Source organism: Ostrea edulis, chromosome 7 (genome assembly GCF_947568905.1).
Source record: "Ostrea edulis chromosome 7, xbOstEdul1.1, whole genome shotgun sequence".
NCBI lineage: Eukaryota > Metazoa > Mollusca > Bivalvia > Ostreida > Ostreidae > Ostrea > Ostrea edulis.
In genome coordinates this window covers 4,393,570-4,537,748 of record NC_079170.1, presented here as the reverse complement: position 1 = coordinate 4,537,748, position 144,179 = coordinate 4,393,570, and the positions used below count along the sequence as shown (strand labels likewise).

At 35.1% G+C, this 144,179-nt stretch overlaps 10 protein-coding genes and 2 long non-coding RNA genes across 14 annotated transcripts; 4 read left to right on the top strand and 8 right to left on the bottom strand.

Moving 5' to 3' along the window:
- Positions 1-15,777: 15,777 nt before the first annotated feature.
- Positions 15,778-23,637, bottom strand: LOC130047705 (uncharacterized). The gene is made up of 4 exons (XR_008796530.1): positions 23,264-23,637; positions 18,530-18,663; positions 18,245-18,382; positions 15,778-15,868 (listed from the first exon to the last, which is right to left on the bottom strand). It is a non-coding gene; the product is annotated as an uncharacterized LOC130047705 (long non-coding RNA).
- Positions 23,638-27,468: 3,831 nt separating this feature from the next.
- LOC130047686 (E3 ubiquitin-protein ligase TRIM71-like) lies at positions 27,469-29,796 on the top strand. The gene is made up of 2 exons (XM_056143071.1): positions 27,469-27,643; positions 27,768-29,796. Exon 2 carries the CDS (start codon positions 27,798-27,800, stop codon positions 29,466-29,468), a length of 1,671 nt encoding a protein of 556 aa, XP_055999046.1. The 5' UTR covers positions 27,469-27,643; positions 27,768-27,797; the 3' UTR covers positions 29,469-29,796.
- Positions 29,797-46,121: 16,325 nt separating this feature from the next.
- On the bottom strand, positions 46,122-47,319 carry LOC125673398 (uncharacterized). The gene is made up of 5 exons (XM_056143092.1): positions 47,281-47,319; positions 47,019-47,090; positions 46,818-46,889; positions 46,560-46,697; positions 46,122-46,316 (listed from the first exon to the last, which is right to left on the bottom strand). Exons 3-5 carry the CDS (start codon positions 46,858-46,860, stop codon positions 46,162-46,164), a joined length of 336 nt encoding a protein of 111 aa, XP_055999067.1. The 5' UTR covers positions 46,861-46,889; positions 47,019-47,090; positions 47,281-47,319; the 3' UTR covers positions 46,122-46,161.
- On the bottom strand, positions 47,320-48,405 carry LOC130047694 (uncharacterized). The gene is made up of 2 exons (XM_056143081.1): positions 47,731-48,405; positions 47,320-47,644 (listed from the first exon to the last, which is right to left on the bottom strand). The coding sequence occupies exons 1-2, from the start codon at positions 48,236-48,238 to the stop codon at positions 47,376-47,378; spliced, it is 777 nt and encodes a 258-aa protein (XP_055999056.1). The 5' UTR covers positions 48,239-48,405; the 3' UTR covers positions 47,320-47,375.
- A 24,623-nt stretch (positions 48,406-73,028) lies between these two features.
- Positions 73,029-78,468, bottom strand: LOC130047706 (uncharacterized). The gene is made up of 2 exons (XR_008796531.1): positions 77,951-78,468; positions 73,029-73,715 (listed from the first exon to the last, which is right to left on the bottom strand). It is a non-coding gene; the product is annotated as an uncharacterized LOC130047706 (long non-coding RNA).
- A 5,367-nt stretch (positions 78,469-83,835) lies between these two features.
- On the bottom strand, positions 83,836-91,335 carry LOC125667365 (uncharacterized). Its single transcript, XM_056142913.1, has 5 exons — positions 91,278-91,335; positions 85,232-85,301; positions 84,378-84,524; positions 83,887-83,972; positions 83,836-83,845 (listed from the first exon to the last, which is right to left on the bottom strand). Exons 2-5 carry the CDS (start codon positions 85,298-85,300, stop codon positions 83,836-83,838), a joined length of 312 nt encoding a protein of 103 aa, XP_055998888.1. The 5' UTR covers position 85,301; positions 91,278-91,335.
- A 1,452-nt stretch (positions 91,336-92,787) lies between these two features.
- LOC130047684 (uncharacterized) lies at positions 92,788-107,134 on the top strand. 2 transcript variants are annotated; one of them, XM_056143069.1, is made up of 5 exons: positions 92,788-99,631; positions 99,761-99,874; positions 100,515-100,570; positions 101,806-101,943; positions 102,974-107,134. In XM_056143069.1, exon 1 carries the CDS (start codon positions 93,484-93,486, stop codon positions 95,539-95,541), a length of 2,058 nt encoding a protein of 685 aa, XP_055999044.1. In that variant the 5' UTR covers positions 92,788-93,483; the 3' UTR covers positions 95,542-99,631; positions 99,761-99,874; positions 100,515-100,570; positions 101,806-101,943; positions 102,974-107,134. The 2 variants fall into 2 exon arrangements, with proteins under 2 accessions (XP_055999044.1, XP_055999043.1); XM_056143068.1 differs by having other exon boundaries at positions 92,788-100,570.
- LOC130047586 (uncharacterized) lies at positions 96,918-97,781 on the top strand. The gene has a single exon (XM_056142912.1). The coding sequence runs from the start codon at positions 96,918-96,920 to the stop codon at positions 97,779-97,781; it is 864 nt and encodes a 287-aa protein (XP_055998887.1).
- On the top strand, positions 98,061-99,161 carry LOC130047585 (uncharacterized). The gene has a single exon (XM_056142911.1). The coding sequence runs from the start codon at positions 98,061-98,063 to the stop codon at positions 99,159-99,161; it is 1,101 nt and encodes a 366-aa protein (XP_055998886.1).
- A 7,147-nt stretch (positions 107,135-114,281) lies between the features above and the next one.
- Positions 114,282-119,221, bottom strand: LOC130047696 (cerebellin-3-like). Of its 2 annotated transcripts, XR_008796516.1 has the most exons (3): positions 119,126-119,221; positions 114,944-115,139; positions 114,282-114,753 (listed from the first exon to the last, which is right to left on the bottom strand). XR_008796516.1 is itself a non-coding variant. In XM_056143086.1 (2 exons), the coding sequence occupies exons 1-2, from the start codon at positions 115,146-115,148 to the stop codon at positions 114,344-114,346; spliced, it is 615 nt and encodes a 204-aa protein (XP_055999061.1). In that variant the 5' UTR covers positions 115,149-115,257; the 3' UTR covers positions 114,282-114,343. The 2 variants fall into 2 exon arrangements, 1 of the variants encoding a protein (XP_055999061.1); XM_056143086.1 differs by lacking the exon at positions 119,126-119,221 and having other exon boundaries at positions 114,944-115,257.
- Positions 119,222-124,682: 5,461 nt separating this feature from the next.
- On the bottom strand, positions 124,683-126,302 carry LOC130047691 (chondroadherin-like). The gene is made up of 2 exons (XM_056143079.1): positions 126,246-126,302; positions 124,683-126,146 (listed from the first exon to the last, which is right to left on the bottom strand). Exon 2 carries the CDS (start codon positions 125,664-125,666, stop codon positions 124,800-124,802), a length of 867 nt encoding a protein of 288 aa, XP_055999054.1. The 5' UTR covers positions 125,667-126,146; positions 126,246-126,302; the 3' UTR covers positions 124,683-124,799.
- Positions 126,303-136,904: 10,602 nt separating this feature from the next.
- LOC125656789 (uncharacterized) lies at positions 136,905-140,481 on the bottom strand. The gene has a single exon (XM_056142910.1). It carries the CDS (start codon positions 140,479-140,481, stop codon positions 137,380-137,382), a length of 3,102 nt encoding a protein of 1,033 aa, XP_055998885.1. The 3' UTR covers positions 136,905-137,379.
- Between the last annotated feature and the right edge of the window lie 3,698 nt (positions 140,482-144,179).

Genomic DNA, 144,179 nt, shown 5'->3' with positions numbered 1-144,179 from the left:
TGAAACAAGTCAAATATTTAAAACCTACTTCTGAGTGATGTGAAATAAGTCAGGATTTTATATCCTATGTCTCAGACACTGTACATGAACTTATCTACTTCTGAGTGATGTGAAATAAGTCAAATATTTAAAACCTACTTCTGAGTGATGTGAAATAAGTCGAATATTTAAAACATACTTCTGAGTGACGTGAAATAAGTCGAATATTTAAAATCTACTTCTGAGTGATGTGAAATAAGTCAAATATTTAAAACCTACTTCTGAGTGATGTGAAATAAGTCAAATTTTTACAACCTACTTCTGAGTGATGTGAAATAAGTCGAATATTTAAAACCTACTTCTGAGTGACGTGAAATAAGTCGAATATTTAAAACTTACTTCTGAGTGATGTGAAATAAGTCGAATTTCTATATTGTGTGTCTTAGACATCTAACTTTTATCTACCTACTTCTGAATGAGGTAAAATAGTCAAATGTTTAAAACCTACCTCTGAGTGATGTGAAATCAGAAAACTTTTTATAACTACCTCTGAGTGATGTGAAATAAGTCAAATTTTATAATCGATGTCTCAGACACTGTACATGAACTTACCTACCTCCAAGTGATGTGAAATAAGTCAAGATTGTTTATATCCTATGTCTCAGACACTGTACATGAACTTATCTACATCTTAGTGATGTGAAATAAGTCAAATATTTAAAACCTACTTCTGAGTGATGTGAAATAAGTCAAATATTTAAAACCTACTTATGAGTGATGTGAAATAAGTCAAATTTTTAAAACCTACTTCTGATTGATGTGAAATAAGTCGAATATTTATAACCTACTTCTGAGTGACGTGAAATAAGAAAACTTTCTATAACTACCTCTGAGTGATGTGAAATAAGTGAAATATTTCGAACTTACATCAGAGTGATGTGAAATAAGTCAAATATTTAAAACCCACTTCTGAGTGATGTGAAATAAGTCAATTTTTAAAAACCTACTTCTGAGTGATGTGAAATAAGTCAAATATTTAAAACCTACCTCTGAGTGAAGTGAAATAAGTCAGATTTTTATATCCTATGCCTTGGACAAATACATGAAATTTCCTACTTCTGAGTGATACGAAATAAGTCGAATTTCTATATTGTGTATCGTTGACATCGGACTTTAATCTACCTACCTCTGAGTGATGTGAAATAAGTGAAATATTTAAAACCTACTTATGAGTGATGTGAAATAAGTCAAATTTTTAAAACCTACTTCTGAGTGATGTGAAATAAGTCGAATATTTATAACCTACTTCTGAGTGACGTGAAATAAGAAAACTTTCTATAACTACCTCTGAGTGATGTGAAATAAGTGAAATATTTCGAACTTACATCAGAGTGATGTGAAATAAGTCAAATATTTAAAACCTACTTCTGAGTGATGTGAAATAAGTCAATTTTTAAAAACCTACTTCTGAGTGATGTGAAATAAGTCAAATATTTAAAACCTACCTCTGAGTGAAGTGAAATAAGTCAGATTTTTATATCCTATGCCTTGGACAAATACATGAAATTTCCTACTTCTGAGTGATACGAAATAAGTCGAATTTCTATATTGTGTATCGTTGACATCGGACTTTAATCTACCTACCTCTGAGTGATGTGAAATAAGTGAAATATTTCGAACCTACATCAGAGTGATGTGAAATAAGTCAAATTTTTAAAACCTACCTCAGAGTGACGTGAAATAAATCTGATTTCTATATGCTATGTCTTAGACGTCGTACATGAAACTACCTACCGCAGAGTGATATGAAATAAGTCGAATTTCTATATTGTGTGTCTTAGACATCGGACTTTTATCTACCTACCTCTGAGTGATGTGAAATAAGTCACATTTTTATCTCCTACATTTTAAACATCGTACATGAACCTATCTACCTCCGATTGATGTGAAATAAGTCACATATTTAAAACCTACCTCTGAGTGATGCTAAATAAGAAAAGTTTCTATATCTACCTCTGAGTGATGCTAAATAAGAAAAGTTTCTATATCTACCTCTGAGTGATGTGAAATAAGTCAAATTTCTATATCCTTATGTCTTAGACACCGTACATGAATTTACCTACTTCTGAGTGATGTTAAATAATTCCAATTTCTATATTATGTGTCTTTGACATCGGACTTTAACCTATCTACCTCTGAGTGATGTGAAATAAGAAAACATTTCCATACCTACTTCTGAGTGACGTGAAACAAGTTAAATTTTTAATCTCCTATATTGTAAACACCGTACATGAACTTACCAACCTCTGAGTGATGTGAAATAAGTCAAATATTTAAAACATACGTCCAAGTGATTTGAAATAAGAAAACTTTCTATACCTACTGAGTAATGTGAATTAAGTCAAATATTTAAATCCTACCCCTCAGTGATGTAAAATAAGTCAAATTTCTGTACCTACCTCTGAGTGATGTGAAATGAGTAAAATTTCTATATACTATATCTTAGACACCATAAATATTTATACGATTAATTTACTACCATTATTGATTTTAATTATATTTAAATTATTATTAAATTGGTTCATGAGATCTACCCTCGGAAATGAAAATACTGGAATAAGATGGACATTGGAATCATTTCTCGAAGACCTTGATTTTGCCAATGATGTATGTCTTGTCTCTAGCAACAAACAACAAATGCAAAGAAAGACAGCACGACTAGAAACAACTGCACAGTCTATTGGTTTGGACATAAATGCAACGAAGACAAAAGTATTGGCGATAAACAATACCTGTAATACACCCATAAGAATCCAGGATCATGACATTGAAGAAATAGACAACTTTACATACAACAGGGGCTACTTACTCCTCCTAGGCACCTGATCCCACCTCTGGTGTGTCCAGGGGTCCGTGTTTGCCCAACTATCTATTTTGTATTGCTTGTAGGAGTTATGAGATTGATCACTGTTCGTTATCTTCACCTTGCATACTTAGGTGCCATCATAGGGAAAGACAATGGAACATCAAAAGACATAACATCGAGAATTATTAAGGCAAGATCAACTTTTTGTCAGCTAAGACCTTTATGGAGATCTAGAAAAGTTTCCCTTAAAACTAAAGTAAAGATCTATAGCAGCAATGTCAAGTCCATATTACTTTATGGAGCAGAGTACTGGAAACTCGTTCAGAGCGACCTTAAGAAGCTGTCATCCTTCCATAACACCTGCCTTAGGAGAATCTGCAAAATCTACTGGCCGAAAAAGATCTCTAATAAAGACCTATGGAGTAAGACTTCTCAAAAGAGCATCCAATTAGAAATTAAACAATGCAGATGGAGGTGGCTAGGGCACGCCATGAGAATGAACAAAGCATGACCAGCAAATGTCGCTCTCAGATGGACTCCTGAAGGGAAAAGTAAGAGGAGAAGACCAAAAGAAACCTGGCGAAGAATGATAGATGGAGAGTTGAAAGAGATAGGACTAACCTGGAAAGAAGGAGAAAAGAAGACAAGGGACAGACAAGTGTGGCGGGAGCTGATTTCAGCCTTATGTGCAGACATGCACGAAGAGGATTAAGTAAGTAAGTAAATTATTTTCAAAATTCTTATACTATTTATCCACCTTTCTGTTTGAAACAGCTTACACTTTTCGCAACATTAGCAACAAACATTGCTAATACGGTATTGTCTTGAATTTTGATGATGATTATTATATACATCTACTCTTGCTTGTAGTATTTTATTTCTTCCTCTTAATCCTATGCTTTTATCCATCTATATATTCTTGCATGAAATGTTTTGTTTTTATTTTGTATTCTTTTTCATATGGAGAAATTCTTACCATTTGGCTAATTTGCATGCCGCAATCTTGGAATTCGAACTATCAGTCAAATTACGTAAAGCAATTAATAGAGAAAAATTATGTAAAATCACAATTGTAAACTAACCTCTGCATAAACACACGTTTCCAGCATCATACCCCATTCTTCATGTTCGTATCTCTTCAATGAAACAACTTTCAATGTAACTGATACAAAATTCGGAGTTCCATTTATAGTTAAAGTTTTGAATCGAAGAGCCCCATTTAATCCATTATAAGCATTTCAAGAATCTTTGAAAATCACAAAAAGTTCAAAAAGCAACAGATACAAAATAACGATCACTAATTCCAGCATCGGAAACGACAAATTGACATGTGTTTTTCCGGAATCTGTTCACAGATTTATTGAATTATTTCTCAAAAAAGTTCGTTTTTGAATCAAAACCACCGTTTTCGGCATTTTTAGCATTTCGGCAAAGAGACATCTACGGGGAAAATCAAGTTTAGAAAATGCAGTCATTCCCATGTATTCGTTTGATGAATAGAAATGTCATGATTTTTTCTGTCCTTGACACTTGTACTGACGTCATGAAGCCCTCTAATGGATACCTACAAAATGTTTAAATGATTTCGGAAACCAACATTTATGTAAATATGATGCTTTACTAAACTTCATCCATTTTCAAAATAAAGGAAACATTTATTAGTGAATATGTATTCGTAACTGCAGTTAAAATGAATATTAATACTTGAGATAGAATATTGCTTGGTAAAGGTGGGATCGCCCGATGATCTGTATGTTGTTGACTAGGGGGGGGGGGGGGCTATGTTATATACATTGACTTACCGAACAGGATCCTCTTTGTGTAATATTATGTGGACATATATGTACGTGCCGGGGAGTATATTTTGTTTTTAAATTCAGCTCGTGTTTCAAATATTGTGTTGTTATAACTTTTCAATTTTTAAAAATTAATTTTTACACCATGATTGCAATTAAATGTACGCGGTAAAATAACTTCTGATAAAGTTACGCGCTTAATGAATATTCATAACCTTAAGATCACCTGATATCAAGCTCATGAATAAAGTGGTTAGAATTTCTCCATATGGTTAATATGTGTATATGTGTACATGCATGCTATGTGTCTTTGACCTTGACATGAATGTTTGTGATAGTCGGTAAAAAAGCTCTACAGAGCTTGTGATTGATTTGTTGAATGTATATAGTGCCGACTTTAAATAAAATTCAATTTACTTTTACATTATACCTACCTACCTCTGAGTAATGTCAAATAAGACAAAATTCTATATTTGAGACACCCTATATAAACTTAAGTTTTTATATTTTGGACACGGTATATAAACTTAAGTTTCTATTTTTAGACACTAGACCAATCTCCCTCTGTGTGATGTGAAATAAGTCGAATTCGTATCTATGTATTATACTCCTCAGGACAAGACGTGAATAAATGTATTTTAATGAGAAAAACAAAATGAGAAAAATAAAGCATTATCTATTAACCATTATTTTCTATAGTTATTTGGCGATTTAATTTCGGTGAATTAAAAAACACACAAATTTGGTCTTCCTCATATTCCTGTATGAAATAGAAATAAAATATATATACAGATGTATTGTATGTATCATGACAACGACTCAATGCACCACGAGCCCGAACGAAAATGAAAAACAGAGGGCATTCCGAACGACAACCTACTTCTGAGTGATCTGAACTAGCATTTATGAAGGTGATCGGTGGGGAAATAACATATTCTGGTGATGTTACTGGTTCTACAGGTATATGTTTTGTAGACAGTAGAGGGGTGGTGATGTGTACACAACATCTGTACACTACCCACACTTCACGTGTCTGTGCATTATGCAAGCACTAGTGTTTGCACAGCTTAAATTATAAGACACATGAAAGACTGCATGGAAGATAATGACAGGGATGTCACTAAGGATCAACAAGCTCCACTTTTAATTTGGTGTCTTTTTGCATCGAATAAAGTATTTCTCATCTACCACAAACTCTTTAAAGAAGAACACTTTAACAAGAGATGGGAGATGTCTCTCATTATTCATGGAAATAATTGTCATTAACACTATTCTTTTAGCCCCTTAACTGGCCCTAAGAAATGCAGAACCACACGACCTCTATCCCTGCCCTTGGTGACTAGGTACACAGACTCTTGAATAGCAGTTGACCTTTGCTGTTCACTACAACATCCTTTTTCAAGACCACCAATCCTTTTAACACAACTTTCAAAAAATGCAATAAAATGGGAAAGTCTAACAGATTGAAACACACAAGAGTCAATGTACTATAATCATGATTTTATGCGTGTTTATAAGGAACACCTTGTGTGAAATTAAAAATATTTTTGATATTTATGATCAAGATTCCTTATAGCCAATATTCTTTCAAGCTAAACAAAGTCATTATGATGTGCATTGAAGATAGTTATTCTTAAAGAGGCATTAGCTGTCATTTTGATACCAACAATTTGATTAAATGAAAATTGCTCCATATCATACATGTATATTTCAGTAATAACACCAGTATTTAATTATTTCAAACACCTTTTAACCTCAAAACAGGCACATGTATGTTATAAATATCACATGAATTTTGGTAATTAAATAATTATTGTCTTGCAAGACAATAATTCTTCCTGATGTATTTCTGTACACTAAAAGTGGCAATCTATCGTTGTTTTATTAGCTTTCTCTTGTTTTTGTACAAAATAAATGTTTTATTAGGCATTCATATATATTTCTATACCATTGAGAAATTTTTAATAAAAAGGATGTCATCACTTTCACAGCTAATGCCCTTTGACAAACTACATAGCATATCATAATTAACTTGCTATTAATGACTATGTAACTCTTAAATTAGGTTAAGGGAATTTGATACCACAGTGAAGAATATTATATTGTAAAATGTACAAATGTGCAGCCTTGTAATTTATTAAACATAACAATAATATGATTTGACAAAGTGGATTAATCAGTAATTTACAGTATCACTTATACCATTCATAAATGTATTTTAACATAATGTATTTAGTACTATTGTGTGCTGGATTAGTTTTCAACCCCATGTAAATAATGAATTACATTCAAGGGCAACAACTCCTCTAGACACATATTCTGTTTTCAACACATTTTCTTCCATAGTCATAAGACATACATTATCATTTAAACTAATGTGTTAACGTGCATACCATAGGAAAAGATTCCACACATATATCATTACCTATTATCTATTGTGTAAATGTACATGGACTCCGTAGTTTAGATATCATATATCTAAAAATATGTTCATTTGAGATATTAATAAGTACAATGTCAGCTACAGTATGAGTTGAGGATTTTTTTCAAGTTTTGCATAGCAAAATCAGGATGGTATGTAAATCTATCCAAATACATCAGGGTCTTAGTACAGTTTCCTGCACATCCATTCATATTCCTGGTCATCCTATCTCCAACAATCTAGACATTACTTAGTTCTCTCCATGCCAGAACACATGGGGCTGAGACTCTTTCCAATCCACTCTGTTCTATTGCTTCCATCTGGATCTCATTCCAGTTTCTTCATTCTGCAATCTTTCTTTCTGCTTCTACTGTTCCTCTCCAGGTTGTTTTCGGTCTCTTAAATGCCCTCTTCCCTTCTGGTGTCCAACCTAACGCCATCTCACTGTCATTGTCACCTCCCCTTCATAGCACGTGTCCTATATGTGCAAGATAAATGATGTGGTGAAAAGAACTGATGTGCTGAAAGAGAGTCTGATATTTAAAAAAAGATCCTGATGTGTGAAAACTTCTGCTGTGAATGATAACTGATATACACTGTAATTATAGTGATGTGAAACAAGTCAAATTTCTATACTTCTGAGTGATGTGAAAGAAGTCAAATTTCTACATGTATATCCTATATTTTAACACTGTACATGAACCTACCTATCTACCTCTGTATGATGTGAAATAAGTCAAATATTTAAAACCTACCTCTGGGTGATGTGAAATTAGTCCAATCTTTAAAATCTACCTCTGAGTGATGTGAAATAAGTCAAATTTTTAATCTCCTATATTGTAAACACCGTATATGAACTTACCTACATCTGAGTGATGTGAAATAAGTATATTTAAAACCTCCTTCTGAGTGATGTGAAATAAGTCAAATATTTAAAACTTACCTCTGAGTGATGTGAAATAAGTCAAATATTTAAAACCTACCTCTGAGTGATGTGAAATAAGTCAGATTTTTATATCCTATGCCTTGGACAAATACATGAACTTTCATACTTCTGAGTGATACGAAATAAGTCGAATTTCTATATTGTGTATCGTTGACATCGAACTGTAATCTACCTACCTCTGAGTGATGTGAAATAAGTGAAATATTTCGAACCTACATCAGAGTGATGTGAAATAAGTCAAATTTATACATCCTATGTCTGAGACATCGTATATGAAACTACCTACTTCTGAGTGATGTGAAATAAGTCGAATTTCTATATTGTGTCTTAGACATCGGACTTTTTTCTACTTACCTCTGAGTGATGTGAAATTTTTATCTCCGATATTTTAAACATCGTACATGAACCTACCTACCTCCGAGTGATATGAAATAAATCAGAATTTTATAATTTATGTGTCAGACACTGTACATGAACTTGCCTACTTCTGAGGGATGTAAAATAAATCAAATTTTTAAAACCTACCTCTGAGTGATGTGAAATAAGTCGAACTTTTAAAACCTACCTCTGAGTGATGTAAAATAAGTCAGGATCTTATATCCTATGTCTTACACAGATACATGAACTTTCCTACTTCTAAGTGATACGAAATAAGTCGAATTTGTATATTGTGTATCGTTGACATCGGATTTTAATCTACCTACCTCTGAGTGATGTGAAATAAGTCAAATATTTAAAATCTACCTCTGAGTGATGTGAAATAAGTCAAATTTATATATCCTATGTCTTAGACATCGTACATGAAACTACCTACTTCTGAGTGATGTGAAATAAGTCGAATTTCTTTATTGTGTGTCTTAGACATCTAACTTTTATCTACCTACTTCTGAATGATGTGAAATAGTCAAATTTTTAAAACTTACCTCAGAGTGATGTGAAATAAGTCAAATTTTATAATCGATGTCTCAGACACTGTACATGAACTTATCTACTTCTGAGTGATGTGAAATAAGTAAAATATTTAAAACCTACTTCTGAGTGATGTGAAATAAGTCAAATTTTTAAAACCTACTTCTGAGTGATGTGAAATAAGTCGAATATTTAAAACCTACTTCTGAGTGACGTGAAATAAGAAAACTTTCTATAACTACCTCTGAGTGATGTGAAATCAGTCCAATTTTTAAAACCTACCTCTGAGTGAAGTGAAATAAGTCAGATTTTTATATCCTATGCCTTGGACAAATACATGAACTTTCATACTTCTGAGTGATACGAAATAAGTCGAATTTCTATATTGTGTATCGTTGACATCGGACTGTAATCTACCTAGCTCTGAGTGATGTGAAATAAGTGAAATATTTCGAACCTACATCAGAGTGATGTGAAATAAGTCAACTATTTAAAACCTACCTATGAGTGATGTGAAATAAGTCGAATATTTAAAACCTACCTCAGAGTGACGTGAAATAAGTCGAATATTTAAAACCTACCTCTGAGTGATGTGAAATAAGTCGAATATTTAAAACCTACTTCTGAGTGACGTGAAATAAGACGAATATTTAAAGCCTACTTCTGAGTGAGTGAAATGAGTCAACTTATCAAAACCTACCTCTGAGTGATGTGAAATAAGAAAACTTTTTATAACTACCTCTGAGTGATGTGAAATCAGTCCAATTTTTAAAACCTCTCTCTGAGTGATGTGGAATAAGTTAAATTTTTAATACCTCTTCTGATTGATGTGAAATAAGTGAAATATTTAAAACTTACTTCTGAGTGATGTGAAATAAGTCAAATATTTAAAACCTACCTCTGAGTGATGTGAAATAAGTCAGATTTTTATATCCTATGCCTTGGACAAATACATGAACTTTCATACTTCTGAGTGATACGAAATAAGTCGAATTTCTATATTGTGTATCGTTGACATCGGACTGTAATCTACCTAGCTCTGAGTGATGTGAAATAAGTGAAATATTTCGAACCTACATCAAAGTGATGTGAAATAAGTCAACTATTTAAAACCTACCTCAGAGTGACGTGAAATAAGTCGAATATTTAAAACCTACCTCTGAGTGATGTGAAATAAGTCGAATTTCTATATTGTGTGTCTTAGACATGGGACTTTTATCTACCTACCTCTGAGTGATGTGAAATAAGTCACATTTTTATCTCCTATATTTTAAACATCGTACATGAACCCACCTACCTCCGATTGATGTGAAATAAGTCAAATATTTAAAACCTACCTCTGAGTGATGCTAAATAAGAAAATTTTCTATATCTACCTCTGAGTGATGTGAAATAAGTCAAATTTTTAAAACCTACCTCTGAGTGATGTGAAATAAGTCGAATTTCTATATCTTTATGTCTTAGACACCGTACATGAATTTACCTACTTCTGAGTGGTGCGAAATAATTCCAATTTCTATATTCTGTGTCTTTGACATCGGACTTTAACCAATCTACCTCTGAGTGATGTGAAATAAGAAAAAAATCCCATACCTACTTCTGATTGTTAAGCCGTTCTTGGCACACTGATTTTGACTGCGGATAACTCCGTTTACCTGATCAGGATATGGGGCTCACGGCGGGTGTGACCGGTCAACAGGGGATGCTTACTCCTCCTAGGCACCTGATCCCACCTCTGGTGTGTCCAGGGGTCCGTGTTTGCCCAACTATCTAATTTGTATTGCTTGTAGGAGTTATGAGATTGATCACTGTTCGTTATCTTCACCTTCCATACCTACTTCTGAGTGACGTGAAATAAGTTAATTTTTTAATCTCCTATATTGTAAACACCGTACATGAACTTACCAACCTCTAAGTGATGTGAAATAAGTCAAATATTTAAAACCTACGTCCAAGTGATTTGAAATAAGAAAACGTTCTATATCTACTGAGTAGTGTGAATTAAGTCAAATATTTAAATCCTACCCCTCAGTTATGTAAAATAAGTCAAATTTCTGTACCTACCTCTGAGTGATGTGAAATGAGTAAAATTTCTATATACTATATCTTAGACACCGTAAATATTTATACGATTAATTTACTACCATTATTGATTTTAATTATATTCAAATTATTTTCAAAATTCTTATACTATTTATCCACCTTTCTATTTGAAACAGCTTACACTTTTCGCAACATTAGCAAAAACATTGCTAATACGGTATTGGCTTGAATTTTGATGATGATTATTATATACATCTACTCTTGCTTGTAGTATTTTATTTCTTCCTCTGAATCCTATGCTTTCTTCCATCTATATATTCTTGAATGAAATGTTTTGTTTTTATTTTGTATTCTTTTGCATTGTTGCGCCCGTGAGATATACTTTTATGCTGTCTGACGAGTTTCATACCGATTGTTAAGCCGTTCTTGGCACACTGATTTTGACTGCGGATAACTCCGTTTACCTGATCAGGATATGGGGCTCACGGCGGGTGTGACCGGTCAACAGGGGATGCTTACTCCTCCTAGGCACCTGATCCCACCTCTGGTGTGTCCAGGGGTCCGTGTTTGCCCAACTATCTATTTTGTATTGCTTGTAGGAATTATAAGATTGATCACTGTTCGTTATCTTCACCTTGCATTAGGATGATTCCGATAGAGTTTAAGACTGATATCACTTAAAAGGATTTAGGAAGGACACGTCGACACTTCAAGTTTTAGAAACGAAACTTATAGATAAAATGCTTAGATTACATTAAAAATCATAGATAAATTACCAAGTTATATACGAATTATATTAGTAAGTCAGAAAATCTCACTTTATTGAGAAAAGCATGTTTTAGGAGTGTTAGGTACATTACATGACGTAATCAGCTGCACCATTGCGTCAAGATATAAAAGCCGCGAATCATAGTCCGCGGCGACAGAATTCCGCAAAAATATATTACATTACGAAGTTTGGCACCGACTGCTGCACCGAAGTTGAGGTATTTCCTTTATTTTAGCAAATACTTTAAGTATTAAAATACGTAGCTTATTTAGATTATCTAGATAGTACAAGAAAGGGAATTTTAAAGAATTAAAGTATAGTAAATTTATTGAGTACTTAGAAATTCATATTAATTCTTGTCGTGAAACTTGATAGTCGGTGCACTCGGGGTTCTGTCCCTGGGAGACACGCAAGGTCTCTCCCAGTTAGTTACTAGTTATATTTTATAGTTTATAGTTATTAAAGTTATTGTTATTTCAACGGATCTAGTTGGATCTAATATAAATTAGAAAACTTAGATAAGTTTATAGTTCGGTGCAAAGTTGCACCGTCACCGCACATTTCAGGTGCGTTGAATTTAGAATTGATTAATTATATCTTCTGTATGAATGTATACTTGGTAGCGGTAAATTTGCATGGCATGCATATGATATATCCCTGTTCATCGAATATATAGTCTATGACGGTGTTATAGATTTAGGGTGGTGGACTTTAGTATATTACGCACGGAGTAGTTTTAGAGTCGGTGCAGAAGCACCTTGCACCGAGTTACTTAGATTTCGTACTTAGTTTAACAATGTTCTATATGCATGATATGCTATAGATGTTGGGGGTTGGATTTTACGTATAATTAAATTAGTTCAGGTTGTAATTCTGATGCCATTGTAATCTAGTAGAATATTAGACTAGTCGTAGTGTTCGAGAACGACTACACCTGTAGCACCCAACACCGGACAATTAATTACACCGGACACCTAGTAGCACCGGGCACCGATCAACACCGGATTTCCATCAGTGTTTTATTACTAAGACATTTTAGCCGAGCAATTGAACTGTGACTATACTTGTGGTTTTGATACTATCAATAAATTATTGTATTAACTATTATACATTTTCTTCATTGATATAGATAGGTACCTTCGAACCCTATTATTGTAACGAGCCTCATAGGTACCGGGTAGATACCTTCTTGGTGTCTTATCATAGATTTTATAATATACATCCAACAGTCGTTACAGCATATGGAGAAATTCTTACCATTTGGCTAATTTGCATGCCGCCATCTTGGAATTCGAACTATCTGTCAAATTACGTAAAGCAATTAATAGAGAAAAATATGTAAAATCACAATTGTAAACTAACCTCTGCATAAACACACGTTTCCAGCACCATACCCCATTCTTCATGTTCGTATCTCTTCAATGAAACAACTTTCAACACCTGATCCCACCTCTGGTGTGTCCAGGGGTCCGTGTTTGCCCAACTATCTAATTTGTATTGCTTGTAGGAGTTATGAGATTGATCACTGTTCGTTATCTTCACCTTGCATGTAACTGATACAAAATTCGGAGTTCCATTTATAGTTAAAGTTTTGAATCGAAGAGCCCCATTTAATCCATTATAAGCATTTCAAGAATCTTTGAAAATCACAAAAAGTTCAAAAAGCAACGGATACAAAATAACGATCACTAATTCCAGCATCGGAAACGACAAATTGACATATGTTTTTCCGGAATCTGTTCACAGATTTATTGAATTATTTTTGAAAAAAAGTTCGTTTTTGAATCAAAACCACCGTTTTCGGCATTTTTAGCATTTCGGCAAAGAGACATCTATGGGGAAAATCAAGTTTAGAAAATGCAGTCATTCCCATGTATTCGTTTGATGAATAGAAATATCATGATTTTTTCTGTCCTTGACACTTGTACTGACGTCACGAAGCCCTCTAAGGGATACCTACAAAATGTTTAAATGATTTCGGAAACCAACATTTATGTAAATATGATGCTTCACTGAACTTGATCCATTTTCAAAATAAAGGAAACATTTATTAGTGAATATGTATTCGTAACTGCAGTTAAAATGAATATTAATACTTGAGATAGAATATTGCTTGGTAAAGGTGGGATCGCCCGATGATCTGTATGTTGTTGTCTAGGGGGAGGGGGGCTATGTTATATACATTGACTTACCGAACAGGATCCTATTTGTGTAATATTATGTGGACAAATATGTACGTGCCGGGGAGTATATTTTGTTTTTAAATTCAGCTCGTGTTTCAAATATTGTGTTGTCAAAACTTTTCAATTTTTAAAAATTAATTTTTACACCATGATTACAATTAAATGTACGCGGTAAAATAATTTCTGATAAAGTTACGCACTTAATGAATATTCATAACCTTAAGATCACCTGATATCAAGCTCATGAATAAAGTGGTTAGAATTTCTCCATATGGTTAATCTGTGTATATGTGTACATGCATGCTATGTGTCTTTGACCTTGACATGAATGTTTGTGATAGTCGGTTAAAAAGCTCTACAGAGCTTGTGATTGATTTGACAAATCAATGTATATAGTGCCGACTTTAAATAAAACTCACTTTACTTTACTTTTACATTATACCTACCTACCTCTGAGTGATGTCAAATAAGACAAAATTCTATATTTGAGACACCCTGTATAAACTTAAGTTTTTATATTTTGGACACGGTATATAAACTTAAGTTTCTATTTTTAGACACTAGACCAATCTGTGTGATGTGAAATAAGTCGATACTCCTCAGGACAAGACGTGAATAAATGTACTTTAATGAGAAAAACAAAATGAGAAAAATAAAACATTATCTATTAACCATTATTTTCTATAGTTATTTGGCGATTTAATTTCGGTGAATTAAAAAATACACAAATTTGGTCTTCCTCATATTCCTGTATGAAATAGAAATAAAATATATATACAGAGGTGTTGTATCTATTATGACAACGACTCAATGCACCACGATTGAGAAATTTTTAATAAAAAGGATGTCATCACTTTCACAGCTAATGCCCTTTGACAAACTACATAGCATATCATAATTAACTTGCTGTTAATGACTATGTAACTCTTAAATTAGGTTAAGGGAATTTGATACCACAGTGAAGAATATTATATTGTAAAATGTACAAATGTGCAGCCTTGTAATTTATTAAACATAACAATAATATGATTTCACAAAGTGTATTAATCTGTAATTTACAGTATCACTTATACCATTCATAAATGTATTTTAACATAATGCATTTAGTACTATTGTGTGCTGGATTATTTTTCAACCCCATGTAAATAATGAATTACATTCAAGGGCAACAACTCCTCTAGACACATATTCTGTTTTCAACACATTTTCTTCCATAGTCATAAGATATACATTATCATTTAAACTAATGTGCTAACATGTGCATACCATAGGAAAAGATTCCACACATATATCATAACCTATTATCCATTGTGTAAATGTACATGGACTCCGTAGTATAGATATCGTATGTCTAAAAATATGTTCATTTGAGATATTAATAAGTACAATGTCAGCTACAGTATGAGTTGAGGATTTTTTTTCAAGTTTTGCATAGCAAAATCAGGATGGTATGTAAATCTATCCAAATACATCAGGGTCTTAGTACAGTTTCCAGCACATCCATTCATATTCCTGGTCATCCTATCTCCAACAATCTAGACATTACTTAGTTCTCTCCATGCCAAAACACATGGGGCTGAGACTCTTTCCAATCCACTCTGTTCTATTGCTACCATCTTGATCTCATTCCAGTTTCTTCATTCTGCAATCTTTCTTTCTGCTTCTACTGTTCCTCTCCAGGTTGTTTTCGGTCTCTTAAATGCCCTCTTCCCTTCTGGTGTCCAACCTAACGCCATCTCACTGTCATTGTCACCTCCCCTCCATAGCACGTGTCCTATATAGTTCCATCACCGTCTCCTCAGCTCATTGTTTATTGCATTCATGTCCGCCCTGTCTGCCACTTTTTTTCATCATTTTCTGCCTTTATCCCCAGTATCCTCTGCAAGCATCTGATCTGGTAAGCATCTATTGACTTCCCACCTTGTCACCTTCCAAGACATGGACATGCAAAATTTCTGAAAAAATAAATGCAAATATACCCCATGATAAATTTTAAATACATGCATCGTAAACAGTACAAAAGAGCATTATCGCTCACCGGGGTAACCTCGGCCCTGCCATTGTAAAGTTGTTGTGATTTTAAAAAGATTTCAATCTTTATTCCCATGAAAAATGTTGATCCCATATTGTGGCCCCAGCCTATATGAGCCCAAAAGGATCACAACATTACTGAAAATGAATTCACATAACACAGAAATGCCTCAATACCAATATGATTGACATGATCTTGCTGTTCTGGATAAGACCAAGGTCACAAGGTAATTGATCATGGTATGATACAAGGGTAATTCTTAACATCAGAAATTTTGAAACACCATCTAATGTCATGTTTACAGAACTTAACTGGTTGCCTCTATCAGATTACTTTGTCTATAGAAAAGTCATTTTAGTGTATAAAGTTTTACATGGTTTAATGCCAGATTATTTAAATGTTTTTAAATATGTATCAGAAGTCAGTCAGAGGCAAACTAGAAATTCTTATTCAAATATTTTGTATATACCCAGGGCAAAAACAGAATATTATAGAAGATCTTTCAGCATTTCAGGGAGCACAGTGTGGAATGCCTTGAGTCAAAACATAAGAAACTCAACGAGTGTTGCGTGTTTTAAGAGAAATTATCTTAGAGATTATCACCATACTTTTTAAGCTTCATTTTGTATTCTATTTATCTTACATTCATAATTATTTCTTAAGTTTATATGTATTCTACTTCTTTTAATCTGTGTTTATTTTACTAATATATGTCTGTATGTATGTTATATGCAGGACCATATTGAAAACTAGCGTTATCGCTAAATATGTAATCCTGGTTAAATAAAGGTCTTATTATTATTATTATTATTATACAAAAGATCTTGCCATAAGAAATCTTTATACAAAATATGAAAGCTCTATCTTAAGGTAGTGATTGCATGGGTCATTGAAAATTAATGAATCTATGAATTTTTTTTTATTTTTACATATTTTGTAGTTGACAATAACTGTAACTCATTGTGAAATTATAATATAATATATGGTTTTCACGAATTGTGACGCTACGGTTGCCATGGTATCCCCTCTTGTCGACTTTCCATAATAAATGGTACATGTATTTCAGATGGTTTTTAAGATTGAAACAAAAAGAGTAAGTGATATAAATTGAGAAAAAGATAACAGCCAGTGCTGCTTTTTAGAATACACACTTTTTGATTTCTCTTAACATCCACGTTACATATTAGTATTCCAGATTTATGTGTACTAACACCATACACATGTTATGAAATTCATAGCATATCATTATTTTAATATAGGCCTAGTGGTTTGTGAATTAAATTTACATGCTGTAAGACTGAAAATTAACGGGGGGGGGGGGGTATATGCATTTTGGAGACTTAGGGCCTAAAGACTATTATTTAAAAGATAATTAGTTACATAAAGAATTTTTCATTTGTATTGTATTTCATTCCTATAGTTCTAAACATATTTTCACTTTACCCTGTGCTTGGTTTTAGCTGCAAGTTTTTGTGTCCATCGTCTGTCATTATTACTGATGTTTAAGCGCTTGCCGTATTCCGGGATCGCAAGCGAAAATAGCCTCTTTTTAGATACTACATGAATAAACCACGTGATGCCTTGCAATCACTACCTTAAATAGTTGAGATATTTTGAGGTCCGTGTTTGCCCAACTATTTATTTTGTATTGCTTTTAGGAGTTATGAGATTGATCACTGTTCGTTATCTTCACCTTGCATTGAATAGGTCAGATTTTTATCAAAAGTAGGTCAAACTTCCAGGTCAAAGTCTCAAGACTGAACACCGTTACATCACATGAAAGAACTTTTCTTAAAGAATGTATATATACAAAATATAAAAGCCTTAGCTTAAATAGTTCAAGAAATATTTTTTAAAATGATTTTTTCTATATACTTGTATGTAAAACCTTTATCCCCTATTGAGGCCCACCCTACCCTCGGATCCATGATTTAAAAAAATTGAATCTGCACTATGTCAGAGAGCTGTCATGTAAATTTGAAATTTCCTGGCCCAGTGGTTCTTGTGGAGATTTTTAAATGACTCCCCTCCTATTTTTACATTTTTGTGATTACCTCCCCTTTGAAGGGGACATGGCCTTTCATTTCAACAAACTTAACCCATGGATGATGTACGCCAAGTTTGGTTGAATTTGGCCCAGTGGTTCTGGAGAAGATGAAAATGTGTAACGTTTACAGACATACGGCAGATAAAAGGTGATTAAAATAGCTTACTTGAGCTTTCAGCTCAGGTGAGCTAACAATATATCTTTTAAGATGTTTCAGCATATATTTATCTTTCATTAATAAAAACTTCTTACTCTGCCCCTTTTCTTTTCAGTGGAATGAAATCTGGGTTGTAAGGTGTTAGTTACAATACTAGCCATTTTTTGTTGATTTTTAGCTTTCTGGAAACGTCATTTTGAAGTTTCAGGTAGGCTTTGTTTCCTGAAATTAAACTTTAAAAGAAAAAAAATGTTAGAATTTCTGATTTTATTTTAAACTATGTACATGTATTTGGAATAAGTAAATACTTGTAATGTTCAAGGGACATTATATGGAACGAGTGTGGGATTTTAATATCAATTTATATACTTAGCTGTTACCTTCCCATTGCATGTGTCATGGAAGGATGGTTGTATAGGACATCAGCTGCTGATTCACAATGGCCTTTCTTGTTTTTCCTTGGTATTTTGAGTTGCATTCCCTTTTCGTCTGAATTACATTGGTTTCCATCTGTCTGAATATTGAAAATGTTGTCAGATTTCACATATGAGTTAAATGTAGATATTGTTGGAGACTATCATTTTCATAATTTTTTTCCATTTAACAAGCCTCGAACATCTTGTATTTAGTGGCTTTGTGTTACCACCATGATTTTGACCTTCAATTCTTATTGAATCTATTAAATCTGGGTAGATCTACAGTTCACAGACAATACCCATAGTCTAGTCAATCTAGCTCAAAAATGAGCAAAACCTCAAACTAACTGCAACAGAAATGAAATTTTGATTATTCATGCAAGAAAACACATGCAAACAACATATTAAAAATCGGCTTTTGTATTTCCATGGGAAAATTGGAATTTTGGGGTAAAAGGATGTGTTTTTTCATGAAAATCGCTAAAAACTGGAAATTGAAGAAAATGTCCATTTTATGTAACATACAGTAAAAATAAGTTTCATATCTCAAATTTCAACCTGGAAATGTTCGATTATTTTTTTTTACAGCAGAATATATTCTTTCCTTGATTGTAATTTTTGGGTAAAATCTTGCTTTTTTTAATATAATTGTTAAAGATTGAAATTTTAAGAAGAAAACCCACATTTTGTCATACATTTGAGTCTACCAATAAAAAAAATGAAGTTAGGATTTATTTTAAAAACTGCTCAACAAGTAAGATATATAGATTATTGGCAATATATATGAAAAATACCATTTCAGGTAGGAAAACCTACCTTTTTCTGAAACAAAAATAGTGAAAAACTGGAAATGATAGGAAATGACTGTTTTATAGAAGAGATGACATTGATCTTATAAATTTAAGAATAAAACTTCCAAATGCACAACTAAACTTTTCTGCACCAATATTTATTTTCCCTTGCCGAATTTTGGGCTGAAATCTTCATTTTCCAACAAAAATCGTTAAAAACTGGATTTTGGAAGAAAATACTTTTTCCTGTCCATTAGGCATATATGAGTTACCACATGAAGATTTATACATTAAAACAAACTGTTAACACAAAACAAGTGCCCCTTCAAAAATGGTCTGTAAAAGATGACCGACATTTTTGCAGTTACTCCCCTTACATCGGAAGTTGGAGGCGCGCTTACCATTCCGGTCCTATGTTTCACATAAATACATGTAGTATTTTAAAACAAACAGTGTATAGTAAAGCTTACGTTACCAAATTCTTTATTAAGCTGAGTTTTAACAGTTTGTACTACATCTATGACGAAACAAGGTTCAGTTTCTTCGATTTTATAAAGAAATCTTTAATACGTGCACTTCGTCAAGTTCTAGTGTTTGGGAAAGAGGGGGGAGGGGGGGTTATAGCCGTATTTGATGTTTAGTTCTATCCAAATTATTGTGCAATTAATACCGAGAATCTGTTTTAAAAAACAATGGACACATAGAATTAAAAGCAAATGAATCAGGCACGCAGCATCGTACAAAAAAGGGGTGTGTGAAGATAATTTCACAATATTGCCTGAAAATTGACAAGTAAATTTTAATCCAAAGTTATAAAAATCCTTGATGGTGTGTGTGGTGGTGGTGGGGGGGGGGGGGGTAAGTTTGTTCTCTCAGTTCAATTTTACACGTCCACTGTGTACAGTTCACGACAATGCTATTTTTTTTTAAAAAAGAAAAAGAGGAGGGAGGGCAACCAATCTGTCTAAAAATCGACCTCTGTACGTAAAAATTTATCAACTTTGCAAGTAATGATAAAAGGTGTAGAGCCATTATTGCTACGTGCCTGATAATTATATAAGTGATCATTTGAGTAATTGCAGTACAGTTCAGTCCATGTTTTTACAAGTACAACAGCTAGTGTCACAATTTGCCTTGCATTTACAAAAAACTAAGTTCACACAGTTTTCACCAAGAACCCCCCCCCCCCCCCCCCCCGCTTTAAAACTTAATATGACAAATGTTGAAACTAATCGAATAAATAGAAAAGAAACGTACGATTATAAATAACACTCTGTATACCTCTGTATACCTTTTCTACTGTTTATTCACAAATGAAAGTGTACATTAAATCTATTAAATGTTCATTAATATGTTTTAAATATTATGTGGTATTCAACAGTCGCTTGTCTTTTCCTTTTTCCGCTAAAGTGTAATCGATGTCGGATGACAGAAACTTGCGGGAGTTTTCATCCCCCCCCCCCTAACTAATTGAATTTAAATTTTCATCCGACATTGATTTCGTCCCTTAGGGCAGTTATGTTTATTTCAGTGTTCGTTGCTATTTCTGTGCTTTATATATAGACATTTCAAACACAATGTGCATTAATGTTGTATGATCCTCTTGAATTTACGATAAATAATCCCATTTCCATTCTCAATGATCGTGTGCCAGCGTGGCGAAAATTCCATCGTCATCGAAAACAAGTTTTGTCTTGAATAGATGGTCGGGCGGTCTAGCGCGCTGTTCGCATGCTGCTAGGATATATGGTTCCGCAGGTCGTGAGCCCAAGACTAATTAGAAAGAGTAACTACTCGATTTTACATCAAATCATGATACTATGCGCAAGTGTTTACTTACATTGATTTTTATTATTTATATTATCAATGTTTTATTATCATTATTATTACCCATGAATGACTCCCCAAACCTGAATTTGAAAAAGAAAAGCAAAAATACTTTACTTACTTAGTTTTATAAAAGTTTTTAATACAAAACGCTTGCTCAAATGATGAAGATACAAAATAACTGAAACTTTTAATCCGAATGGCTTTCCATACTTTCTTTTTTAACAACTGTAATTCCCCCTTGTAAATTGACACTAATTCTTTAAGATTTCATTTATAATTGATTATTCATAACTTCTAAAGTAAATATTGTGTTTTATAATTAAAATTAATTCAGTAGAGGGTCAAACAAAATATTTTGAAGCTTTATTCGCGAAAGTTCCCCGGGAATGGAAGTCGGCAAAGAATATAAGATGCTGAGCAATATTGTATGTATATAGAAGGTTTTAAAATCACCTTTTTAATACAACTGTTAAGCTGTTTAATCGCGTTTTTTATTACATGCACTTTAGATTGTCGTGTATAACTTTATTCCGATGACTGTCACAGTTAAGTTACTCCCCTTTACGTGTACGGCGTGCCGTAAACACCACAAAATATCGATGGTTTACTAAAACATTTAAGGTAGCTCCATCCTCGTGTGACTTATCAATATTAATGGTTAAAAGTGGAAAAACTTTATTAATTTCTACTCAATATAGTTTAATTCAATTAATAACCAAAGAAAATGTATATGTCATCACCTTTTTAAAGATGTCAGACATACAAAAACAGAAGTATACATCAACATCAGAAAATCACACATTTTCGTTAAACAGAATAATAAAAATAGATAAAAACTTGTTGAAATGACAAAATTTAAATATCAACAGTTTTAAAATAACTGCTAATTCATAAATATGTATAGATTAATTGTGGATATTAGGGAAACCAATGTATAATAGACATCCTGTATAGGAAATCCCAGCACAGGAGTTATTGCCCTTAACAACATTTTTAAAATCATAAATAATTGATTATCTATGGAAAATATAAACTTTTTCAGTATTATTAGTTTACCAGATATTTTACTATATCCATTGAATAGCATTCCTTAAAAAGATATATTTCTATCATGTGCAAAGTTAAATTTATTAAGATTTTTGCAAAAACCTATGACATCATATGAGGATCGATCAATCTTAAGTCTAAATTTTAAATATTTCCCATTGTCCGATTTTTTGTATGTTGTTAATCACGCTTTTGTTTAACAAATTCCGTCGAGTTTGTTTCTGTTGCAATTACTTTGAGGTGATTTGCTAGATTGACTAGACTAAAGTGAAGAGTAATTCTTGGAGTAATACACTCATTAGTATATTTCAATTTTTATATGTAAGCATTAGTACCCAGTTGATACATGTGTGTTATCCCTAATGCAATATATAAGATGCTTGATACATCAACAAGAGGCAGCAAGAGTTGGTGCTAAAAATATATCCACTTCAGCCTCATGTAGAATGAACATATACATCATGTATAGAGAATAAATATAAAGTTTATATGTTGAACTGTATCTGTAAATTACACTAAACTGCAATGTCAGAACAGCAAGAGACAGTGCTAACGGATAGTATATTATTAGTATTATATGTTAGTTAATCCACTAAGAGTGAGTAACAACATTCTCAGTCCAACAACATAGGTGTGATCGGTCGACAGAGAATGTTTACTCCTCCTAGGCACCCGATCCCACCTCTGGTGTGCCCAGGGGTCTGTGTTTGCCCAACTGAGATTAATCACTGTTTGTTATCTTCACCTCTCACTGTGTTTACTAGTTCTGGTATACATGCTATATCTGATAAATTTGATAACATCCCTTGAGCCTCCCATTTTCATCTTAACACTTTAGCCTACACCCATCCCCCCCGATGTCCACTCCCCCAAATCAATGTCTTATATCTAAAGCATTTATGTCAATATTGAAACGGGATTGTACGAAAATACAATGATCATTTCGATGTAATGGTATTGTGAAACCAGTAGGCTGGGTTAAGTCTTGCATTTCATTCATAACATCAGCTTAGATTAGCCCTATACTTACCTTATCTCACCTCAGCTCTGGTATGTCCAGAGATCTGTTTGCCCTACTTTCAGTTTTGTATTCTTCATGGGATTTATGCGATTGATCGTTGTCCATCATTTTCACTGATCTATTATAACGGTAAGAAATAAATAAAGAAAGAAGTTTTTCCTTCAACGTCTTCGCTTAGCTTCGTTTGTTTATTGCCGCCATTGCGCACTAGCATTCCGGATAAATGATATTTACCGGATACGTCTCTTTCATTCCGCTCACTTCGCGCGAGACCATAGGTTGTTTTCATCTGCCCGTGTAGCACATTCCTCAATCGGAACTCCTCGAATGTCTCGCGCACTCAACATAGGATCTCGGATGTAATACGATGGCATCCATGAGTGAATTTGATGCATTGTCAAATTATTATTATTCCGAACAAATATAAAGTTTATATCTGAAATTAAAGTATTTTATTTTATTTTTTTTTTTTTATTTACTCTGCCGATGTAACATTCTCAATAGATGTTTTATGAAGTTACATGTAGGTTGTGTAACTATTATATACCAATATTCGTTTTATGCTTTTTTTAAAAAAGCAGAAAATACCTGGTTGATTATTTCATACATATGTGTATATTGTTTTATTGTATCAAAAGGTACTGAATTTACTAATTTAAGAGGACAATACAAATTTTTATAGTTTTCACCACTTTTTTGTGCGACGCGCGTCGATCGCTTTTAGCGACGACGTTTTGTCGCTAATTTTAAAGAAAACCGCGCAGCATGTCACAATTTCATTTTATCGTAATATAAAAACTACCGAGAATTATAACACGAATAAGGGCCCATCAAAAAGGAAATTCCCTCTACTTTTACAGGTTGTATTTACTTTCCCTATTTCCATATATAAATATAGGTAAAACGCCTATATATTTAAACATTGAGAAATAAAATCGTAAGAAAACGTACATTTGCAAAAAATTGCTATTTTCTTATAACTTTGCCAGGCATTAAAAATAATTTTTATATCTTCTGAAAGCTGGGAATATATGCTTTTCAAAAATATAAAAAATATTGAATTCATAAGGAAAATAAAAAAAATCATATCGAGGGGGGAAATGACCTTGCGAAAAAGCGTTGCGTCATATTTAGACGAAGCCATCCTTCACTTTAAATGCTTTTTTTTTTTTATTTAATGGCATTACTTACTTTATTGATTTTTACATAGTCAAAAATAGAGTAAATTTCCAAAAATATGATATATGGATCATATATCTTATGATCGTAGTTTCAAAGATTTAGAGGCACTCCTTTTGCGTTGCCCTGTTTTTACGCGCCACCGGTCAAATTGACCGGTACGGTAGAGAAGTTGATGGTGACGTCGTCAGTTTAATATAGAGTTTTCCGTTGAATATATTACAGCTGATATGGTAGATAAAGCATAACAGTGGTCATTTTCATAAATGGCACATTCTCAAATACCAGATTTAGTATTTTGGTGAATTTTCTTCTCAGGGCAGATTTTGGCTAAAACCGTACCTTGTCCTTTATAAAGGAAACTAATTTCTTGATGAACAGTGCATACAATCAGCAACAATATAATTAAATTAACGATTTCTAACAAATTTGATCGGGATCGGTACTTTTTTCCCCAGTTTGAATATAGTGATTATATCTAACATTTAATATATTCGTTTCAATTATTTTTTACAATATATTTCTTGGATATATATCTTTTCTGACATGTTTCTTGAAGATTTTTTATTCGTAGATTAAATTTTATTTTAGCAAATAGCGTTTTAAATTTTCATAGATATTTTTCTAAAAAAAATAGAATGTTTATATCTGAATCTTTTAGGCATGTTTTATCAGATATTCATATCAAACACCAAATCACAGCGAAATGTGGACTCAAGAATCTCTTATTTGCAAACAAAACACCTTTATTACCATTCCGGGGAAAATTACAGAAAAATCATATAAAATAATTGAAAGCTTGTTTCATTCTTTCAATGGTGAAACCATACTTCATAAGTGTATTAACGAGCCATTAAATAAAATTTTAGTGTAGTGAGCTACCTTAAATGATAAACTGTTGTCGATAAATTTGAATGATGCAAGTATCCACCTTTCATATCATTTAGACTCAAAGTTCGTTAAAATTGAATACCTTAAATTTTTGTTCCGCGGCAAAAAAAAAAAAAAAAAAAAAAAGGTGGAGGTCCGGACCCCCTCTGGATCCGCCATATAACGGCAAACAGATCATTATGAAACAAGATGTACTGTGAGCAATGCTCACTAAGAATACCCCCCCCCCCCCGCTTACCCCAATCTCCCAAAGGGTGTTGTGAATAGGTATAAATTACCTCTTTCCTGAGTGTAAAAATATGGTATGCCTTTGTAGAAGAAAATGGAAGATATAGTCCGAACACAAATCCATGGCATAAACCTATAATTATGACCTTGAGATCAAAGGTCAAGGTCATAAAGAGGTCATGAATGTACATGACATAGTCTCATGGTTTTACACCCATGTCTTATGGTATGACTATGTTAAAACCCTATAAACAATTTTGCCCTTCAGATCAAAGTTCAAGGTCATATAGAGGTCATAAAATACTCGACACATCGTCTCATGGTGAAACACTCATGTGTCAAATATGATATGCCTATGTCAAAGAACAAAGAAGTCATGGCCCTGACACGTATCCATTGTAAAAACCTTTAATTTTTACCTTGTGGTCAAGGTTATATGGAGGTCATGAAGGTACATGACACATCGTCCCATGGTGATCTACCCGTGTGCCAAATATGGTATGCCTAAGTCAAAGAACAAAGAAGTTATGGCCCGGACACGAATCTGCACAGACAGACAGACGGACGAACAGAGTGATTCCTATATACCCCAGAACGTATAATAAATCACTGGAAGGAAGTTCTTTTTCATAATCCCTGTTGTAATTCACTATAGTGCCGGTGTTGTAACATAGAATTTCCCACCGCATAGACTTTCCCTCCGTAAAAACGGGCCCGGGATAGATGATGGGCCTGGTATAGAATTTCCCTCGAGGAAGAATTAAACCGGGCCCAATTTTCCCCCTAGGAAAAACCGTCCCAGTATAGAATTTCCTCTTAAATGACAGTACGCCTCCCCCCCCCCCCTCTTCTTACATTTTAGCTATGTATCCGTTTCCAGTTCTATTACTAGAATTCTCTTGCTTATCTAAACCCAGGAATTCTTCTTATCTTTTTTTAAAAAATTTTGAGCAGGATCTTGTGTATTTAAAAAAAAAGGAAATTATTCAAAACGTGTAATGGTATATCAAAATGTATTCAGACATCTCAAGCTTTTGTCGTTATTTTCTAGTATCTAACATTTGAAATAGTGAAGTTGGGGAGAAGCATGCCAAGAAATCCTCCCCGGTCTTGAATTCCTTGGTTTCAATAGGACCATATTACATGCTGATTAATAATAGCCGTCGTTTATCTCTTAATTGTGGTCACTGATTTATAACGGTTTTTCTATACAGGAGATTTTGCTAAGAATTTCTTGGCATGTTAATGCTTTTTAAATTTTAAATTTAAATAAACGAGAACAAATTACTTTTATTTGTGCAGTTCATATATTTTACTTTTCAGATATTTTAATTGTATATCTATTAGTCGACCTTTTAAGAAAAATCCTAATGATATTGACCTAGACCTTGTATTTACAATGTGCATTTCAAAGTTTTCAGCGAGTAAACCCAAATTCAACATCTCAAAAAATATTCCTTTGTTTTATGAATGTCGTAATATTGATGAGCGCATATCTATTTCATTAAACTATAACAAACGAAATCCGGAGGGGGGAAATTCTATACCAGGGCGGTTTTCCCGACCAGGGGGAAACTCTACCGGTATACTGACTTTGTACATAGGGGGAAATTATATGCTGGGGCGCCTTGACCCCACACTTTCAAAACTTTCTGGATCCGCCCCTGCACTAATTCAACAAATCCTAAAACATTAAGGAAATAAAACTCGAACACATAATATAGGATAAGCTCGCATGCGCGAGTACAACAGTTTATTCATACATGTGTACATAGACATCTGGAGGTTCATTATTCCACTCAACTCATTCTACAACAGAAAAAAGTATATCAAAACACAAATATGTATTTAGTACCAAAACGGAGGTCTACTGCATGAACCAACCCCCCCCCCCCCCCAATGGATATTGCTAATCGTAAATGTTAGCAAAACTACCCAACATAAACTAGGTCAAAGCAAACTTTAAAACTATATATTTACTCAAGCGATAACACGTAGATAGTGTATACAGGCTGACACGCCGCACAGGTATTTAATTCTCAGGACTAGACGGAAGGTCGAAAGAACAGGGAGGCCATGTTGGATTTTAAGGTGAGACTAAATTATTATTATAGTAATGACTGCTGTGTTTTATATCATACTATAATTATATTTCGTTAATTGTTTTAATCTGTCAACATCTTGAAATGAAATTCCGGTTTTATTTAATCAACAGTAAAGTTCTCGTGTGATCCCGCCATCAGAAATGCATCCCCGGCGCAGTGCTCAGGAAGTCCTACTGTGTGACCTCTGTGAAACTGTCCCCCTACAGAGTCACTGTGAACTTTGTAATATAAATCTCTGTGTTAACTGTGCAGTAAAGCATCTCTCAGACTCGTCTAAAAGACACAATGTCGTGCCGTTTTTACACAGAAAGTCTACTCCTAACTACCCAAAATGTCCAGACCACGCCGATAAACACTGTGAAATTTACTGTGAAAAATGTGGCGTTCCTGTCTGTTCTACCTGCGCCTTATTTGGAAAACATAAAGGTCACGATGTATCAGATATTCTGGAAAAGTTCAGCGCTAAAACAGAAAGTTTACAAAAAGATCTAGAAGAACTCGAGACAAGAATTTACCCGCGATATAAAGAAATGGCGTCTAATGTCGAAACCGAGAAAGCCAAGTTAGAAACAAAATACGGGAAACTGACGACAGATGCCGATGAACAAGGAGAAATCCTACACCGGGAGATTACCGCCATTGTCAACCGACAGAAATCCGCCATTGCGGAGATGAAAACTAAACATCTGGACGAGCTAAATAAAAATACAGAAGAAATCACACAGAAAATGGCGGAACTCAAACAGATCATGTCCGACTTGAAATCAATCCTAAAATCCAATGACGTCTCCTTAACCTCTACTTACAAATCTAGGAATTCCCAATTTAGAACATTACCGCCTAAAGTCCGAGTTACATTACCGAGTTTCTCTCCTCAGAAAATAAACAAAGATCAGCTGAATGAAATGTTTGGTTCTCTGTCGCCATTATCCATTAACACAGAACATGGCGACACAATGAAGTCAGCAGAAGCTGTATCGTCTCCTCCAGTCAAACCACTGCTTGATGAGCCGCGCCTCACCGCCACCATAGACACTGGGTATACAGACGGACTATACAGTGTTAGCTGTCTGAGTGAAGATCAAGTCTGGACATGCGGGAATAACGACACCATGAAGCTGCTCAACCTCCAGAGTAAATTACTGACATCAATACAAAACAAGTCAGGGAGAATACCAACAGACATAGCAGTGACACGGGACGGAGATCTTGTTTATACTGACTATAAAACTAAAACTATAAACTTAATTAAGAATAAACAGATACAGACCGTGATCACACTACAGGGGTGGAGACCTCGCAATGTCTGCTGTACCGCGGGTAACGACCTCCTGGTTACCATGGACAGTGATGATGAAACACAATCCAAAGTCGTGCGTTACTCCGGCTCCACAGAGAAACAAAGCATTCAGTTTGATGATCAGGGTCGTCCTCTCTACTCATCTGGTGGTTTATATAACTATAAATACCTCAGTGAGAACAAGAACCTGGATATCTGTGTGGCTGACTGTGTAGCTAGTGCAGTAGTGGTGGTCAATCAGTCAGGAAAACTCCGATTTAGATACACTGGTCATCCCTCTAATACCGAGCAATCATTTACTCCAGTCGGCATCACTACAGACAGCCAGAGTCACATCCTGACAGCAGACCCTGACAATCACCGTATCCACATCCTAGATCAGGACGGACAGTTCCTCCGTTACATTCACTGTGATTTAAAGCTTCCATTAGGTTTATGTGTGGACATCAGAGACAACCTCTTTGTGGCTGAGCATGGCACTGCTAAAGTGAAGAAAATCCAATATCTATAAACACAGTGTTAATTACACAGCTCTACAGTGTTAATTACATCTACCAACACAGTGTTAATTACATGTCTAATCAGAGAGTAAATTACAGCACTGTGTTAATTCCTTCTACTTGTTAATTACATCAGCTTGTTAATTAGAGCCCTGTGTACATTACAGCCCTGTGTACATTACAGCCCTGTGTTAATTACAGCCCTGTGTACATTACAGTCCTCTGTTTGTGATGTGTAACATGTACTTGTGTTTGTGAGTTTAACATTATTTTGTTTGTGAATTAATTCAATATGTGTTTGATTTTACAATGTATATATTAGATAAACATGATACAGAGTTCAGTCTTACATTATTACTGAGTACTTACTTAGATTTGTAGTACTGTAACAGAGAGTGACCCCAAATGTCCGGTCTTCATCACAGGTCTTCAGATTCAAGGTCGCAGTCTTCTGTTTACCATCAGTAACATCACACCACTTATCTAAATCTCCACCGTCCTACAAAATAAACAAAGTGTAATCATATCAAACTGAATTGTCAAGGATAGTTTGTGATATATTTACATGTTTATATACATGTCAATGTAATGGGAAGGAAAAGAAGATATGGCTGAACCGGTGTCACAATGGGGATCGAATCCAAGGCCCTTCGTTCCCACGATATGATAGGACCAGGGATTGGACCTCAGACCCCTGTATTAGTCAGGTGCTCTAACCACTGAGCTATCCAGATTGATATCAGTGGTTTTTACTCGACTAGGAATCGAACCCTAGACCCCTGTATTACATATGTAATAGTCAGGTGCTCTGAACACTGAACTATCCAGACTGATATCAATGGTTTGACTGGACCGGGAATCAAACCCGAGACCCCTGTATTACTAGTCAGTTGCTCTAACCACTGAACTATCCAGACTGATATCAATGGTTTGACTGGACCGGGAATCAAACCCGAGACCCCTGTATTACTAGTCAGTTGCTCTAACCACTGAACTATCCAGACTGATATCAATGGTTTGACTGGACCGGGAATCAAACCCGAGACCCCTGTATTACATATGTAATAGGCAGGTGCTCTGAACACTGAACTATCCAGGCCAATATACACAATACAAAGTGAACTTTTCCAATTGAAATTTATCTGTTATTGACTTTTTACATTATCATCTTCTTCTCCACAACCACTTGGCCAATTCCAATCAAAACTGCTACCATTCATCCTTAGGTAAAGGGAATTCATGTTTGTTCAAATGATTGATAGAATCTTGTTTAAAATTTAAATTTAGACCTATATTCGGCACTTAAAGGGACTGGTTCACGATTTGATGTTAAACATTAGAAATATAGCTCATTTAATGTTGACAGCCAAAATTTTGACCTTCTGAATGCAAGAATAAAAGTAATATTTTAGCCTTAAATATGTGTTATGTAAACAAAGACTCGAGTCTTTTTATGTAAACAAACAAACAAGTGAAATATTGATTTTGTAATATAATGCATCTTAATTCTGCATAGTCACACATTTTAACTTTTAGATGACACATTTCACCCCAAAAATGCTTGAAATGTGAAAGATATAATAATACTTAGATAGATATCCATTTCTTTTGAAAATTTCGTAAACAATAGCATACCGCAAATCTTTGTTTACAAAACAAATAATAAACTCTCTAAAATGAGCTTCTGTGATGATGTATCACCTTAATTTTCATGTGAAATCTTTCAACCACATTAGACAGTAGATTTTGATCATTAAAAGTGAAAAACAAAATTTTGGGTAAAATCGTGAATCAGTCCCTTTAAGGCCATTGAGCAGTGAGCGTTCTTTAGCATGCCACACCTACAATGTACTGTGACATGGTACATCCATTTTTAAGGTCATCTCCGAGGACCCGTGACATTCACACCTGATGTCGAGCGTTTGACGATGGAACTGTCACTACCTGTTCTAACGACTTAGATCTGTTGTGGCCAGGATTCGAACACCGGCCTTCAGCATGCGGGGCGTGCGATTTAATCTCTAGACCACAGTGGCAGTACCGTTTGTTCAAATGAAGAGTCAAAGGGAAAATAATCAAGAAAAGGCAAAAATTGGTGGGTCATTTAACAAGAGGCCCATGAGCCACATCGCTCACCTGGTCACCTTGGCCCATATCTGAAGACTTTCCATATATATTTGCATGTAAAACCTTAGTCCCTATTATGGCCCAAACTAGCCTTTGCAAACTTGAATCTACACTATGTCAGAAAGCTTTCATGTAAATGTCAACTTCTTTGGCTCAATGGTTCTTGAGAAGAAGATTTTAAAAGCTTTTTCCTATATTTGTATGTAAAACTTTGACCCCCCTCCCCCACTTGTGGCCCCATCCTACCCCCTGGGGGCCATGATTTGAACAAACTTGAATCTGCACTATGTCAGAAAGTTTTCATGTAAAAATCAGCTTTTCTGGCTCAGTGGTTCTTGAGAAGAATATTTTTCCTATATATTTGTATGTAAAACTTTGATCCCTTATTGTGGCCCCATCCAACCCCCCCCCCCCCCCCCCCGGAGCCCATGATTTGAACAAACTTGAATCTGCATTATGTCAGGAAGCTTTCATGTAAACCTCAGCTTTTCTGGCTTAGTGGTTCTTGAGAAGTACATTTTTAAAGTTTTTCCCTATATATTTGTGTGTAAAACTTTGATCCCCCCTTGGGGCCCCATCTTATCCCTAGGGGCCATGATTTGAACAAACTTGAATCTGCACTATGTCAGTAAGTTTTCATGTAAAAATCAGCTTTTCTGGCTCAGTGGTTCTTGAGAAGAAGATTTTTCCTATATATTTGTATGTAAAACTTTGTTCCCTTATTGTGGCCCCATCCAACCCCCCGGAGCCCATGATTTGAACAAACTTGAATCTGCATTATGTCAGGAAGCTTTCATGTAAACCTCAGCTTTTCTGGCTTAGTGGTTCTTGAGAAGAAGATTTTTAAAGTTTTTCCCTATATATTTGTGCATAAAACTTTGATCCCCCCTTGGGGCCCCATCTTATCCCTAGGGGCCATGATTTGAACAAACTTGAATCTGCACTATGTCAGTAAGTTTTCATGTAAAAATCAGCTTTTCTGGCTCAGTGGTTCTTGAGAAGAAGATTTTTAAAGATTTTTCCTATATATTTGTATGTAAAACTTTGATCCCCCTTGTGGCCCCATCCTACCACCGGGGGCCATGATTTGAACAAACTTGAATCTGCAATATGTCAGGAAGCTTTCAGGTAAATTTCAGCTCTTCTGGCCCAGTGGTTCTTGAGAAGAAGATTTTTAAATGACCCCACCCTATTTTTGCGATTTTGTGATTATCTCCCCTTTGAAAGGGATATGGCCCTTCATTTGAACAAACTTGAAAGCCCTTCACCCAAGAATGCTTTTGGCCATGTTTGGTTGAAATTGGCCCAGTGGTTTTGGAGAAGAAGTTGAAAATGTAAATGTTTAACAGACAGATGGACAGACAGACGGACAGACTAAAGACAAAAAGCGATCAGAAAAGCTCACTTAAGCTTTCAGCTCAGGTGAGCTAAATATCTCTCAAAAACCACTGGGCAAGAAAAAATGAGATTGAGGTAAAAGTTTTCTGATATAGTATAGATACAAGTTTGTTAAAACCATGGCCTCCTTGGGTTTGTGTAGGGCCTTATCAGGGGTCAAAGTTTTACATGGAGATATAAAGGAAATTTCTTCTTCAAAAGAACGAGAAGGTCATAATTAATCATATCACAAATGTGGTCCTCGGGGAGGGGGGGGGGGGGGGGTGAACCACAATAATGGACACAAGTTTTTAAGGAAATGTTTTTGAAATTCTTTTTAATCTCAAAAACAGCAGGGTCATCATTAATCATGTTAATATGCAAACACGTTTAGATAGTGCAGGTAATTCACTTCAACAAATCATTTTCAAGTGTAGCAAGTGTGTGGATTCAAGTGTTTTATACCCCTGCGACTATAGCTGGGGAGGGGGGGGGGGGCATATTGTCCTGTCCTGTATATCTGCCCCCTACTTTAACATTGCTACTAACTTTTGAATTGTGAGTCATATGGCTCTCATATTTCATATATCGACTTTCTATGTAAAAAGACCTTCCTGATATTACCAGAGATTTCAACCTTGTGACCTAAACCTTACCGTCTGATTTGTTTTAAAGAAACCCAACCTTAGACAGTATCTCCTGAACTAAATAAAGTACGGCCTTTAGATTCCTTCTGACACAGAACCTTTCATTTTACACTATTGTCTTTGAAATCTTGACCTTGAAGTTTGACTTATATTTCAAAACTTATGGGGAAACTTGAACCTTGCTGCTCATCACTATTGAATTGTAAGAGATAGGTCAAATTTGCGAAATATTCTCCAATACAGGTCGTAGAAGTTTGGCATCCATTACGGATTTTTACCGTGACCAACATTCTCAGTGAAACTACCAACGATAGGTTAAACATAAACTACTAGCTTCCAAGAACCAATGAAATTGCGTGTTACGTCCAATGATGAAAGATAGTATGAAAGGATCTAAAATAGATTCACCGGATAAAAATAGTCATGTATATCTATTTTTAAAAAGTGGAATACAAATTTATTAACCGATCGCACAAATGTAAAGAGCGGAATTTCGCTAAAAAGCGGAAGAAAATCAGGTGAGTGATATTAGCTGTGTGGTGCTTGAGAAGAAGTCAAAAATGTTAAAAGTTATGAAGAGACTAAAAGACTGATGCTGGACAAAATATGATCAGAATAGCTCACTTTAGCTTTCAGCTCATATGAGCTAAAAAGGGTTAACACTATTTGTCCCAGCCATTGTCTGAATGAGTTATAAAACAATTTACATAATTTCATTAACAAACCTGACAATTTTTACAGCAATAGAGCTATCCAAGTCCTACAAAATGTTAGAGTCTCAGGGAAATTATCCTCATCAATCAGCCGGACATCTCAAGTAACTGCTACCCTGTAAAATTGATTTCAACATTAAGCATTAGGTAACCAAAATTATTTCTTCCCACCATTATATTATACTATTAGAACAAGAACGTCTACAAAAAAACCATGTAACCCTGTCATCCCCTCTTGTCTCAACGTAAAGTTCATAAAATAGTTATCATCCCTGTCAACTCACTACATAAAGTTCTGAAAACAGTTCTCCAACCCATCACGTCTCGACGTCAAGTTCAGAAAATAGTTCTCCATCCCTCACCTCCCAATATGAATTTCAGAAAATAGTTTTCCACCCCCTCACCTCCCAACGTAAAGTTCAAAAAATAGTTCTCCACCCCCTCATCCCCCCGACGTAAAGTTCAGGAAATAGTTCTCCACCCCACCCCCTCACCTCCCAACGTAAATTTCAGAAATCAGTTCTCACCCCCTCACCACCCAACGTAAATTTCAGAAATCAGTTCTCACCCCCTCACCACCCAACGTAAATTTCAGAAATCAGTTCTCACCCCCTCACCATCCAAGTAAAGTTCAGAAATCAGTTCTCACCCCCTCACCACCCAACGTAAAGTTCAGAAAATAGTTCTCCAACCTATCATGTCTCAACGTAAAGTTCAGAAAATAGTTCTCCTATCCTAAGGATATAAGGATTTCCCCACATGTTCACATGTAAAACTTTGATCCCTATTGTGGTCCCATCCTACCTCCAGGGTCCATGAATCTTATAAACTTGAATCACTATGTCAGGAAGCTTTCGGGTAAATGTAAATTTCTTTGGCCCAATGGTTATTGAGAAGAAGATTTTTAAAGATGTTCCCTTTATATTTGTATACAAAACTTTGATCCCTTATTGTGACTCCACCTTTCTCCAGTCGTTTCCATATGAACTCGTGAAATATCCTCGAGAGGGACGTTAAACAATATACAATCAATCAATCCACCCTTCTCCTGGGGGCATGATTTTAAAAAAAATTGAATTTGCACTATGTCAGGAAGCTTTCTGGTAAATTCAAACTTTTTTGGCTCAGTGATTTTTCAAATGATTTTTAAAAGATTTTTCCTATACATGTATATATTTATCTATAAAACTGTGATCCCCTAATATGGCCCTATCCTACACTTGGACGCCATAATTTTAACAAACTTGAATCTGTACTATGTCAGGAGGCTTTCATGTAAATTAGTATTTTTTTCTGGCATAGTGGTTCTTGAGAAGATTTTCAAAGATTTTACCTGTACATTTGAATGTAAAAGTTTGATCTCCTATTGTGGCCCTAATGAATCCCCGGGGATCCTGGTTTTAACAAACTTAAATTTGTTCTATGTCAAGAAACTTTAATGTAAATCTAAGTTCTTCTGGTCCAGTGGTTCCTGCCAAGAGCATTTTTAAACAACACCACCCTATTTCTGCATTTTTGTGATTATCTTTCATTTGAACAATCTTGAATCCCCTTTACCCCTGCAAGGATGTTTTGTGCCATAATTGGATGAAATTGGCCAATTGTTTCTGGAGAAGAAGATTTTCAAAAGTCGTCAATGTATTTTCACTATTTCACTATTAAACCCCACTTGGAAAGGGGCACGGCCCTTCATTTGAACAAACATGAATCCCCTTGTGTCAGGTTTGGTTGAAATTGGCCCAGTGGTTCTGGAGAAGAAGATTCTTTAAAGATGTTAATGTAGTTTCACTATTTTGCTATTATCTCCCCTTGGAGAAGAATGTGGTCCTTCATTTGAACAAACTTGAATTCCATTTACCCAAGGATGCTTCGTGTCAAGCTTGGTTGAAATTGTCCCACTGGTTCTGGAGAAGAAGATGAACATGTGAAAAGTTTATGATGACCCCTACAACAAAGATGACGGACAATGGACAAATTTCTGTAAGAAAAAAAATGGCCTCAATTTACATTATTTCAGCCCAATAAATTTCAGAATGTCCCCTCCGATTTACCATAAATGGGGTCATTGGCCTGTTGTGTTTGTCTTTCCTAAGCACCGGTGACCCTAATCCTATCCCCTGGAACAAGACTTCAAACAATTTACAATATGTCCGTAAGGCTCAGTGATTGGGATAAGGATGCACCCTGCACCATAGTCGCATTAAATTTAAAAAAATGGCACATAGAATATTGAAACACTGCGCCAGTCTTTGAAATTAAGCGGTAGCCCCGATGACCGTGGTAAGTAAAATCGGGATTGGGCTACCAAAAATTATATACGCGCATGCCCGGCGGGCCAGTACATATTTCCGGCGGCGATTAAGATCGTGATTTCTGGTTGAAAATCGGTGAAACAACCAGTTCTTACAGAAGAGAAAGTTGGCGCTAAGAAGTATGATGAATCAAAGGCTTGAATACAATGATGGTCTCATATTTTGCATCTGGTGCAGAAAGGAAACCATTGGAAATTGTGAGTTCGTGTTCGTCACAGATAAAGTTACCTATGGCATTACAGTCTGTCAGTAGTGTTTAGATTATAATTTACTGGACTCTCAGACTTGTCATTTTAAAATGTCTCATAAAAATTTCAATATGGCGCATTCATTTTAGAAATGTCACATTGACACTAGCTGGTAACGCGCCATTGTCACATTAAGGACATGCGGGACGATGTGGCGAAAAATAACTTGTCAATGAATATTTTATCTTTTTTTCATGAAGCCAGGATGTCCTGTACAATGTGTATAAATTTCATGGCCACTTTCTAGGTATACAAGGGAGATAATAAGCTTTGAATTACCCCCCTTTTCGAAAATTGTGAATTTTACAAGATTATTCCCATTTTCAATTCAAAAAAATAATTTGATGGAATTTTTATCTATATCTTTTACAATAATTTTTAGAATATATGTAAAATATAAAATATATAATAATAAAATGCTTAAACATAACCATATAATAAGAAATTGAGAAAATTTAAGGATTTGGGGTGGAAATTGGTACCCCAAAACAGGGTAGTCCAGATACTAAATGAAGAACTGTTCAAAAACTTGTCAATGAATTTTTTTGCAAACACTGCAATTAAAAGCTATTCATATACCTAACTTCCTGTAGAAATATGAAGGGGTGAAGCTAATCTTGATTTTGAGGTAGGCGTCCTTGAAGTTATACATTGATATGTTCACTTGGAGTTAGGCTTGACGAAATATTTGTTATTAATAACTTTCAAGCTTATATTCTTTTCATGTACAACTACTGTTAAAAGTAATGGGGGATGGTACAGTCTCAATTTATTTGCACTTCAAAATTAAAAGGGGGGGGGGGGGCATCCTAATTCTTCGTGCCTGTTTTGAAATACATTGTTAGAAACTATATTTGTTTGGAACCTATTGAAATATTTAGAATTTTTATAATTATGGAACAAAAATTGAGTTAATTAATGAAAACAAATTAAAAATTATTTTTTTTAAACATACATGTATATATTAAACATCGCTTCGAACAAAACGTCTTGTCTAGCTCTAAACAAGACGTCTTCTTTCAAACCACGGGTTAGGTCTAGTTAACGTCAATATGAGCTACTACTTCCTTTACTAGATCAACAGCATTTCCGCGGCCATGGTAGGTAGTGTCGCTTGACTCGATCATCTCCATGCTATTTTTCAAGGTATTTATATATCGCACATGTTGTGACTTTGCACTTTTTTTCTTTTTCACATGTCTGCTTCTCGCATAAATTCCGACGTGTGCCATATTTTTTAAATTAGTTACCATTTTAGCAGCAGTGTTTCGTAAGGTTAGTAAAAATAATTTGGAATATGAAATAGTTTCAGAGATAAAGCATACTTATATTTACATGAAATTGGGCTCTGTGATTGCAGAGAATTTAAAAATAAGTTTACAGACAGACAGACAAACAGATGTACGACAAACAATGGGTGATCAGAAAAGCCCGCTTGAGCTTATAGCTCAAACAAGCTTAAAAAAAGATAGAAATTTTACCAGCTCCATACAAAAGTTTGTCCCCAGCAATGGATCAGATGCTATGAGAACCTCTGTCTGCTTTTAAGAGATACCGGTAGGAACTGCTCCTACTGTAGGGTGTCACCATCTCAAGAGGCCCAGGGAGTTGAAAAACCAAAGTGACAATGAGAGCTGGAATGACCAGAAATCAGACAGGTACTAGTAAAAAAAAATTTGAGCAAATCAAAATCCTCATGAATTTGTCAAAAGAAGGCAGCTTGATATCCTCACGGTTGCTGAGAGGTTGGACGTTCACCCCGCATGCGGGAGGCTGGGGTTCAAATCCCGGCTGTCATTAAAATACAGGGTTTGACATTAAGGCACGTCCGACCGACCGAGTCTACTAAATGATAGGTCCGGTCGGGAAAATGTCGATTTACTAGTCCGACTGGTCGTGTTTAAAAATAAACAAATTTAAAAAACTTAACTTTAAATCATAAGATATTTTATTCTTTAAAAAAAAACTATAAAGAGTTTACAAGCAATTTTGATCCACATGACATAATCTATATTTTAGTTCTAATAAGTCGCAGTCGCAAGTGATGTTCTACGACATCTACACAATGTTAAAGTGTGTAAAGTTATGTTTTGGTTAGATAGAATTATTGAATTCATTTTCATTAAAAAAAACCAGTTCATTTGATTTGAATATAAAAAAGTGTTTATCAAATTAATGAATTACGTCGTAAACAGCAATTTTTCGGTGTTTACATATGTGCGGAAATGTCTATATTCAAATACAATTCCTCGTCCTCAAGGAAAGCAAACAATGTCCCAAGAAAAGAAAAAAAGAAAACATTGAGAAGAAACAAAGCAGCGCTTATGAAATAGAAATTTAAAAAAAAAATATTGAGGTCATTTTATTCTAAATGGATTAAAAAATGTCCGTGCCGGTAAGAATTTAAAGAAACTGAAAATATGATTGAAAGTATATAAAAGCATCAAATTGAATGGCGAGACTTAATAATTTTTTGAGACAATTAAATGCATTTTAGTGCAAACGTGACATTTGTAATTTAAATTAACTATTTAGATATGGAGAATCATCATATTTTTTTCTGGAGAGTTGGTCAGGGCTAGTGGATGTAAGGTCAGGTCTAGCAAAAATCATTTGAAGTAGCCCGATTGGTCTAGTGCTCAAAAAAGTTAACGTCAAATCCTGAAATAGGTAGTGACAGTTCCATCATCAAATGCTCGGCATCAAGTGCGAATGTCATAGGTCCTCGGAGATGACCTTAAAACAGATGTCCCGAGTCACAGTAGGTGTGACACGCTAAAGAACCCTCACTGCTCAATGGCTGTAAGCGCTGAGCATAGGCCTAAATTTGAAGCCCTTCACCGGTCTTGGTGACGTCTCCATACGAGTGAAAAATTCTCGTGCGAGACGTTAAGCAAGATACAATCAATAAATCTAAACAGGTTACTCACTGGCCATATCGGTCATCCGAGTATTAGAGGGCACTTCATACATCATAACAAAGCATTCAGATGGAGGACAATGCATCCCATCTTAAAATAGACACATACATTGCTGTACCATAATACGTCCCATCTACAGACAGACACACAGACATTGCTGTACCATAATACATCCCATCTACAGACAGACACACAGACATTGCTGTACCATAATACGTCCCATCTACAGACAGACATACAGACATTGCTGTACCATAATACATCCCATCTACAGACAGACACACAGACATTGCTGTACCATAATACGTCCCATCTACAGACAGACACACAGATATTGCTGTGTCACAATACGTCCCATCTACAGACAGACACACAGACATTGCTGTACCATAATATGTCCCATCTACAGAAAGACACACAGACATTGCTGTACCATAATATGTCCCATCTACAGACAGACACACGGACATTGCTGTACCATAATACGTCCCATCTAAAGACAGACATACAGACATTGCTGTACCATAATACGTCCCATCTACAGACAGACATACAGACATTGCTGTATCATAATACGTCCCATCTACAGACAGACACACAGACATTGCTGTACCATAATACGTCCCATCTACAGACAGACATACAGACATTGCTGTACCATAATATGTCCCATCTAAAGACAGACATACAGACATTGCTGTACCATAATATGTCCCATCTACAGACAGACACACGGACATTGCTGTACCATAATATGTCCCATCTACAGACAGACATACAGACATTGTTGTACCATAATACGTCCCGTCTACAGACAGACATACATACATTGCTGTACCATAATACGTCCCATCTACAGACATACACACAGACATTGCTGTACCATAATACGTCCCATCTAAAGACAGGTATACAACATGTTCAATTGGTAATGCACGACAGACGAAACACAATGATGTATGCAGACCAACAGCAATAATCACTCAGGCAAAAATGCATCCCTAGAGAGTCAGGTACATGTAATCTACTGTTAATTCTGTAGGTAACTGTATGTGAACTGGTACAATACCGGCAGCTATAACTCATGTCTTTGACTACAAACCAAATTGACAACATTCAAACAACATGTAATAGGTGAAATAACATCATTAGCAAGAGCTGTATTATAATTTACATAGTCTAAGGGAGATAACTGTAAAATCTGCCTTCATGCTCTTTACATGAACTAAACTTTTTCCAATAAAAATGAATACTTCTCTGACTCTTCTCAGGGCGATGACACCCACTGATTGCTACACCCCAGCAATTTTCAATAAAGTGTTCAGTGTCCAACAGCAGGCAATGAAGGGATAGTCAGTTAAGAAAATTTCTTCTGCCCATTCATACAAGTCCCTAAAAAAATAAATGATAATTTATAACCCAAATTGAGAATGTAAATCAGTCTTCGAAATTAGCCGGTAGTCCGATGCCCGAGGCGTGTAAAATAACAGTTGGGCGTGTAAAACGTTGAACTTCAAGCGCCCGTCGGGCCTGTGGAAAATAAATACCCCTCTTTTCAAAATCATATTATTTTATTCGAAATCGTTATTGTAAAAATACGTGTCTCACTCTGTGAAATCAAGTCATTATGTTACGTAATAAAAACATGAACTGATCCCGAAGAAACAGTCCCGACCTAAATTACGCACTTCCGATTACAGGGAACCAGATATAATGTCAAAGTCGTTTACGCGTTTGTTCCTATGCCGTTTCCAAACGGAAAAACAAGATGAAAATATTAACAGATTGTCAATGACAAACCGATAGTATGAAAACTTCCCTGTAACATGAACTTCTTGAAATATGTCGAGGGTGCCAAACCGGGGAAAAGACAAAAAACGACCCCAACGTCAGAAGAGAAGAAAAACTCTAAACAGAACTATGAACTGAAAAGGGAAAGAAAATTTCAAAAGCAATGGTTGATAAATCGTTCCTGGTTGAGGTTTGACGATTCGCAAAACCAAATGTTTTGCACCTCATGCGAAACAAACAACGTCGATTCAGCTTTTACTAAGGGAACCTCAAATTTCAAGTTGGAAGCCATAAGGCAGCATGAAAGCAGCAAGACCCATGTAATGTATCTTCACAAGTTTGATAAAAGAAAGGAACCCGAAACATCCAAAGCATCTAGGTGTCTCTTTCAGCTCAAGAAGCAAGAGTTTGACAACTTAAGGGTGAAATTTAGAAATGCACATGCTATTGCAAAGCATCATAAATCTTTTAAAGACTATGAACTGTTATGTCGGCTAGATAAGGTTAAAGGGATAGATACTGGTAACAGTTACACCAATGATAAAGCATGCTCCATGTTTGTTCAGTCCATAGCAAGTGTTTCCAAGCAAAACATTGTTGAAAAACTTCAAAACGCTGAATTCATTAGCCTGACAATGGACGGAAGCACAGATTTCACCGGCGATGACCTAGAATCTATTTATGCTAGAACCTGTACTAATGGAATTATAGAAGATAATTTTTTATACATTGGTGAAGCTGAATCTGCAGGGTCAGCTGATTTATACAGCTTTCTATTTAAAGTATTTGCTGAGCTCGACTTGACAGACTGCATGAACACTAAATTGATTGGTTTCTGTGCTGATGGCGCTTCAAATATGCAAGGTTTGTTTGTCATTATTAGTTTTTGTGAAAGAGATTATCAGATAAATGTGAATAAAATGATTGATCAAACGTTTTGTATACCATAAACCTTAGAATAACTACTGCTTGTAATAAGTATTGAATTTGAATGTCAGTTCTACGTCTTGTCAGTCTGATTTCATGTGTTATTTTATAAATATGTTACAGTCCTTCAAACTTCTATGGTAAACAAAACATTCATAATTCATCTTTGTAACTAACATAGATTAAATAATTTGTTTGACAGCAAAATAGAAACAGGTATAAAGTGCCAGTCCTTAAATTTAATTCAAATTGATGACAAAAAATAAAAAATTCAGGCTCACCTTATGTGACCTATTTCTTACCAGAAATCTTATTTTTACTGTCTAATTGAATATTTTGTCACAAGTTCATGGACTATTCAATATAAAAGATTAACACTCTTTAAAGATTAATCAGGAGGATGAAGATGATGATGATGATGGTGTCGAACTTTATCCAGAGGATGACATATATAAAATGATTATAGAATTTTCTAGAGAATAATAAAATTGATCAAAAAATGTCTTTTTTTCCCTTGCACTAGTATGATTGACATGATAACAAACATTTAGTACAGCATGAAGTTTTTAATGTGGTTTTCAAATCAAGATAAGTTTTTTAATATGGCTTCCAAATATATACTATGTGTTAGTAAGTTTAATAATGAATGTTTGAAATCTAAGAACTTGTTTTAAATAAAAAAGTTTTCAAATGATTATTTAAAAGAAAAACAATTTGATAGCTGGCCAAGTGACCAGGAAGTAAAACTAATTTAAGATAATTGTGGTAGTGTGGGTGATATGGCATTCCTACTAACTCTTTAGCTCGATTGATAGAGTGCTGAACTTGAGTGCCAGAGACCCGGGCTCAATCCCATCAGTGGCATAAAAATGTCTCTGTTACATAATGTAGCTCTGTACCTTGTCATGCTTCTCGAGAAACTTCTCTCATGGGACAAACGGTCCCGGTCACTCTTCTGATAATGAACTAGGCAGATCCATTCCATGTCTGTGTGCAGGGTAGTGCTACGATCCCCACCATTAGCTTAGTGGACAATATGCTAGATAAAATAGACAATATGAATTAAATAAAAACAAAACAAGCGATACACAAAGTAGACAGGATTACGAGCCCGAGACAAAAAGTGGACATCCTGAGCAGCATTCAGATCCAAATCATTTCTCATTTAATCTTTGATATTGATATTCATTTAATTATTACACTAAATGATGCATTTTTGATGCTGTGCCCCACAACGAAACCCCACAGGTGGATATAGTGCATCTTCCCCTACCTGGATTCAGGGGTCGCAATGTTAACTATAAATCTACAAGACATGGAGATGCTAGTACACATAATTTTAAATAAAATATAATTCATCATGATTTGGCCCTTTAAAAGATTTTCATTAAAAATGTCTACTTTATTCATACGTAATCATTACAACTCTTTTGTGACTCCATTCTAATCCCGCAGGGGTCATCTAACATGAAATAACTGTAATCTACAGTGAATGAGGATGCCCATCGGAGTTGTCGCATTATCTCTTTTAAAACAAAAATCTCAGTTCTGTGTATTCCTCCTTAGTGACCTAATCTTGAACACAAGAGTCGTGTTGTGTACAAATTTTAAAAAGTACAAGATGATGCTTGCATATAGATTTATTTGTAAAATGAATTTAAATTTGTGGTTCCTAAAAAGAAAGTTTATCTTGGAAGAAAACACTTTTTCCTCTTGTGACCTCACCCTGACCTCAGTAGTCATTGTGTGAACAAACTTGAATGTACACTTCATGAGGATGCATGCATATTAATTTAATTTAAATAATATCTATATATTCCAATAACCCTTATGGTTCTTGAGATATGCGACAGAGACTTGATGGGCCTTACTGCTCACACGAGTTTTTGTATGTCTGTATTTCTGTAACCGCTGTCTGAGATCATTGTGTCTACAAACTGGAATCTACACTACATGAGGGTGCGGGCATTACGAATACACTTCTATACAAAACTTTAGACTCCTATGCTGTCCCATACCAATGGCCATTGGGTGGGTGATAGTCACATTGGTGTGCATATAAATTAAAATTTTCTAAAGTCCCAAGTAGTCCTTACTCCTAACACAGAGGCCACACTATTAAACAACTTGAACATTTATATCAAATGTCATATTGTACCCTGTGGTTCTTTGAACCTCTTTTAATACCCCATCCTTGTCCCCAGAGAGAGCTGTGACCCAAACCAGTGACGGATCTACAAGGAGTTAACACCCCCCCCCCCACCACCACCACCACCACATTTGGTTGAATAATGTTTTTAAAAAGAAAGAATTTTTTTTTCATTTCATGGCCTTGTGTAGAAAAAGTACACATTTAGGTCGCACCCCTTTCAAAATTGCCTAGATCCGCCACTGGTGTAAACAAACTCAATGTTACATGTACGTTAGGGTTAGGTTGACAATTCGACATTTCTTTTATGCAACTCAACTCATATAATATATAGATAAATAACCACACAATATATTCAGTGTATTACCTAATAGCACTGTACCCGACAGTCATTTTTGCTAAGTACCTGTAAAGATCCCTAAAACGGCATTATCCTGTTATTCGCTCCGCGGAGCGAATAATATTTGACGTTGTTGACGTTATTTATTAATTTCTTTTCGTACTAAATTGGTGCATTTTTATAATTTTAACATAATAAAAGATCTTCAATATTGTTTTTTTTTCCCTTTCTAAATCCCAATAACTCTTAAATAATAAAAACAGTAATGAACGTATTAAAGTATTTTTTCTTACCTTATTGGGTTTTTATGTCAGTCTTTATAAAAATATACAAATACGCAATATATAAATATATATATATATTGATTGGACAATGTTAAGTGCGTTGACCAATGAAAATTCCTTTACCATTGCATCATGGGAAGAACATTCCTAACGGTTCTTTCCGGTCAGGCGCCATATTGTCCAAGATGAATGGATTAAATATGTGGAATGAAATTGGCAGTCATCGGGAATATATGCAAGGTGAGAATATAATTAAATTGCGTTCAATAGGTTTAATATAAAATCATTTTATATATTTAGGAAATTTAGATATGTATTACTCAGTAATGTGGGATATTTTTACGAATCAAAATGTTTGTTGCGAGATACCGCCATATTGATTTATAACGGACCTGAAGCGTCACAAAAAATACCATTATCTGAATTTTGTTCGTTTTACAAAAGAATTCATGATAAAAGCAAGACGTTCATCGTTTTCGCTTAAAATGTATTGTATTACACCTTAACTTAGGAAAGACCAGGAAATGCGAAAATGTATTTTGATGTTATTCATGTTCTTTCGTAAAACATAGCTGTTCTCTGAAGTTTTAAAATGTTGGAAAGTAGTAATAGGCCAGTAGCATGCTTTTTCGGGGGGGGGGGGACAAACATCACATTTGGGTCACTACTAGCAAGACAATTGCGAATTTTATGTCATGACTATATATTATTGAGAGGGCACAATCATACATTAACCATGTTTTCAACAGTATACTGTTTTCTCTAGATATTTTGTATCCCTGGTTGTCATGGTGATGAATAAAGAAGTCAACAATTTCGTTAGGAACAGTAAAGTTAGGCAATATTTATTGCATTATAAGCATTTCATCTACTGGAAGTCATCATCATCTGATGTCCACACAAAAGCTGATTTGGCATATGGGTTGCTCAGAGGTGCCTTTCCTTTCCCCCGTCTGCCAGATGTTTCTCTCTCTTTGAAGTGGACTGGGTGACAGACCTTGTCTGTACGCATCTTCTTGGTAACTATAAGACGTTGTAATAAAATACTTTGGAATTTTATTTCTGTAACGCATTAATCACAATAATTGCTTAAAAGTTAGTTTAAAGATATTGAAAATTTTTGAGAGAACTTTAAACAAAGAGAAGCAAGTGTATATATATTTAATTTAAACTATATTTTATTAACAAATTGAATGGGATTGGGTAGCAGACATAGCCTATTTAAGCCCTCTCCCTAAGGCTTTATATATATATATAAAGTAGTACCTGTTTTTGTATTTTTACTTTGAACAGCAGACTTTGCTGATGGTGGTAATGTGCAGGGCTTGGGTTCTGTCGAGGGCCCTGGAGTATCCTCCGACGAAGATATTACGATAGAGTTTCTGCTCCCAACAGTCAACGATTCTGATAAATGGTAAAAAAAAAATCATACAATAGTAGTTGCAAATAAATTATGTTCTATATTTACATGTTGGATTTATTTTACGTAAATGTTATTTATAATATTAAACAGATATTGCATACTTTTCCTCCTTGTACTCTTCCTTGTTGGGAGGGTGTTTATCATTTCCTCTTTGTCTGCGGTTTTCGTTTTAGCTTTCATAAGAAACATGGCTATGCTTAGTTTTATTGCAGTGTATAAAGTATTAAGAAAAAGTGTTATTCACAATTTTAACTTGGAATGTATAGTATATCCATAGAAGTATATGTACTTATATTTAATACCTTTATCAGAAGATGCACCTTGTGTCCTTGTGTTTGAAGTTATAGGCCCCTTGGACTGGATTATAACTCGAGCTATGAAAACAGAAAAGGTAAGGTTGACATGTTTTACTTTTATGTTAATACTATTACTGACACATTGCATTATATTATATAGGAAAAATATTTAAACATGAGTGATGTGGCTCATGGGCCTATTGTGTTTGTTAATGGTATTGCAAACACATTGCAAATTCAAGTGACATTGTATATAAAGTAGTAATACCTTCCACATGTGTAGGTCTTTCTTGAGGACAGCCTGTTGATACTGTGAAATGAAAATTAATATTAATACTAATATATGTAAACTTCATTTAACATTTAAATATTTTTTTTCTGATAGACCAGGTTACCTGCTGGAGCTGTTGATTCTGTGAGGGTACAATCTCCTTCGTCCTCACTTGCGGACCCTTCGAACATGACATCAAATAATCTATCCAGAGATGATTGTTCACGCATCTGTCGCTCCTGTAACTCAGCCGATGATAGCACCCTGTTAGGCAAAATGGTGCCGCTGTCTTCCTGTAGTGTTGATAATTCCGAAGAGGTCTCATTCTGCGATTCTGCCTCGCTTTCTGCATCAGTGTTTTCTACAGTAAAGGATAAAAAAGTGAATGCACAATGATAAAAACTACATGCTCAGCATGAAATTTAAGATGAATCGGCACATAATTACCTGGTCTTATTTCCCAATCATCAATTTTGGACTGACTTTCTGGTACTCCCTCCCACGTGTTGAACAGCGGAGAAGGGTATGTGTACCGTGCTGGTCCATCCAATGCATAAACACTTCTCAACAAATTGAAAAATGCCTCGTACACATTGCCCCTCTCTGCTGACCGCCACATTATTTCTGCTAGATGTCCTTCAAATTGAGATAGTTTGGTGCCCACCAGTCTCCTGAAGTGATCTTTTCCATGTTTCCATGCACCTTCAATTCTGTTTGTGTGGACTTCAACTACCTCCTTTGTGTTGGTGTTTACATAGGTTTTCTTGAAAGAATACTTATGAAGTACAGTAAAGTGGTTGTATCCATGGTCATTAAGTTTACAGTAAGCGGACCACCCATCACTGTAAATAGTTGACCCTTTTTCCACGTGGCGTTCTATGACAGGAATGAGGGTGTCTTCTGTACGATCTGATACAGGGTACATGATCAGTGCATTTGTTTCTCTTTCAACCATGCCAAAAATCCAAATCTAAATGCAAAGCAAAAAACAAATTGTTTCAAAAGCTTATATATTTTTTTGAAATATTTGCTAAATTAATATTGTATAAAGAGGCATCCTTGGCAGTGTAAAGCATGCATTTCCCTAGATTCACGCATAACCTCTTAAAGGAAAGTTATTAATTACTGAGGCATACTTGTCTTTTGAATTTTATTACTTGCCGATTATGTAGTGAAATACACTCTGTAAATTCATAACTGTTATTTTTTTATTTTGTGAAGTACACTTTTAACTGTTATTTTTTTATTTTTTGAAGTACACTCTTTTAATATGTATTTATTAACTTGTAATTACGTTGAATTTTAATACCTTCAATCCACGGTTAGGGTTTCCTCTATGGAATTTCACCCTCCGGCCAAAAAGAGACTCGTCTATCTCTATAACACCTTGCAGCTTCCTTAATCGCAAATTCGTATAAAAATACTCTTTGAATAGCTCTCGAGTAAAGCTCGCCCAGTTGACTGCAGTGGATCCATATGCCATTCCAGAGAATTTAGCGCATTGTGCCAGACTGCATTTTTCCAAGTAGGATTTCAAAAATACCATTATATCCTGCATCATGAGGTTGCTTCTGTCAAAAAACGAATAGGTGCGTGATGCTCTTGTGTGGTCTCTATTCCGATTGCATCTAAAAATGGCGCCTCCAGGTGCTCTAGCAAGTACCTTAAGGAACATCTGGCCGTCGCAATTGTACGGACATTTGAACGTAGTTGACAGCAATCCGTTTTGTCTACACCATGTTTGAACATCATCTTCCGTACTTGAAAAAAGTGAAAAAAAATTCCACGGATTTCCAAAATCTCGTGGCTGTAACTCTAATATGTTTTCTACGCGTCGTTCCCGGTAACTCCCGCCTGCTCTCCTTCCTGACATGACTTCAGTGGATGACTACTCACGGACAAAATCGCGCGTATATATAGGGAAAGGGGGTGGGGCTTCTTTGATAATTTTAAATAACAATAACCCAAAAAACTGGATCTAACCAAATACCAAACCTCTTCATGAATACTACTCATATTTACAGGGGAAAAAGAACAACGAATGTAAATAGAATCTGTTAAATTTATTATTTGTTATATTTAGCTTTTTCTTTGGTCACGCGGAAGATACCGCCTCCTTCTGCCATCTAAGTACTGGAATTGTCTCTGGCTCACATTCCAAGAGTATAGCATGTAATTTCTGCCGGCATTGAACAATCTGAAATAGGGATTTTATTGTATCCATTGAATTTAGAATAACCAACTTCAAAAGGGAAAAATAAAATACCTGAAAATGGCACGAAAGTGATTTTGCGCTGCTCTGTCCCTGGCGAGACCCAGCAATGTTGCCCATTCAATGAACATCACTGGGTTTAACCCGTTAACGTACACAAATGTACATATCAACAACCTCTCCCAATGACTTAAACAGGGGGTCCAAAATAATCGCCTCACCAGTATTGGCCATTGTGCAGCTGGTCCTACAACATCTTGAATGGCCATCCAAGATTCGTGAATGTGTCTGTTGCGTGATGACATTCTGCTGTCGTGGTATTGATTAATAAATTCCCGCCGCACGAAATTTTTAAATATAGCGTTGATGCAGCCTTCAACCAAAATGCATTTTTCATGCAGCCCCCCTCCCCCCCTCCCTTAAATGTAATATTTATTATACTGGGGAAAATTTGAGTACAGCATTTATTCCGTGATTTAAAAATACAAAAAATTATTAGCTGCCCAATTTAATCTCTAAATAATGTGACGGAATAAACCGTATAGCGTTTATTCCTTGATCCACCCCCCCCCCCCAAAGGAAATAAAATTAATGCTAACTGGCCAACTAAATCTCTAAATATAATATTACGGGGTAAACCTTTTCATAGTGTGTTTCAATTTATATAATATTAGGAAAGTTTTAGTATAGCGTTTATTCCGTTAAATACAAATAAAAAATAATAAACTGCACAATTTCAATATCGAAATATTATCACGGAATAAAATGTATAGCGTCTATTCCGTGGTTCTCTCTCTCTCCACCCCCCCCCCCCCCCCCCCCACATGAGATAAAATTAATGCTAACTGGTCAACTAAATTTCATTCAAATGCTTATGTATTTGTCTCTTGCATTAAATTTTTGTTTTGTTAATACGGGTTAAAGTAAACTTTCTAATTTTAATTATATAATTTTTTTTTGTATCCTGTATTGAAATGCACGTTTATTCCGTTTCTAAGTTTTGACTAACAATGGCATTCCTTTACTAACAATTGCATGAGTAGCGTTCAATTTTTTTTTATTGTTCGCATTCAATCAAGTGAGGTACACTAGGTTTAAGATATCATTTCTGTTTTGTTCCCTAGAGGGGTCGTTTTCAGATTGCGTGAGAAAGGGAAAAACCATGCAAAGTTAGTCCGGTATATTGGAAATCTTGCTTGAACGGTGGATCAACATTTTAAGAAATGGTCTTTTTCAAAAATTATTATTTAATTAAAAACCTTTTCAAAATGAGTAGAGATGGAAAAATACAGGTTTAAATTATTTTAAGACGCCCCGATTCCTTTCATAGAATGTACACATGATGGTATGTTAATTGCAAGGGAAAAACTTGGATTTGATGTAAATGTTATTTTTTTCCTGTTCAATTTGTGTATAAATTTCTGGGAAGGAATTCCATTGTACTGTATAGTAATTGTAAAATGAGACGCACATTTTCAAATGTATATATTTGTTGTACGTTTAACCCGTAAAAATTATTACATATTGTATGCTACTGTTTCCTTTTCACAATAAAGAGGTATGTTTTAAGTAAATGTGTAATTATTTTAGGCATTATCATGTTATTTGATTCACGATAAAGTGTAAGAGTTATTTGCTCTTTAAATTTGGTTTATTCCGTTCAATTACTATAGGAACATGCAAATTTTCGAACATTTGCATATGGCACAGGTGAAAGAAGTATAAATTAAAACAACCTTGTAGGTTGGAGGTGGGGGAGGGTGGGGGATCACATGATTATGCCTTATTTTACTTGGAAAATGTAAACCTTGTCTATATATATATATATATACTTCTATGATTCGCACCGGTGCTAAAAATTTTTAGCACTATATTCACCTGAAATTCTTCCCTTTTTAGAGCGTTATAGCTTGAAATTGGAAACTTCGTCTGTATATACTCCTGTTATTCGCACCGGTGCGAATAATTTTAGCACTATATTCATTCATTAAATGTCATATTCATTGAAATTCACCCCCAAAAATTCCAAGCCCCATTTTTTATATACTCTCCCCCAAAGAAACCCTTTTCCTGGGAATTCTTCCCTTTTTAGAGCGTTTTAGCTTGAAATGGAAACTTCGTCTGTATATATATACTCCTGTTATTCGCACCGGTGCGAATAATTATGGCACTATATTCATTCATTAAATGTCATATTCATTGAAATTCACCTGAAATTTTTACATTTTTAGAGCGTTATAGCTTGAAATTGGAAACTTCGTCTGTATATACTCCTGTTATTCGCACCGGTGCGAATAATTTTAGCACTATAATCATTCATTAAATGTCGTATTCTTTGAAATTCGCCCCCAAAAATTCCAAGCCCCATTTTTTATATACTCTCTCCCAAAGAAACCCTTTTCCCGGGAATTCTTCCCTTTTTAGAGCGTTTTAGCTTGAAATGGAAACTTCGTCTGTATATATATACTCCTGTTATTCGCACCGGTGCGAATAATTATGGCACTATATTCATTCATTAAATGTCATATTCATTGAAATTCACCTGAAATTTTTACATTTTTAGAGCGTTATAGCTTGAAATTGGAAACTTCGTCTGTATATACTCCTGTTATTCGCACCGGTACGAATAATTTTAGCACTATAATCATTCATTAAATGTCGTATTCATTGAAATTCACCCCCAAAAATTCCAAGCCCCATTTTTTATATACTCTCCCCCAAAGAAACCCTTTTCCCGGGAATTCTTCCCTTTTTAGAGCGTTTTAGCTTGAAATGGAAACTTCGTCTGTATATATATACTCCTGTTATTCGCACCGGTGCGAATAATTATGGCACTATATTCATTCATTAAATGTCATATTCATTGAAATTCACCTGAAATTTTTACATTTTTAGAGCGTTATAGCTTGAAATTGGAAACTTCGTCTGTATATACTCCTGTTATTCGCACCGGTGCGAATAATTTTAGCACTATAATCATTCATTAAATGTCGTATTCATTGAAATTCACCCCCAAAAATTCCAAGCCCCATTTTTTATATACTCTCCCCCAAAGAAACCCTTTTCCCGGGAATTCTTCCCTTTTTAGAGCGTTTTAGCTTGAAATGGAAACTTCGTCTGTATATATATACTCCTGTTATTCGCACCGGTGCGAATAATTATGGCACTATATTCATTCATTAAATGTCATATTCATTGAAATTCACCTGAAATTTTTACATTTTTAGAGCGTTATAGCTTGAAATTGGAAACTTCGTCTGTATATACTCCTGTTATTCGCACCGGTGCGAATAATTTTAGCACTATAATCATTCATTAAATGTCGTATTCTTTGAAATTCACCCCCAAAAATTCCAAGCCCCATTTTTTATATACTCTCCCCCAAAGAAACCCTTTTCCTGGGAATTCTTCCCTTTTTAGAGCGTTTTAGCTTGAAATGGAAACTTCGTCTGTATATATATACTCCTGTTATTCGCACCGGTGCGAATAATTATGGCACTATATTCATTCATTAAATGTCATATTCATTGAAATTCACCTGAAATTTTTACATTTTTAGAGCGTTATAGCTTGAAATTGGAAACTTCGTCTGTATATACTCCTGTTATTCGCACCGGTGCGAATAATTTTAGCACTATAATTATTCATTAAATGTCGTATTCATTGAAATTCACCCCCAAAAATTCCAAGCCCCATTTTTTATATACTCTCCCCCAAAGAAACCCTTTTCCCGGGAATTCTTCCCTTTTTAGAGCGTTTTAGCTTGAAATGGAAACTTCGTCTGTATATATATACTCCTGTTATTCGCACCGGTGCGAATAATTATGGCACTATATTCATTCATTAAATGTCATATTCATTGAAATTCACCTGAAATTTTTACATTTTTAGAGCGTTATAGCTTGAAATTGGAAACTTCGTCTGTATATACTCCTGTTATTCGCACCGGTGTGAATAACAGGAGTATATATATAAGGACGATCTTTCAAAATATCATTCATATATTTCTGAATAAATCTTATATTTAAAATACAATACGAATACAAACGCTACAAATAAAATAACACTTCAGATTTTCATGTTTATTACGAAGGTATATTCTCTCTATTTAGTTGCACCTTCACCTATTTTTAACACTTGACCTTCTTCTCAAAATGGATGCCAGATGGTACTCAAGGTTTGCTTTTTGTTTCAGTTGCTAGTTTTCCTCCATTGACGGTTTTGGCGTAACGTCAACAACGTCAAATATTATTCGCTCCGCGGAGCGAATAACAGGATAATGCCCCTAAAACAAGCGTTTAACCGCGTTTCTTCAGAATTCGGCATGCATTTCCGTTTTCACAGCAAGTGTCTTCTGCTTCTTAAAGAAAGACAACTCTTGTAGATTTTAAGTGAACATGGACTGAGCTGTATTTCTTGATAACAAATCTGTGGCGGATCCAGAAAATTCCTTCAAAAAGGGAGGTGAATCGAAGACCGTAAAAGAGCAAATGCTGATAATTTTTGGTTGATAACGTTCAAATAAAACCCACCCACTAGATCCGCTACTGTAAATTATGTAGTGCTCAGCTAAAATTATCATTTCAAAATAGCAGCACATAATCTTCCCACTCCACATACTTATAATATTGAATTGTTAAAATATTGTAGATCCCGCCACATTTTTACGCTTTGGCTGTAAGGTTGATTTGAACAAACTTTTCTCGCTATATTCAGATACGAAATAAGCCACAGGATGACAAGCTGTCATTTCACCTCCCCGCCCCCCCACCCTTAATTGATTTTTAAATGACAAAGGATATATCATATGATATATATATATATATATAAATACACACTCATATTAGGTCCACCCCAATGTTCGAGCTGTGATTTTGCAGTTTAAATTTTAAATTTGCAATTTAAATAGCTACTTATAGATCGATAACTGTGTTATTTCTGCATCGATTTTGATGCGTTTTTGTACGCTCGACTCGGTAAAGAAAATTCTTTTTAAACACAATTAAATACGATTTCATTCATAGGCCCTTTTTTTCAAAAAGTGAAAAATATATATCAAAACTGATAAACAAAAGTTTTTGCAATAAATCAGTTAAAATATGTCTTGTGTGTTAAATGTTTTGTAGTATTATAGACTACCTATTCAAATACATTGATTTCAATCAGCGCCGGGTCGCTTTAGAGATTGGCGTTCTACCGGTATGATAAAATAACGGTAGAAACTTGCAAAAAGTGTGAAAAGATTACAAATGGGATAGACAGGGAGCCCACATATTTTGAAAATATTATCGCTGCAAAGAAAAATCAGAAGTGGGGAGGGGGGGGGGTAGGTGAGTAGTAGTGTCCATACTTCAGGTGCCTGTGACTGAACCCGTGCCAATAAGGATGTCTCCAGTTAAACTGGGAAATATCAAAGTCGAATATTTTCCCCGGCCTTATTCAATGCTTGACCGCTCAAGGCTTTTTGCAGTTTCTGACCATGTATGCGCATGTACACAGTACATCTATTTGGATAAATTGCATTCACAATTCAATATTTATAGATAATTACATACAAACAAGATTAATAATCGATAACATACATTTTGGGGGTGACACGGGTATGACATGCACAATCCAAAATAGACATTTGATTACACAAAAAATATATACATGTATATAAGAGGGAATATAGTGCAGCTTTCAAACTTTGTTGTCTCTTCGGGATTGACAATTATTTACCGTCACGTGGAGTTATGATTTATTTGTCAAATATGCTTAAGGCGAATCGTCGCTATGATTTTGAGCCCCCTAATACTGAATGCATTTGGATTGAAATTGATAATCTTACTTGTAATTACTTTTTATGCTGCATATATCGTCCTCCTAATTCAGATGGTGGATTCTGGAACAATCTGTCGTGGTCCATTGAGAAAGTCCAAGAAATTAGCGAAAATATAATAATTGTAGGTGATCTCAACGTAGACTTTTTAAATATCCCACGTTATCATCCACTCCGAGATGTATTATCCAACAATAGCCTTGTTAACAAAATATGCGAGCCCACGAGAGTCTCGAACACCACGCAAACACTCATTGACCCTATTTTAGTTACAAACACTTTAAATGTCGTCGAGTCTGGTACTCTCGAAGTAGAACCTTCAATTAGTGATCACAAAGCCACATATATTTCAGTCTCGTTAAAATATAACTTAAAGCGTGCTTACAAACGCAAAGTTTGGGTATACAAAAATGCTAATATTGATAAATTAAATACATTGATACAAGAATATGATTGGAAAATAATTATCAATGACGCGCATACAATAGAACTAGCAACAAAAAAATTTTCGGAATTTTTTTTTATCTTTTGTGAAGGAATGTATTCCTGAAAAGACAGTTACAATTCGACCGAATGATAAACCGTGGTTCGATTCTTTATTAAGAAAAACAATACGGACTAGAGACCGATTACGTAACAAAGCTTTAAAGTCAAAAAAGGAAGAACATTGGGAAGATTACAGGAAAGTTCGAAATAAAGTTAATAACATGAAAAAGCACGCTATTTTGAATTACTATGATAACATTGAAACACATTTGAATGACTACTCAAAAAATAACAACAAATTATACTGGAAACTTATTAAAAGCGTGTTCCAGGTTAAAGCCAGCAACGAAATTCCGCCCATCCAATATATTTCCGATGACGGTATCAATATGGTAGCTTTTTCAGATAGAGAAAAGGCAGAAGTATTAAATAAATATTTTTCCTCAATATCAAATATTGACGACACAAACCACATTTTGCCCAATTCAAATAACTTAGGCAATGGCAGCCTTACTGATATTTTTATTGAAGAACAAGAGGTCATAGATATTCCAATCTTCCTGTCAACAAGGCTATTGGGCCCGATTGTATAAGTCATAGGATGCTAAAGTCTAAACCACTATGTATGCTTTTCAATAAATCTCTGCGCGAAAAATCTTTTCCTACCTTCTGGAAAGAGTCACATGTTCTACCTCTTTTCAAAAAAGATGATCCCTCTTTGCCTAGTAATTATAGACCCGTGTCCCTTTTAAGCTGTGTTAGCAAAGTTATGGAAAGAATAATTTTTAAACATGTATATAATTTTTTTCAAAAAAACAACTTATTCTACAAATACCAGCTGGTTTTTTTACCAGGTCATTCTACAGTTTTTCAACTATTAGAAACTTATCACAGCATTGCAAAAAGCATAGACGATAGTAAATCTTGTTGCATGGTTTTCTGTGATCTATCTAAAGCTTTTGATAGAGTTTGGCACAAAGGTCTTCTTTTTAAATTACAAACCTATGGGATCAAAGGTAATATTCTTGAATGGTTTTCTGATTATCTTTCTTGTCGCAGCCAAAAAATTATGTATAAAGACCATTTGTCTTCAAGTGCAAGTGTAAATGCAGGGGTACCCCAAGGCTCTGTTCTTGGACCACTATTGTTTTTAATTTATGTTAATGATGTTGCTGAAAATATGCTGTCTTTTTGTAGATTATTTGCTGATGATAACTCCATTCAATATGCATCTAAGAACGTACATGAAATTGAATTCACGTTGAATCATGATCTTCGTGTTCTAGATGAATCAGGTCTAAACAATGGTTGTTAAAATTCAACCCCTCTAAAACAAAAGCTGTATTTTTTACATTGAATAAGAATATTGATCCTCCTAAATTATTTTTTCAAAATTGTCAGTTGGAATATGTGCCAGTGCACAATAATTTAGGGTTGTTCATTTCACGTGATTTGGGTTGGTCATATTATATAAATACAATAACAAGTAAGGCTTACAAAAATTTAGGACTTCTTAAAAAGCTAAAATTTACTTTAGGAAGAAACACTCTATTAAAAATGTACACTACTTTTATTAGACCAGCTTTAGAATATTCCTCAGTGGTTTGGGATGGTTGTAATGCATACGATAGTGATTTGTTAGAAAAAGTCCAACTGTGTGCAGCGCGAATAATTACTGGCCTTCCTATATTAGCATCTAGAGATTCTTTGTATTTAAAAACTGGCTTAGAGCCTCTGTCTTTTAGACGAACGACCGCTAAATTAGTTACCATGTTCAGAGTTCATAATAATGATGTTCCTGAGTATCTACAAGAAACGATCCCAAGAAAAATAAATAATACATCCAAGTACAATCTCCGTTATGGAGACAATTATAAAATGCCAAAATGCCGACTTGAACTTTATAAGAAATCATTTGTACCTGATGCTTTATCAAAATGGAATTCACTTGATATAGAATCAAGACAAGCTACTTCAGTTAAGCAATTTCGTAAGAGTGTTAGCTCCAAAAATATCAACAATCCCAAACCATCGGCATATTTTTCCTATGGTACTCGTTTTCTGAATATAATTAATGCCAAACTTAGACACACATGTATTTTGAATTACGATCTATATAGACGCAATATTGTTGATTCTCCGTTATGTTCTTGTGGTATGAAAGAAGACGCTTATCATTTCTTCTTTATTTGCAGTAAATATTCAAATGCTAGATATAAATTAATGGATAGCTTGCTGAGGTTAAATGATCTAGTTATTATCGATGTCCACCTTCTACTTTGGGGTAATAATACTTTATCTTCTGAATTAAACAAGTGTATTTTTTCTTATGTTCAGTCGTTTATTCATGAAACCAAAAGATTCAATTGATGTTCAATTTAAATGTTTTGTACATTAATTTTCTACAATAATATATTGTTATATTTTTAAGGAGAAGAACTCGTAAGTTATTTGAACTTGTTTCTGATCCTTTTGTATATTATGTATGTACAATAAAATATGTTCAAAACAATACCGTCACTTTGCATGTACATACATGAGAGAGAGAGAGAGAGAGAGAGAGAGAGAGAGAGAGAGAGAGAGAGAGAGAGAGAGAGAGAGAGAGAGAGATGTATAATGTCATTCAACAGGAGGAAAGAACATTGATCACTAAGTGTTAGCTTACAAGCATTCATGAATTTCAACTATTTAAAACTAGTTCTAATTGTAACGGGGACCGTTACATATGTTCCCCAACCTCCCTCAAATAAAATGTGATGTCCTTGTGAATCTATAGCAAAAAATCATTTTATTTTAGCCTTTAATTACATGTAGTACGTTTAATATGGTCATTTCAGTACCAAGAAATGAAAGAAAGCGTTGCACGTGCATACACGCGCACGCGTGTAGGATTCCGAATTTTTGTTGATGTCGTTCAACAGGCATTTGTATCATATACCCACAGTATGAATTTCATAACGTTTCCACCATATATAAGGAAGTTATAGCGATTTTAAAATCGTCCAATCAGAATTCAGCACACGTGCATGCACGTGCTGAGCAGTAATTCTAACCACAGCAATTTGTAAGGAGTACCAAGACACATCTAAAACCCTAATATCAATAGAATTTGATGAAAAACTAAAACGTTATCGTCATTTAAAAATCGAACATTTGAAAAACGTCCCACGCGCATGTGCATGGGCATTTTTTGTTATACCAATATATAGATACACATATTGTCTACGTATGCTGTGAATATCAGCTCATTCGCTTCATAAATAAGATAGTTACAAACGTTTTAGTACTATCCAATCAAAATGAAGCGCACGTGCATGCGCGTGCAAATTGGTAATTTTGACCATGCAAATCAGTTAAGGGTCTCAATATCTACCTATGATATGAATATCAAGCTATTTCAATGAACAACAAAAAAGTTAGACTGATTCCAAAGTTAGTGTACAAATTTTGTAATGCATGTGCACGCGCATGCGTGCGCGTGCAGAGAAAATTACTATCATTTTTCATATCTACAAATGATATACTACCATCCTAGTTAGGTTTCATATCGATCCCCTTAATATTCTGATTTTCCAATTTTTGTACCAAAATTGCAGTGCACGTGCGCGTGCGTGCATGCATGTGCAGACAAAATGACTATCACCATGCACATCTACAAACGCTATACTATCATCCTGGAAAGTTTCATATCAATCCCTTTTGTAGTTTCTGAGAACACTACCGGACAAAAAAGTACCGGAGAAAAAGAATAATAACGAGCTATAACTGTGTTGGGATGCCAACACAAATGTCTCCGAACACCTCCCATGTCAGAAATACTTTTTGATGCCAGATATGCACTCAGGATCCTCAAAAAACCCTAGAAAATAAATTTGGTTGAAATCCGACGGACTTGATTTTTGGCCGCCATTTTCTTCAATGGCGGCCATTTTGAAACATTTGAAAATTGATTGGAAGGAAATACTGATGCTAGAAATGAATTGTGGACCCTCAATTGACTCCAGAAGCCAAATGTTGTAGAGATTTTAACACTTTCAAATTTTTCGGTATATGGCGGCCATTTTGAAAATGGCGGCTCAAAAAAAAATTTTGATGGTGGAAATGGACTTGGGGTCACTGAATTACCCTAGAAATAGAATTTGGATGAAATCCGACAACCTTGAGTCTTTGACGTTTTTTGGCCGCCATCTTGAAACGGCGGCCATTTTGAAAATTTGAAAAGTTGAATGCACCCCTCCTAGTGACCCTTTATCAGCTCACAAAGTTTGAAGTGGATCTGTCGAAGCACTTTCACAAAATCGGTCGGACAAATTTCTCACTAAAGAAGAGGAATAATAAGAACTAGACACGATCTCGTTGCGAGCAACGAGTAGGTCTTCCGTCCGATTTGTTGATGCACTCGGAGTTAAAAAAAAAAAAAGAAGACAAATGAGTCCCAATTTAGTTTCCGACTTTAAGACACTTTAGATATAATCAATTTTTCATATCATAAGCTTCTGAAGCAAAGTTGCGGTGAAATTCGTTTGAAATTCGACTCTCCAGGCAAGCCATAAGGCCCGCGGGCCTATTTCTTGATGTCATTAGTTAGCCCTCTATAGACTCAACAACTTTAGTTCTATATGTCTTTACAAAATATTTACCTGTAAAAAGTTATTGAGATCGACCGATATCGACAAAAAATCGACTCTACAGGCGAGCCATTAGGACCATAGGCCTATTTCTTGATATCAATCGATAGATCTCGATAAACTGAACAACCTTTGTTCAATATGTCCTTACAAAATATTTACCAGTTACAAGTTTTTGAAATCGACTGATATCGACAAAAATCGACTCTACAGGCGAGCCATGAGGCCCACAGACCCATTTTTTGATATTGATCGATAGGTTATGACACATTGAACAACTTTTGTTCTACATGTCTTAACAAAATATTTACCAATAAAGAGTTATACCTTTCGAAAGATATCGAAAAAAAATCGACTCTACAGGTAAGCCATCAGACCCGCAGTCCTATTTTCGGATATCAGTCGATAGGCCTTGATAAAGTGAACAACTTTTGTTCTATATGTCTTTACAAAATATTTACCAGTCAAAAGTTATTGATATCGACTGATATCGACTCTCCAGGCAAGCCATTAGGCCCGCGGGCCTATTTCTTGATATGAAGGGATTAGTCTTGATAAACTTAACAACTTTTGTTCAATATGTCTTAACAAAATATTTACCAGTAAAAAGTGACGGAGATTGACTAATATCGACAGAAATTCGACTCTACAGGTGAGCTAAAATGTCCGCGGGCCTATTTCTTGATATCGATCGATAGGTCTTGACAAGTTAAACAACTTTTGTTCTACATGTCTTAACAAAATATTTACCAATAAAGAGTTATTGCTATCGAAAGATATCGACAAAACATCGACTCTACTGGTGAGCCATGAGGCACGCAGGCGAAAGGGCCAGCCCGTTTTGCTTGATATCGTAAGAAAGGCCTTGTCATTTTAAACATTTTTTGCTCAACAAGTATTTAGAAATTCTTTACCGTTCTCGAGTTATCTCTACAAGAAATATTTAGGGGCCAAACTGTAGCTCCCTAACGGGGCCACATAGGGAAAAAACGAAATGTACATATTATTTAGATTATCATTCTGAACAACTTTTGTTCAATAATGCTTTTCAAAATATTTGTCGTTTTCAAGATATGAGGCGTCAATTATTTATGATTTTGGCCCTTAAAATCCCTTATTACGTAACATATGACCTACTTTTTGATTTGATAAGAACAAGCTCGTTTAGATGAACATTTCCGCTTCAATGACTTATTACAAATTATTAATAGTTTCTGAGATATTCTCATAAACCTTTGGACCCTTCTGGGCCCCTAATTTAAAGGGTCAGCCCCTTTTGCTTGATATCGTAAGAAAGGTCATGACATTTCAAACATTTTTTGTTCAACAAGTATTTAGAAATTCTTTACCGTTCTCGAGTTATTTCTAGAAGTAATTTTTAGGGGCCAAACTGTAGATCCCTAACGGGGCCACATAGGGTAAAAACGAAATATGCATATTGTTCAGATCATCATTCTGAACAACTTTTGTTCTTTATTGCTTTTCAAAATATTTGTCGTTTTCGAGATACAAGGGGTAAAAAATTTATGGTTTTGGCCCTTAAAATCCCTTATTACGTAACATATGACCTAAATTTTTATATGAATAGATTTGGATTGTTGAGATGAACATTTTTTGTTCTTTGACTTATACCAAAATATTAACGATTTTTGAGATATTTGATCTAGACTTTGAGCCCTTCTAGATCCCTAATTTAAGGGGCTAGCCCCTAAATCTTGATATTTTCGAAAAGATCTTGTAAATGTGCACAACTTTTGTTCTACATGTCTTAACAAAATATTTGCAAGAAAAAAGATATTGGAGATCAAAGGTCAAAAATCGCCGAAATCGGCGAAAAATTTTGGCATCCATTTTTTCAGGTCCAGGCGAGCTTTTAGGCAAATCGCCTCCGGTAAAATCGAATCCCCCACAAATCTTCTAAAATGTTTACTCTATCTTGTGTAGAAATTTCAAGACTCTAGCTTCAAAACTAACGGAGGAGATATGTGGACATCAAGGCCCTTCAAAAAGTCACTAAAAGAGAGATAACTCCTGACCGGAAGTGACGTCAAGCACGAAATTTTGCAAGCACAGTCTCGTCACCAAAAGACATCTTTCCTGAAAATTTCGTGAAAATCGATCGAGAAATGGCTGAGAAAAACGCGTGTACTACCAAGGAAAATAATAATAATAATGAAGAAGAACGCGAACAATAATAGTAAGGTCTTCCGCAGGAGACGGAAGACCTTAATAAGAAGAAAATAATAATAATAAGAAACGGAGCAAAAACAATATGTCTCCGACACTTTGTGTTCGGAGACATAATAATAACTAGAGCAAAGCTCGTTGCAAAGCAACGAGTGGGTCTTCCTTCATAGCTGTGTGATTGATTTTATGTTGTTTTTGTCTCCTTTGAGCATTTTTTAATCATGTGGAGACATCACCATATACTGGTGATTGGCTTCAAATTTAGACCTTTACTTGGTAATTAGGGGCATTTAACTGTGAATGATGGCCAACATCGGCCACAACAGTGGGCCTTGGATTTTCAGGCTTTATCTGAATGGTTGATTCACTTCAAAGTATCGAGCTCTTGGCGATGGAACGGTTTCTATAATTTTTTGCTATTGACCTAATCAATTTTCAAATATATATAGATTCACAAGTTCTCCTCTTGAAAAAGAGCATTTCCCTGCAGATGAAATGAAAAATAAGAATGTCCTTCTATTAAGGATGTTTTAAGAAAAGTGTAATAAAACTTGTTCATGTGCTCCTGGAGAGAAAGTTGAAAATAACAACGTCTGTAAAACGTGATATACATTAACTGAACAGACTTTGATCACAAACCCATTTGAGCTTCTGGCTCAGATGAGCTAAACATCACTTGGTTTTTCTTATTAAAGTCACAAATTAAAATAATACAAAATAAAGTGCACCGCCACGGCACACGATACGCCCATCACATATTGTTAACAGTATAGATTGTACCCATTAAAACATTTTTTTTTATATCAACTTAATTAAATGTCGCAGTGACCTTAAAGTAGGATGCGACACACCTTCTACCTAAGATGCATTAGTTGACCAATTTTGGTGATTCTAGGTCCAATAGTTTTCAAGTTATGAGCTGGACAAGTTTTTGCCATATATGGCCATATCTTCTTAATGAATAGTCACAGTGACCTGGTTTTAATGTGCGACACACCTTCTACCCAAGATGTATCTACAGACAAAGTTTGATGATTTTAGGCCTTGTAGTATTTAAGTTACGGGTCGGACACGAAAAAGCTAACAGACGGACGGACAGGCGGATATCTTCTTAATGAAAAGTCACAGTGACCTGGTTTTAATGTGCGACACACCTTCTACCCAAGATGTATCTACAGACAAAGTTTGATGATTCTAGGCCTTGTAGTATTTAAGTTACGGGTCGGACACGAAAAAGCTAACAGACGGACGGACAGACGGATATCTTCTTAATGAAAAGTCACAGTGACCTGGTTTTAATGTGCGACACACCTTCTACCCAAGATGTATCTACAGACAAAGTTTGATGATTCTAGGCCTTGTAGTATTTAAGTTACGGGTCGGACACGAAAAAGCTAACAGACGGACGGACATCTTCTTAATGAAAAGCCACAGTGACCTGGTTTTAATGTGCGACACACCTTCTACCCAAGATGTATCTACAGACAAAGTTTGATGATTCTAGGCCTTGTAGTATTTAAGTTACGGGTCGGACACGAAAAAGCTAACAGACGGACGGACAGACAGACGGACGGACATGAACGCCATACCATAATACGTCCCGTCTTAAGACGGGCGTATAAAAATCACAATGTAATAATCTTTCTGTGAGCTTTAAAAATTTCAGATAAATATAACAGGAAATGAAGAATTCTCTATGTTTATTTTTTGATCTGTTGGGAATCAAAACTGTACATAATTAAAAAAAAACAACAGGATTCAGCTGTAAAAGCTTTGCTGTATTTTAAATGTGATTCAACATCACATTGAAATAACACATGAAAGATGTACATTATAGTAGTACATGTTCTATACACTGAGTCAACAAACAAGCAACCATGTATACACAATTGTATACATTAAAATAGCTCTAATACTGTAAACGTATTACATTTGGTTGTGTATTCTTTTTAGCGCCTTTGGCGGAAAGCAACTTCCCGCTCATTCAAATACAACGCTAAATGTCTTACACTCTACACATAAATAAAAAAACAAAAAGGAATTCGCTAAATCAAATTCACGCTAACTTGTTAAAAAATCAATTTCCGCCAAATATCGTACACGCTGAATATAATACATTTACAGTAAATATATGCATACATTTAAATTTCACTTGTTACATGTTCTAGTTGTATAGGCCTAATATGTAAATTATATTAGATAGAGGGTTTTTGTCCATCGGTGTCTCTTAATTTCTGTATTCTGCTGATATTTTTAAGCATCACCAATTTTCTATTCATATGCTCTTTTGGCAAATCATCGTTATGCTGGGAATCAATCTACACAATCACTTAACCTGGAGACATACTGTCGCACCTAAAACAAATATGAAAATTCTTGATTTTAATAGATAAATAAATTATAAACCATGTGTTCAGAGCCATTCACTATTTTTTTTTATGTAAAAGTACATGTATTTCACTTAGATATTTAGTACAAGCTGTTAAAAACAGTAATGAAATTCAAGTAATGCTTTGTGGTATCTGTAGAATTTTTTCATCATTTCAAAAAATGAATGCACATAACTAGCACAGTATAATATTTACTTTTAACATGTTTAAAGAACTGACTAATTATGAATCCTGACAACAATTTTGTTAAACTAATCAAAATGGATTTTGCTTTCCGACAGGACTGTCAAGGGAAAGTTTGTTTAACATGTTTAAGGAAATAATTTCACTATATGTTACTATATAGCTTTAATTAAATTAATTAAGTAACTAGACTCTCAGTAGATAATTAATGAAAGAGAAAATAAAAATTAATGCTTGGGCAAAAATTTGAGATCAGAAAAAAGACGCCTTATGCGGCATTTAAGAGAGAAAATTGACAGTAAACACACCTACCTCAAAATACATGTGGGTTTCACATGTTGACAAACATCCAGAAAGTTGCATCATGCGCACCTGAAAAAAGAATTCCCTTTAATTCAGTGGGACAATTCCAATAAAGTTATAGTATTCCTAGTAAATGAGCCCAAAATTAATACAGTAGGCCTAAAATAGGATGCCGAAAAAAGAAAAAAAGAACAGAAATTCTCTCTATATATAGAACTACAATTGACTAAGTTCATTTTGATTGGCTATTTCCTTGCGTAAGACCTTTAAGATGACTAAAAGTTAATGAAATTAAATGAAATTTGCAGAAAAATGTCTATTAGTTATTTATCTCTCATATACTAGTGCATCAAAATCTATTTTTGACCCTAAGGGATGAAAAATAGGAGATAACTCTTCCAAACAGATTGCAGAATTTTAGGCTAAAATTTCTGGTCAAATTGATCTCCAGTATATCATTTTCAAAACAGAAAAAAATCTTATGAGTGAATTATTTAGGAAAAAAGGACAAGGTACGGTTTTAGCCAAAATCTGCCCTGTCAAGGAAATTCACCAAAATACTAAATCTGGTATTTGAGAGTGTGCCATTTATGAAAATGACCATTGTTATTCTTTATCTACCATAGTAGCTGTAATATATTCAACGGAAAACTTTATATTAACCTGACGACGTCACTAAATTTGACGTTAATTTTGACGTAATATACGAGAGTTATCCCCAAGCGATGTTTTGAGTAGGAAAACACACATAGAAGTATTAATTCTTAATAAATGCGAAATTATTGGTTTTTGTACTGATTTGAATGGGTATTAAATGGAAATTGAAACCACATCAGATATGCCGCACAGGGGCAAAAACTGCAGGTATTCGCGGAAAGCTTTTCTGGTGCAGAAATATAATGGTTTGAACAACAAATTAATTAAAGAAACATTTATATACTGGTAACAGTGATTTCTTATTTCTGTCTCCAACTTCGCGAATTTTAAGATTTTTTTTATATTTGTTAGAGTCTCGCCTGCATTCGGGAAAAAAATTTATGACATCAAAGGCAGCTCAAATTCAAATCACTGAATTTTATGCGAAGTTTGGGTTATCACCAATGTAATTCTTCACGAATCGGAACACAATAGAATTCATCGGTATTTGTTTTTAATTGACATACGCAATATTCCATATATGTATATTCTCAATATTATATGCGTGGTATTAAGTTGGAGCAAAATGTCATTTCATGGGTATACTCAGGAAAAAACGCAGTGTTTCTGAGAAACTAGAAACACAACTTCAAAGGGAAGATAATTATGAAACGGTTACGGTTATCAGTGGTAGGGCATTCGCTTCGTAACCGGGAGGTATAGTGTGTTCGAACCCTGCTCATGACATGCCACGTCGAACCTGAGACGTTGACATACATGTGCTCTTCGACAAACGCTCAACAAAAGTGAGAATCACGGGTCTTTCAGATAGGCACCTGATGCCACCTCGACTGTGTCCAGGGTCCGTGTTTGCCCTACTCTTTATTTTGTATTCTTTATAGAAATTACGCAAATTCGAATTCATCACTATTCGATATCTTCAACTTTTCGTGACCTTAAAAAAGGAGGCCCTGTGTCACAACAGGTATTGGCACGTTAAAAAAAATCAATGCTATAGCCTTAAATGCTAATCATAGGTTTTATATGTGGTACGTCACATACAGCTGATGATTTCTCAATTTGAGAGAAAAGTTCTCGAAAGGACGTAAAATAAACAAACAAAACATGAAAAACTTTTTAAGTCAAACTCTCTCTCTCTCTCTTCTCTCTCTCTCTCTCTCTCTCTCTCTCTCTCTCTCTCTCTCTCTCTCTCTCTCTCTCTCTCTCTCTCTCTCTCTCTCAAATATACCATGCCTCAAACAGACGGTCTCTTATGCACATATTCACACACACTCTCACTCACCACTATCAGGCTTCTCCACAAAAAATCGTCAATGTGTTCGGTACTGTACAACTGAGCGATACAAAGCTGGTACACCCCAACACTTGGTTTGCGCAATTTAGTGTCATTGTATCCACTTTTGCTCAAAGAAACCCTCTTAAAAGTTGTAAAATACAAAAATCATTCGATAGTTTATACAAGAGAAATAAAACTTAAGACTTGCTAACCAACCCCTGCCCCATGATAAAAGAAAACCATTCAAATCTAAACTGCATTTTCTCATTATGCAAGTATATACATACATCGTATATTTATCTCGAATGGAGAAAAACAAAATTTTGACGGAATGCTCAATACTGCAAGTCTCAATATTATATTTATATATAGATCTACCCATATGTTGTGTATTCGCTTTGTGTAACCCCCCTCCCCCGGACTGCATTTTATAGTAGTAGAGAACGATAGATGAAATGTAATTGTAAGTGCTACATTGGATACATGTAATCAACCCACTCCAATGCTACCAAAATCCCTATTTTTGTGTTTGTCAATGTTTTCGAGAAGTCACCCCCCCCCTTTAAAAAAAAAAAGAAGATATATGCGCCTATAATCTATTTCAATCATTGTAAATTAAAATACATATAGTAATACGAGTAACACATATGGAGCAAATTATCTTTCAGGCACCTCAATTTAAAAATAATTTTAATGAGTAACATATATTCCTTAGTAAAAAGTGCCTTGCAAGAAATGTATATTAATCCCTATCTTAGCTATACAAACTTTTTTGGTTTTGTATTGTGTTTTCAAAAATGAAAGTGAATTAGTGTTCCCCAAACAACGAAATAGTTTTGTAACTATTGCAGATATACTAGAACACTAAAGACCCCCAGTGCCATATTGTGACACCGATCATCCGGTGTTAAGGTCATCTCCAAGGACCCGTGACATTGACACTTGATGCCGAGCAATGTCACTACCTGATTTAACGACTTCGGTCGTTCGTGGGCGGGATTCGAACCCCGGGCCTTCCGCATGCGGGGCGAACGCTCTAACCGCTCGGCCACCGCGGTGGTGTATATTTATAGATAGTGTGCTTAAAATTTTATATTTGTGAATAACCATCGTAAACTTTCTGACAAGTAAATTGTTGTCTTTGAAAAATATAAAATGTTACACTCGCGCTAAATACGTCACTGATGTACGTACGTACCTAGGTGGATATTGTCGTCTGCTGTTACATGCCGTTTCCCATTTAATCAAATGAATGGTAAAAAATAATGCTTGAATCTTCAAGGAATATATTATTTATTAAAAGAATCGTCCATCGTTATATAAACTATTTAAATGTAGCTTGCCTGGTATGTAACATGAATTCTCACGAATCGTCGGTTGGTGCTATTTATATACCGTTCTGTTTACACTATAGTCATAACAACAAAAATGGCATCCGGTCTGTAAGATAGGCTTAAATTTATCCGGATTTTCTATTATTATTATGATGATTTTATTAAATGTCAATGTGTTTAAATAAATAACTATATGAGCATATCTTATTTGAAAATATATTTACTACTCAAATGATTCTCGTTTCCTCTTCAACCGCCACGATCAACGCAAATTGCGTCACGATGGCGAATTTGTTAGCATCTTTCAACTGATATTTTAACCCCTCTTCCATCGTCGCCCGGGATGAAACTAAGAGGAATTGTAAGTTATTTAGTAAATTTTTAATCCATATAAAAATTATTCCGGGCGACGAGGGAAGAGGTGTTCAATTTCACAAGTTTATCAATACAAAAACCATGAAAACACCACAAATAGCCTGAAAGCCCTTACTTTATTTGATTATGTACTACGCATGCGCGTAGATGAGTTGATTTCCATATGCTTTTGAGAGTTACTATAAGTTACTCTTTTAGGAATTTGACAGGAAAATATCTGCAACGCAAAATAATTTTCCTCCATAAACGCCGGGCAGAATTTGGCTAAAACCGTACCTTGTCCTTTGGAATGATATGCAAGCTGAGATGTTGGAGTTTGTGTCCATCTGCATAAAAGTTTTTTCAACTCTAATTAACAAGCCCTAATTAACTAAGAAACAGGAAGTTTACTGACTTATAAGGAAGTAATTAGCAAAAAATTGTCAATCTTAATTCTAAACAAAGTCAGGGACTGGAAAAAATGGTGCTAAGAAAGACTTCAATGACGTACCATGGAGCTTTGATAACAGTGATCACTGATAAATGGCTGGTGATTAAGATAAGTGGTTCTTTAGCAGTAGGGAGTGATGAGGCTTTTCCATCAGTCATCAAAGAATGGAGTTTCTCTTAGAAGACCAGGCAGCTCTAAAATAAATAAACAAGATAAAAATTTACAATACATAAACATGCACACCACAACACAATAGCATATTCTTAGAAAAGGTTTGCAAGTGTACAGTTAAATAATAATCATGCCAAAGAAGGGACCAAAGTGGTTGCATCAACATCAATTCAAAAAAGGAAGTATTCCTCACAACAAGGGTCAGCATAGTACAGGGACCACCAGCCCAGTCCAATCTCTAGTACCCATAAGAAGGCTAAGTAAAGAAGAGTTTCAGGATGTTGTATGGCCACAGAAGAATGGAATGTTTGCAGTTACCGATGCTGAGAGCCGAAGCAGTGAAATGAAGATTTTGCGACCCGGACCAAGTGAAGTCCAGCCTGTAGACTCCAACATGGACGCTGTGTCAGATGACCCAAACTCAAAACCATACAAAATACTTCACCAAGAGAAGACTGCTAAATTGTGGAATAATGCATTTAAAGAACACTCACAGAAGTTTCCAGACTGTAATGGTTCACTGGACTGGAACCAGCATGGGGAGGAAAAACGAGGCCTGGCATGGATCCTTTCCATCCGATGTAAGAAGTGCCACTATACAAGTCGCCGTGAAAAGCTGTATGAAGAGGTGGGGAGATCCAGAAGGGGACGCAGAGCTGCACAGCTAAATGTGGCTATGGCTGTCGGTCACATGGGTACCAGCCTTACTACAGAGGGTATGCGTGGTATGCTTCTTGGCGCAAATATTGAACCAGCATCAGCTACCAACATGCAGCAGACCTGCAACAAAGTGGGAAAAATTATCACAGATGTGAATAAAACCAGCATGAAGAAAATAAGGCAGGCAGGGTGATGACCGTCCACTAGACATTTCCCATTATACCAGTGATGGGGATAGTGCCACTGCATCCGGGGCATCTGAAAAACAAGAACATGTCATCGAAAACCTTAAAGACTTGCGTCATTTCTTTGACTCTCAAAGAAAACAGACAGCTAAGGCACTGTTCAGCAGTCACATGTTTCCCGGAAGATCCAAAGCCATGAAAGAATACATGCAGAGATTTGCCTTAGATCTGAAGCTTCGAAGTAGGACAGAGTACGAGAATTGCTACAAACACTACTCCGGAGACTTACCTTTGATGAAGCGGGCTATGTCTACTGCTGTCCGTTCTATCATAAGCTGCTACCAAGGACAGTGCGGGAAATCCTGTCAACTTCATTCCTTTTCCTGTCGCGGACTGAAAAGCAAGAAGTGAAAATCTTCAGTGTTGCCTAGTGACTTTGAATTAAACATGACAGAAGAAGACAAATGTTTATTAAAAGACTGTATAAATTTGACTTTAGGACCAAATAATCTTGTTAAAATTAAATATCATACTTCTTCAAAAAAATCTGAATCTGTGATTAGGGCATATTAAAAATCAAATCCAAAATGTATTACAAGTAGTAGAAATTTTGAAAGTAGAATACATAAAGTTGTGCACTCACTGAATGGGGGTCATGGAAAATCAACATTGGAACTTTGTGAATCTGTAGGGGCACCTGTTGTAAAAGGAAGTAGAGTGGTCCATCATCTAAAACAACAACAAAATAGGCAAAATTACTTTAAAATGAAACAAAAACTTTTAAAATATAAATATCAACGAAAATACTACAGATTTAAGAGATATCACTCTAAGATAAAAAAATCAAAAGACACTTACAATAAATCACTAACAGATCCAAAATTAAAAAGGAAGTTGTAAGTGTGAAAAAAAAGGGCGGGGGCATTGATGATGTGTATCATTTGTGTATGTAATTTAAATGTATGAAATTTGTATTTAATACATATTCTGTAAATTGTGTTGCATGTAATAAATGTTATGTTTTATCATGCACTGTTTCTATTCAACTGCGTCTATGAGGATATGTATAAATGATGTATAATCGTATTGTAAAATGTGACATTTTCTAACACGAGGAAGTTTGTACAAGTTAATTTGTTCTATCTTTTATTATTCATTTTAATAAAGTTATTTAAAATAATTATCATGTATTTCTTACCTGTCTGATGAACACAACAAAGGTTACAGAGGTGATTGGTAGAAATACGAGTATACGGGTGTCAAAACTCTCTGTTGATGACATGACAGCATCCTGCATTGTTTATCCACCATTATTGATCTTTAACAGGGGAGGCTACTCCTGAAATCAGAGAAATTGCAGTCAAAATGAACGTTACCTGTTACTCTTAAGGTCTCACACAAGGAAATAATTTCACTATATGTTACTATATAGCTTTAATTAAATTAAGATAATTAATGAAAGAGAAAATAAAGATTAATTCTTGGGCAAAAATTTGAGATCAGAAAAAAGACGCCTTATGCGGCATTTAAGAGAGAAAATTGACAGTAAACACACCTACCTCAAAATACACGTGGGTTTCACATGTTGACAAACAGACTACACACCATCCAGAAGTTGCATCATGCGCACCTGAAAAAAGAGTTCCCTTTAATTCAGTGGGACAATTCCAATAAAGTTATAACATTCCTAGTAAATGAGCCCAAAATTAATACTGTAGGCCTAAAATAGGATGCCAAAAAAGAAAAAAAGGAAAAGAAATTGTCTCTATATATATATGTAACAGGAAAGGAGAAAATGTATGGCTGGACCGGGAATTGAACCCGGGACCCCTGCATCACTAGTCAGGTGCTCTACCGACTGAGCTACCCAGGCCGATATCCACGGCCAGAACCATTACATTCCTCCCTCCTTAAATTGTCTTCGCCCTCGAAGATGCAACCCAAGTTCTTATTTGTCCCTGGGAGGACTTTCACCTCCAAGTCCAGGGGTGGTCAACGGCACCAAATCTGTAACAGGAAATGAGAAAATGTATGGCAGGACCGGAAATCGAACCCGGGACCCCTGCATCACTAGTCAGGTGCTCTACTGACTGAGCTATCCAGGCCGATATCCACGGCCCAAACCATTACATATAGAACTACAATTGACTAAATCATTTTGATTGGCTATTTCCTTGTGTAAGACCTTTAAGTGTATATTAATTGTAAACTTTGGCAGCATGAAGTGTGCATTTATGACTGAGAGAATAATTTAACTCTAGAGGCTAGCTTATAAATCATCAAAGATAAAATATTTCAATATTTATGACATTTGAGAAAGGTAATAATGGCTTAGAAAACTTTTTTTTTTGGCAATTATGGTCACCTTTTTTTAAACATTAAACTTTATGTGTAATGAAGTTCTTTTGGATTTTGTGTAGGCAATAGAGAAAATGATAAATCGTAGAATAAATAAAAAGAAAATTTATTTTGCAATAAGATAAGAAATATAGAGATGTTTGAAAAACAAAGAAATCACACTTTCACATTCACACACCCATACTCTCTCACCGAGAAAGAAAATATAAATTGGTATAATAAACCTGGCAATATTGACAATCAATATAACGTATAACTGTCAAGACAATCCAATAGTTAATACAACAAATATGTCATTCCAGGCTGAAAATATAACTGGTAATAAATGTATTACATAATGGTTCAAATAGTAGCTAATTCCGCTAACTACAGAAAAGGTTAAACAGTAGTAAATTACGTTTTGTACAAATTTCTCAAATTCCTTTTTGATAAAATGTTTAATTTACTGAAACTCAATATGAAAGTTTGGCTACTCAGCACAATTCAATTTAACGCCACGTCACACTTGGCACAACCAGGCCTCCATACAGCGCGAATAGCCCCTCCGCTTCCAGTCCCGGACTCACAGGTCTCTCACTGAACAACGATACTGGGTATAACGCCAACTACACTAATGACAACACTAGGCCCACAAAATAATTGCCAAGTCCACCACGTGGAACACCCATGTACGTACAGCGCGGTCTCACGTGTTCTGATTCCCACGCCGAACACCTACTGAAACGCTTAGAGTACTGCCTGATATGGCCCAGATAGCTTCTTAAATCCCCTCTGCACTGAAATAGCAATAACTTAACCTAAAACCTATACACAAAGTGACTTGGGTAACAACAAATTTGAAAACACAATACACGAGAAAATTAACCCGAAACCTCGCAAATATTTTCACACAAAAATAGCTTACCGGCTGGAGAAAACCTATGCCCACACAGTAAAATGTTTATCTCTCTGGCTACCCATTACCCAGACTAACTTCTGGAATTCGCCAAGAAAAGACCCCTGCTGGACAGCATGAAAACGTGGCCGCACGCTTGACAAACAGCCGCTACTCTGACTGACCAAACCGGTATGCTAAAAATAGCCTTATCAACCAACACTCACACTACGGAAACACCTTACAAGCATAAACAACTATTTACAGACAACACCACAAAAACTAACTAAAATGAAAATTAACTTCATCATATTATGACTCAACACTATACCAAGGTTAAAAATTTTTCTCTTGACAAACATATTTATCCATATGATATAATTTTGTAAACAAATGTTTGCAACTCATGTATTCATTCCAGAATATGCTTGTTTAAGTTTTGGGGTGCTCTAATCCAACATACAGGGTTCGAAATTAACTCATGTCTGTAAGTCCGAGACTAGTAGAAAACATGTCGGACTAGTGAACTCTCTATAGCACTAGTCCGTACGGACTAGTGAAAATCCGGAAATCAATTTTGAATTGGTAAAGATTTTAGCAAGATTTGTCTGAGTCTCTTAGATGTTTGAACTTATGGTTGATTACCTGCATGGTCAGGTGTTTGCCTGACTATGACAGTCTGATCTTCCAAACACATGGAGTGCGTTTGAGACCGCCGTTCTTCGAACGTGCACACATTGTCAAATTCCTGCCGATTCCGAACGCCGAGTACACATCAAGAGAACATGTTCTAGGTGCAAGAATTGCAAGTAGTGTGGTCTGAGAACATGTACGTTTGTGCGCACTTGTTCTCGTCATTCGCGACTCTAACACAGTAGTTCATAACACTATAGCTCATGACTTGGTCAATCGAGTGAATTTTATTGACTTTCTTGATAAAATTTCGAACTCCTGTGACTCTAAGGTCTGAACACCAAAACAACAGGAACGTCGATCTCGAACGCACTTATGGACGTTTATCAAAGGATTAACTCGGAGGTTAATATTGTATGCTTTTGAAGATCTTGAATACGAAATAAAATATGGTGGTCTCTTTTTCTTCTGTAGGTGTCAGAAATCGAATTGTTTGCAACTGTGATGTGTTTAGTTTGATTAAAATGAAGATCATTTTTTGATATACTGGACGGACTAGTGAAATGTTTTGCGGACTAGTGAACATCAATAGTGACTAGTCCGTACGGACTAGTGCTTGAAAAAGTTAATTTCGAACCCTGAACATACCTCTAACTCTAACCCCTGCTTTTATATTGTGACATGTGCGGGGTTAGAGTCAGAGGTATCACAGATTTGGAGTGCTCAGAATATGTATTATGGGCACTTATGAATAAAATTGGGGGAGGGGGGGGGGGGGTAAATACTACATGAACTTGGTTGCCCCTGAAAATTTTTTTGGAAAGTTTGTGCATGGGGCATTTCCGTTTTGGGACAAAGCGACTTAGTAACCATTCAACATAAACAATATTTATAGTATTCTAGCCTGTGTATTGTTGAACTTTTGCATATTTTGTTTAAAGAATGACAGACAAAAGACTAATAAGGATTTGTAACAAATTCTTTTATCTTCATTCAAAAGTGGTAAAGTGGTTAGACAGTATCTTTCAAGAGTCATGAAATAAGGGACTCCTTACATAGTCCGAGATAACATACATACATACATGATGTTTAACATTTCATCGTGTTGTGGTAGTTTGGGTTTTACTTTTACTTCTGGATTTCGATCACGATGTAAATTATTCACCCGTTGTATTTGACCACGCCCACTTTATCTTTTAGCCAATCACTTTAATGACAGTTTCTACTTTCTATTGTCTAATTTGCTATATAAAGCCATGCAGCTTATTATTCGTCGAAGCAAGACAGCTGGCCTTGCTAGCTACTCTTCTCCTTCCATTATTCCTGTTTTGGAATTACGTTTTGTACGTCTACTTTGCCCCTTTTTACTTACTAAATTATTATATTACCTTTGGGTTGGGAGATTTCTTGATAGTTTCTAGGCTAAGTTCTAGGCTTTAGGAGTGTGTATTTGTCACATTCATACTGGTAATAAATTCGTAAAGTGTTATTTATCTTATTTTCATTTCTATTTGAATCTATTTCAAGTTTAAAATCATAGTGTAGTTGGGTCGTTTCGGAGTCGCTACTATCAAAATAAATTAAAAACAAACACAACGCGAAGTACAGACTATACGAACGCCAGACCTGCTACAGTGTAAAAACATTGCATTTTGTTAATTATCTACAGCCACCTGCCAAAAGTTTATAGACAAAATGGCGGATCTAAATTCCAACTTCACGGAAGTGGCTTGTTTTTTCTTTTGTAAATTCTATATATAGATAACGGGGATTCCGTATGCATACCACATATAAGTACAGGGTCTTGAGACGTCATATGTGACATCATGTGTTGGTATTTATTTGATGATCGTCTGATACAAGCTTCTGAATGTAGCTATGGGAAAGTCTAAGAATTTATCGCCAGCTGTGAAACAAATTGTCGTAGACAGTTACAGACAAATGGGAAATTATTCTGAAACTGCTAGGGTATTGAAAATGGACCGGAAAACTGTGTATGCTGTTGTAAAACGGTGTGAAATTCAAGGAAGTGCGGGAAATGCTAAAAAATCGGGACGCCCCAGAAAAATGGACGTTAGAGGCGAGCGTCAACTATTGCGGCTTGTAAAATTTAACCGTACCACTCCATTAAAAGACATAACAGGACAATTTAATCAAGGTAGGCAAGTTCCCGTGTCTGAAAGATCAATTCATCGTTATTTGTCAAAAACTAAGTACCATCGACGTGTATGCAGGAAGAAAATTCGGATTCGCGAACAAAATAGGAAAAACCGTGTGGCATGGGCAAGAGGTAAACGACGGTGGACTGTTGACTATAACTGGTCAAAAGTGATCTTCTCTGATGAATGTAAAGTTGTTTTGGGACAAAACAATCGAGTTTATATTTGGAGAAAGGCAGGAGAAGAATGGTTACCAGCGTGCATCAGCCCCGGCGCACCACCGAAACCTGCTATGAGTTTAATGTTGTGGGGATGCATTACCTGGAATGGAGTTGGCACACTAACGGTGGTTAATGGCAACATTAATGCAAATAAATATATTGATATCCTTGAAGAACAATTGTGGCCAGTTGTAATGAAAAATTTTCCTACTAACGATTACATATTTCAAGATGACAATGCCCCGGTTCACCGTGCCCGAATTGTACAAGAATATAAACAAATAAACATAATTCCAGGTATGTTTTGGCCAGCACAGTCACCTGATGCAAATATAATTGAAAACATTTATTTTCTGTTGAAAAATAAACTTAAACGCAGACTTTCTAATATAAACAATGTCACTGACTTGGAGAGAAATATAAATGACATCTGGATTAACATACCCGTTACTTACATACGAAACCTCTATCGATCCCTACCTATCAGAATGTTGAAAATGATCAGATCAAAGGGATATATAACAAAATACTGAGGTAAGATTTATTCTCTTTGTAATTTCATAGCCACTGAAAATCTGTATTACGTTGACGTTTAGACATTGACGTCCGCCATTTGTCTATAAACTTTTGGCAGTTGGCTGTAAATAAATTGCACATTAAATATCAAAATCGGGAAAAAGCCTGGAAAACGTCAGATATTTCGGACTACTCCTTATAATGCGAATGAATTTTGTCATTGAGTGAATGAAGACCGAGCATATAAACAAGGTCTCATGTCACGCAAAAAAGATCTCCCCTTTCAGTGAACCTAGGACAGCAGAGAATAAATCTAAATTTGCACTCTCCTAATAGCATTGGTGGAGTCCATGAATGAAAATTTCACGAGGGAATTTTAATAAACAAATACAACTCTCCCACTAAAAACAAACTTTTAAAAAAATAGTAAAATTACAAGTATTTATAATGTAAAAGCTAAATCATGGGGAATTTGAGAATGTCATTAGAAAGCTTATGAACACAGTATCGACATTAAATAAAAATCAGTGTGTGTGTACGCAAAATACTGACATTTTAATACCACCCTCTCTGTCTGTGTGGATTTTAGATAAGTAAAACGTTCTAACCTTTTTAGCAACGTCCAATTCCATCACACATTAAAGTGTCACCATTAACTTTTCCTTACTAGTTACAATATCACTGGGGACAGTTTATAAATATATCTGCACTGTATCTTTATGTGTTTATCAATCCATTGCAAATATGACCGTCAGAATTTTCTCGTAGTCGAAACATGGTAAACGATTCAGACAACAATATATCCTTCGTTAGTATTGACTAATGCTCCAAATGCGTAATCGAGGGCAGTTCATGTGCTCGTAGCTGTACAATGAATATACATGTCTACATACGGTGATAAAATGTACACATCACAATTTGATTTCGCCATTCTCTGGCCTTCCCACAATGCCTCTCGTGAATGTTTACATCCAGGAGGCCCCGTAAAGATTTGCTCTGCACTGATAACATACATACATACATGATGTTTAACAGTTCATCGTGTAAAAACATTGCAGTTTGTTAATTATTTAAATAAATTAAAAAAGAGAAGTCGAATCAAAACAATGTATCTAAATCAACTAGATCTAAGCACTACACAAGCATGAGGCCCCGAAACAGCTTGGCGGGCTTGTACAGACAACTTGTTCCTGTACGATTCTCACACATTTCTTTTATGAAATAGAAATAAATATAGCACAAAGCTTGTTTCTTATCATACCAAATGACAAGATTTAATATCCTAAAGATTATTTCATTCAAACTTTTTCAATATATGTCAACATTTTTAAGTACTAAAAAAACACGTTTATGAGCTGCTGACCCCTAAATATAGGGGCCAGCCCCTTTTTCTTGATTTCATTCGAAAGCTCTTGTAATTACACACAACTTTTGTTCTATATGTCTTACCAAATTAATACCAGCTTAAAAGATATTACACAAAAAGCAACAAAATTCTATGGGAAAAAAATTCTCAAAATTTGCCATCACATAGCTTCTGAAGTTAAAAAGTTTAGCCAATAATTTTAACTTCCTGCACAACTACAATACCTTACCTACATTTTCTCCAATTTTCTTGCTGATATCATTTGTAGTTCCTGAGATTTCTGCTGGACAAAAGACCCCCCCGAAATTCAATTAAAGGGCAATAACTCGTAAACGGAGGTACATATCAAAAATTTGAAAAAAAAAAAAACAAACTTTTTTAGGTCTTAATGCAATGTATCTACACTGAAAGTTTCATAATAATCAGATAAAGGGTTTCCGAGAAATCGCCTGAACAAAAAAAGCGGGGGAAAAATAATAATAATAAGAAACAGAGTAAAAACAATATGTTCCCAAACTTTGTTTGGGGAACATAATAATAATAATAAGAAACAGAGTAAAAACAATATGTTCCCAAACTTTGTTTGGGGAACATAATAATAATAATAATAAGAAACAGAGTAAAAACAATATGTTCCCAAACTTTGTTTGGGGAACATAAAAATGTATTTACAATGTAGTGGAAACTTACAAGAGTGACATCGGTGTTCATATTTGAATTCAATTAGAATTTTTTTTTAAATTAAATGTTTGGGTTTGGACATAAAAAATTCAATTGTAAAGTACTAAAAGTTTCTCAATTAGTTGCATGAAACTCCAAGTTTAATAATTCCTTCTTGATATTGTGATATACCGGCACGTAGCATTGTTTTTTAAAGTAGGGGAAGGGTCAGCCGGGGTTCACTTCGCACTTACATTAAACATTTTGAGAAGCAATAAAGTACTTCTGTCCAAATCTCATTATCTTACAAATCGTAGGGGGGGGGGGGGGGGGGGGGGGGGGGCAAAGATTAGTTCACTACACGTATTCTTCAATTCAGCACTTCTCGTGGGGATCCGGGTTGGAATAGGTGCTCAGTAGCCCTTGCTTGTCATAATGGGGCAGTCCTTCGGATGACACCGCAAAATCCGAGGTCTCGTGTCACTGCAGGTGTGGCAAGCGCCGAACATAGGCCTAAATTTTGCAGCCCTTCACCAACAATGGTGACGCCTCCATATTCAGTGACATATTCTCGAGAGGGACGTTAAACAATATGATTGCGCCCATGGCAAAAGGGCCCTTATGACAATTTTACCCATTTTCACATTTTAACAGATTCTGATAGATAATAGGTAGATGATTCAAAATATGTAATTGTATAGCCCTCCTTCACTTCTAAGACGTATTTTTCTGCGTTTGAAGCACTTAATAATAAATTTCACCACTTTCATATGATACTCACGACTTTAAGGAAAATTAGCACTGCATGAAAATTTGCATTTAATTCAAAATTATATTCCAGTTATTACCCAATTAAATGTCAAATTTAAACGTATAATACAGATTTAATACAACATTATACTTGATATTTAATTGGAATTTCCTTAGGGATAACATTTTTTGTAAACTCCGAAATTTAATGAAAATTATACTTCAATTTTATGTCAATTATATATCACATAAACAATCGTTTTATACTTCGTTTACGATTTTATGTGAAATTTCACGTATAATCCACTCATTTTATTTAAGTTTTTCATGACGATTAATCTGGTTATACTCCAAGTTTACGATTTTATGTGGAATTTCACGTATAATCCACTCATTTTATTTCAGTTTTTCATGACGATTAATCTGGTTATACTCCAAGTTTACGATTTTATGTGAAATTTCACGTATAATCCACTCATTTTATTTCAGTTTTTCATGACAATTAATCTGGTTATACTCCAAGTTTACGATTTTATGTGAAATTTCACGTATAATCCACTCATTTTATTTCAGTTTTTCATGACAATTAATCTGGTTATACTCCAAGTTTACGATTTTATGTGAAATTTCACGTATAATCCACTCATTTTATTTCAGTTTTTCATGACAATTAATCTGGTTATACTCCAAGTTTACGATTTTATGTGAAATTTCACGTATAATCCACTCATTTTATTTCAGTTTTCCATGACGATTAATCTGGTTATACTCCAAGTTTACGATTTTATGTGAAATTTCACGTATAATCCACTCATTTTATTTCAGTTTTTCATGACAATTAATCTGGTTATACTCCCAAGTTTACAATTTTATGTGGAATTTCACGTATAATCCACTCATTTTATTTCATTTATACGAGGTGCTAAGGTAGCATTACATGTAATTTTACGTGAAGATCCAAATCTAGTCCATAGCATGCAATAGCAATACATCTCAACCGAAATACACGGGGTTTCACATTCATTTGTATATAAACCTAAAAATTGCTTTACAATTCAATGTACCTTCAGTTGGAAAACAACACAACAAATCTTAAAACACAATTGATATTTATGGTAGCCATATGACATGTAGCATTTTTATTTACAAAGTAACACATCCACACATATAAACAGTCATACACACACACACATATATAAACATGTATATCCAAATTGTTTTTTTTTTTTTTAAATCAGTGTCCGGTATAAAATATTAAAAGAAATAAAATAAACAGTACACAAAGTTAAAATTTTAACGCAAGCGCTTTCATTTCATAATCTTCAGGCGTTATATTTTAAAATAGTTTTGAAAAATTTCAAATTTTCAATGAAGAAATAAAAAGTTTTACAAAACCTTTTGACACTAAAATGGCAGCTATTATTGCTTCAATGAGCAAACACCCATTCATGCCCCGGTTCAATCTGGGCCGGTTTCTGCCTTGCTGAGGGAATGTCACCTTTAATTCGCTTCATCATTTGTCTGCGCGAACGCTTAGACATAGACCTGTCATATTTGCAATCAAGATCATCCAATATTTTCACATATTCCTCTTATCTCCAACGAAGAGGTTTGGTTTTTAAAAAACTTCCATCGTTGGTGTTGTGCTCATCCTCTGATGACATATATGACAGCACCAGAGCATCACCGACACGTCTCTTCTTTGCCTCATCCCACCCAGTTTTTTTTTCCACCATGGACTTTCTCCACTGCAATTTCTGCAAACATAATTAGGAATATCTAAACAACATAATCAGGAATATCTGAACAACATAATCAGGATTATATATAAACAACATTGCCTTTTCATTTCTTAAGGTAGCTCACTACACTAAAGCTTATACTCTTTATGACACTACGTTGAAATAATTGTTTTGAAAATCATATTTTTATCCAAATTTGCATATTTTCTGCCTTTTTGGTATATATACTTATTATATATCATCATATCTTTTATGATTAAATCAATTCGTACTGATTTAAGAAAACATTTATGGGTGTAATGAGCCACCTTAAACATGCATATCATTAAAGATTCTTGAAAATTCACAAGACTACTACTATGTAAATTCGTACCCTCTTCCTCCTGCTGTAGTGGAGCATTTTGGTTTTGTGCTGCTCCACTTTGCCTGTTTTTTCTTTATGTTCTCTCTGTGCCATTGATTCGAAATATCTGGCAATTGCAGCTACAAGAATAGAACATATACATTTATGTGTCTATATATCTATCTTAAAGGATTTATATACCAAAAACATTCTTGCTCCAATGGTGTCAGATCTATCAAGAGAATGTGAGGTCAATATAAAGCACAAGAAGGATCAATGACACAATATTGATTGAGTTTTGGTCATTCTTGTACTTTATATTGCACACACATTACTCAACATATTGCTCATTCAGAGTTTTAAATTTCTTTTTTCTTTCTTTTAAAGTTGCAGTTGTTCTTGTTTACTTTTTAACAATCATCCTTCAGACTGAAAAAGTGAAGATAACAAATGGTGATCCATCTCATAATAAGTCATTAAATTGTTTTAATTAAAAACAGGTCATGTACGTACAGAGCATCCCAGTTGATTTAAGTTAGGAAGGCAGTATGCTAATGCATTCAGTAAATTAAATATAACTTACTTTGTAATAATCCTTCCTGGACTTCAGGATAGAGCCCTTTTACAAACTGCTTTATAGACTGTGTGGTGGCCTTGTTCACTTCAGAAGATGCTCTAAAATTGGAAAAACTAGATGAATCTTGCAATGTCTCAAAGGTATAATTTCAAGCTTATTAAACAAAGTTTTTGAAATAAAAAAAATTCACTGGTCAAGTGGACCGCTGAGTTGATGGAATTTTCAGGTCTTAACAAACATTTACCAGTCAGTATGTGTTTGTTACTTGAATGAAAAACAACAAACAAACGAAATGAAACTTCAAAACACATTAATGTGTAAAGAGAATTCCGAACGCAAAATGTGAAATTCAGATTCCTCCCGCGCACCCCCCACCCCCCACCCCCCCCCACTAAGATACGTAAGCGCATTTCCAATTTTTTATTTTATTGAAAAATCGATAACATTGGCAACCTCTGAATGGATGCGCGCTGGCCTGAGAACCATAAATACAATTTTATTTGGTCTTACATGTAAAATAGTACAAGTTTTCTCAATAATCTTATATTTAAAGTCCTTCCTCGTGTGACGTCATAGACTTTTCCAACATCTACATCAAATTGAACTCTGTGCATGATAGAAATATATTGTTTATAGAAATTTTATATTTTCCATAAAATCAATTATCTACAATAGAAAATGTTATAAAGGGCAATAACTCCTATGCTGATATTTTGCCTACTGCATATCTATATTTATATGACCCCCCCCCCCCCCCCCCCCGATATCCACAATCAATTGATACATATTTATAAAGGCTAAGCAGCAGTGTTTTGAAATGGTTAACATTAAAAAATTGTCATTTTATCAAGTTTTATTTTCATTATTCTGTTTAAAGAAAATGTGCCATTTTCCGATGTTGACATGTACCTCCATTTCTGTCTGACATCTTTAAAAGATGACAACAAACGCATTTTCTTTTGGTTATTTATCAAACTAAACTATATCTTAGTGGAATTTAATAGCTTTTTCATTTCAAACCATTATATGCTTATAAGTCACAAGAGGGTGGAGCTCTACAAGTACCTGAATTGGAAAATTAATCAAATTGAATTAAAATTACATACTTTAGTTTATTGTCTTCAAGCTTAGTTTGCCATCTGACAGCACCATCCTCGTCCACAAGCTGTTTGTATGCATCATGAACAGCTGTCTACATAATAAAGAATATTATATTATACAGTGAGGAATAGTTTGGTGTTTCTGAATCATGAGACAAAACAACAAATTGTTTAGCATATTGAAGATGCTGATAAATCAGTCAATAATGAGGATATAAATTGCTTCCTGGTAGATTACTAGCACAGTAATCTGAGGATTTTGAGTTGAATTTCCAAGTTGAGATTTCACCTTTCTGCACCATTTGACCTAATTCTGTGATATCATTCAAGTCCTACCAAAACTCAGTTTTCAAGGGGGTAATAAGGAAATAATGCATGGAAAAAGAACAACTTTGAAGTAGCTGATAATGAATTTACCCTTTTCTGATGGCTAAATTATCATGGAATTACAAAAATTCATAATTAACACAGTTATTGTATGAATTCATAATACATACTCTAATTTTTGCAGGAACATAAAGTTTCTGTTGTTCATCTCTCCTAGTTCCTGTTTTATTGACTGCAAGTTCTTCCCTCATCGATTTTAAGTCATCTTGAAGTTTGTCCATTTTCTTATCCAGTTTGATTAAATACTGCATAATAGCCTATAATAATAATAAAAAAGAATTCAAAGAATATGCACATTATTGTACGGATAGAATTTCCTCATTCACTATATAAAACCTTTCTATGGACTTTGTCCTTGAAATATTTGTAAACAAACAAGGTTCAGTCTCATTTTGTACTAGGCATTGCAATTGGTGTACTTTTATTCTGAAAACAAAGTCTGTTAAGTCATCCTGAACAACAAGTCTAAAGGACAGTTCATTTACCAGATGAAGGTAATTACAGTTCACTATTAATATGCAACAGAATGGGAGAAATGCAACAGACCAGGCCGGTATTTAAACCTAGACCCTCTGTATCTCTAGTCAGGTGCTCTACCAATTGGGGTATCTAGCCATCAGCAATCGAATCCCGGTCTGACCACCTCACATAATAACATATATTGTTATGATTTCAGTTAAATAAAATGTTGGTTCCCCTTGTATTACATGCATGTTATTATTTATCAAAATCTTGTTCAAAAGGATGTTTGTAATTAAGAAGTGACAGAGGGAGCAAATCAACCTTCTGATTTAATTTACCTAGAGTATCACTTACTCTCATTGACTGAGAGTTCTGCGCTAATCAAATGTTTCCTAAAATTCCTAACAATTAAATGAATTGAATAATATTAACAGAATATTTAGTTTTTCACAATCTGGATGGGGAAAAAGTGGATTATTTTCTAATTCATATTTCAACATACCTCTTCACCTGGGGAGAGTTTTGATTTTTGTCCAGTCTGGTATGATGTATCCATCTCAAAGGACGACATTCTTGGAAGCTGGAGGATATAATTAAATATGAATCACTTAGTATGCAATGCATATTAAAAATCCTGAATTTTGCAAATCCAGGCTAAGGAGGGGGGATACATCTCCCTCCAATAGAAACCTAGCAACATAAAGGCAAAAGTATTTAAGGTAGCTCCAAAAAGTTAATATTTTCTATAATTTATCAATAAATTATCTATTTCTAAAAAAAAGTGTTGTCAGGGCCAATAACTCCTGTGTTAATATCTATTGACTTCCCTGATCCACAATGTATTTATATCAATTTAATGAAGATTATTTGAATTCAATGTCAAATAATCCAGCTTAATTGACCGAAGTTCTTTTGCTTATATTACTTTTGTGTTATCACCTTGGTGGCTTTACCGTGGTACGACGTATTCGTATAACGCACACCAAGTACGACTTAACCAAACGGACCAATACTTGCCTCTTCCGTTTCCGTTTACAAGCAGACAAGTCACGAATTTTCGCTAGACGAAGTGTAATCTATATTATCGACTACTTCTTCATCCTTATTTGCCATCATCATGCCACCCGTGCGAACCAGGGTGACAAGACTTTCAGAAGCGGAAAGAAACCGTCAATTCGTGTCCCCAGCCCGGGGACGTGGGAGAAGACGTAGGCCAAACAGCGTGGCCACCGACTCCTCGAGGCCCATACCTACGGCATCCGCTGTTGTAAATGCAGCGGGGGGAACCACACAATCAGAGACTGACGACACTCATGCCATTCAGGACTTGCAGGCTAATCCGTCAGGTGAGTTTGACGTAAACCATCAATGTCTTATTCCCCCCATTGACATTTTCCCGCCGGCTGTCGACTTGGCGGGACCCAATTTCTCAGTCGCGGAGTATCAACCCTCGGTAATCAATAGCTATTTCGATCCTGTCAGCTTTCATGTCCCGGAAAAACTCAAAAATCAAATTTGGGAGGGAAAATTTATCGACATTTCCTTACTGCTTAGGTCAGCGCGGGAACTGGACGGCCATCTTGAAACTCAGGGACAAATCGAAATCCGAAATGGTGTCATGTGCCTCGTCAAGCCTAAACATAATTCCTTTCTGTCAATTGAAAAATGGTCATCGGCTTTCATTATTTTCACCAGTATCATGCTAGAAAAATACAGAACCAGAGCCCAAGAGTTACTTAAATATATGTGAGATATCAGACTGGCCGCGTCCAGGTCATCGGGGTGGTTCCGCTATGAAGAGCAGTTTCGCTTGAGAAAACAAGCTGACCCACAGTCTTCGTGGGGAATCATTAACTCCGAGCTATGGCTCTTGTATATCACAAACGGTACTCATCCTTCACAACCCTCGGGAAAAAACTCCGCGGCCCCGAACATGCATCGCGAGTCTCCCGGCAATTATCCCCAATATAAAACACAGGTCAACACCTTATTTTGCAAGTTGTTTAACGCTGGTATAAATTGTAAGTTTGCACCAAATTGTAGGTTCAGCCACAGATGCAAAGGGTGTGGTGGAGATCATCCAGCATCAAAGTGCCGGGCAACAAAATAATTACCAATCGTTGTATACACTTGGGAAAACCCCCATCAATGTCGACCAACTTGCCCATTACCTACACAATTATCGTGATCAACCTTTTCTCATTAGAGGCTTTCAATCTGGTTTTAGTTTACATTATCAAGGGCCAAGGCGCCCAAGGGATTCCAATAATCTAAAAAGCATAGTACTAAATCCTCAACTAGCTCAACAAAAAATTCAGAAAGAAGTACTGCTCCAGCGAGTCGGGGGGCCTTTCGATTCACCCCCCTTCCACTCGCTACAAGTTTCACCTTTAGGCTTAGTACCTAAAAAGGATGGGGATTTTCGGTTAATACACCACCTATCCTTCCCCGAGTATGACTCTATTAATGATTTCATTGACCCAGCAGTTTGTTCTGTTCATTATGCATCCATTGACGATGCTGCTGCCATCATATCCTTCTTGGGCCCTGGAACCTACTTGGCCAAATCCGACATTAAATCGGCATTTCGTCTAATACCTGTTGCTCCCTCAGATTTCGAACTTTTAGGTTTCAAGTTTCAGAACAAATACTATTACGATAAAATGCTACCATTTGGGGCATCAGTCAGCTGTGCAACCTGGGAAAGATTTGCTTCGGCATTACATTGGATAGTCCAAAATAGGACACGCAATCCATCCATTTTACACTATCTTGATGACTTCCTGTTCATGGGCTCCGCAAATTCAAACAAGTGTCAGGCTACTCTCTCAGAATTCAAACACATTTGCCAAGATATAGGTGTACCCATTGCTCTCGAAAAAACTACAAACCCAACTACAATCCTTATTTTCTTAGGTATAGAGCTAGACACAGTGAATATGATCATGCGACTCCCACAGGACAAGCTACTTTTGCTCAAACAGCGCATTCATGTCTTCCTTCACAGTAAAAAAGCTACTCTTAAATCTTTTCAGTCACTCATTGGGCTGCTAAATTTTGCATGTAAAACGGTAGCACCAGGGAGAGCCTTCTGCAGACGTTTAATTGATGCTACTATGGGCACTACCAAAACACACCATAAGATCAGAATCAATTCTTCCATCAAGGAAGACCTTAGAGTATGGGAACAATTCCTAGCAAACTTCAACGGCATTTCGGTCATTTCCTCTCCGACATTGACATCGGATTCGTACTTGCAATTATACACAGATAGCGCTGGGGGAACAAAAGGGGGGTTTGGCATTTACTTTGCAGGTAGCTGGGCTCATGCAAGCTGGCCGCACAGCTGGAGTCTTTCGGACATAGTTAGGGACATGACATTCCTTGAGCTTTTCCCGGTATATGTAGCAATCGTGCTATGGTCGCCACAATTGGCTAACAAACGTATTCTTTTCCACATAGATAATTCTGCTGTAGTCCAGGTTATCAATTCCGCTACTTCAAAATCTCACAGGGTCATGAAAATTGTTCGAAAATTGGTTCTCATCACACTACAACACAATATTACAATCCAGGCGCAATACATACCCTCCAAACGCAACGTTATAGCAGATAGTATTTCTCGTTCGCAGTGGAGAAGATTTCGACATCTCGCCCCCCACGCCGACCAGTGGCCAACCCAGCTACCCAACCAAATATGGGATATCTAAAGGTAGAATCACAACGCCTCATCAACAACGCCCTGTCTGATAACTCCAACAAAGCTTACAATTCGGCACTGAAGAAATTCCATGCATTTGCCCAGATTTTTGGCATTGCCATTTCCTGGCCGTTACCCTTAGATATAATTTTAAACTTTATCGCATATTTGTCGTTACAACATATGTCCCCAAATACAGTTCAGTTATACATACGCGCATTGGCATATTTTCATAAAGTAAGGCAGGTATCAGATCCAACTGCCTCCTTCTTAGTCGCAAAAGCTCTACAAGGGTTGGCACGTGGCAACACAGCCCCAGATACTCGGTACCCGATTACCCTACCCATTCTAGAAAAATTGCTAGCGTATCTACCTTTTGTGTGCACATCCTCTTTCGAATCTACACTCTTTGCTAGCGCCTTCTCACTGGCCTATTTTGGTTTACTCCGAGTAGGCGAATTCACTCTGGCAAACTCCTGCAATAGCCGATATTCTCATTGCATTCAATTTCAACATGTTACTCTGGGGGAGGAAAGCAAACATGTCACATTCACTATACCTCATTCCAAAACCGACCAAACGGGCAAAAAAACCCACTATATTCATTCGGAGTCAGCCCCACTCGATCGCATGCCCAGTCCACAGTATGCGCAATTTCCTAGCAATAAGGCCACACACCTCAGACACTCACTGTCTGTTCATCCACAGTAATGCTATGCCTTTGACTAGATTCCAATTTAATGCAGTACTGCAGAAAGCAATTCAGGCTATCAGTACACCAGGTCATTTTGGTACCCATATTTTCGAATCGGTCGGGCCACTGATTTGGCTCTACAGGGTTTTTCCGACCAGCAAATACAATCATTTGGGAGATGGAAGTCTTTAGCCTTTCAGAAATACATCCGCATGTAATGCGACTTCGCAGCCCTCGGACCACTACAGGACACACAATTTAAGTAATGACACCCCTACCATCAATACATAACAAATAAGTAACCAAACCAAAGATATTTCAGATTGTTCAATATGGATCCTCGGGTCTTCAATCCCATTTTGGGCAGGTCAGTCGACATCAAACCGCACAGGCGGAAAAAACCTTGACTTACCAGCCCACATTCATTGGCATGGAAGACGGGGGATGCAGTGGCAACAATTGGACCCCTTGGTGATGGACCTCCTGAGGAAGTATCCTGCACCTAGATTCATGGTGATACATCTAGGTTCAAACGACTTGGTCACCCCAGGCCTAACTGGCAAAAAGTTGGTAGAGGAAATAAAGTGTTCATTTCTCAGATATAATGCCCTAATCCCACAAACTACATTAGTATGGTCCTCCATCTTGCCCCGCCTATACTGGCATGGGGTTCCTGGCAAACTAGGTGGTAAGATTAACAAAAAACGTGTAAAGGTTAACAAAAGAATTCTTAAGTTCGTGTTAGATTTGGGGGGTTGGTCATTAACCATCACAACATCTCAGCAAGAAACGTGTGCTTATTTAGATTTGATGGAACACACCTTTCGGATATGGGCAACGACATTTTCCTAAACAACATCAGGGCAGCTTTTCACATATTCATCAATCAACTAGGCAATTGTTACCCTCAACCTGTTTAACTGGGTCTGGCATTTTAGGGGGGGGGGTAGTGGTTTTTCATGGTTATTGGAGGTACATCATATCGATGTCTGTGGCAGGTCTGGGGGATATAATACAAGAATGTGTCCGTCCGATCTGGCCTGTTGTTCCCTGCCCATCTGTCATACAAAGACAGAGGGACTAATGTGGCTCATATGAGCAAGTACTGGCTCATATGAAGTAGAAAGCTGTGTATAGTGGCTCACGTGAAAAAGTTTTGATTCAAGTTAATTGGGGCACCCAGGACTGCAGTCTTGGTGTCCTCTCCACCTCCTTAACTGGGAGGGGAGACCCCAGTTCCGGAATACCAGGGGGAGGTACTGGTATGACTCACCGGGGGCTATTTGGTGGAACAGGGTAAAGCAGATCGGGCGGGCCCGTTTTCGGTCCCTTGATATCGCAGTCTGGGACGTCGGCTCTCGTGCTCACACGAGGCCACCGGTTTGCCCTAATACCTATGGTCGGTACTCCGGATATCCCTTTAGACCTGCAATTTTTTACTTTGTACATGTACATGTAACATGCGGCCGTAGCTGCCAATTCACCCTGTGTGCACTATGTCCATTTTAGTTCAATCGTTTCATGTTATGAAATATGTCTGGTTATTCTAATAAATATAGAAAAGCTCAGTATGTGTTCTCTATCAGCTAAAAGGCCAAAGGGGCCAAGAGAGTGGGCACCCAATATGGTTAGTTAGGGACTACCACCGGAGTGTTCAATTAAGTATATTTATAAAGAAGGTTTTTCTAAACTATTGACAGTATAATTTTGTCATTTATACAGTTTTCATGTATTTTTATGATGCTGTTTAATAAAAATGTAATATTTTCTGGTTTTGATATGTATACATGTACATGTAATTAAACAGTTAACTGAATGCACCATATATTAGTGGAAATTAATACAATTTTTCCAGAGAAGGGTGGAGCTACCTTAAACAGTTAAAGGTAATATTGATGCCAAATTATAAAATTGTGTAGGTACATTGTATGTACAATAACGTTGAATATTTTCATTCTAATTCTTTAAAAACTTAGGAGGATTATTACCCGTTACTGGACCACTCTTCCCACTATACTATTTTTAGGGGCCGACTTTAACATTATGTAAGATTATTGGTCTGGCGCTTCTCTTCATGCCCCCCCCTCCCCTCCCCCCCATTGAGCGGGAGGAAATATGGATAAACATTACATAGATCTAAGTACATGTATTTACCGAACTGCTAGGTCTGTGTCTGGTGGAGGTTTTTGGTGTTGAGGTGAAAACACAAGATGAGGATTTCTTCTTGGAGTGTTTGTTCTTTATATTGGATGTCTGGAGCTCTTCGAGGTACTTGGTACGTCTGAATCATTCAGGGAAGAGTCGTCACTGTACTCTTCATCTGGATGGTAACTTTCCTCCGAGTCAACTAGGGAGGCATTTTCATAATCGGAAAACATCGTGGTAATACTTTGAGATTCTGAGAGCTCTGGCAGCGCGGGATGAAAAGAATCGTATAGTCCGCCAATTTTATAATGTGATGATATTTTCGCATCTGTACTTGGCTTATATCAAGTCATTAAAAATGTAATTTTAAATACAAAGATGCCGAAATATTAAACTGTATATATATATTAATATATATCTATTTATTTCCCTTTTGATTATTTTGTTTTAAATGATTTACGAAAATGTTTAGCATCACATTTCATTCAATCAGCAGCAGCAATTTTGGCGGCTGTAACATTACACCTCTCGCCACACTGAATGGTAGACCTACACACGTGTGAATAAAGAAGTTAGAAGATAGTTTGATTATTAGAATAACAGGTAAGCCTATCGAACATTGTTTTAAAATTTACATGATGTCATTTTTACTATATCTTTAGTTAATATACTAGGCCTAAACACTAGATGCATGTGCAATCGTCTGACTATGCGCACAGCAGGGGTGGATCTATTTAGAGGAGTTGCTACCTTCAAACATTGTGAACAAAAGATCCTAATTTTGATTGTTGTCGTTTTGGGGGTCTTCAACCCCAACCCCCGCCGATGGGGACGCGAAAAGATAAACATTTTGTTGACCCCCCCCCCTTCGAAAATTTCTGGATCCGCCGTTGCGCAAGTTATGTACTGCAAGGAGCACAGGAATTCGAAATCTTATCGATAAAGTCAATATAAAACATAACGCATAGCCCATGGCTTGGTCAATCGAGTGAATCTTATTTAATTTATTGATAAAATTTCGAATTTCTATGGTAGGAGATACATTATCTATCAAGACTACCATATTTGAAGAAATGTATGAAACAAACGCACATGTGTTTAGTTTAAGTTACCTGTAGTTTTTTGCATAATTCAAATTACTGATAAAAAAACACACCGGGTTACATATGTCTAATTAGAGTCTCTTTATAAATAATAATAATGAAAATCATAGATTTCCATCCATGCCCAAGTATGGCAAATTTTTACCAAAAGCTAGTAGATAAATTCATTAAATTTTTAATCATTTTTTTGTTTACCTTATTTCAATTTAATTTGCAAATATTAAGGCTTTGAAATAGCTTAAATACACAACTTGTAAGTTGTCTTATAAGAACCTTTCATAAGTAATGGCATAAAGGTTGTTTTTGATGGCAGTGGGAACAAAATTAATCTAAGCCAGTACTCGTTCGAGATCGCACAACACATGCAACATGTTCGATTGGGTTCGGCATTCCTAATATTACTAAGATGACAAACAGTAAACATGAAGGCTGGAAGTTTTACGTGAATGTTGTTGTGACGCCACCGGAATTTGTTGGGTCGTCCGGAAAACGTTTATTTAGTTAATAGTGATTACATCCGGTTTGAACATTAAGACATTTTTTCTCGTGCACCGAGGACAGACTCGGGGAGTCATTTTCCCAACACAGCGTCTGGGACGCTTTCCATCGATCTTGCGGTGTAAAGGGGCAGCGATATATGTTCATTCTATTTATTTTTATGCTATTTGAATTATATATTTTCTAAAGTAAATGTGAAATTCTGAATTTATTAAGTCAACTATTCTGATATATGTGTGAGCAGAATTTGTTTATATGTATTTCAGTTTGTTACCGTAATTACTGCTACATGAATAAAGAGGTAAAACTGCTGGGCGTTTTTTATTGACAAAACAGAGAGCTGTGGCAGAACGGTAACAAAATCGTGAGTATTCTACCTCAACCACCCATCGAGGATCGACAACGGACCTATCCTGGGGATAATACGTTCTTCCGCGGATGTCGGATACCTGTGAAGCTGGGCTTACCACCTAATCCTCTCCTTACCTGTACCATCACCTTGTATTCCGTGATACTTCCTGTGTTCCTTGGACAGTGACATGTTTGTTTATATATGGTATGTGCAAATCTACCGTGAGCTAGTTGTGACATATTGCTGACATCGGTGATTAAATATGACAACTGGAGGAAAACCGGCGGATGTCAACGCTGAGGAAAGTGAGGATGTACACAAACAGACAGAGGAATCTGAGGATAAACGTCGACTGAAGACCATGACAGAAAAAGGCTTGATTCAATTTTCTACCTTTTTGAAAAATTATAAATCTCAGGAAGAAAATGCTTGGATAAAGATTGAAGAAATCATAGTTGACATAGATGAAATTATTACACAAAATAACTATAAAGAATTGTGTAAGATAAAAGCAGAGCTTCGACATCTTAAGCTTACTTATTGTGATTGTGCAAATGACTTCCTCTCATTTCTCAAAAGAACAAATACAGCAGAGAGTAACGAAGAATACTCGATCCAAGAACCAAGGTACCGTAAAAGAGAAGACATCATAGATCAACTGATGAACCGCATTGAGGACGCTCTACTGGATGCAGCAGACACTATTTCACGTGCAAGTGGTTCCAATAGACCTCGATCCAGAAGCTCTCTCAGCGATGCATCTAAGTCTCAACGAATTCAACTAAAACATAAAGCTGAAACAGAAAAAACTAAACTAGCATTCATCAGAAAACAAGTCAACCTTCAAACCGAAAAATCTAAAATCGAAGGACAAATCCAAATCCTTGAACAGACACAGTCGGCCGCCATTGCAGATGCAGAAGCTAGAGTATTTGAGGAAGCTGAGAGTGAAAACAATAGTGTCCGAAATTCTTTCTTGGATGAGTTACCTAGTGACCGACATAAGCGTGTCACAGATTATGTGGACAGTGTTTCTCAAGACCGTGGATTAAGTTTAGACACTCATGTGAATCCTAGAATTGCGCAAACTATTCCTAAAGACTACTACTACAATGATGTTTCTTCAGTTCCTCATAGAAATGAACATTTCAGAAGTGAACTACAGCCACAAGAGAACTCTATGGAATCAGTGTCAAGATTCCTACTCAGGAAAAAAGTTTTATTATCCAGATTTAAAAAATTTAACGATGAGCCAGAAGCTTACAATGCATGGAAACTGAACTTTACATCTATTGTGAGTGACTTACAAATTTCTGCATTTGAGGAGCTACAACTACTTGTAAGATGGCTGGGACCAGAATCCTCCAGACATGCAGCAGATATTCAACAAGCCAACGCGGAGAATCCTTATGAAGGACTGCGTCAAATATGGACCAGATTAGACAAGCGATACGGAGCAATCGAACTCATTGATAACTCGCTGAAATTGAAGATAGCTGTTTTCCCATCACTTTCTGTGAAAGATCCCAAAGAACTTTATAGACTATCGGACCTCTTGACTCAAGTTGACGGTGTGAAAAAGAATCCTAGATACTCAGCAGCCTTATCTTACTATGATACCTCTCTCGGAATAGTACCAATCGTAAACAAACTACCCTATCAGTGGAGAGAGAAATGGATAAACAAAGCTTCAGAATACAAGAATCGGTATAATGTTCCTTACCCACCATTCACTTTCTTTGTGAAATTCATGCAAGACTTATGTCGTGTGAGAAATGACCCTGGATTTCAGTTTAGTGAACCAATGAAGAAGGAGATTAAACCGAAACCTTCAAGTCAAGTTCGTTCAAGAAAAACCGAAATCAAACCTAGCAAATTAACAGGACAAAAGAAAGTATGTTTTCTGGAACACAGAGATGAATCAAATCACACTATCAAAGACTGTCGTAAATTCCGTGCACTTCCTATCAACAATAGAAAAAAGCTCCTCAAAGAAAACGGAATATGTTTCAGATGTTGTGACTCTAAGGACCACTTAGCAAGAGACTGTACTGTGGCTTTGAAGTGTGACTCGTGTCAGAGTGATAGTCATTGTGGGGCATTACACGTGAATAATTCTCAAGGCGGGGAGGATAAGGAGAATTCATACAATATTGAAAGTACAAGATCTAAGGAGTACTATTCATCAGGATCTCTCACAACTAGATGCACTCAAGTCTGTTCAGTGCCATTCAGTGGAAAATCCTGTGCGAAAATCATTCTGGTGGATGTTTTTCCATTTGGACGTGAGGATCTCAAGAAAAGAACATGTGATTCTTGATGACCAGAGCAGTAGAACTATTGCAAGGTCATCCTTTTTCGACAAGTTTGGAATTCAGGGAAAAGACATTTCCTATATCTTGTCATCATGCAATGGATCAAGCATGGTCTCCGGGAGACAAGCCTTCAACTTCATAGTATCATCAGTTAATGGTGATGAGCAGATACACTTACCATCCATTATAGAGTGTGATGGTATCCCAATCTCCTATGAGGAGATCCCAACGGCAGCTGTAGTGAAATCATACAAACACTTGTCAGACTTGGAATCTGAAATCCCACCAATAGATAGCAACGCTGAAGTTCTTCTGATTGGACGGGATGTTCCTTATGCTCATCATGTACTGGAACAAAGGATTGATAAACCAAACCTTCCATTTGCGCAAAAACTTCCCTTGGGCTGAGCCGTGATAGGGGAATGTTGCTTAGGCAAAGTACATAGACCTCAACAAGTGATAGTGAACAAGACTCGGATCTTACCCTCTGGACGAGGAACTCACTTCATACCATGTTCATCTCATTTGAACATTTCTACACCTCAAAAACTTTCTGATTCTCACCTGTCATGTGAAACTGGAATACAATTTTCTCCGATCTTTGAACGAACTAAAGATGACGATATTCCGGGATTGTCCATCGAAGACCGAGAATTTTTAGAAATTATGGAGAAAATGTGTCACAAGGACAGCACTGGACATTGGTCAGCTCCACTCCCACTGAAGTCAAATAGAACTAAGCTTCCCAACAACAGAGCACAAGTACTAAAGAGAACCTTTTCACTGCTTGCGTCGTTTAAACGTGATCCTGTGAAGAAGGACTTGGCCATAAAATTTATGGAAAACCTGTTTAATCATGGATTTGCTGAGGAAGCCCCCGAAGTTCCAGAGGGAGAAGAGTGTTGGTACCTTCCTATCTTTCCGGTATTCAATCCAAAGAAACCAAACAAAATCCGTATGGTTTTCGACTCGTCCATTACTTACCAATGACAATCACTGAATTCCTCATTACTTCAGGGACCTGATCTTACCAACAATCTACTAGGTGTCCTTTTACGTTTCCGCAAGGAACGTGTAGCAATCACAGGGGATATAGAACAGATGTTCCATATGTTTCGCTTAGACGAAGAACATCGAAACTTTGTCCGCTTTATTTGGTTTGGAAATAACGACCCAACAAAGCCTTTAAGAAACTACAGAATGTGTGTGCACCTCTTTGGAAATTCCCCTTCACCATCAGTCGCAGCATATTGTCTTCATAGATGTGTAGAAGAACCATCTGACAGTGAAGTGAAATATTATGTGACTAGAAACTTTTATGTCGATGATGGACTGTCATCCTATAGCCCTAGACGTCTTGCTGCAAACACAAAAAATACTCATGGAGAGAGGTAAAATCAGATTCCATAAGTTTGCCTCCAATAGTCAGATCGTCGTGGATGCTTTGTCACCTGGGGACAGGGCTGGAGATCTTAGTGACGTACAATTAGATATAAATACTATACCATCACAGAGTAGTCTGGGCTTGAAGTGGAACATATCGTCAGATACTTTTACCTTCTCTACGGATCTCAAAGATGTACCAGAAACAAAACGAGGCGTTTTATCTTATTTGCATAGTCTGTATGATCCAATAGGTTTTCTATCACCAGTCATTCTATCAGGAAGATTCATTTTCCGTGACATAACACAGTTGGAACTCGGATGGGACGAGCTGCTACCCAAGGACATCATCTTGCGCTGGCGGTCATGGCAAAGTTCTCTCCATCACTTGTCTGAAGTAGAAATACCTCGACGTTATGTTCCAACATCCATTAAAAATGCAGAAAGGATTGAGCTCCATACCTTTGCAGATGCTTCTGAAAAGGCCATATCAGCTGTCACATACATCAAAATTACAAGAAATGGAAAAAATCATGTAGGATTCATTACAGGGAAATCGAAATTAGCATCTCACCATGGACATACAATTCCAAGGCTAGAACTTTGTGCAGCACTTCTTGCTACAGAAATTACTACCTTTGTTGAACGTCAGTTTGATACACAGATTGATGATATTCGATTCTATACTGACAGCCGAGTTGTTTTAGGGTACCTACATAACAAGACTAGGCGATTTCACACATACGTCTCTAACAGGGTTCATCGCATACTCAACAATTCATCTCCTGAACAGTGGACTTTTGTCGCATCAGACCAGAATCCAACTGATATTGGAACGCGCTCTATGCCAGTGAACGAATGAGTAAAATCTTCATGGTTATCTGGACCAATTATTTTGAATGACGACTCGTGTGACCATTCATCAGAATTCCCATTACTGGATCCAAAAAATGACTCTAAAATCAAAAACACTGTGATTGTTGTTAAAACAAATGTGTCTTGTGGTTTGAACACAAATTTTTTCCTAAGATTTTCATCCTGGGAGTCTTTGATTCGTGGACTGTCATTCATTCGCAGATCAATTCACAGGAAACTCAACCTTGAAGATATAAGTCCTACAAAACTGCACAAAGATATGGAAATGATAGTTATCAAAAGTGCGCAGTATGAAGTTTATAGACAAGACATTGAGAGACTTCAAGATCACAAATCAGTTGTCAAAGGTAGTCCCCTACGAAACCTAGACCCGTATCTGGACGATGGGGGATTACTTCGTGTAGGAGGCAGAATCCTTACGGGAGATCTAATGGCCGGATCAAATGGACCGATTATCATTCCCAAAAAGTCACATGTGGCGAGTCTACTTGTAAAGTATTACCACCAAAAATGTCGACATCAGGGACGTCACATTACAGAGGGCGGAGTGAGGTCAGCAGGTTATTGGATCATGGGCGCCAAGAGACTTGTATCATCAGTACTAAACTCTTGTATTACCTGTAGAAAACTACGCCGGAAGCCGGAAATACAAAAAATGGGAAACTTACCCGATTTTCGATGTAAACCATCACCACCTTTCACCTACGTAGGAGTTGATACCTTTGGACCCTGGGAAGTATCAGCTAGGAAAACAAGAGGAGGAGTAGCAAATTCCAAGAGATGGGCAATCTTATTTACTTGTTTGGCTAGTAGAGCAGTGCATATAGAACTGGTGGACGAGATGACTTCTAGTGCCTTCATTAACTCCCTTAGACGTTTTGTAGCGATTCGTGGCAAAGTTACCGAATTTCATTCAGACCGAGGAACTAACTTTGTGGGGAGTACAGATGCACTTAACATCAATACTATCAACGTAGAATCTCAACCAGTAAGGAAATTCATGGTGGAAAATGGATCTACTTGGATATTTAACCCACCTTACGCATCTCATGTGGGAGGGATATGGGAGAGAATCATTGGAACAGCTCGCAGAATTCTTAATGCCATCATCATGGAGTCTAAGAAGCTTCTTACACATGATGTTCTCAACACTTTTATGTATGAGACATGTGCTATTATCAACAGTCGTCCATTGGCTAATGTATCCATTGATCCAACAGAACCTTCAGTTCTATCTCCTTCAGTGCTACTTACACAAAAGACAGAAGTCGATTATGGACCTTTTGAAGCAGTTGATCTGAAAGACATGTATAGAACATCATGGAAACACACTCAAGTCCTTGCCAACCAGTTTTGGAAACGATGACAACTGGAATACTTGTTCAGTCTGCAATCAAGGCGAAAGTGGACTATTTCAAGGGAGGACATCAAGGTCAACGACGTAGTGTTACTGAAGGATACTAACACTGTCAGATACGAATGGCCAATGGCAATTGTTCTTCGAACCTTCCCTAGCAACGATGGACATGTACGTAAAGTAGAACTCCGACTTGTTAGGAACGGTAACTGTGTTACGTGTGTTAGACCCATTACAGAGGTTGTTCACCTGTTTACACCTTCATCATAGTGACATCATAAGATGTCAGGCGGGGAGTGTGACGCCACCGGAATTCGTTGGGTCGTCCGGAAAACGTTTATTTAGTTAATAGTGATTACATCCGGTTTGAACATTAAGACATTTTTTCTCGTGCACCGAGGACAGACTCGGGGAGTCATTTTCCCAACACAGCGTCTGGGACGCTTTCCATCGATCTTGCGGTGTAAAGGGGCAGCAATGTATGTTCATTCTATTTATTTTTATGCTATTTGAATTAAAAATTTTCTAAAGTAAATGTGAAATTCTGAATTTATTAAGTCAACTATTCTGATATATGTGTGAGCAGAATTTGTTTATATGTATTTCAGTTTGTTACTGTAATTACTGCTACATGAATAAAGAGGTAAAACTACTGGGCGTTTTTTACTGACAAAACAGAGAGCTGTGGCAGAACAGTTGTACATTCATTATGTACAACATTTGTAAGTGTTGATAATTCCTAATATTATGTGTTGATATTATATCATAGATACATCAGGGAAATTGACATCACATGTTTGTGTGTGTAAATAGTCATCCAAAATGATATGTTTTCCGATTGCCTTTTCTTATGATATTTTTAACCCTGATTGTGATTTTGTGTACTTTGTACAAATAAACCAAAGGAATTATGTGATGTTGGTAGCAGAGACCATTTGTTAGGGTGTACTTTGGCTGTTTATATGCATACATGTATGAGAAACATGTGGATTAGAGCATAGACGGATCCAGGAATTTGTAAGGGGGGGGGGGTCTACAAGGGTTGGAATTTGTAGTAGACAAGATTGAGATTTGTCCTGGGCCCTGTAAATCTATAGTGAGGTGCTCTATATACTTAGCCATGTACTACTTGCTTCCACGGTTCTTGTCGATCTAATTGCCATACTCGTAACTGACTGCAATTAATAAGCGTCCACCTTAGACTTTCCATTCAGTGATATCTTATGTGAATATCTTCTTGTTCTACAAAGGGGGTCTTCTTGCTCTGGAAAGGGGGGGGGGGGGGGGGGGTCCTAGACCCCCTGAATCCCTTGTTGAGGATATTATTAATGGCTGAAAACAATTAATTGTTCCATATTTCAGGTTAAAAAATTTGCTGTACAGAAGTTGGTCATTTAACATCAAAAGAATATCTGGTGGTAAGAAATTCATCTAATTACTATACAATCAATTTTTACTAGATTGCTGTAGATTATATTTAATAAGAAGAATTAGCTCACCTGAGCCAAACTTGCAAGGTTTAATAAAGCATTTCTAGTCTTCACGAAAAACTTTGTGAAGCACAGGCCCTTCGGGCTTCCCAGTATAATAATTTTGCAAGCCCGAACAATATTTTAAAGGCCCAAATGTTTTTTTCTAATTTGACCACTTGTCATTTGCCAGGTGCTGCATGCTGATTCTACACTATAGATACATGCATGTTCAACTGTAGGAAAATACATATCAAGATGATCATAGTTAGAGAACAACTGACACTAAAAGGATTATCTTATTTTATTTTTCAACATATTAATCTCGCAGACACATCAGCAGCTCATGTTCTACTTTGTTTTGTATATACCACGTACAAAACATTTTGTTTTCTCCAGAATCAAATCCTAGCCAAGGCCTACCCTTGGTCCGATGCAGTATGGTTGATCGTTTTACGATGCAAAATGTGACTGCTAGTCGTGACCAAGTTGGAGTCGATCTCGCGCTTTATTTATCATATATACAGAACATATATAAGAAAACATTTACAGGCCCGCTGGACTCCTGGGTTATATATTTTTAGAATCCCGATTTTACGGGCATCGGGCCCAGTCTATGCGAAAGTTTTTTGGACCACATAGGACATTCGGTCCTGTGTAATCAATGAACACACCGGACCAAACCAAATTTTGTCAGACCGAAAAACCTAATGTAAAAAAGTGAAACACGTGAAAATGTAAAACCAAGTAAATCTTAATTTATTATACTAGTAATACTATACCAGGGATCCCTCCCGCATAATACTTTAGACGGTCCATGGGGTTTAATCACATTCATTTACGTATTTGGATTTGTGTGATATTTTTTACTCATAACAAACATTTAAATGACTCCGCTTCAAAATAATAAAGCTCAAAACCGGACACTGAGACATCGGACATTCTGGTCCGGTGTAAAAAATGATGCATCGGACCTTAGGCACTGCACATCGGTCAGGTCTGACTGCGGGCCACTGGTTAACGTCGAAGACTGAATTTTCTATTAGTTGAGAATTTGTCGGCAGTCGCTGTTGTAAACTTTTCATTTATAAGATGGCATGCATAAACATTGCTTCCTTGATTTCAAGTTGAAGGAAAAAATTATGAGGGAATATGAGTACTCTAGTTTTATTTCATTATTGTAGATAAAATGGGAAGACATTCTTTAATAAGTAAGAGAAAGAAGAGGCAAGAAAACAGAAGAAGAAACAGAATGCAAAAGGCAAGGCTCCGGCAGTTAAATGAGAGTTCAGAGGCATTTAAAGATTTCAATCAAGAAAACAGTAAATATTTTACATGAATTTGCAATAAAGGATGCTAGACTTAGTACAGTGTACATGAACATATAATCACAGTATGTGGACAAGTAATACCATGTATGATTGCTTGTTCCTGATCAATTAATGTTGACCTTATTTGTCATGTACAATGTATATTAAACTACTGGGTTTTTTATGATTTGAAATTAATTTCAATATTTTACCAAAATTAAGCTTACATTTATATTTACAGGCAGGCTATGGAAGTAAATTGAATATTTTTATAGCTTCATGATAGAGAAATTAATGCAAATTTTGTATTAGCTGAAATGAGTTGAAGGCGAAATTTGGCTTTTCTGATCTGTGCATCTCATCTGTCTGTTCTCATGGATTATTTTTTAGGTTTTATACATTTTTCCTAAAACTTAACAGTTTGGCTAGTTATAATCCAAATTGTTTTAAAAAGGATTCTGATGCCCTGTCAGAGGGAGATAATTTAAAAAAAAATAAGATATTATTTGATATTTTTTTTAATTTAAACAATATTTTGTTCACTAATAGGGCCTCAGTGGCTGAGTGGTTAGAGCATTACGCTCTCACCTCTGGTCATCGCGGGTTCGAATCCTGCTCACATCGGTTAGTGAGAAAGTTTACCTAAGTTTAAAGATAGGGTGAAACAACCTATTTTTTTTTCAAAACTACAGCACCACTGCACCAGACATTCCCCCAAAAGAGAAAAAAAAGATCTTTATACAAAATGTCTGTACAGGCCTAGGAATGGGGCAACAGGAGGGGTTTAAAATTTTGTATAAAAGTATATATAATGGGGTGGGGGGGGGTACTGGACAATTTTTATATCTTCTTGTGAAGTGCTGATAATATTGATGTCAGCATATCAGAAGAGTTGCATATGTGAGCCAAACATATTGGCTCATGGGTCTTTCATTTATTCTAAATAGAGGTATTTTGATCATATAAGATCTAATCTGTCAATTGTTATGATTGTTAGATTTTAATTGTATATTAATTTATTAAACATCATTTAATTTTTCAGTAGAGAAAGTTGAACAAGAGGAGGAAACTTTATTAGGGAAAGTGGAGGAGGCAGAAAGGGAAGTAAATGTGCAGTGTAGGGAGGATGGCATATTTATAGATGACACCTGTGTAGAGAAAAGAAACACCTACAAGACAGCAAAGGAGTTATTTGGGAATGGAGACAGGGAAACAGTTAAATTGTGCAAGATGTTGGATGATGAAAGAGACAAAAGGGAGAAGCTCTTAAAATTTACCAACTATTGAATTCATTTAGTTAAGAGTAGAAAAAAAAATGCAAATTTTGTTTAAAATTTTGACTATATTATTTTCAATGTTTTTACATTAGGTACATGTATGAGTGAACATATCAAAATTCTTGAGTTCTTAGCACTATCCTTTCACTTTGCTTTTCGTAATTTATTTTTAGTTTTTTGTTAAGAGAAACAAAACAAAAACAAAAATTGGCTGTGTTGATACATGTACTCCAGTTATTAGTATTGTTTTGGGTTGGGTTTTTTTATTAATTTTTTTTTCCTATTGAAATCATATTTTATTTTTTTGGAAAAGTTTATTTTGATAAGCAATTAAACATGTTGGGGAAACAAAAACTCTCATTTTCCCATCAAGCTCAGCGGAAAAAAATGTCGAGAAAAGAATCTCCAGGATGTAAACAATCATTTACTTCTAGATATTTCCAATAGCACAGAGAAAGAAACTTCTGTAATAATCAATGGATTTGTTCCAAATCTAGATCTGTCTTTGAAAATATTGAATTTTCATCTCATGAGGTCATTGAGGAATTATCTGATAGTTCATCAGATGAAAATGTATCTTCTCATAGATTACATGATGTTTTTCAATCCTATTTACGAAAAAAAAATTATGAAAAAAATTGTGACACAGACTCTGAAAGTGAAGATGAGGTTTGGAATAGCACAAGTTTAGAGGATATAGATTTAGACCTTCAGATGGAGGAGCTTTGTGGAGAAAATGGAATTAATGATGGAACTGTTCCAAACCCAAACATGAATCTTGGGACACTTTTGATGTGGTTATGTATATTTATATGTACTTGGCAATCCATTTTCATGCTGCCAGACTCTGTTATAAACAGCCTTCTCTCATTTTTGCATACATTTTTTTGTCAAATAGGAAGAGAATCTATAGCATTTTCAAGTTTAGCCGCCATCTTTCCAGGTTCAGTTTATTTGTTGTGGAAAAAAGTAGGCTTGAAAAGAGACAATTTCACAAAGTATGTTGTGTGCAGAAAATGCTTTTCGATTTACAAGTATAGTGAATGTTTATTGACTTTAGAGGGTCAAATTGTTTCAACAAAATGTCCTTTTGTGGAATATCCTAACCATTCACAACCAGCAAGGCGAAAACCATGTGGGGAGCTATTGTTGAAATCTGTAACACTTTTAGATGGTACAAGAAAACTTTATCCTTTTAAATCATATTGTTATAAACCTATTCGTGAATCTTTGCAAGATTTGATTAAGAGGCCAAGGTTTGAAGACCTCTGTGACCATTGGCGATCAAGGAAAAAGTCACCCGGGTTTCTAACAGATATTTATGATGGGAATGTCTGGAAAGAGTTTCAAAGTACAGAAAAAAATAATTTTTTATGCCATCGAAATAATTATGGTTTAATGTTGAATTTAGATTGGTTTCAGCCGTTTAAGCACGTTAAATATTCTGTTGGTGTATTGTATGCAGTTATTTTGAATTTGCCTAGAAGTGAACGGTTTAGATTGAAGAATGTATTGCTAATAGGTGTGTAAATAGTTTCATAACACCTCTTGTTAATGAACTTAAAGTAGCATGGTCGCAGGGATTTCAGTTGGCTTCATATAAGAGTCCTTATGTAAAAAAGAATTTTAAAGTTGCGCTTATGTGTGTTGGATGTGACATTCCAGCAACACGTACATTGTGTGGGTTTTTGGGTCATTCTGCAACATTAGGTTGCTCAAAATGTTTCAAAAAATTTCCAGGTGGTGTAGGCAAAAAAGACTATTCAGGTTTTGATGTTGATAATTGGCCAGCAAGAACATTGAATGATTATAATTTATCTATGAAAGTTGTAAGAAAAGCCAAAACTCAAACAGAGAAAGAAAAACTTGAAGCTTCTCATGGAGTTAAATATTCAGTATTGAGTGAAATTGATTATTTTGACCCAATAAGAATGTCCATTGTTGATCCAATGCATAATTTATTTCAAGGGACTGCTAAAAAGATGATGAAATTATGGCTTCATTTAAAGGTTTTGCATTTAGATCAATTAAGTTTAATTCAGCAAAAAGTTGATTCAGTTGATACAGCAAGCAACATAGGGACTATTCCTAGAAAAATTGCATCCTCGTTTGGAGGATTTACCGCTGAGCAATGGAAAAATTGGACAATTTTTTTCTCAATTTTTGCACTAGTAGATATTTTACCTAAAACAGATTTGGAGGTATGGCGAAATTTTGTTTTAGCTTGCAGAACTCTAACCTCTAAATTTATTTCAAATGTAGAAATAGCTAGATTTGATAGATATGTTATTGAGTTTTGTAAAGGTGTAGAAAGAGTTTATGGTGTTTCAAGTATAACACCAAATATGCATATGCATTGTCATTTATCACAGTGTGTGCTTGATTATGGTCCCATTTACTCATTTTGGCTTTTTAGTTTTGAAAGATATAATGGTCATTTGGGAAGTATGCCAAACAATAGCAGATCTATAGAAATGCAGCTTATGAGAGGTTTTTTAAGAGATTCTTTTGTACATTCTTTGCAATTCCCTGGTTTATATTTTGATGAATTTAAGAAACATTTTCCAAATGTGACAGAATTATGTTCTGACAGAATTCGTTCTGATTCAGATATTTTGAAAATTTTGTATATGTCGAAAAGAAGTGCCCATATTGTTGGACAGGATTGGCAAATTTGTTCTGCTTTTTCATGTCAGAAGACATCATGTCATGTAATGTGTTCAGCAGACTTTGATATGTTACAGAAAACATACAGACATATTTATCCAGATCTTCATGAACATATTGAATGCATTCCAAAGTCCTTCAGAAAATGTTCCTTCATATCTCTTGGTGGAGAAGTTTATGGTTCTGTTCAATCTCGTCACAAGCGTTCCTCATTTGTCATGGCTTACTGGCATTCCAACGATGGAAATATCATTGAAGAAGTTGGAACAGGAGACCTTCATCCTGGAGTGATTCAATATTTTCTTCAACACAACCTTATCGTTGGAAATTAAAGCCGTGTTCACTTATTTGCAAAAGTGTTTTGGCTTGTGCCACTCCCGAATGTGCATAAATATCACTGTGGGAAGCCTGTTGAGTTGTGGAGACAGAATGTTTATGAAACTTTTGGGCCTTCTGCTTTCATTCCAGTTCAGAGAATCAGTTGTAAATACATATGTGCTGATGGTATGCTTTTTAACAAGAATGTATCTTACATCTGTCCTGTTATTAAAGGGGTAAATGTATGAACAAAATGCAAGGTTGATGTATTTTACTGTATCGATAGATTGGGGTATTTCAAAACAATGTTTTATGTGATATATTGCGTAAGCAAAATTGGAATATTTTTGTCTTTAGCCAGTTGGTATGAGCCATCTTGGAAGGATGCACGTCCTGTGCCAGTTGGCATCAGCCATCTTGGAAGGATGCACGTTCTTTGCCAGTTGGCATCAGCCATCTTGGAAGGATGCACGTCCTGTGCCAGTTGGCATCAGCCATATTGGAAGGATGCACGTCCTGTGCCAGTTGGCATCAGCCATCTTGGAAGGATGCACGTCCTGTGCCAGTTGGCATCAGTCATCTTGGAAGGATGCACGTCCTGTGCCAGTTGGCATCAGCCATCTTGGAAGGATGCATGTTCTGTGCCAGTTGGCATCAGCCATCTTGGAAGGATGCACGTCCTGTGCCAGTTGGCATCAGCCATCTTGGAACAGGATATGTGGCTAATTTCATGTATTCATGTAATGTTTGTGAAAACCTTTAATGTACTTTAATACCTGTGTTTCCTAACATTTGAATTGTTGGACATACATGTACCATGGCTATTTCGGTGATATGAAGACGTATATAGAAATGTTTTCCCAAAATGTTGAAGGGGAGGTCATATTTTTGATTATTTATGCTTAAAAGATACGTATGCAATAAACGAAAATAAAACCTGTTTTTCTTTTGTTTGAATGAAAAAAACAATTGGTTGAAGAAATATATTCCTTTCTTGGATTATAGGTCCTCAGTACCCCTTGACTGTAAGAGGCGACTAAATGGGGCAGTCTTTCAGATAAGACAGCCATAACAGGGGGGCGTGTCACAGCAGGGGTGGCACGTTAAAAGATCCCCTCCCTGTTCAAAACTAAACTGAGAGCATCTACCTAAATTTTGCACCGTTTCATCGGCAATGGTGGTCTCCATATGAGTAAAAAGTTCTCGAGAGGGACGTAAAAAAAAAGAAGACAACCATGCAGGACTGGTTTCACACTGAAGCGGATGTGAACATTTAGTATAAAAGGTCAAACTTGTATCATTTGCTGAATAGTGGCAGATTTAAAAGGAGCATGGTAATACGGAAGTTCCGAGTTCCCCAAGAGTTATTTCCCTTTGTCGAACTCTTCCGTAAATTATGACGTAAAATATGATGACAGTGGGTACATTTGGTAATTACTATCGTTGTATTATTTCTTAAAAGATGATATCCAGAGTTTCTGAGACCATCCTATCTCAGGGAAAAGGCAACTTTAGTGAGTTTATGAGTATTGGATAAGAAAATGGCTCTAACAAATATTGTTAATTGCCATCTTTCTTTGATAAAAGCGTCACTCATGTAGAAGAGGAAACGAATAATGATTCAATAGCCAATTTGATGATCTTATTCAAACAAATTATGCTTGATATGGCCAGAATATGTATACCAGTGATTGATATAAACAAAAGTTACTCTTCTATTACATTAATCGTACGTAATCGTTATGTACAATGCCAGTCTACGATATAATGTATACATTGTGTACCCACCATACGTCATAAAATGCGAAAGAGTTCGACAAAGGGAAATAACTTTTGGGTAACCCGGAACTTGCGTATTGCACCCCCTCTCTCTTTGGTGTATCATTTTAATATTAAAGTCATTTTGGGCTCTTCACCCATACCTTTCTGAATGGTCAACAACTCGACATTCAAACCTGGGTTGCACCCCCTTTTGAAAATCTACGAAATAATATCAGCTGTCGAACTTTTATGAGGTGATAAAAAGTTTGTGCTCTAATATTTTTCTATGCTTTGGTTTGGTTTGGTTCATAGCATGGACATCTCAACGTTGCATTGTCTGTGTACAAGCAATTTGTCGTATGACGTTCGTTTTACCGGAAACTTAATTATATTTGCAGTTTAATGGCGTTTATTTTTTTTTTTATATCTGAAGTAAAGTTGAGATTTAATTTCTGTGATACTTCCAAGTATAATTCAACATTAAATCTGAATTAAAGTGAAAGTTGATGTAAAGTGTAGATTTAATGAAATTTAATTTTATTAAACGCCGCTTTTCATGCAGTGTAGCTTTTTACTGTTTTAGTTAAAAAAACACACTATGAAATATACCGTGTTTTGTCGAATAAAATACGCATTGCTATTTGATACGCACCCCCTTTTTGAGTCTGAGAATTGAGGAAGAATAATAGCTCGTGTGTATAATACGCGGCAAAAATTCTTACCAATCTTGATTTTATTATTTGCGATTAATTTCACTAGAATTCTATGTGGAAATAATGTAAGGCCTCAATACAGCGGAGCAACATTTTAAGAAATGGCATTCATGCCTTATAGCGGTAATCTTCACCGAGTATCTTCTGGGAGAAATGTAGATTTCAGTAAAGCACGAGATTTTGTAGCATTTCTATTAAACATTTAACAGACTATATATTTTTTTCGTTTAAACTTCAAATCATATAGCCGACGTTATATACATCAATTCAAAATATTGAATGGGCATTCAATGTGTTGTAATTGACAAACTACCGAAGCTGCGAAAAATGATGTACAAAGGTGCAGTATACATGTATCAACCCCACTCGATAATTATCAAAATTATAATAATCAAAGCCAAAAGTTTAATTGGTGCCGTAAACAATTGATGCTCCGTCTGTAAAGAAAAAATTAAATGGTAGTGAAACGGGGAATTCAAACATAACTGCATTTAAGATGGGTAAATTACATCACTCGTTTACTGCGAAAGTAAAGTTAAAAGTAATCGCATTTGCCCAAACCCACGGAAATCGTGCAGCATGCAGAAAGCCATGCTACAGAGAGAAAACTTACGACATCTACCCTTAGGGGTCAAGTGAAAAAAAAACATGCACATCTCTCTCTCTCTCTCTCTCTCTCTCTCTCTCTCTCTCTCTCTCTCTCTCTCACACACACACACACACACACACACACACACACACACACACACACACACACACATATATATATATGTATATATATATATATATATATATATATATATATATTCTATTTCTTTTAATATTTTATACCGGACACTGTGATTTTTTAAAAACACAATTTGGATATATATATATATATATATATATATATATATATATATATATATATATATATATATATACATATATCGGTAAAATATTAAATGAAATATGACAACACATTGTGAAACGTAAGCGCTTTCATTTTTAAAAAATCTTCAGACGTTTTACATTATGAAAACAAATTTCGTTGTTATAACTTTAACAATATAATGACGTCACAATACAGAGGGAGTAATTTGGAGCGTATTATTGTGACGTAATACAAAGACTTTACATTAACCTATTTGTCTACGAGAAAATCATGCAAAATGTGATGGAAGCAAGGTTGTCGGATCAACAACATATTTTGAGTGTAATAAAGTACATCAAAATCAAATACTTTGGCATATTTTTTTCGGGAATGTAGTCATTGGACAGGCATTTGCAGCCATGTTACTATAAATAGCACTTTTGTTCTGACAAAAGGGTAAAATTATGTATATTTTACCCTTTCTATTTAAAAATTCTGACTGGTTAATGATTTTTAAAAAAATTACACAGTTTGTAAAACAACTGGATATACACATTCATATTGTTTAGTGAGACTCTAATATTTTACTTCCGTTTAAGTGCACAAAGGTCACAAATTTGGTACGATTCCAGATTTTGGTAAATTGCATTTTTGTCAGTTTTTAGATTTTAATTGCAAATGAACGGCCAAGAGTCCAAAATAGGATTTTTTAATATTTTACAGACAAGGATTTGATATTCAAGTATTATACACTTTTAAAGTAATTTAAGGGTTACTTTTGCAGCAACATCTATTTCAAAATTGACAATATAACACGATATGAAAAAGTTTGGCACAATGCCAAATTACAGGCTCCATGAAATCTCTATATGGACACTTATGATGTCAAACATGTTTTCTACATAAATGGTTTACATGGAAATATCTTTAAAATTCAATTCTTTTCATAAGTCTTCAGAATTGATTTGCATTTTTGAAAAGATAAAACCCTAATATTTAAGGATTTTTCTTATGTTCAAAGACTGCGCTGTTACTAAAAATAGAAACGACCTATCGATAAATTGACCTCAAATTATAATTATGCCAACCATATGCTCAAATGATATAGGTGATTAGAAATAATATTGATGATCACCATTTCCTTCATCTTTATATATTTGCATGCATTGTTTTCTCGTAGACAAGCTCTTAAGCATAGGTCTAAATGAGCGAATGAAATATTTTTATTTTTCTCTCCTCTCCACTAAATTGTCCGTGAAAAGTTTGTAAAAAGGAAAAACGTTAAAATGTCTATTTCCACACACGACTAAATGTTCACTCAGTTTTATTTTACGGTATTCAGGTACTTGAATGTGTTGCTTATGTACACGAATTCTGTACACGCTCTAAGAGTTGTTCCTGTCTCTCCGATATAGATTTGTCTACACCCATTCGTTACCTTCACCTTGCATATAATAACATATATCAAATTCTTAGAGCCATAAGACATATCCGCATTTATGGTGAATTCCTTTCCGTTTAAATTGAAAGTTTGTCCCTCCTTTATATATGGATAAGTTCCACACCGGGGATCTTTGCATCTGTTGACTCGGAAATCGGATTTTCTATGAAATTTAGATGAACATAGTATTCTACGGAGATGTTTTTTTTTTACTGTTAATGAATTTGTCATTTCGGAGGACATATGTCATCTTTTCATCTGATTTCAGAATATTATTAAGTTGATGAACCACAGGAGTCGTATTAAGGTTTTTTGGGTTATGGGTGGTTACAAATGGTAATATTTTGGAATCTACATGGTTTCGTGGAGGCAGGTTGATAACTTCTCTGTTAGGCGCCTTGGATTTCTTTATTTCATCTTTATTTATGTTTTTAGGGTAATATTGTTTTGTCAAGTAAATTTCAAGTTGATGTAAACATTCTTCTCTTGTGTGTTCATCACTGACTATGGTGCAAATCCTCCTAGCTAGGTTGCACGGAATAGAACGCTTTGTGTGTCTGGGATGAGATGATCCAAAGTGACGATATCGATGCGTATCCATACTCTTGTACAGTTGTAGTATATGTCTGTTGTTAATCTATCATATTGTTTAGTAACCAGTACTTCAAGGAATGGAATACTCGTGGAACTCTGGTCGACCGTGAATTTTATATCTGGATCTATATTATTTAGAATGGTACGAAACTTTGTCAGATATTCATCACTCTAATTCCAAATAATGAAACAGTCATCTAAATATCTTTTCCAGTGACGTTTGGTATTTTCACAAAGTTCTTCGCCGAATGTTTCGTGAATTTGCTCGTACATAAGTACCTCTAAAACCCTGAGCGTTAAGGTAGCGTATGTAGGGGCCATTGTGGTGTCCATGGCGGTACCTTTGATTTGTTGAAAGTGTTTGTCATCAAAATTGAAAGTGTCATTTTTAAAAATTAATTTTGTTGCCTCTATTAAAAATTCTTTAGCAAAACGGCTATCAATTTTTTTCTCTCTGTTTGTCGATCCAGAAACTTGATGCCTGGAGTCCAAGTGTGCTGGTTATGTTCGAATATAAATTTACGACACCCAGAGTAACTAATTTATCATTGATCCCCACATTGTTAGGTAGATGCCGTAAAAAGTCCAGATCATCATGAACCTAGCTTTTGACTTCGCAGCACAAAGGTTTGAGAACAATATCTAAAAGGTTGCTAAGACGTTGAGTCGGCGCTAAAGGTCCTCCTACAATTGGACGGAATGTGAGATCCTCTGGATTTTTTACAGGTGATGTACTCGGAATTTTGAGTTTTTATTGCCTGTTTGATCATTTCCGATTTATGGACTTTCGGTAACCCATAAAAACAAATCTCTGTAAATTCAAAGTTTGTTACCAAATCCTGTTCATTTTCGGTAAGTGACGACGGATATTTGTTTAACAGTTTTTTTTAATGTTTTGTAAGACCTTTATATCTTGGGTTTTGTTAATTGCTGCATAGAATTCCGTATTAGTAAGTGTCTGCTTGATTTGTGTTCTGTAGTAATTTGAATCCATTACGACTACAGCACCACCCTTATCAGCTTCTTTTATAACGATTGTTTATCATTTGAGAAATGTTTTAAAGCATCATCCTCTTCTTTTGTTGAAATATTTTGAATGGCCTTCACACTACTATTTTCATTCAATGGATAATTTTGCAACGTATCACATACTATGTCTAATACGCTGTTACGCCCTTTCTTTGGATTAAAGCTTGATTTATTTTTAACCAAATTTGTTTCATTAGCATGGTCATCATCACTTTCACAATTTTGAAAGAACTCGACCACTCTTAATATCCGTGTATATTCTTTGATATCTCTTTTCATTTCCTGGTGATTACTTTTTGGAGTAGGGGTAAATTTCAAACCTTTTGTTAAAAGTTTTAATTTCACTTTTAGTCTGCACCCTTCTTGATAGATTTATACCTTTTCGATCAATGCGATTTTGACAATTGATTCGATACGCAAGAGCTTGTTCTACGTATGATCAGTTTTTAAATCGAGGCAAGCTACTGACAAACAAGTTGATGGCAAAGGGATTTCAACAGTCTCGATTGAAGTCAGCATTTCGCAAATTCTATGGTCGTCAATTTTACTTTAATAGAAAGGAAAGACCTGTGCTTTTAATTGAAAATGCAGCATAGTTCCACCATTAATTCGTAAAAATAAGAAACATGAAAATAAATATATAGGCTCTTTACTCAAATTCGCAAAAATAAATCGACGCAAAAATATTAAGATTTACGGTATATCTTTACATATTTTCTTCAATGCAAGGTGAAGATAACGAACAGTGATCAATCTCATAACTCCTACAAGCAATACAAAATAGATAGTTCGGCAAACACGGACCCCTGGACACACCAGAGGTGGGATCAGGTGCCTAGGAGGAGTAAGCATCCCCTGTTGACCGGTCACACCCGCCGTGAGCCCCATATCCTGATCAGGTAAACGGAGTTATCCGCAGTCAAAATCAGTGTGCGAAGAACGGCTTAACAATCGGTATGAAACACGTCAGACAGCATTTGACCCAATGCGAGGTTGTATTGACGAACTAGATCGTTATAACGACCATAGAATTTGCGAAATGCTGACTTCAATCGAAACTGTTGAAATCCCTGTACCATCAACTTGTTTGTCAGTAGCTTACCTCGATTTAAAAACTGACTATACCCAGAACAAGCTCTTGCATATCGAATCAGTTGAGATATATAAACACTATATGCAGGTGATAATGGAATATTGCTACATAAATGTGGGAAGTTGACGATGGAGAAGCTGAAATCATCCCGTTTGTCATACAGTTGAGTTGTTAGTTTGCCGTTAATGTCTACTTGCAATAAAATATCTAAGTATGAAGCAGAAGTGGACGACTCTGTGGTGTCCTTTATTTCGAGCTAACAGGGATATATCAAATCGACATATGAATGAAAGCTATCATTGTTAATAGACAGAACGTCATCGATATATCTAAAAGTCGAATTGAAGGTCACCGCGAGAGATTCTTTCTTCTCACGTAGAAGTTTTTGAATAAATTCTGCTTCATATGAATATCAATGCGCAAATGGCAACAACTACGCTGATATTGTTTAGAAGATAACGTGAAGATAATTAGATGGCAATGCTTTAAGAACTTATTTCAAAGGTTATGATAGTAATAGGAAAAATGTTGATGAGGGCTACTCATTTTCAGTGACACATCACTGTTATGTTCGAGATAAAGCAACTGATTAAAACAATTAAACTGATGCTGGTCAGATATTTATTTATCAATTTTCATTTCAGATTCATTATGTAAATGTTTCCTTCATTGTATTAAGAAACCATTGAAGTTGGAATGGGTTGTACCTCCGATATACTGAAACTCTTTTGGCCATGAGTACACCTTGATGCGTACGTTGTCTCCCTTCTTCATGTCAAGAAGAATATTTTCGGAGATTTTAATCCACTTTCCCACCCATGGAGTCCACCAAAATCCAACTTGATAATTGTTATGTAGTATATGTAACCTCAAGTAGTCTGACGTGCTGGAGGGTGTAGGCATACCGATGGTAAGAGTAAAGGAGTAGGTTCCTGCTACAGGGGCGGTAAACACACCAGTCTTGCCGTCGTATCCGTTCCCTTTATTGGTTGTAACTCTTCCAAATTTAAGAAACTTCCCAGACGAAGATTTGAACCTTGAGGATGGTTGAGCCATGAAAGAGACAGGCTTTTTACCTGTATGTTTGAACAACATGATTTAGACCACAAAGTTAAATTTAACAGCATGTTAAAATATCTTAAAACTTAATGCTTGTTTCAAATGGGTGCCCATTAAAAATTACATTTTCATGAAAGTTCATGAAATAAAATCATAGAGCAGGATTTTCTTTTTTTAAAATTGTACATTTATATTGATTAAACAGACCTGGAAGATATGTTTTCAAAGTTGTCAATTCGGTCTCCATTGAAGTAAATCTGTTCTTTATACACTCTTCAAATTCGCTGAGGTGAAGACCACATGAATTGGCAGACTTCGTGCAGATGTTGTAGTTTCTTATTTCATTCTTACACGGACAGTCAGATCGAGACAAGGCAACCATACAAATCAGCAGATAAAGCACCTGTAACATTTTTAGCGTTTCCCTGCAAACTTCAACATGTAAATATTTCGAGTAGCAGTTTGTTTTTATTTATATAGCTTTTATTTTACAAAATGCAAAATTTAACTGACCATGCATGACTCCTGATGAGAATATTTCGTGCCTTAAATTGCAACATTAGATTATAGATTTTGTGATTATTTTATCATTCGATAGACCTGAACACTTTTCTCCTCATAATGTAGGAACACGACCTTGTCAATATGTTGAGTGAGATGTGTGAGAATGAAACACTTACATTATGATTCAGTATGGTTTGAGGAAGGTTAATACGACATAAAATGATATAAGCATAAATTATCAGTGGAAAACATTCCAAATTGGAATTCAGACTAAGGATGATTAGTGTATATCTATATAATGTTTTTTCAAATATTTCAATTTTAAATTACTCTTTTTAAACATAGAAAACCAGGAAATGTTTAGAATGATCAAAATGTCGCGGGAGTGAATCGCTTCCGCATCTGCACATTGACGGAGATCCTAACGACTTGTAGTCCCCCAAAAAGAAGTTGGAGAAGGCTACATTATATATTGCAGCTAATTTAGATACCACATTCATGAAATTTAAATGACTGTCATACACACCTTCAATCAGATTTTTTCCTATTTACAAAAGTCACTATAATGAATGTTGCCATGTTTACAAACTTAAGATTATTTTCCCTGTCCTAAAGTTAGGACGATCGTATAGCGAGGCCTAAGATTTTGCATGGTTTCAAGTAACTGACCTAAAATATACTTCGGACATAGCTTAGCCCTAAGATAGCTTCTTGAACATGCCTGCTGGTTGAAATTTTCACATGTGATTTCAGATTGTATATAAAGCCATTTAATATTGGAGGTATGGATGTTTAAGAGTTCTGAAATTGAAATTCACAGTTTCCGAATTTTTTTCTTCTAAGTTCTGCTTTGAAAAGGGAAATTATTTACAAAATATCCACAAAGTAAGAATAAACAAAATAATTGTTGTTTCAATATTTGGGTCAATTACCTTGAATTGAATGTTAAAAATTCATTATTTCAAAGGACACGACCCTCGTCGTTTTTCTTTTTGCACAGTATGTAACAGAATTCTCAATTTCATAGCATACCCTTTCGTAACATGTCAGACGCGAGTTCATTTCAAACATTCTACTATTGTAAAATTCGATATAAGAAAGACAATCAAGAGGTACCCTATGCTGGTGTATTTGATTTCCTAGCTTTGCAATTCAAGAGGCGGAATATGTCTGCAATAACTAGCAAGTTCATTGTGAGTATTAAACTAATGCTTAAATGTAAACTTTAACATTGAATCACAATCAATCAAAATAAAAGAATGTTAAGCAAAATTTAGTTCAATACACTAATATTATTCAAAATCAAACACATACTGTCATTGGGCCCATGTTTTTCTGAGTCTACCCTGATGAACTTGATACTATATGAATTAGTGTTAACTGCAGTACAGTGTTTCATTTCAGTAGAGGAGCTTATTTACGATTAACATCAATATTAATAACAAGGAATCACAAGCACTGCCGAGCTCCAGTTTTCACAAAGACACACAGGGGTATATGGCAATAAAACAGCGAATTGGACACATATTCTGAAATGCACGACAATCCATGCTCAAGTTCATTTATGATGTTCAGAAAAAGCAACCTAAACTATTCTGACTGCTTATACCGTATTCTATAGGTAAATAATAAATTCTAATTTTGTATATGAATTCTAATGTGTCACATTTCTTATTTATTTATAACATATGGTTTACTCAACAAAATATATGTATCTTAATTTCCATTCATGTGTACATGTATATACCTCGCTTTTATGTTATCATATTCAACATTTTTAGATTTAGCATAATACTAATAATCAGAAGTCTAGGAATAGATGCATGCTGACCACCTCCTACTTCTTTTATGGTGAGGATGTTTAAACTTAAGGTAGGTAAATACTATTAGAAATTTCTGTCAATCAATTTTTTTTCCATTTAAATAACTTTAACAACTCATAAACTAACTAAAAAGCCCATATAAGACATACCTTTGCAGGTTTATTTTTATACTATGTGCTACAGAGCACATATACCCCCAAATGCAAAAGCCAAATTCTAACACAAGAATGCATTATCTCATGTTTTATTTAAAATATGCACCAAAGCACATCATATTAAGCTCTAATATATAAAAACCAATAGCTATTCATTTACTGAGAGAATTTTTAAAGATATTCAATTGAAAACATACACAATTGCTGTTTAATCTGCTCACATCCTTCAGAAAAAAATCACAGAATATCGCAATTTTGAAAAATTCTCAAAATCTAAATTGTTTACATGCCAGTTTTTCTTTAAAAATATTTAGAATTATATCTAAGGTTAAGAAAAAAACATATTTTACCATAATTGACCAGAGATATTCTGCAAAATGGTCTCTTGAATATGTAAACCCCCATTTTTAAATTTAAGTTTTACAATTATTCTTTGCACACTTTGAAAATAGTAAATTGTAACAGCAAATACAGTCTTAAAATCAAGATTAACAGAATATGACAATATATATATATATATATATATATATATATATATATATGTAAAACATACTGAAAATTTTGTCCTACCAGACAATTAGAACACAAGGAGTGGGGGGGGGGTGCACCCCCACCCCTTCCTTTTTCTCACAATTTTTTTGGTGTGTGTGTTATTCTTTTTTTGTTTGGCTATCAATCATATAATACATAAAAATACATACATGCTATCTCATATTTATAGAAAAAATAAATATAGTGTACATATATGTAGATTCTAGCAACTACAGCTCATGTACAAATAATTTTGTTTCTTGAAAGTACTTGTGAAGAAGAGTTCAAATATTCAACAACTTTGTTGATGATTTTCTGAGGATTTATAATTCTGGGTTTCTTTGAACCAAACACACTCCCTAAAATTCAGTGTGAATTCCACTGTGAGGATCACGCCTATGTATGATTTTTAACTTGTTCAGGCTTAGATTGCAAGCTATGAGCCTTTTAAGCCTATGAGCCTTTCAATGTAGATATTACATTGCTTTGTACCATTGGAGCAAGTGAGGACTTCACACTATAATAATTCATGGTAAATATATCTAAGATTCACATTTGAATGCTAAATTTGACTCGTACAGTTCTCGTAAACTACAAACATCAAACAAAGAAGTTATAACTGGAACTTTCTAGTCGGTGTTTAAAATTTAAAACCGGATACGTAAAAGCACGGACTTTCCTTAAGCACAGTGTATGGTGTTTATTGGACAATTTCAAACTCAAACGTGGTACACTTTACAGCAGGATATGTTACACACCATCTGTGCATCTGATATTGATTAAACTAGTCGACTGTTATTTAAAAAACTGTCCTTCAAAAGCAGTGCGTTCGATAGTGCATATTTTGTAAACAAAGCGTTTTCAATAAAGCCCATGTTTTGATCTTGACAAATGTACGGCCTATATCTGACTTCCATATCGCACTCTCCACTAGTTCCACAAGGTTATTGAACGCGAATGTTTTTTTTCTAATTTCATTCTTTTAAACTTTATTTGAGTGGATATTGGATTACATATATCATATTTCTGTCTGTGAATGTTTACACTAAGGTGTTGGCGCGATAAAGAACCACCACCACTACTGTCCCGAGTACCCTAAGTAGTTCACAACGTGTGGTACGTCAACGAAAGCTGGCATTGATTCTACATGAGGGAACACTTATCAAATGGGACTTAAAATACTACACAAACTAGAGTGACTGTTAAACACATCTATCGTTTTGTTTAATGCGACAAATACATTGTTGAGGTCAGTTGTTATTATTGAATGGAATTCGTTTCCATGGGATATGTCATCACTTCAAAACCTATAATTTTTGTAAAAAAAATGTAATGTCAAATGAGAGTATTTGACTGTAAAAGCGTACGTTTATTACCTGCTGTCAGTGTTTACATCATCTATCTTCCGTACATTACATTGTGGCATTGATACGGTGTATTTTCTTTGATGACTAAAAACAAGTAATTCCCCATACTAGTATATGTCTGTCATATGAATAGGCGTGGCTATAAAGTTCACATTCTATAAGTTATTGCATGGTATGGAAGGGTGTGGAAATAATGTCGTAAACAACTTTAAATTTGAAAGTTATTTCAGAGTACACATGGCAAAAAGTCAAATGAAAACCTATCTGATTTTTCGTTTAATAAGCTTCATACAAACCGAAGAATGTATAGAGCATAAACAAAAATTCATCACTTTTCTAAACTCTCCAAATGGGTATCCTTTGAGCCTGAATCTCTTGTTACAAATAGATTTTGTTGTTCTTATTTTCTTGTTACTGCTAGCTTCACTTGGAGTATTCACCTCATCCTATGAATTTTCTGTAGTCTTAAGGTAGAGCGTTCACTCAGCATGCGGAAAGTTGGGTTTTGAATCCCGGCCGAGAAAGACCTAAATGTTAAAACAGGTCGTGACAGTTCCGGTATACACAACAATGCCTAAATCAATGTATAAGAGAGAGAGAGAGAGAGAGAGAGAGAGAGAGAGAGAGAGAGAGAGAGAGAGAGAGAGAGAGAGAGAGGGAGAAACTATAAAAAAAATTAAAGTTTAGGGCGACACATCACTGGGCAATACTACACATTTGCCAATACTATTTATAACTTACGGCAATATGAACCGTCTCTATTCTTTTCAAATATCCCAAATTCATCATACATTCTTAATACAAGAGTTTTCCCTCGAGAATGAGGATATAATCTTTACAATATTGTATTGTTCGGCAGATGTTTGTTGATTGTTGTTGCGACCTATGAAAAATAAAAATAACGTACATCAATCTAAAAGCAATGATATAAAGAATACAAAATTAAGAGTATGACAATAACAGATCCCAGGTCATTTCACTGTCGACCGGTCATATGTGTTATTTCGTGGTTCCTGATCACTCATCGACAAATAATCCATCGACACTGGGTTTTTTTGACAAACCTTCTAATTGACAGTTGGACTCCTCTACAAAACATGACATAGAATCTGACAACTTGTATATAACAACGTGGTACACACTCGTCAACATTCAAATTCTGATACATGTAAGGACACAAAACATATCCAACCCTTTATTTTCAACACGTTGTATATGCCGTCCATATATCAAAGGATGTCTCATTGTTAAAGAAATTGACAATCGTATAAATTCTTTTCTTTCTAACAAGATCTTTTTTTTTGAAGGTGACTGACTGCGTAGAAGCAATATCATTAAGTATTTCAGTGTGGGACTCAAAAGAAGGTTTACAAAATTCTGAGTATGAGGACGAGACACTCCAACAATACCGGGAAGATTCAGAACATTGTGCAATGATCTATAAATATTATTATTTTTTTTATTTGAATTATGTGCATGACTTTCGAAAATAACTCACTTCATTATCCACAGGATTGGGTGCATGATAATGCCTAGCTTTCGTAATTCAATCTGCAGTGTTATAACACAATCCGGATGTTCACATCTCCAGTGTGTTTTTGAATACGATTTTGAGAAAATACGCTACGTTTCTTAATAATATAAAATTAATCGTGACATTTCACGTTCAATTTACATGCATTATACATCTTTTCTACAAAAGATTGGGGTATAATGCCATATTGTTTGTAGATTTAGCATATTTTGATAGTTGAATATTGTTGCAAATAAAAATGTAAAGTATTGTATAAATTGACATTATTGTAGCAAAGAAAGAAAGAAAATATATTAGGAGAATGGGGTATCGAACCCGGAACCCTTGCATTAAGCACTGGCTAGGGGATCTAATAACTAAGGTAACCAGGCCGATATATTGAGTGTGATAATATTACTACAATAAAAAACGTGAATCAATGTTTAAAATCATACAAGAAGTCTCCATATCAATAACTTCAGGGATAATGTCAGAAACGTCTAGTGCGTCCTTGATTATGTATACAAATAATATTTCAATGCAGGTTTTTCTTTCCCTCTCTGAAATGGACCAATGCAAAATCTTTGTCTATTTCAGAAACAATGGACGATAAAACGACAAAATAAAATATTCACAAAATGTTATTTTTTCAATGCAATACCTGACCAGTTAGTTGTAAATTACGAGTAGTATACGAGTTGTCTTTCGTTGAATTGTCATGTCGATCAGCTGGTCTGTGCACGGAAGTGATGTCGATGGATGTTATTTTGACATAATAAAACCCTTGACATTTATAACTGTTAATATCAAGCAGTAACTCGAGAGTGATCTTTTCAACTTTACATATAGAAAATGTGAAAATTACAAATACGGGAAAATATAAAGTTTTTGTTAATGAGGATAGGTCTTCATGCCCCCATTATACAAACAAATTATATATTAATGCCTTAAATTATCAATTAAGCTAGAAATTTCTACCACTATGTAAACATATGGGCCCAACCCTCGGTGTTTATGCGAATCAAAACAGTAAATGCTGACGGTCCGAATTTCTAGAGTCAGTCTCAGTTTTAATTTTTCCTTTAATTACAAAATAATTGATGACGTGAAGTTTCATCACACAACAGCAATACATAATCGTGAAATAAGTAATATTGAAATATATACAGTAACTCGTCAAAGTAAAGGCCAACACGGTGGTGAATGTGACATTATATTTTACCCGGCTGTTGTATATTTTAGATGGTACAAATGTTAGATCATATATGTAAAACTTATACGGTACCAATTTTGATGCACCAGATGCGCATTTCGACAAAAAATGTCTCTTCAGTGATGCTCAACTATGAAGTTTTAGAGCTAAATATAGCCAAAAACAGCGTGCCAAAAAAGTGGAGCCAAATTCGTCCAAGGATAAGAGCTATGCATGAGGGAGATAATCCTTAATTTTGAAATGAATTTCTAAATTTTATAACAGCAATTAAATATACATCCGTATTTTCAAGCTAGTAACGAAGTACTTAGCAACTGGGCTGTAGAGACCCTCGGGGACCAACAGTCCACCAGCAGAGGCCTCGACCCAGGGGTCATAATGTAAAACTTGTACGGTACCAATTTTGATGCACCAGATGCGCATTTCGACAAATTATGTCTCTTCAGTGATGCTCAACCGAAATGTTTGAAATCCGAAATAACTATGAAGTTTTAGAGCTAAATATAGCCAAAAACAGTGTGCCAAAAAAGTGGAGCCAAATTCGTCCAAGGATAAGAGCTATGCATGAGGGAGATAATCCTTAATTTTGAAATGAATTTCTAAATTTTATAACAGCAATTAAATATACATCCGTATTTTCAAGCTAGTAACGAAGTACTTAGCTACTGGGCTGTAGAGACCCTCGGGGACTAACAGTCCACCAGCAGAGGCCTCGACCCAGGGCATATCAGATTTAGTATGTTATACATTGTTTAAAATCTTTATCATGATATTGTATATATATATGAAGACAATATATTTTACCCGGCTGTTGTATATTTTAGATGGTACAAATGTTAGATCATAGATATTTGTAATTAAAACGCATTTCTAATATTACACTGTGTCTAATATAATTTCCATGTAAGGAAAAAAAAAACAAAAAACAAAAAAACCGGGCGCGGATCAGTGAAAGGAAATGATTGTAATTGTTTCACGTATTAGAGATAATTTATCTAAACCTCGGGATAATGCTAGCCTTCGCTTGCTTTCTGTCACGTCGATTCTTTGAGATGTCATCAGGGCCGATTAATGATAGGACATGGACTTCAGGTGAGGAAAGGCGGATATCATTTTTATTCAGAACCAATATTGATTTTTAAAAAAGGCAAAAATAGACATAGCGTTGGATATACAGCATAAAACGCATTCAATGTGTAAATAAAAACATGGATGTATACGTAAAATAATGCAGAAATCTAATATTTTAAAAGCAATGCGTGATATTAGCTAACGTTAATCAGATGGGCGAAAACATACGTTTATGTCATCAATAGAAACCTGTTTTTTTTCCATTCTCGTGACATTTCATTTATTTCAACAATTCATAACCATAATTTCAAACTGGGGCCAGTAATTAACAATTTGTGAAACATTTCATTTTCAAACAATTGTTCCAATAAAGAAGAAAATTTAAGAGGCTCTCTGAACCCAAAACAAAAATACATAAACACAAATGAGATAATGAATAAAAATATGAGTAGAAATATTTCTTTTTGTTCTAATTCTTTACTGAACCACAGAAGTAACCTCTTCTTGAAAACCTTCTATAGCAGATAACCAAGGATGTAAATTTAAACATGCATGTTGATAGAAAACAGCGACCCGAGGCCTATTGAAAGGGACATCTGACTTACAGATCCTTTATCCATTCATAAAAGAAATGGAGACAGGGGGGATGTTTAAATTTTTCGTTTTCTCTTGTTTGTTTTCTCTCTTTCCAATACGGGGTAAAAAGCATAAAAACCATAAGCTGATCAAAAATGTCGGTACGGTTTGAAAAATACAGCTATCGCAATTATCATCTTACCAATAAACCAATTATCTATATTTAAAAATATGTACTTTCAAATCCAGATGTGAATGTGCTAGGTACACTGTCAGCCATCTTTATCAAATTTATATATGGTACTTATGTTTCTTAATTTATTTGGTATGCAAGAACATGTGTGGCGTATGATCAACTTCTATACCGGCGCAGGTATTGAAAAATTCGTTGATGTTACAGGAGTCTTGACAGTCTTGTTTAAAGTGACGTCTCACGAAGTATATAGTCGTTATAATGAATAGTTTGACTTCGCTAAAATAGAAGAAGGAAAATAATAAAAACTAAAATAAAATATATCATCATTATAGTAATTACTTAATATTATATTTATTTCAAAACATGATATTGGACGAATTTGTCTCCACTTTTTTGGCACGCTGTTTTTGGCTATATTTAGCTCTAAAGCTTCATAGTTATTTCGGATTTCAAACATTTCGGTTGAGCATCACTGAAGAGACATTATTTGTCGAAATGCGCATCTGGTGCATCAAAATTGGTACCGAATAAGTTTTACATATAAAACATAGTGTATCAGACAAGGCTAAACTCAGTACGACTGGAAGTAGGTGATTAAACTCCAGAATATCGATAGAAGTCAAAGAATTGTCAGATAAATCATTTCAAACCTGATTTATTAATGCATCTGTCCTCTTACTAGACACCTAGGCATGCTCTACTCTAAATCTACTTTGTATCGGGTAATATATAATGAATAATATATAAATAGGTTCATCTGTCCTCTTACTAGACACCTAGGCATGCTCTACTCTAAATCTACTTTGTATCGGGTAATATATAATGAATCATATATAAATAGGTTCGTCTGTCCTCTTACTAGACACCTAGGCATGCTATCTAGTTCTAAGTATTGCCTCTTCTTCATATATATATATATATACGATATCATGATAAAGATTTCAAACAATGCATAACATACTAAATCTGATAAGTGTACATGAAATGTAAAGAACAGTTTGTAGATGAGGATGCATTCAAAACATGTACCAGAATTCTCTGTCTCGCATTCTTTATAGATTCATTGGAAATTACAAAGTTCCCTGCGAATTATGTAGAAAATGATAAAAGAGATTTAAATGCTATCTGGGCAATGCGGAATTTCTTTCTGTATGTAGCTCATTAAACTTGTCCCATTCAGATTAATGCATGTTCCATAAAATGTAGGGATGGACTTCCACGACTTCATCCAGTCAAGATTCGTGCAGGAGCATTCCACCGGACATGACGTCATATCCACAGTTTGTAGCGACTCTGCTTTCAGAAGTGCTTTTGGAACTGACGTTAGATTGGTGTGATCCAAAACTATGAAACCAAGTTGTTTATTGTTAAGAAACGCATTTTCAGAGATCTGAGACAACGGGTTATAACTCAGGAAAAGTGTTCCTATGTTAAACAGTTTATTGCAATCCTCGTATTGAATCTCAGAAATCTGGCTGCTGGTGATGACTAGGCTTGTTAGGGAGTCTAAGTTTGACAAAACTGGAGGCACGTGGGTAAGTTGTGTGCCATTGATTGGCAGATAGTGCAAATAATTGCTCAAGTGGGGCGGAAAGGTGTCACCGCGAAGATATTCTATTGGCTCATTATCAACAGAAATTCTTCCTATGTGATTTGATTTTGAAAAGATGGATGGAAGAGTTGTTAACCCGTTGTCCTGGAATGTTATCGATGTTAGGTAGGGGAAACCATGGGTAACAGATTCCGTAATGGCATTAGCTGACAATTTCTTATTTCTTTGAAATGTCATCGTAGAAATTTTCCTGCAGTCATTGATGGAGGTTGGTAGTTTTGTTAACCCAGTATTGTAAAAGTTAAGAAATGTCAGATTCTTGTGGTACAAGGAAAATGCATCGTCGGGGAGCTCTGGAAATTGTACGTCATATAAATCAATTGAAAATAAATTTGGGAGAAGGTCCATGTTCTTTGGCCATCTTGTCATGGACTTGGACCCCAAACTAATCAACTGAAGGGAAGAGGATAAATTTTTCACCACACTCTCTGACAAATCAGTCAGGGGATTCCCCTGAATAGAAATGGCAGTTAATTGCCGAAGCTTTCCAATCGCGACTGGTAACTCTGACAGTTTGTTGTTTTCAAGATGAAAATAATTTAATGTGTCCTCGCTCCCATTGAAAGCATTTTCACCGATCAAGTGAATCGCATTGTTTTCTAAACTAAGAAAATTGACCGCGACACCATAAAAATAATGATCAGATATTGTCTCAATCCCATTACCATCTAGAAAAAACGTCCATTGTCCTTCACACTTTTGAATGGGTGGGAGTGAGGATAGGTTTTTGTTGCTACAATATACTATCTGTTGATTTCCATTACACTCGCAGGGTAACGGCAAAGGACAATCGGCAGAAACCTCTCTATCTCCAGAGCTTACTAATACGAGCAGTGTTGTGGTTACCACCTGAAAGTAGGAAGTAGTTTTTCAAATTTGATGTCAAAAGACTTGGCTATATGGAGGCGTGCTAATATCGAAAAGTATGATAGAAATCCACTTAATGACTGAAAATGTCCAGCCATGATTTCTTACTTCGGTACGTTTATAAAAATGTACACATGTATAGATAATAAGAAATGATAAGGATCGGGAAAATTGTCATTCCTCCAAAAGTCGTATGTTTACATATAACGAGAGATAAATGACAGGTGTTTGTTCATCATGGTTATACACCGGTAGAAAGAACAGGATGGTTATGGACATGTATACAGAGGAGTGTCTCATTAAGTAGGAGAAAGGCTTCCACTGATCTCAGGCATACAAACTTCCTCTCACAGATTGGGTGGTGTGAGGCTATTGTCATTACATTACATTAAATTGGTACCGTATAAGTTTTACATTATGACCCCTGGGTCGAGGCCTCTGATGGTGAACTGTTAGTCCCCGAGGGTCTCTACAGCCCAGTAGCTAAGTACTTCGTTACTAGCTTGAACATACGGATGTATATTTAATTGCTGTTATAACATTTAGAAATTCATTTCAAAATTAAGGATTATCTCCCTCACGCATAGCTCTTATCCTTCAACGAATTTGACTCCACTCTTTTGGCACACTGTTTTTGCCTATAGTAGCTCTAAAACGTCATTGTTATTTCCGATTTTTAAGTTTTACATTACAACGAATATCTATGTAAATAGTAATAAATGTATAGGAATGCAATTCTTTATAGATTTTAAAACTAAATACAGGTAGCACATAGTTTTCTTGGTACGCTCCAATTATATATAATGTAGGTAATGTCATACATGGTTTGAGACAGAAATGTTTAACAAACATCTGATGTATATACATGTAGTAGGGAAATTACACACACTCTCAATCAATGAAACCATTGGTAAACTGATTACAGAATAAGGTATTGCTGTGCTTGATTGACAGCTGAGATTCTAATTAACATCGTACAAACTGGAACGAAATTATTAGAATTGGAACGAAAGTTATCCCTCTTTGCTTAAAGTGAGTCATGATTTCTTCCGAGATTTTAAAACTGGAGACCTATATTTTTTGAACTGCTTTTGTTTTTGTAATCTATTTCAATCACCAACATTTCTAAAGGTTTCGATTTTAAACAGACATAAATGACACGTCACATTTATACTTTAGACAATGAACACCATCTCACTGCATCGAACGCATACATTCTGAGAGACAAACACTGCTCACGTTTTCAGCACGAATCGCTCGCTCTGTGTTTGGTACGAATACTTTTAATCATAAAGCATTATGAACATTTACTATCGTAGCAATTCTTAGTTTAATTATGTTACAATTTCAGAATGAAAGTTAGTGAAACGAAAATCTTCCGAAATGGCATTCGTGAAGCGTGTACGAAATACTGATATTTCTAAAAAAAAAAATAAAAAAAAATACAACAACCAAAAGTCAAAAGTATGACAGGTACAGTTCGTTATTACTATTACTGAATGAACAGAATGTGAGAATTGTCAATTTTTCCATTCATGCTATATGCTCAAATGAATCCTTTATTCATGTAGCAATTTAACACCATATGAAGCAAACATTGTATAATACCCCCTCCCATGCAGTAGTTTGCCCCGAATCATGGAGTTGGGTGGTTGGTATTGCCTTAATTTAGTATTTATCTCATGCACAAAAACTAGTATACTTTTCACTCTCTGCTAGATTTCCCGGCCACGCACTGTTCGAATATGTACAATTATCATGTTGTTTGCTTTACCGCAGTTACCAGTATATGAAAACTACCACCTAAACAGAAACACGAAGAATTCAAAATACACACGTCCTGCATCTGTCTGTCTGTCTGTCTGTCTGTCTGTCTGTCTCTCTCTCTCTCTCTCTCTCTCTCTCTCTCTCTCTCTCTCTCTCTCTCTCTCTCTCTCTCTCTCTCTCTCTCTCTCTGAATGCACATTTGTATTTGCAAGACTTTAACATTCTTTCATATTTCAATGGAGTTGACCTTTGTGACATTTAATATATAATATTTAAATATTCATTCGCCAATGAAACTTCGACATGTGTTTATTTCATATAAAACTGTTGAATACATTTATGAAATTTCAGATTAAATATAATTTTTCAGAGTTTAACCCCTTGAGATAAATTAACTGTATATGACAAAGTTTCATTATTTCGACAACTATATCACACAACACGAAGAGCAAAGAAAATGCATTGGATTTGTGCGTCAAATACAGATGCTACTACACAAACACCGCAAGATATAAACATGTCAATTGTACACCCAATATGTACACGTATTCATCCATATTTCCAACTAGATAATCTAAAGTTCTTTTTTAGTACAACAAGAATATAAACAAGTGTGTATGTGTACAACATGAATATAAACAATTGTATATGTGTACAACATGAATATAAACAAGTGTATATGTGTACAACATGAATATAAACAAGTGTATATGTGTACAACATGAATATAAACAAGTGTATATGTGTACAACATGAATATAAACAAGTGTATATGTACAACATGAATATAAACAAGTGTATATGTGTACAACATGAATATAAACAAGTGTATATATGTACAACATGAATATAAACAAGTATGTATGTGTACAACATGAATATAAACAAGTGTATATGTGTACAACATGAATATAAACAAGTGTATATGTGTACAACATGAATATAAACAAGTATGTATGTGTACAACATGAATATAAACAAGTGTATATGTGTACAACATGAATATAAACAAGTGTATATGTACAACATGAATATAAACAAGTGTATATGTGTACAACACCAATATAAACAAGTGTATATGTACAACATGAATATAAACAAGTGTATATGTGTACAACATGAATATAAACAAGTGTATATGTGTACAACATGAATATAAACAAGTGTATATGTACAACATGAATATAAACAAGTGTATATGTGTATAACATGAATATAAACAAGTGTATATGTACAACATGAATATAAACAAGTGTATATGTACAACATGAATATAAACAAGTGTGTATGTGTACAACATGAATATAAACAAGTGTATATGTGTACAACATGAATATAAACAAGTGTATATGTACAACATGAATATAAACAAGTGTATATGTGTACAACATGAATATAAACAAGTGTATATGTACAACATGAATATAAACAAGTGTGTATGTGTACAACATGAATATAAACAAGTGTATATGTGTACAACATGAATATAAACAAGTGTATATGTGTACAACATGAATATAAACAAGTGTATATGTGTACAACATGAATATAAACAAGTGTATATGTGTACAACATGAATATAAACAAGTGTATATATGTACAACATGAATATAAACAAGTATGTATATGTACAACATGAATATAAACAAGTATGTATATGTATAACATGAATATAAACAAGTGTATATGTGTACAACATGAATATAAACAAGTGTATATGTGTACAACATGAATATAAACAAGTGTATATGTGTACAACATGAATATAAACAAGTGTATATGTGTACAACATGAATATAAACAAGTGTATATGTGTACAACATGAATATAAACAAGTGTGTATGTGTACAACATGAATATAAACAAGTGTATATGTGTACAACATGAATATAAACAAGTATGTATGTGTACAACATGAATATAAACAAGTGTATATGTGTACAACATGAATATAAACAAGTGTATATGTGTACAACATGAATATAAACAAGTGTATATGTGTACAACATGAATATAAACAAGTGTGTATGTGTACAACATGAATATAAACAAGTGTATATGTGTACAACATGAATATAAACAAGTGTATATGTGTACAACATGAATATAAACAAGTGCATATGTGTACAACATGAATATAAACAAGTATGTATCTGTACAACATGAATATAAACAAGTATGTATCTGTACAACATGAATATAAACAAGTGTATATGTGTACAACATGAATATAAACAAGTGTATATATGTACAACATGAATATAAACAAGTATGTATGTGTACAACATGAATATAAACAAGTACGTATGTGTACAACATGAATATAAACAAGTGTATATGTACAACATGAATATAAACAAGTGTATATGTGTACAACATGAATATAAACAAGTGTATATGTGTACAAGATGAATATAAACAAGTGTGTATGTGTACAACATGAATATAAACAAGTGTATATGTGTACAACATGAATATAAACAAGTGTATATGTGTACAACATGAATATAAACAATTGTATATGTGTACAACATGAATATAAACAAGTGTATGTGTACAACATGAAAATAAACAATTGTATATGTGTACAACATGAATATAAACAAGTGTATATGTGTACAACATGAATATAAACAAGTGTATATGTGTACAACATGAATATAAACAAGTGTATATGTGTACAACATGAATATAAACAAATGTATATGTACAACATGAATATAAACAATTGTATGTGTGTACAACATGAATATATACAATTGTATATGTGTACATGAATATAAACAAGTGTATATGTGTACAACATGAATATAAACAAGTGTATATGTGTACATGAATATAAACAAGTGTATATGTGTATAACATGAATATAAACAAGTGTATATGTGTACATGAATATAAACAAGTGTATATGTGTACATGATTATAAACAAGTGTATATGTGTAAAACATGAATATAAACAAGTGTATGTGTACAACATGAATATAAAGAAGTGTATATGTGTACAACATGAATATAAACAAGTGTGTATGTACAACATGAATATAAACAAGTGTATATGTGTACAACATGAATATAAACAAGTGTATATGTGTACAACATGAATAATATGTATACGGTGTGACCGTTGGACCGAGCGAAGCATGTACGTAACTCCGTGTCCCGAGTGGTAATCATAATTCCGTTAAGTACGGTAGATTATGATTGATTTAAAAATATATATTTTGAATGAAATTTCCTTGCCCTAAACACCCAGTAACATCTCAATATTAAAGGAGTTTATATGGGGACAACAGTTTTACATGATCCGCCTATTCATTGAACGCGGGAAATAAAACGCAAGGCGGCGTAAACTGTGCATTGTGACGTCACATTTAGCCTCGACTTTTTTCTCTTTTTCAAAGCAAATAATTAAAAACAACAATAATACATTCCGTATGCAATGAAAAAGGCTGTTAAAACTAAACAAAATTAACCAATAAATTCAAAATGGTAAAAAAAGTAACCGTAATTTTATCGTATACTCTTATTCAAAGAAACTCATGAACTCGTTCATCTATTTAGTCGTATTACAGTTTTATATGTATTTATTTGCTAAAACATGTTACAATGATAATTATACTATTCACTTTGAACAAAATGAGTGTTTAAATTACGAATTGCACGTTAGAGTCTTCTAGTATTGGCATTCAAAATAAAACACGAATAACTGTTGAAGCAGGTAATAAAAAAATAAATGGCGGCGCCCATATGGATCACGAAAATTTCAGTGAACGTATATAGAGATTATCTCTTTTTCTTTTGCTGATTTTGACTTTTTTCTTTTACATACGTGTTACCTTTAGAGCCTTGCTTCGCGGACGGGCCTTCGGCCCGTCCCAGCTTGGCTCGGTATTACTAAGTTGAAACATTGACTACAAATTGATCTATAGGAAATAAATCCTTTCTTGATCACTCTCTAATTTCCCCCATCCTCATTGAAATAAGCATGTCAAGTTTTACTACTTAATATGTATACGGTGTGACCGTTGGACCGAGCGAAGAATGTAATGGTCATTGGAGAGTCGCAAGTGGTAATCATAATTCCGTTAAGTACGGTAGATTATGATTCATTTAAAAATATATATTTTGAATGAAATTTTCCTTGCGCTAAACACTCAGTAACATCTCAGTATTAAAGGGGTTTATATGGGGACAACAGTTTTACGGGATCCGCCTATTCATTGAACGCGGGAAATAAAACGCAAGGCGACGTAAACAGAGCATCGTGACGTCACATTTAGCCTCGACTTTTTTCTCGTTTTCAAAGCAAACAATTATAAACAACAATAATACAATGCGTATGCAATGAAAAAGGCCGTTAAAACTAAATAAAATTAACCAATGAATTCAAAATTGTAAAAAAGTAACCGTAATTTTATCGTATATTCTTATTCAAAGAAACTCATAAACTCGTTCATCTATTTAGTCGTATTATGGTTTTATATGTATTTATTTGCTAAAACCTGTTACAATGATAATTATACTATTCACTTTGAAAAAACTGAGTGTTTAAATTACGAATTGCACGTCAGAGTTTTCTATTATTGGCATTCAAAATAAAACACGAATAACTGTTGAAGCAGGTAATGAAAAAATAAATGGCGGCGCCCATATGGATCACGAAAATTTCAGTGAACGTATATAGAGATTATCTCTTTTTCTTTTGCTGATTTTGACTTTTTTCTTTTACATACGTGTTACCTTTAGAGCCTTGCTTCGCGGACGGGCCTTCGGCCCGTCCGAGCTTCGCTCGGTATAAACAATTGTATATGTGTACAACATGAATATAAACAAGTGTATGTGTACAACATGAATATAAACAAGTGTATATGTACAACATGAATATAAACAAGTGTATATGTGTACAACATGAATATAAACAAGTGTATATGTGTACAACATGAATATAAACAAGTGTATATGTGTACATGAATATAAACAAGTATATATGTGTACAACATGAATATAAACAAGTGTATATGTGTACATGAATATAAACAAGTATATATGTGTACAACATGAATATAAACAAGTGTATATGTGTACATGAATATAAACAAGTGTATATGTGTACATGAATATAAACAAGTGTATATGTACCACATGAATATAAACAAGTGTATATGTGTATAACATGAATATAAACAAGTGTATGTGTACAACATGAATATAAACAAGTGTATATGTGTATAACATGAATATAAACAAGTGTATGTGTACAACATGAATATAAACAAGTGTATATGTGTACAACATGAATATAAACAAGTGTATATATGTACAACATGAATATAAACAAGTGTATATGTGTACAACATGAATATAAAAAAGTGTATATGTGTACAACATGAATATAAACAAGTGTATATGTGTACAACATGAATATAAACAAGTATGTATGTGTACAACATGAATATAAACAAGTGTATATGTGTACAACATGAATATAAACAAGTACGTATGTGTACAACATGAATATAAACAAGTGTATATGTGTACAACATGAATATAAATAAGTGTATATTTGTACAACATGAATATAAACAAGTGTATATGTGTACAACATGAATATAAACAAGTGTATGTTTACAACATGAATATAAACAAGTGTATATGTGTACAACATGAATATAAACAAGTGTATATGTGTACAACATGAATATAAACAAGAGTATATGTGTACAACATGAATATAAACAAGTATGTATGTGTACAACATGAATATAAACAAGTGTATATGTGTACAACATGAATATAAACAAGTGTGTATGTGTACAACATGAATATAAACAAGTGTGTATGTGTACAACATGAATATAAACAAGTATGTATGTGTACAACATGAATATAAACAAGTGTATATGTGTACCACATGAATATAAATAGTGTATATGTGTACAACATGAATATAAACAAGTGTATATGTGTACAACATGAATATAAACAAGTGTATATGTGTACAACATGAATATAAACAAGTATGTATGTGTACAACATGAACATAAACAAGTATGTATGTGTACAACATGAATATAAACAAGAGTATATGTGTACAACATGAATATAAACAAGTATGTATGTGTACAACATGAATATAAACAAGTGTATATGTGTACAACATGAATATAAACAAGTGTGTATGTGTACAACATGAATATAAACAAGTGTGTATGTGTACAACATGAATATAAACAAGTATGTATGTGTACAACATGAATATAAACAAGTGTATATGTGTACCACATGAATATAAATAGTGTATATGTGTACAACATGAATATAAACAAGTGTATATGTGTACAACATGAATATAAACAAGTGTATATGTGTACAACATGAATATAAACAAGTATGTATGTGTACAACATGAACATAAACAAGTGTATATGTGTACAACATGAATATAAACAAGTATGTATGTGTACAACATGAATATAAACAAGTGTATATGTGTACAACATGAATATAAGCAAGTGTATATGTGTACAACATGAATATAAACAAGTATGTATGTGTACAACATGAATATAAACAAGTGTATATGTGTACAACATGAATATAAACAAGTGTGTATGTGTACAACATGAATATAAACAAGTATGTATGTGTACAACATGAATATAAACAAGTGTATATGTGTACAACATGAATATAAACAAGTGTATATGTGTACAACATGAATATAAACAAGTGTGTATGTGTACAACATGAATATAAACAAGTATGTATGTGTACAACATGAATATAAACAAGTGTATATGTGTACAACATGAATATAAACAAGTGTATATGTGTACAACATGAATATAAACAAGTGTGTATGTGTACAACATGAATATAAACAAGTGTATATGTGTACAACATGAATATAAACAAGTGTGTATGTGTACAACATGAATATAAACAAGTGTATATGTGTACCACATGAATATAAAGAAGTGTGTATGTGTACAACATGAATATAAACAAGTGTATATGTGTACCACATGAATATAAACAAGTATGTATGTGTACAACATGAATATAAACAAGTGTGTATGTGTCCAACATGAATATAAACAAGTGTGTATGTGTACAACATGAATATAAACAAGTGTATATGTGTACAACATGAATATAAGCAAGTGTGTATGTGAACAACATGAATATAAACAATTGTATATGTGTACCACATGAATATAAACAAGTATGTATGTGTACCACATGAATATAAACAAGTGTATTTGTACAACATGAATATAAACAATTGTATATGTGTACCACATGAATATAAACAAGTATGTATGTGTACAACATAAATATAAACAAGTGTATTTGTACAACATGAATATAAACAATTGTATATGTGTACCACATGAACATAAACAAGTATGTATGTGTACAACATGAATATAAACAATTGTATATGTGTACAACATGAATATAAACAAGTGTATGTGTACAACATGAATATAAACAAGTGTATATGTGTACCACATGAATATAAAGAAGTGTGTATGTGTACAACATGAATATAAACAAGTGTATATGTGTACCACATGAATATAAACAAGTATGTATGTGTACAACATGAATATAAACAAGTGTGTATGTACAACATGAATATAAACAAGTGTATATGTGTACAACATGAATATAAACAAGTGTATATGTGTACAACATGAATATAAACAAGTGTGTATGTGTACAACATGAATATAAACAAGTGTATATGTACAACATAAATATAAACAAGTGTATATGTGTACAACATGAATATAAACAAGTGTATATGTGTACAGCATGAATATAAACAAGTGTATATGTGTACAACATGAATATAAACAAGTGTATATGTGTACATGAATATAAACAAGTGTGTATGTGTACAACATGAATATAAACAAGTGTATATGTGTACAACATGAATATAAACAAGTGTATATGTGTACAACATGAATATAAACAAGTATGTATATGTGTACATGAATATAAACAAGTGTGTATGTGTACAACATGAATATAAACAAGTGTATATGTGTACATGAATATAAACAAGTGTGTATGTGTACAACATGAATATAAACAAGTGTATATGTGTACAACATGAATATAAACAAGTGTATATGTGTACATGAATATAAACAAGTGTGTATGTGTACAACATGAATATAAACAAGTATGTATGTGTACAACATGAATATAAACAAGTGTATATGTGTACATGAATATAAACAAGTGTGTATGTGTACAACATGAATATAAACAAGTGTGTATGTGTACAACATGAATATAAACAAGTGTGTATGTGTACAACATGAATATAAACAATTGTATATGTGTACAACATGAATATAAACAATTGTATATGTGTACAACATGAATATAAAGAATTGTATATGTGTACAACATGAATATAAACAAGTGTGTATGTGTACAACATGAATATAAACAAGTGTATATGTGTACAACATGAATATAAACAAGTGTATATATGTACAACATGAATATAAACAAGTATGTATGTGTACAACATGAATATAAACAATTGTATATGTGTACAACATGAATATAAACAATTGTATATGTGTACAACATGAATATAAACAAGTGTATATCTGTACCACATGAATATAAACAAGTGTGTATGTGTACAACATGAATATAAACAAGTGTATATGTGTACAACATGAATATAAACAAGTATGTATGTGTACAACATGAATATAAACAAGTATGTATGTGTACAACATGAATATAAACAAGTGTATATGTACAACATGAATATAAACAAGTGTATATGTGTACAACATTAATATAAACAAGTGTATATGTACAACATGAATATAAACAAGTGTATATGTGTACAACATGAATATAAACAAGTATGTATGTCTACAACATGAATATAAACAAGTGTATATGTACAACATGAATATAAACAAGTGTATATGTGTACAACATAAATATAAACAAGTGTATATGTGTACAACATGAATATAAACAAGTGTATATGTGTACAACATAAATATAAACAAGTGTATATGTGTACAACATGAATATAAACAAGTGTATATGTGTACAACATGAATATAAACAAGTGTGTATGTGTACAACATGAATATAAACAAGTGTATATGTGTACAACATGAATATAAACAAGTGTATATGTGTACCACATGAATATAAACAAGTGTATATGTGTACCACATGAATATAAACAAGTATATATAGAAGACAAGGAAAAGGGGATAATGGATGACAATTTATGTACGTCAACATATATACAGCAACTATGAACTCATCGATATCGCCATAGGACACGGAAAATATCTCAATGAGGGCATTTGAGATGTTTCATAAAAAGACCCTCAATATCAAACATAATATACTTGTAATGTCAATTGAAATGGAGAGATTTAGCCATCAAACGTCTGTTATGTCACGTTCAGATTTTACCCTGGTTGACATGTTCACAATCAATATGTTGTTTCTCCTCTCACGCACCTCGTTTAACTTGGTGACACTTCCAGTTTCCTCACAAGGAGAAGATCCTTCAGCAGAAGAATTTACCATTGTTTCTACATCTTGATTTTCAGGTTGCTTTGAATCTGCAATAATGTCAGCTACCGGCCAGTTCTGTCTGTAATTCTTGATCACGTTATCAAAGAGATTTTGGAAGCTCAGACTAGAGGTGTCTACCTCCACGTCAGCGGGAGGCTTGAAGAGAACATTGCGGAAAACCCATGGTAGAAAACCTCCAGCGAGTGTGGCCAGCATTTGATTAACACCAGAAACTGAGTAGTCGTTTCCAAAGGCCATTACAACAATTATAACAAACAAAAGAAATAGAATAATTGTCAAAAACTGACGAAGGGCACTCACTAAGTTTTTGTATAGACTTCCAGGACAACCCACGTGATCAATGTAGGCGGATTTGAAAAAGAATGTTCGAGTAATGTACGGTTTGTCGCGATTATCTAAAAATAACAGAACGCGTGGAACACTCCATTTCAGGACGCCACTACACATATGAGGAAAGGAATCCATCGATATAACCTGGTCGTTATGGTCATCAACGCTGATCTGGAAGGCAGTGTTTGGCTGTCTATCTTCCGTCTGCCATGCCACCTTGTCTACCTGTTCTTTCGCTCTTCCGAGAAGCGCCTTGTGAATGGCTTGATTAAAAGTTTGATATTTCTGAGTAACGCTACCAAAACAGTCTCGAGCATACAACGACAACATGAAAAGTAAGGAAATGTATTTCAGAGTTTGAGAAGCATTGAGAATGACACCAATCAAGGTATAGACTATCATCTCAACGAAGAAAACAATGACTTCGACAACTAAAATTACACAGGACATCAAAGCCAATATGCTCAATAAAATGGTTACTAACTGTACAGTACGAAAGCCACCACTTGATTTTGTAGACAGGCGAGCAATAGTTTCTCTTCTGAGAAGGCCAACTACGCTGATTTTCTCTTTCAATCTGGATACACATTTGAAATTTGGGAAGACCACAATGATCAGATGACACAGTAATCGCAGCACGATGTTAAGTGTTGGTACGCAATAAAATGCTAGACCTATGATGATAACTGGTAAAACGAACAGCCAGTATATTCCGACGATGAAAAAGGCGAAAACGCCATATTCCTTGAATGGATAAAGCAAAGTTCTTATAGCCCATCCGAATGATCTCGAATACGAAGATTCATGCATGTCTCGGAAGCACTTTCGAAGAACAATTTCAATGTTTCGTTTCAGTTCTGAACTTATCAATTCTAGAAGTCCAAATAAAACACTGTCTGCTACCAGTATAGCGTAGCAGAATACGAAGACGCCATGCACAGGAGTTAAGAAACTCAGCATGCTGCCGGGAAAGTAAGCAAAGTGCAATGTTAACTTCCGGTCACGTGCAGCATCGTCCTTATCATCGTGTTCACTGTCTTCATACCGATAGAAAATTGCTATTCTGAAAATCCATGGAATGATGACCACAATGCATGAAATAATGAACATAAGTTTTTGTAAACATTGATTGGGTTTTACATGTGACTTAATTTCTCGCGTGAGATCAAGACCATACATTGAATTTGCTACCCTAGATTTGTCATCTACAAACTTAACTAAGTCAGAGAAACGTGGCTCTCTACCAGATTCAGTGATCGAGTGTGCAATATCTACCCATTTTGTTCTCAAATGCATTGGTATTCTCTTAACAATCCGTCTCAAATTATCAGAGTTGCCTATATCTGACCTAAATCCTAACTGAGAAAGAGTTATTTCACACTTCTGCATTTCAAGAGCTAACCTAGATAGCTCCTCTACATCTGATGCCTTAATTTGGTCTCCGTATACTAATTTGTCTATGTAAGACCTAACAATAACATGCGATCGACCATAACGAGAGTACAATATTTCTCGTGCCCTTTTGTAACCTTCTGTAGGTTCTAATAAAACGCAATCTTCAATAGAAGATTTAGCCTCACCTTTGCAGTACTGAATTAAATAACTTAACCTAGTACTATTGTCATTTATCTTGTTTTCAATGTTCGTTTCAAAGTTCTTAATGAACTTAGTGTAGTTCATGGGTGATCCATCGAAGCTAAGTATTTCTGGTTTCGGAAGGTTGAATCCTTCTTGAAGAACGGACGCTAATCTACTGAATGCGACATCGATAGTAGTTGAGCTGACGCCTGGTCCCTTCATTTGGTTACCTTGGTCTTGGATGTCATGAGAACTCCCTTGAGTACCCGTTTGTGTCACCGTGTTCATCATACGCATCGAGTTTCCGACTTCCGGTTCCGTTGCGTACGGCGGTATACACCTCACATTTCTGCGATCCTCGGTTCTTTGGTGCGTCATTGATTCGCTCACTTCTTGCGTCTCACCTTCGTCTTCTATCACCGCCTCCTGCCAGACTGATTCCTCTAATCTCGCAATCTCAAGTTCAGCTTGTTGTTCAATAATCTTCTCCTTGTCTTCGATTTCTCTGCGTGCACGTTCCAGTTCCTGTTTCCTAGCCAATGCTATGATCTGTTGTTCAGCTTTCAAGCGCTTAACTCTGGCATCACGAAATCGAGAGCGGCTCGAACGCGCAGATGGTGTAGCGGAAACGGAACTCATATTATCGATTTCCTGGGTTTCACTGGATTTGTTTTTAGAGCTTCCGACCTCGCTGCGATGTTCATTTAAAGTAACAATGTCCGAAATTTGATTTAACCATTGTGATATTCTTTCACAGAACTCCTCGTAGTTCCTTTTGCAGCTGTCAAAATTATTTTCAAGCGTTTCAGTCATCTGACTGTCGGAACACTTATCCAGACATTGTAGATGAGCTTCTTGAAATGAATGAAATCGTTCATGTACTTTCTTCGCTGAGGTTTTCACTATATCAACATTATCGTAAGTCACCAACTTCTTCTCTATATCGTTATATAATTTTGTAAGTTGTGACTGGTGCGTTGTTCTCAATCTCCGTACTTCCGTAAAATTGGTATTCGAATCTTCTTTGGAATTCATATTTATAATATCACGGGAAATTGTCACAATTTTCTTCAAACGATTTGATAATTAGCACCTGACCTTTAACTTGCACGCATCTGAGAATTCATGACACATTTTGAGAATTGTTGCCGTCGGCTCGTCCGATGTTAAAATGTAGAGATATGCGTTCCATATTTACATGTCTTTATTTTCTGTAGTAATGAAACGATTCTCAAAATATAGTGTCTCTAATTTATTACACTGCCGACTACAAGTGTAAACTATGTAACTAGTAAATCAAATTGTTGTTTTTCTGAGTTGTTATTTTACGTCACAATAGACATGCACGTTCGACGTCGCGTAAAGACGTGTGACGTCGAATAAACACAAGTAAATTATATAAAGAATTTACAAACACATAATTACAAATATGTATAAATTAGATTTGCCTTTATAGCAGATCTAACATACATGTTTATTGAATTTTGAGTTGTCTGAATTTCTGAAACAACATTTGAATGTAACAAATAATTTTCTTCATTTCAGTTCCTGACATATGAAAAAAAAATTGTCGTTTTTCGCCAGTTTTCAAATATGTGCAAGAAGTATTCAGGGATTGAAAGCTGAGAAAGAGACAAAAAATCCTTTCCAATGTTACATATTATATATATATATATATATATGTATGACAGGGAGGCTATCAATAGTGTAATAATGATAAACATGTGAAGTGTTTGCTAATAAAACATGATAAATTTTCTGAAAGTGTCATTTAGATGTGTTTGATAGATACCTGTAGTTCTCATACAGTACATAAGTGAAAAAAAGCCTCATGGGAGGCAAATTTAATGAAGAGGATATGCATAGATATATATGACATACCGTACATATAGAATATTGACTTTCTTGGTTATACCTGTAGTAGGGACAAATGGTCAAAGTAAGCTTTTCACCAAATTTTTTATTTTTAAAGGGGGATCTCGGACCCCTTTCAAGGAGAAATAAATGCAAAATAGAATGGGTCATTCAAATCTGCTGTAAATCAACAGGAACAGAAATGACAAAACTCTGTGAATATTGTTGTATAGGGTTTTAAAACATGGTTTTGAGGACATAATGGGGCCATATATAGGTTCATTTTATTAAATTTTATGAATTTTACTGAGGGACACAAAATACATATGCAATACACATATGTAATATACACTGTATATTCATTTAAAATTTTCTAAGACAAGTGTTTATCTACAAAAGAGTTATGATTCAGAATTATTTCCTGCTGAATCATTGAAAATACCAAGAACAAATTGATTACAGTACAATATCAAATTATGCATACCCTGTAAGGGTGTGAATTTTGATTTGTTCAAACAGTGGGGTATTTTGGTGTTGGATGCCAGTTTACAGGGGACTTAAAAATAATTCCATATCAAATTAATATAATTCATAAGATACTTTTTATTTTTTTATATAAACATTGAAGTGAAACTGTCCCATATACAAATGTAATGAAGTCAATTAAGTACAAGTAGACTGAAAAAGTGTGGTGCTGAAAGATTCAATGTATTTCTGCAAGAATTGTTGGCAACTTAGTTTATTGATTTTGCAATACTGGGTGCATGGTGAGTTGTAATACATCTCAATTTCATATGTTAGTTTGTTTCGATCTGGGATGTTGAGTAAAGTTTTACCCCCCTCCCCCCTCCTATATGCCCATCTTCATAAATATGCACCAAATATATACGTAAATTTCTTTATATCGCTGTGCACAAATTTCTAAATGTAAGTTAATTATCAACGTCGCCTACCGTCTAATTAGAAACGGTCTTCATAAAATAAGAAATGAATTGTTGCTTGAAGTTAACTTGCTTTTCCAATTGGCCTTAATTTCAGAAAGATTCTATATGTTAAAAAAAAGATGTTTTCTGGAAATCATTAAATTTGTTCAATTCTGTAAGAAAATACATCTAAAAAATTATATGGGGACCAGAGTCATATAATTACAAACATCACCAGAGCATGGCGTATACTACAGAGAATTATACTTCCGGCAAATAGAACTTGGGAGAGGGGTGCCCATCTTTTCCACTTTTTGTGACAAATATGCCTTCCATGTAAAATAATATAATGAACAATGTAATTTAAAAATATCATGAAATCAATAAACTAAGTCGTTTCATGCCAAGAAGAGTAACAGTGTGTGTGGATTTTTTTCTTTCTTCTTCAGTTTTTGCTTGTCGACCCCCCTTCCCCCTTTTTGTTAAAGCAAAGCTACATGTATGAACTGTACTTAATTATATGTCTCAATTGCAACCTGCGAACAAACGCTGATGTGTCTTAAAATATAGATAATGGTGACTGCAATTTTTGTTCGTTTAAATTGGGTGCATGGTGAGTTGTGATACACCTCAATTCCATATGTTAGTTTGTTTCGATCTGGGATGTTGAGTTGTTTTTTTTTACCCCCCCCCCCCCCTCCTCCTCCTACAAAGGCGGATCCAGCGCTAGCCCCCCCCCCCCGTTTGATTTTTTTTTTGTTGTTGATTAAATTCTTTTTTCTACAACACGCAATTAGTTATATGTTCATTATCTAAATGAAAAAGAACCCACTCTCTTATTGGCACAATTTCGTTAGCTTCCGGGGGCTTCGCCCCCTGCACCCCATCAGTGCAAAGCTTCAAGGCAACCCCAGCCTTCCACTGCGCATCCCCCCCCCCCGTTATGAAATTCCTGGATCTGCCACTGTCCTATACGCCCATCTTCATAAATATGCACCAGCTACGTCAAAAGATGAAAACGTAAACTATGATTTTAAAAATCCACATCGTGTACACAGCGACAAGGAATAGGTCTGCATCAAATTCTTTTAAAATGAATACGAATGGACGTTTTCTTATCTGATTCTAGCGAAATTACATTTATCTGAATCAAATAATTTGACTCTACAATTCTACTTGCTTTACTTACCTTCTCTTTCATTGATTTATATAGTACGTTATTAATACCGTTAGAGATGAATATCTATTTGAAGAAATTTGACAGAAAATGATAATCTAAGACTTGATAATCTATTAATAAGATGTAAGGAAAACGATATCGACATTAAGGAACCACTACGTGCACAATGAAATTGAATGATTCCGTTTACAAACGTTTTGCTGTGAATGTCATAATTTTCCCCCCTAAACATGAGCTTTATAATTTACCGCGCTTTTGTAACTGTGACGTAATGCCGTCAACACGGTTCATATCAATCGGATCACCAGTTACGGAAATAGCCGAGTAGTTATGATTGGGTTCATATCTGAAAACCTGTGGCAGCGAGTTGTAGCGTAACGGAATATACTGAGCTGACCGGAGCTTGCAAGTATCCACCTTTCATATCATTTAGACTCAAAGTTCGTTAAATTAAATTTTTGTTCCGCGGCAAAATTTAAAAAAAAAAAAAAAACAAACAAGAGGCCCATGGGCCACATCGCTCACCTGAGTCACCTTGGTCCATATCAGAAGATTTTCCATATCTATTTGCATGTAAAACCGTAGTCCCTATTATGGCCCCAAACCTACCCCTGGAGGCCATGATTTTTGCAAACTTGAATCTAAACTATGTCAGAAAGCTTTCATGTAAATATGAACTTCTTTGGCCCAATGGTTCTTGAGAAGAAGATTTTTCCTATATATTTGTATGCAAAACTTTGATCCCCTATTGTGGCCCCATCCTACCCCAGGGGGGC

Coding starts and splice junctions, on each gene's coding strand:
- LOC130047686 (XM_056143071.1), top strand. CDS start 27,798: ATGCATCCCCGGCGCAGTGCTCAGGAAGTCCTACTGTGTGACCTCTGT.
- LOC125673398 (XM_056143092.1), bottom strand. CDS start 46,860: ATGATAAACACCCTCCCAACAAGGAAGAGTACAAGGAGGAAAA. Junction 46,698..46,817: donor GAAGAGTACAAGGAGGAAAA/GTATGCAATATC, acceptor ACCATTTATCAG/AATCGTTGACTGTTGGGAGC. Junction 46,317..46,559: donor AAGTAAAAATACAAAAACAG/GTACTACTTTAT, acceptor AACGTCTTATAG/TTACCAAGAAGATGCGTACA.
- LOC130047694 (XM_056143081.1), bottom strand. CDS start 48,238: ATGGTTGAAAGAGAAACAAATGCACTGATCATGTACCCTGTATCAGAT. Junction 47,645..47,730: donor TGATTGGGAAATAAGACCAG/GTAATTATGTGC, acceptor CCTTTACTGTAG/AAAACACTGATGCAGAAAGC.
- LOC125667365 (XM_056142913.1), bottom strand. CDS start 85,300: ATGTCGTCCTTTGAGATGGATACATCATACCAGACTGGACAAAAATCA. Junction 84,525..85,231: donor AACTCTCCCCAGGTGAAGAG/GTATGTTGAAAT, acceptor TTATTATTATAG/GCTATTATGCAGTATTTAAT. Junction 83,973..84,377: donor ATGTTCCTGCAAAAATTAGA/GTATGTATTATG, acceptor TTTATTATGTAG/ACAGCTGTTCATGATGCATA.
- LOC130047684 (XM_056143069.1), top strand. CDS start 93,484: ATGACAACTGGAGGAAAACCGGCGGATGTCAACGCTGAGGAAAGTGAG.
- LOC130047586 (XM_056142912.1), top strand. CDS start 96,918: ATGGAGAGAGGTAAAATCAGATTCCATAAGTTTGCCTCCAATAGTCAG.
- LOC130047585 (XM_056142911.1), top strand. CDS start 98,061: ATGATAGTTATCAAAAGTGCGCAGTATGAAGTTTATAGACAAGACATT.
- LOC130047696 (XM_056143086.1), bottom strand. CDS start 115,148: ATGTTACAGGTGCTTTATCTGCTGATTTGTATGGTTGCCTTGTCTCGA. Junction 114,754..114,943: donor TTTGAAAACATATCTTCCAG/GTCTGTTTAATC, acceptor TCAAACATACAG/GTAAAAAGCCTGTCTCTTTC.
- LOC130047691 (XM_056143079.1), bottom strand. CDS start 125,666: ATGACAAGATGGCCAAAGAACATGGACCTTCTCCCAAATTTATTTTCA.
- LOC125656789 (XM_056142910.1), bottom strand. CDS start 140,481: ATGAATTCCAAAGAAGATTCGAATACCAATTTTACGGAAGTACGGAGA.